The sequence below is a fragment of the Microchirus variegatus genome (genome assembly GCF_963457635.1).
Source record: "Microchirus variegatus genome assembly, chromosome: 23".
Taxonomy (NCBI): domain Eukaryota; kingdom Metazoa; phylum Chordata; class Actinopteri; order Pleuronectiformes; family Soleidae; genus Microchirus; species Microchirus variegatus.
The window spans coordinates 9499766-9643944 of NC_139824.1; the positions used below are offsets into that span (position 1 = coordinate 9499766).

The following is a 144179-nucleotide window of genomic DNA, read 5'->3' on the forward strand; positions in this document are numbered from 1 at the left end:
TGATCCGACCAGCAAACAGCGAGAACTTTTAGTGTTTTAAACTCCACAACCCTCCACAGCTGCGAGGAACGCTTTCCGTGACGCGTAAATACTTTGGAAGCGCTTTCATTAATTGCGCAGCCTGCTGAGGCACGTACGCAGGTGCACCCGGCCACCCAGGTAGATGCTGCTGCTGCTGCTGCTGCTCAGCGAGTAAAGACAACGCGGAGAAAAACAAACCGGGAGGATGAATTTGCAAGAGGGCAAAAGAGATAAACATCACGCTTAAAAACAAAACTGAGCTGGATGACTGTGTTTTAGGAGAAGTCCACTCATTGGAAACGGTTTGGTGAGAGCTGTTGTATTGGTTGCATGTGCTTTTGTGTCAAAAAATGGTCTGTTGCATAATCTGTTGCATAATCTCAATAAATAAAAAAGAGGATAGGAATACAACTTAACCCAACTCCTGGATGCTCCCTGTATGAAATACAACAAACTGAACTCACCAACAACAACAGTACAGACTATATACTGTAATATCTGCATTAAAAAAAATATTTTGCAGACTGCAAATCATGTTTATGTTTTGAAATCACCACCTACTGCCGTCTACCAATGATTGCAGTCAGTAGAGTCTCAGCTGCTGAGCAACCACGGGTTGCCAGTTACGTCAGAAAATGAAAACTAAAAGACCTCTGTATTTTTAATTTGAATGTAGTAACTGTTTTTGTCCACATTCTTACATATGGCGCCTTTAACTCATCACTGACTCCGGAGGTTCCATCAGTCAACCTCCAGTCCAAAAACATGCAGATTTGGGGATAAGGCAAATTGGACGCTCTCTTAATTGACCAAAGGTGTGAGAGTGAATGGTTGTTTGTCTATATGTGTCCCTGTGATATATTAGCAACCCGTCCAGGGTGTACCCCACATGTCACCCTACACTCTTAGAAATAAGGGTTCCAAAAGGATCCTTCTACAAGGGCTGAGGTTCAACCTGGAACCCTTTCCCAAGGTTTTCTTGGTAACACAACGGTTCCAGTAAGAACCATTTTGATCCAGAACCCTTTAAACCCCCTTTTCTGAATAAACGATTTTAAAAGGGTTCTTGGTGGAACCCTCCAAATGGATTCTCCTATGAGGAAAAGACGAAGAGCTTCATATGGTTCTACTTAGCACTTTTATTTCTAAGAGTGTATTTCAAGCAGGGATTGGCACCAGCGCCCCCCTCAACCCTCATGTGGAGGATAAAGTGGTAGAAGATGGATGGATTACTGCTACTACTATTGGTTTAAACAATATTAAGATATATAGGGATAGATAATAGCTGCTGCTATGATGATAATATTTGTACAATTACTACAACAATTGGTCTCTTCTAACTCCATCTCTTTTCCCCTCTCCATTGTTTTCCACCTCCTATCGTCTCCCTAAAAGGTCCAGTCTGTAACATTAAGGAGGGTTTATTGGCAGAATTTGAATAGACTCCAGATAAGTATGTTAATATACGTGTGTATAGAATCAGTTAAAAATAAAGTCTGAGTGTTTTGTCGCCTTGGAATATGGCTTTTATATGTAAATGGCCTGTATTCATATAGCACTTTTCTAGTCTCTACTCAAAGCTGCTTTTACAATACAGTCTTGCCATTCACACCCATTCACTCACACTTTCGTACAGCGCATCTCCTATAACTCATCTTTCACACCCATTCACAAGCTGCCGGCACAGGCGTCAGGAGCAATGTGGGGTTAAGCGTCCTGTCCGAGGATACATCGGCATTTGACTCGCTCTACCGCTTCGCTAGGGTTCCAAAAGGGTTCTTCTACAAGGGCTGAGGTTCTACAGGGAAACATTTGCTTCTGAAAAACCCTTTCCTGAACTCTAATGGTTCCAGTAAGAACCATTTTGATCCAGAGAATCCTTTAAAACCTCATTCCTGAATAAAGGGTTTTAAAAGGGTTCTTGGTGGAACACTCCAAAAGGGTTTCAGGTGGAATCTTTATAAAAAGGTTCCTCCTATGAGGACAAGCCGAAGAACCTTATATTGTCTCTTATTAGCACTTTTATTTCTAAGAGTGCATGTGCTTTAAGAAAAAGACCTGTTCTTGTGCCGCCATGTTTCTACAGGTTTTGAAGCTGACTTTATATAGAAAAACCACATCCCTTCTGTTCTGTGAAGGCCACCGTAGTTTAATTATGTGATTGAGACAACGTTACAGAATGTGACATTCTACAGTCTCACCTGCTCATTGTGCGAACTGTCTTTAATACGTTCATAAAGGGCCTTGAGATAATGTACATTTTGATTGGTTCTATACAAATATTATAATTAAATTGAATTAAATGGTAGAAACTCGGGCAGAATCATAAAAGCCAGACGACACCAGAACAGTCAATAAAGTTATGTCCTAGAAAGGAAACAATAATAAAAAAAAAAGAAAAGAACAGGTGACCAAACATCATCATTTTCTGTTACAGAGCAGGAGATGAAGAATGAGATGAAGGTTTGATAAAGTGCTGGACCGAGAACGACCCGGGATTTCACAGCCAGCCTCGTCTCGTGATACATGGCGCGCCGTGTGTCTTGTTACGCCCTGTCACCAGTTTGATAAATCTACGCGGCGGCACGCGGAGGTTTTTTTCCGCGACGTCTCAGGGAGCAGGTGATCGGAGAGACGCAGGCCGTGTATAATTACGCTATTAATCACATTACTTCCGCGACTGAACTGTAACAACGCGACTCGGCGACGACGCGACTTATCGCTTTCGAAAATGAGTTATGGGTCCTGCGGATCGGTCGAATCGCAACGTCGTCGCCGAACAATATTCAGACGCTGTTGACTGATAAAAATTGATTTAGCACAGAGAGACAGACGACCTGAGGCAATCTCTCCATCCCTGATTTGTCTGACTGTTGTTGCACAGATGCTAGAATCGGCACCTTTCACCTTTAGAGACATGTACTGTATGGATATCATTAAGACAGAACAGCCAGTAAAGTAAGAGCATCCTCTCTCTTTGAACTGCTTTGTGATTGGTTGATTTCCTCACGCTGTAAACAGAGCTCAGAAGAAACGCAGAGGTCTAGACCTGTACAGTTTTTTTTATCGATTTATCCCACTCTCTCTCTCAGCCTACTTATTTTTCAGTTTCGTCTGCTCGCGTTTGGAGGATGTTCATCTCTGAAACAAAGCTGTTTTGAATATCGAGTTGAATATTTGATGTGGATAAAAGAAAGGAAGAAGCACAGAGAATATTTAGGGAATTAAGTCATTGGAATCAAGTAGCACTGAAACAATTAATCAATTACTAAATTAATTGTCAACTATTTTGATAATCGATTAATCGGTTTGAAGCTTTGGGCTCATTTCTGATTTCTGATTGTTTTAGCTTCTTAAATATTAATATGTTCTCAGTTTCTTTGCTCCGCATAACAAAGAAATCATTAAAACCGAATCATTTTGGTTTGTGGACAAAACAAGACATTTGAGAACGTTTTATGGACCAAATGAAAATAATCAACTGATTAATCAATTATGAAAATAATCGTTAGCTGCATTGAGTCAAATATTGTGTATTTCCTTTTACACTACCGTTCAGAAGTTTGGGGTCACTTAGAAATGTCCTTTTTTGAAGGTAAGGCAAACATTTTTCAAAGAATATAACATTAAATTAATCAGAAATACACTCTTTTCATTGATAATGTGGTAAACGACTATTCTAGCAAACGTGTGGTTTTTAATGTACATAGGTGTATAGAGGCCCATTTCCAGTGTTCTAATGGTACATTGTGTTTGCTAATCGCGTTAGAAGGCTATTGGAAACCCTATAGAAAACCCTTGTGCACAGCTGAAAACAGTTTTGCTGGTTCTTTGATGAAAGCAAAGTTATTATTTTGAATAAAAATATACATTATTTCTAATCTTGTCAATGTCTTGACTATATTTTCTATTCATTTTGCAACTCTTTTGATGAATAAAAGTGTGACTTTTAATGGAAAACACAAACAAATTGTATAGGTGACCCCAAACTTTTGAACGGTAGTGTATATATACACTATATTCTTATTAATTGGACTTTCTTCTTCTTATCTTTCGTTCTTATCTCATCATCAAATGAAGTGCTTCTTCTAATAAACCAATGAAAACACACCATTATTTGCGAGTGGTGCTCCCTGATGAACTATCCCTTCAATGAGCCCAAGTGAGATACTGCATTTAAATAAACAGACAAAATAAATAAATGCATGAATCGGAATACTCACAGGGGAATCCTTAACTGGGGTTATACAAAGGTGACGTCTGATGTGGAAAGTAGGAACATCAGGGAACAGATTACAACATTATTGGGGTGTTCACTACAGCAGCAGCAGCAGCTGGGATCTGTTGCAGCCTGGAGGAAAAGTATGCATAATAATTGTTGTTATTCTGGGATCTTATGATCAACATTGTTTATTCAGAGAAAAAAAAAGTGAAGCACAGTGGTGGTAAAGCTTGCTAAATGGAATGAAAGAGCAAGCGTGATGTTTGCGATAATAGCAAAGGGCAGCGCAGGAGCGCCTTTCCTCAGTCTTGTGCTTTATAGCAAATAAGCTGATTGCCACTGACTGCGAAAAAGAAAAATTCAAATCAGCATGGGAGGAAACCCCCACATGCACGGGCAGCGAGCTGCCGCGAACAAAAGGCCATAAATAGTGCCGGTGAAATTAAATGGAAAAACCGTTGGACAAAAGATCGAGACGAGCAGAATTTTAATCACAGCTAATTACGAAAATCAATAAAACAGCAAAAGCTCTTATTTCTGGGTTGGAAGTTCTCTGCAGTATTTGAGTTCAGGGGACATTTTTTCCACTGAGTTCAAGAGAAATGTGTTCGGCCCTGATCATCCTATCATGCATTATTATTCTATTTTTATCAATGTTTTGTTAAAGGATTGGTTTCAAGTTCATCTTTTGAGTAAGTCGCTCAATAAAAGGCTGTGTTGTCACTGACGTAATAAAAAGCATAAAGCTGCTGTGTCCATTTCATGCCGTCTAAACATAGTCACTCCTCACATCTGAATATTCTCCTCTCTAATTTAAGCTTTAAGGAGTGCAACAAGCGCTCGCTCTCCTCCTTTCAGCCCCTTTGCACTAAAAACGATATTCACTTGTGCAGAGCCACCAGCAAGAGCAGGGAGTCATACATGTCTCTCTTCTTTTTGAAACAAGTCCAGACCTTGGAAGACGCTTTGTTTATGGCTATTCACCACAGGACAGACAGACCATGCTTACTGAATTCAGATGAGCTCGTCTCCTGGAGAAGGCTGCACCTCTTTCCATCGTGGAGATAGAAATGTGGACGGGGGGGGGGGGGGGGGGGTGCTGGCAATAATCCGGCGTCCTCCTCAGACTCTTCAAAGCTGTGGCAACGCGTTGACAAACAGATGGCCAGTTTCACCTGCAAGAACCAAAGCTCAGAAGCTGAAATGTGTCTACAAGTGAGTGCACAGGATTGGGAAAAAAACGGAGCATATTGTGCGATTTTTTTTTTAGCTACTGGGTTCTGAACGCTGCACATCTAATCAAAGACAATGACCTTTTTGCCGGCATCATAAAATATTCATCGGTGCTGAACGTATTACTGGATGCATACTACATTCACATCCATTCTTTATGAGGAATAATATGTTTCACTAGAATCTTGACAAATGCTATATTTTACCTGCTGTGATAGAATTTGCATCTCTCTTGTTTCCTCCACTTTCAGTCAAAGAACATGCAGATTATAATTCCCCTCTTATATGGGTGCAGCACTGGGTTTCTCTCGCTCTCTTTCCTCTGTAAGTACCTGGCAATAGAGAGAGCTGACTGTTGACTTCCATCACAGAGACACTATTCAAAAAAAAAAAAAAAAAAAACAGCAGGCGAAAGGGTGCTTCGCTTCATTTGCAATGTGTGCGAGTGTGTATTTCCTGCTGCTACTGTTACCGCTGACAGTTTGATTACACCTTTTATCAAGGAGCACATTTAAAGGATAATTCCGCAATTCTTCAACGTTATGAATGTCTCGTAAATGTGGCCACTGTGGCTCTAGTCTGTTGGTTATGCCTGTAGAAATACTCCAGGTTATTCTTAACCCTTTAACACCTAAGCCTCAACATTTTCCCTCTTTTAACCATAAAAAGAGCCAGCAAATGATACTGTAACTAAGTGGTTTTGCCCAATTTTTTTTCCAATATCTGGCACTTATATACAATTTACTACATGTTAAAATAGTGTCAAATTTGGAATTTGAACAGTGTAAAACATATATAAATAACATTTATTTGAGTCTTTTTTTGTTTCAGTGTCCAAAAACAAAAAAGACGTTTTTACTCCGGCTTCCCGCAAAAACGCAAGTGAAATTACCGTAATAACTACACGTTGTTTTCCGACAAACCGTCGCGTAATTACGGTAATACAAAGTGCACCTGCGATACGCTCCGTGTTAACCCTTTAAGGTACGCATCAAGGAAAAATTATTTCTTTGCATTTTTTATTATTTTATTTGCTTACTAATTACAATAACGACAATCAATATATATATATTTTTTACGGACATAACGGTTGAGATGTCCGTCCATTATAAACCTGGTTTTGCATAATTCATAAAGTCCAACATTGAGAACAAGTCACATTCATTTAGTGTTAGTGAGTTCAGCTTGATGCATTTTTCAATGAGATATAGTGACTTAAAATGTGGTCGACCAAATGATTGAGTAGTACCTTAAAGGGTTAAACTAAGATATTTGTGAAACCACAGCATGTTTGCTTTTACCTTGAGGTAAATGGTAAAGATTGACTTTCAAACACAGAAAAAAAAAACAAGTGTACACCTTTAATTTAGAGGACACTTCTCACAAAAATGTTAAAAATTTAAAAATGAGAAAAGGACGGACACAAAATAAGTGTATTCTCAGCGCCATCGTGGTCACAACCAGTAACCACAGACACTGGGTGCTTTATCAAACCTCAACCATGGTGAAGCTGCTCTGCTTACAGTTATAATTATAACAGGATCCTGGCATCAGTCCGTGCTTGGGCCTTAATTATTCACCGGTGCTTCCTTGGGGTTTAAATTGACTTCCAGTCTGCTGTTTTGTGGCGGCTTCCCCACAAGCATGTTGTTCTTTGGCGAACAACTTTCAGGCTCCATAGTCATCACCTGCACCAAGTAGCCGTGAGTCTCTGCTGCCCACGACCGGTCCAAGTCCACAAGGCCCATACACTGTTTACCTGTAGAGGCCAAAAAAAGAAGATTATTTCAAAGAAATTCTAATAACAAAATAACAAAAACTTCATTGACATTTTTAACAGCTCAAGGAGACACTTTTTAAGTTGTTAATTATCTTAAAATTGCTACATGAATCTTCTGTCAATGACAAAAATCAATGAAATTCTCCAATTTTTTCATGTCAAAAAGCCTGAGGAACAAAACAAATGCACTCAGACCTGTTTCATTGAGATTAATTCAAACCATTAAAAGAATTATTTCAAAGAGGAAAATGTTAACAGTTAAATGTTTAAGTGGTTAACGCGGGTGTTAACCACTTAAACTCCCCATATCTAGATATCCTGTCATGTGTCCATGCACATCTGCCATAAGTCATTGTCACTCCCACGATTGCTTTTAGTGGGTCTGTTTGTTTGTGCTTCCATACTTGCACTTGCCAATATGACCAACAGAGGCCGCCAGAGGTGAATGAGGTGAAGTCTGCCATCTCTGATTGCCTTGTTCAAGATGAGCTTCGTCAATGCAGCGTGAACGCATTAGTGATCGAGTTGTCACTCATTAAGGATGCACTGGTTCATCTGCCATGTTATTATTTACCTCATACACATGCTGTGGCATATGTTGACAGCTTGCACTGTTATTTTAATAACACTACACAGCAATATATGCAAGTTTTTTGCTAGCTACCATTCAGGACTGAGTTTTCTATATTATTGCATTAATATGATGACTGACTGTTACCGTCAATACTGTTTGCGCGATGTCAGGAATCACATTTATGGGGCGTAGCATGACACAGTATTTTATTTTAGGAACATTTGCCCTCTCTAATATTTAAAAGTCATTTCATCCTGGGGCCAGGATTAAGCTGAACACCTATGGGAGCCTTTGTCTCCACTGGAGTTACAGAGATTTGGGGAATTTACAGCAGGGAGCCACTCTGCATTTGCTGCTTAAGTTGATAAAGCGCGGCCGAGTATCAGCAGATTAACGTATCAGACAAGCTCTAATGCAGGGGACTTTATCGCACTTGTGGTGTATTGCTTCACACTGGTTACCGCACTTTTCTCTCAGGATTTTCAAATGCATTATGCAGTGAAGCAGTTAGGTAGCAGGTGCCAGACGCAGAAAACTCAAGCTTGGGTTTGCCATTGCTGACAGATGGTCACAGTCACTCTGGCAGGCTCCAGAGAGAAATTAGATTAAACATGGCTCAAAAAATGTTAGTGGGAGAGGTTGAGCCCCGTTAAATGATAAAGAGCAGTCACCAAATGCGACAGGTGGTGTCAGGTCCATATGAAACGGCGTCACTGTGACAAGGCAGTGGGGAGCTTGCTCAGACTCAGAGAAAGGCTTTGATAAGCAGCAGAGCCATCAGGGTGAGGAAAATCCTCAACATAATGAAACTCTGTACAGTGATACTTCAGAACAGAGCTGGAGTCTGACAAAAAAAACACTTCCGACTAAATCTGACAAAACTGATCCGGCAGCTGTTCGTTGCAGCTGTTCTGTCAAACCGTAAAAATCCCTGCGTTAACATTTCTCACAATTCTGTAAAGTCGAGAGCTTCTGGGGTTACGTCACAGTCAACAGTTCTACTTATGCATTTTTTTTATTTAAAGGTCCCATATTATACCCTATTTCTCCAAGTTAAACTAGTTCCCTGGTGTGGTCAAAATACCATAAGGATGAAGCACCACAGCAGTTCAATCGCCCTGCCGAAACAGCCCTGTTCAGAACACTCTGTTTAGTAGTATCTCTTAAAAAAATAAAAAATAAAAAAAATAAAAAAAAATAAAACGAAACTTAAGAGACAGGAAATGACATCAGCCACAGAGGCTACTGGGAGCTAACAGCAGTTAGCATTTGGAAAAGTGATCATTTGCAGGCTCTAGCAGGCACATTGCCGTCATATAACGTATCCACTGCACAGATAAATCCTCTGAGGCTGGAAGTTTGTGTAGGACTCTGTGCTGCACTGTGGAGCCAAGAATAGAACTTTTCATGGACTTTGTGGACTTCCGGTTTTTGGCTGCTGTTGCCCTCGCCAGAAACTCACATTTTTTAGGGACAAATCAGAGCTCCGTGAGACAATTCCATAAATTTAGCGCATTGTGACGTCCCAGTGAGCACGGAAGTCAACATCACGTGTTTTATCTCCTGTACTTAGACTGAGGAGGACCACAAAAACATGAGTGAGTCATCTTTTTTCACACTTTGCCAACTGATAGGACCTCCAGAGTCCCAAATATAAGGATTTATATGATTAAAAAGTCAATTTTGCTTAATATGGGACCTTTAAACCGATGTCACAATGATGATTAAGCATCAACTCCACATGACTCTCTCTGTGTTTTGTTTTCATTTTGTTTTGCAACGTCCCCACGCAAATGCACACAGAATGATGCATTTTATGACACGACTGATGGGGAAAGAAGCACCGAGACAACACCAAGAACACGTCCGTGAAAAGTTTCAGAGGTGGATCCTTCAGCTAAAAATTTACTTGGACTTTCATTTCAATCAATTCCCAATCTTGGCTTCACGTGTGTGCTCCAAATCAAACGGCAAATCAAACGCTCCCTAAATTGAATGTTGTGGTGTTGATGCAACCGCAGGGTAAAGATCTAAGGAAACTCTTTAACAACATCACACTGGTTTCTGTGGTAACCAAGAACTACATGGGTATGATAATTCAAACTTTTAACGCAAAAATGTGCTTATTTGTACCAAAAACCCCAACAACAAGCAATAGATATCATTTATTTTGCCCCTGAACTAAAAAGGAGGAGGTTAATAGTGGTACCGATGAGTCGACGATCAGGAGGGAGCTGGACAGCGGTTTGGTCAGCGAAACGGCAGAGGATCATGTGTTCCTGCAATCAAGGAAGGTAAGAGTTTATTACAGGTGAACATGAATACTAACCTTAAAACATCTACTAAAGATTTAAAGAATAACACTAAGGCTAGTTTTACTAAATGCAGTGAAACTAACGAGGTGATGCATTCGCATACAAAAAGCATGCATGCATCTATTCATCAATTTGTTTACGACATGATTTCTTATCCATCGTGAGCCTTTCCCAGCATGCACTGGCTGAGAGGCTGAAAAAGGTTGGCAGCCGATCGATCACGTAACGAGAGACTCAAACCAAAGCTGTGTTTTGTTACTTGTTCTAAATCAGCAAATTAGCGAATGGTATTTTCAACAGTAGTTCTCGCTCGGTTTACAGCTTCAAATAAAGCAGAGCTGCAGACTCTTGATTATGCTGCTTGTTTCATGAAAAATTCACTGGGCAGATTAACAGGGAGTGAGTTCTTGTTATTGTGGACTGTGCAAATGTTTTTTTAAGATGGATTTTCATCAGATGGTGAGCTTTATTTCATTGCCATCCTATTATTGTGAGATTATTTCAATAAATACTTCCCTATAACCTCTCCTGAAAGGTCAGACCCTGGTTATTTACCTCGGTTATTTATTTCTATTCCTCTTCTTTTATTTTTTTTTTGCCGTTCATACCTCGCCACGGTTCATGACACCTCGGGAGAGCGGTTAGTCATCTCTAACCGGCTTCTGCTTTAATTGATTCTATCCCTCACTCCCGGTGAATGCAAGGCCAAGGATGCAAGTGCTTAAAGTTAGAGCCGAGCACCAATGTCTCACACCATTAGTCCCTATACAGCAGCAATACACCATTTGTCAAAGTGCTGTCATTCTGTTTAACTACTATAGTTCAGGAAGGACAACTATGGCGCTGCGATAAAACAACAGAATGCAGCTATTGCATCTACAGAGACACGGGGGAAACAGTGAGACTGTGTAGGTGGAGTCCAAAAATATGGCAAATATCAAACGCCATTGAGCTCAGGTAATGACTTGTTTGCTTGTCTAAAGGGAATCTAGATTTTTATATTACATAAGTACTGCAATTATGTTTTTTTTTTTTTTTTCCTTTCCTCACTTGGGTTTTGGACAAACAAACATTGCAACTCGACAATTATATGTAACCCACGTGTGTCTCTCAAGCCCCATGTGGAAGAATGTGTTTGCTCTGGTTCACAAAAGAAAACGGGGTTAGAGGGTCCAATGTTGTGACATGTCAACTCCTGAGGGTGCTATGCTTCGAACCTGCAGCAACTTTTTTTTTTTTTTTCTTTAAAAACAAATTCTCCCCAGGGCTCACTGACAGCTCCCATACATCATCATGGGATGGGCCCTCACAGAACACAGTGCTGTCTGTGCTAAGCGATAAGGGGTTGAAGGGTAGGAGCCGGGCCTTTTGTAACAGCCCCCCGGAATCGTTGCATCACCGCAGCAATGAGACCAGAGATGTAATTAGTTTTGCATAAATAGAAATACAAATAAATATCAAGCAAAGGAAAACTATATAATGGAAACAAGCCAAGCATTTGGCCAACATTTCTCCATTGTCAACCATATTTATGTGTTGACAAATGTCAGTTGGTTGCACTGTTCTGTTACGATATCAACTAAGATGTAATTAACAAGAGCGAGAGAGGGAAAAACTGCAATTGTACCAAAGTATATAAGACTCTAATGAATAGAAAGTTTTAAAGAAAGTTGTGTCCCACAAAGGCATCTTCTGGTGTTGACACAGTGAACGGAATCTTAAACAAGATCCTTAACAAACCCAGTTGCTGTAATTTGATATTCTGTACTTGATATTTTTGCCCCAGTGCAAATGAATAATTCATGCAATAGAGGGATTTTAATCACATTTAAAGGCCTACCTTAGAAGTCAGAGTTTCTTTGAACCTTTTGCTGTGAAAAGAGAAAAACACAGAATATATTTAGAGGTTTAAAATAAAATGCGAGTGATTAAAAATACAAGAGTAAATGTAGTCACTTTGCATTGCGTCTTAAACAACCGTGTTGCTTTTACATGTGAACAAAGTGTATTTATTTGTTGTGGATAAACAAAGTCCGATCACGATTAAAGGTAATTAAAACCCAACATGAAGAGGGTCAGGGGGCAGTCCGGTCCCACAGAGAGGAAGTCTGAAGTTTAACTCAAACTGTTTAATGAAACTGGCAGTTTACAGCTCATTAAAAGCTGTGAACTGGAAAGTCTACACCTGCAGAATATCCACACGAGTACCTGGAACATGACCCGAGGGGAAAACACTAAAAGCAGAAAGATGAAGATTGACACGGTCAGGTGCGTAGGTCCCCCCCCTCCCCCCCCCTCCCCCCCTTCACACACATACTGCCCCGCAGACACACGGCTTGTTGTTGTCCATTAAACTCATTTTTTTTTTGACATCCTTTAATATTTCATGGAGGAGTCAGGAGAGGTGAAGTGTTAATAAAAGCAAAAGCGAAATATTTTCTTTTTTACTACAAATCAATGGTCTTTACCAAGGCTTTATAGTCAGTTGTGCCATGGAAACGGGAGTTGAGCACCAACTACTACCTATGTTAAGTAACCATAGCAGCAGTATCTGCACTTCATTCTGAACAAGATTTGGTGAAATGAACAAATATTTTAATAAATTAAATACCGTTTGGTTGCTGTTCTGCTGCGTATATATCACTACTTTAAAGATCCCATATTATACCCTATTTCTCCAAGTTAACCTAGTTACCTGGTGTCCTAATGAACATGTCTGTGACATGCTTTGGTCAAAATACCTTAAGGATGAAGCACCACAGCAGTTCAATCACCCTGCTAAAACAGCCCTGTTCAGAATAGGACTTTTCACGGACTTCGCAGAAGTCAACATCGTGTGTTTTATCTCCTGTACTTCGACTGAGGAGGACCACGAAAACATAACTGAGTCATATTTTTTCACACTTTGGCAACTGGTTGGGCCTCCAGAGTCCCAAATATAAGGAATTTAAATGATTAAAAAGTTGATTAGCATAAAATGGGACCTTTAAATCATAATATTCATTTCGACTGCCTTTAACTGACGTAAGCCACTATGAATAATAATAGCGCGCTAATGCTGCGTGTGACTTGATTCGATCTCACTCGGCAGGCAGTCGTCTCAACATTTTCTGAATACCATCTGTTCTCGGATCACGTGACGCAAAAAAAACATTATTGGGGATCATACCATTAGAATACAGGTAGATTCACACTCATCATATAATATTATCAGGATGACATTTGGGTGGTGTTGACAACTCCAAACCCCAAATTCCTAGACAGACTTATTTTCAGAGACAAGAACAAGAGAGAGTGTCGAAACAGATGGTGTGGCCCCAACAGATCACAACATCGTGGTGTCAGTCTGGGATTGGAGGTAAAAAAAAAACAGAGAAGACGCCCGAGCAAATACCTTTGCTGTTCATGAGTATAGTGAGAATAACTGGTGGATTATTAAAGGGAAATAATGGTGGCATTGAATATTGATTTGATTAAGGGTTTTGTCTCTGGTTGCTGAAAATTGGCAGAATCCTTCAGCTCCACACACCGTAATCATCACTGGAAAAGACCTGTCAGTCTGATGCCACAACTGAACAATTATAACATGCATTTTTATCCCCACTTTACTCACTACTGATCAGTCTCAGTCTCTCAGTTGCTACAACAACCAACCTGCACAACAGCTTTGCCTTACGTGCTGCCATGCTGTGTGGTTCTTAGGCCTTTACCATGGCGGGGAAAACAACAGGGTGTTACTATAGCAACAGGGTCAACATCATTAACTTTCCACTCGTCCCTCTCTGCTGCGGTTTATTTGTTTGTCTGCTCAGGCAGCATGACACGTTAGCATCCGATACCCTTCAAATTGAAAATTAAGACAGAAAATGCGGATGAAATTCTGCAAAAGTTGGTGATCGGAGTTGATTTTCTTGTCAGTGTCCATTTCCGCTAGGTCCACGTGGTTTGAATGTCGTCATCTGTCCATTTCCTTGGTGTTCCGCACAGACCTGACACAGACGAATGTGAGCACTCCAACAGTTTAAGTGTTCATGGTCTATACATGCTGCATATGCTCCCTGTAGCACAACACTTTTCAGATGATAAATATGGACACATCCATCCATCTTCTACCACTTTATCCTCCACATGAGGGTCGCGGGGGTTGCTGTGCCAATCTCAGCTGACAAAGGGCGATAGGCGGGGTACATCCTGGGCAGATTGGCAGTCCATCACACGGACACATATAGAGACGAACAACCATTCACTCTCACATTCACACCTATGGTCAATTTGGAGTTTCCAATTGACCTAATCCACATATTGCATGTTTTTGGACTGTGGGAGGAAGCCAGAAAAAGCCCATGCACACATGGGGAGAACATGCAAACTCCATAGAGAAAGACCCTTGTTCCGACCTGGTCGCAAATCCGGTTCTTCTTCCTGCAAAGGCAAGAGCGCTAACCACTACACCAACCGTGGACCAACTATGGACACGTTTGAGATTATTTACACGTGTACAACCCTTGTTTAGCACGAATGATACCGTGTAAGCACATCCATAGATCTTTGTGGACCAATAATGCAGAAAGTATGACATGACATGGCCCCTAACTAGATTCCCCCGTCACTCTGCAATATCCATGATCCATCATCCACACAGAAATCTCAACTCTATGTTGTTGATAAAAGAGGGATGGGATTAAAATGGAGGTGATGCGACACCGCTGCCTGCCTCACTCTCAGTGGTGATAAGAGAGAGGAGATGAACGAAAAGCAGCGATGAGAGGTAGAGATTGTCTAAGTAGTGTATTGAGTGAGAGTGTGTGAAAATGATAGAAGGTGACAGCAATAAAGGAAAATAGAAAAGCACTCGGAGAGCTGAGACCTCCGCAAAGGCAGCTCAGTGCCTACAAAATACACCCTGCCGGCACGCAGCGTATACGGATCGCGCGTTCCTGGTCCCATTGTGGACATTTCCTGAAAATATCATCCAAATTTGTCTGTGACTTTTTGAGTTATGTTGCTAACAGAAAGACAGACAAACCCTGGTGAAAACATATACCTGCTGGCAGTGGTCAATAAAGGAAAAAATCTGCTTGCAAGAAAGTTAGTAGAGAGAAGAACAAATACAAGCAAGGATCTAACAATAAACCCAAAGGTCAGGAACATGTTCTTTAGGGCAGAACTCTAGAGTCTAGTGACACTGGACTGATGTGTGACACGCAGGTACAAACCTCTTGGGGAAAGTAAACTTGACAGCATTCTGGACGAAGCCATAGCAACAGGGGCTGACGACAAATGCAGCTCCTGCCTGGATGCAGTGTTCCATCACCATGTCCGTTGCAACACCACACGCATGGAGGGCAACCTGAGGTGAGAAAGACACGGACAAAAAAAAGATACTTACATTCACTAATAAAACCCATTCATCCTTGAAAACAATCGTTCCAACAGAAAGACCAAAACTCAGAGCACCACAGAACACACACACACACACTCAATCTTATTGATTACTTCATAATGAGTGCTGCTATGAAATACATCGATGCTCTCAAAGGTGCAGACTCTGGTAGTTGTACTAGTGCTTCGGGCAGTGAGGGAAGAATTTCCATTTAGTGCGTAAACTGCGGTGATGAACCCCTATGCATTAGCATGAATAGCAGATCCACTGTTATGGCCTTTCTTGAGTCCAGCCATCTCTCTCCAAGTACATCTGCATAAATATACACCATTCAATGGTATTATTTCTTCTCAGGTACACGCTGTCATTATCAACTGTCTTTTGTAGGCATGGGGCAATGAAGCACACTTAAAATATTTAGTCTTTAGAGATAGGATAAACGTTTTAGTGAATCTTAGGATGACTAATGAGGCCCTGGAATGAATGGGAAGACGCAGGCTCCCCTTGTGGTACTTCAAAATAAATCATTAGGACTGCATGTAACTCACAATATTTTCAATCATCATTTATGAAGATCCAAATATAAAAAGATCATTTAGCTCACTGCAAGTGCCTGTATCAAAGAGATGAGTTATACAAGTGTAAATTGTCCTTTTTTTTCCTAATGTGAAGTGACATTAGCTATACCAGGTCTCACAGGAGTGAACACTATTCCTCAAGTATCTATTCTACTCTCCCCATCCAAAAACTTGTCATTGTGGCGCCTGTGAGTCTAAATGATTTGCATGTTGCCTTGACAGCAGTGCCACAGAGCAGAGGTTCAGAGTGGGTCCGGACAAGACAAAGCCAAGAATGGCTCCAGCTCCAAAGATTAGTGAAGATACAGACACTGTAAACAAGGTCAAAACCCGCTCACATAAAGTCACTGAATCGTCCGGATGGGGCAACATTCCCCCCCCCCGTGTAAATGAGCTCTTCCTAAAATACATATCATACAATGATTTCACATGTTTATAGTGAAAATCTGCCACCTTTATTTCACATTCTGTACCACATGGTCCACATGGTGTGTTTAGACTGTAAAATGATAGCCAGCAAAGAATAATTTATTCCCTTTTGGAGAGATGAGCATTTATTCTAATGTGAAGCAACCCAAGCTGAGCCTGCACCTGAAATAATAACCAGAATGTGAAAATTGAGGAACCAGCATCAATTACTTGTATGGCCTTGCATCTACCAATTACTCGTAGAATCAGGGGGAATGCCTTATTTTTTTTTCAACAGCATGTTTCAGGCTGCTGATTAAGAGGAGGAGTCACTGTCAAAGATTACATGATGTCCCCCCCCCCCCCCACACACATCTGAAGCAAAAAATAATTAGCAAAGTTACATCATGACTTTTAGCCAGCAGCTTAATGTTGTACATTAGTCATGCCATGGCGAATCCTAATTACATTTTTACAACATTTAGCCTTGATAGAACACAAACACAAAGCCACTCAACCAAAACAACAAAAATAAAACACATTGTTATACACTGTAATAGCCAATTATGTTTTTCCTATTCTTGATGTAGATGAAATCCCCATTAAGAATATTTACTCTGTGTGCCAGTGTAGCTGTGCAAGCAGGCAATTGTTTTCCTCTGTGCGTGTGTGTATATATGTATATGTATATAAATATAATATATATATATGTATATATATATATATACACATACATATATACACACACATATATATATGTTTATATATATATATATATAGTATACATATATACACACACGCACACACACACATATATATAAAAAAAAATATATATATATATATAAAATATATATTTGATAGATATATATACATATGTATAAAATAGATGCCGTTTTAATCTTTTGTGTGTGTTTTTTTCATCTTTTCCATGTGCCCTGGTATTTTAGCAGTACAGCACCACAGCGTGCATCGTTTCAAAATGGGCTTGACTTGAATTTATCTACACACACAAATAAACACATTGATTTGATAAAACAATGAATTTTTATACATTTCTCTTCTGGAGAGCAGAAAAGCTTCTTTTTCCAGAGTGTGTGTCCTTCTTTAATCACATCACACAAATAATGAGGCTTCATTATTCATTCCCATTCAAGTAATTACAACCCTCTGTTGTCCTATATGTGCACCTGAGACGGAACACGTTTCTGCAATACAGCGCAGTGATACTCTACTTAATCAAGCTCGCACTCCTCTCTCTCCAACAGTGTCATGTAAGCACAACACTGTTGCACAAGACAAGGATGTAACCTACCTATGTGTCCATTTTTGCTGTGACGAAGTTTTCAAAGGAATAGCTTTTTGTGTATAAAAACATTTCAAAGGTGACATGCTGCGCTTTAATTATGATAAACTGACTCAGTATTGAATAGTTATTAATAAAAAGGACCTTAAAAAACAAAACAACTCCTTGAATCAGTACTGGAATTATGCTTTTTATATATACACATATATATATATATATATACATACACATATATATATATATATATATATATATACATACACATATATATATATATATATACACATATATATAAGTATATATATACTTTGCAACATATGGGGCTGCATATATTCAGAGTTACAAAACTGAAGTAGAGGAGAAAAGGAACCCGTTTCAAAAATGAAACGGATCATTCACATCAAATGAGATCTGTATGCACATAAAACGCCATACATTGTATCTGTGTGTTTGTTTCATGCCAAATGGAACAGGTCTCAGTGGAGTGAGGATGCTGGAAGAATGGCTATTTCGAATTACGGCAGGTACATAAATATTCCGTTTTTTTTTTTTTTTCCTGCGAGAGCTCAAATAAGGTTACTGGAACAGCAGGCTATTCTTTAACTGGGCTACGGCACATGTAAGGACGTAAGACGGCTTTCCCAGACATGTTTGGGGAAGACGCATATATAGGACACTTAAATATTAAAATGATAAAGAGCGATAGTGGCAAAAATTCAATGTGTGTGAACAGAGAGTGAGAGGATTTAAATTCTGACCCGTTGTTTTGCTTGACAGAGCCAGAGTTAAACAGTCAATAAACAACCACAACCAGGGTCCTCTTTTCTCTAAATTGATAGTCATTATCTGATATGAAAAGTCAAAGTGCTGCAGGTGAAGGTTTTAAATAAGACCATAGAGGGTTTTTGATTGCAGCTGGAGAGCGTATTAAGGCTGCCCCAAACTAGAGGATTTTCAAATCTGATTTGATTTTTAAAAACCGTGGGAGACTCGAGACACAGGGACACACACTTGGTGTTTAATCAAACAATTTCAGGGATGAGATTGCAGGGATTTGGAACCTCACAGAAACGTGGGCTATTAAACGTGACTTCAGAATATCAGTCGATAGAAATAAAATAAAAAAATAATTTAATTTGTTTTAAATTTAAATAAAATAATTTGTTACAATATAATTGTGGTTACAATATTGTTCTCACAATCCCGTTCAAACAAACGGATGGAAACACAACTGTATGCTCACCCCGATTTGAAAAGGTCCAGTGAAGTAATCCAGATTGGCCTGAATGAAGCCGATGTTTTTGAGACCGAGATCTGCACTGCGACACTGGGCCCTGATCAGAGACTCTTCTTTGTTCTCTATGAGTATGACCTTGAATCGAGGCAGAACAAAAAATATATAAATAATAGATATAGATCACATAGCGGCATGTGTCTTTTTTTTACTGCTGCAGGTGTATAATAATGAAATCAAAATGTACATTGTGCAAATAACTGTACATACCGTTATAGCGTAGCCGATACATACGTTTCACCATTATGGGTTGATCTACTGGTTAAACTATTGATCTTATTGTTGTAGATTGAACATATTACCTGGCAGTCTGGAAGAGTGTGAGCCAGAACGATCCCCACATGGCCCTGAGAGGAAAAATCAAAAAAAGAAAATTGCAAAACAGGAAAACAGCACACATCAAAGTGGGTATCAATAGAGCGATGATTATTGCTGCCCTTTCACACCACAAGCATTTGCCATTTAGTCGAGCACCACTATTGCTGTGAGTGTGCATTTTCCCAAGTGCAATTGTGAGTCTGCCTGTGGGAACTGGTCACAAACAAAACACATGGAAACAGGGGGGTGTGAGTGTGAGTGTGAACTGGTTTCTGTTAGATGTTGAAACAAACAGCAGCCTATTGTACCAAAAGTCAGATGCACTGAGATTCAAAGCTGGACTGATGAATGGATGCATGTACCGTTCCACTGCAGAAATCCACAATGGTGTGTCCTGGTCTGGCTAGCTCTGTAACCATGGCAACCAAGTTATTCAGCTGTTGCCTCTTCCTGACGGCACGGATATTTGACATTTTACCTGGAAAAGAGGGAACATGTTTTCACAGGCAATTACTCTTCGAAAAAAAACAACAAACAACAACTAACAAAGAAAAAAAAACACACCACTAAGGCCGTCACACATTAACAGATGCTTATTTGTGGTTTCATTATACCCCCACTCAGCAACAAATAATAATAAAAGAACACTACACTGTTTTAAATGAGTCCTTCTTCCTTCCCGTTCCTATTAGTGTGCCTCCCAACCCCTAACCCCCGAAACGGTGTTCCAAATTATGATTTACAACCAAACATTTTAGGTAATGGTTTGGCACAAAGACGAAAAGACCTCCACACTCTCAGCGGCTTGTTTCCCGGCCAAATGACAATGAGGGAACGCGAGCAATCTTTCAGTATCAACAAACGCGAGCTCTGAGCCTAAATTGTGTGCCCTAGTTGTTTGTGGCACAACCTTCTGCTGCTGTGCGAGCAGTGTGTAGCCCATTAGCTCAAAGCATATTTCAGCCTCCTGCATCTTCCTCTTCCATCTTCTGGCGCGCGGCAAAAGTCGCGAGCTGTTGCCATGCTGTGCCGAAATATCTCAGCTCCATGTAGATGTAGAGTGACGGGCGCTTCATTTACTCTGACTCGCACCCTCGTGTTCAAACAAGTGGAATATTAGGGGGAGAAAGAATGAAAGAGAATATTACTCGTATAATTGCTGGCTCACGCTGCTTTGTCTTTAACAACAGGGGAGGAGAGATGACAGAGAAAACTCTCTGTTCAAACTACACAAATAGGACATTTTATTCATGCTCTTACGCTGGCTGTAATTGAACGGGTATCAATTGCAAGGAGAAGCTATTTCACAGTATGCATCCATGGCTCTGGAGAAACCACTGCATAGCCGCCTCTGATTGCATCTGGAAACGTTTACATTGCTAATTGTTAATTGCAAGGTAGCGGGTGATTAATTTCAGTACAGAAATAGAAAGTCTTAAGAAAGACAAAAAAGGCCAGACATTAAAGAAACAATGAGCTGAAAGACACCAACAATAAAGCAGATGGTGAGTGCAGACTCTATGCGTCAAATCTAAGCAGGTAGTATGTACATTTCAAATGTCAACGGATTTTCTCAAAATATTTGTAAAGATGAGGCACACATGAGATAAACGTGTTTTTTTTTTTTAAAGGCAAACAGCAACCATGACAATTTATCTCTGCCCACCAAAACATATCTAATCAGTTCATCGTGGCCTCTAAGTGCATTTTAGTACCAAACTTGAAGCTCTTACAAGAACACATTCACAGGAAAGGGAGTGATATGCAGAGACAACAACCCTGAGAATGTAATAAATGAATAACCTAGACTTTTCTTGGAAAATCTGGAGGCAAGTAAAAGCACTTTTCCAGTGTAGAAGGCCAGCAAAGGTTACACATTATGCGTCATATGTATCCGACGCTCAAAGTCAATGTGTGTCGAGGGCAAAGATACAATGGACTGAGGTCAGTATACACACAAGTTACCGTCAAACACACAGTGCAAAACGTGTGTGTGTGTTCCTTACATAAAAAACTACAGATTGATTTTACAGCCTGTACATGTGTGTGTGTGTTCGATGAAAGGTCACTACGCTGCTTAAGGTCAAACCCATAACTTATATGAAACTGAGTGGGTGGTGATAGCAGAGATAACCACATGCAACTTTCTCCCTTTGATTTCAATCTCTTTTTTTCTTTTTTTTTAATGTGGTTTCAGGGAAAAGAATAAGTCTGACAACGTCTTTAAAGGTCATGTCCCAGATGTCACTATAATTGCACCAAATTCACTCAATTTCAAATTAACATCATAGAGTACGTGTCAAACAGTGCAGAGGTCAAAAAGTCGCACAGGATGTGAAAAGACGAGAGACAATTAAATATCCCTTCATAGGCTTACGGTGTGTTTGCACAAGCGTTACTCGACTCGCCACACCTCGGCACGTTACGGTTATTTTGCCTTTCCACTAGCATAGTACCTGGTACCTGGTACTACTCTTAGTACCTGCTCTGGCAAGATCCCAAGCAAGCCGAGGTGATACTATGAGTGACGTCGCCAGACTGCCGGCCACTGATCGGTCAGAGTGCCATCACAGGAAGTGACGTCCGGCACGAGAATCAAGCCGAACAATGGCGAACTGTAGATCATTTAAAAATAATAATAATAATAATAATCCTAAAAATGTGGTTAATCTCCAACAGTTACCAGGGTAAAATCAGTCTAAAATCTCAATATTTAACAGAGGACGTACTGAACAAATATTGTGAATTAACTGACTCTAATGATTCAGTTACACTGAACAACTGAACAACTGCTTTACAAGTCGCTTGTCACTCGTTAGTGTGTGTCGCGTGTAAAACAAAGTCACGATAGTTTCATGCAGCCGTGCAGTGACGACTCCGCCCAAGTTGAGTAGGTACTATTTTGTAGTGGAAAAACAACCTAAACCGCGCTGTGCCGAAAGAAATTACTCATATACAAATATATTCTTCTGCATTAAATTTCAAATGGTTTTCCTATAAAGCACAATGAATGTCCCTACAATATCATTTGCCATTTATTTTATAGCAGGCACCTTAGGGGACATAAGTTATATTTATTTTCTATATTGTGCTTTGGGTTTTGGACATGAAACAAAGCTAGAGGTGTAAAAAAAAAAAAGATCAATATTTTAAATGAAATATAGCTACAGTTTTAAATGTTATCATTATCACAGTTACTGCCTGAAATGAATTTCAATTTTATTCTGCAACTTCACTGAAGTTGTTTCCCAGTCCTCTCTTTCTCTGTTATCAAACTCACAGCTGACAGTGAGGATTAACTGTGCAGCTGTGAAATATGTAACACTTCATTAATGTGTTGATCTCGACTGGCGATAAACAAGGATTAGTGTATATATATATATATATATATATATATATATATATATATATATGGTATATATGTATATACACACATATATATATATATACACACATATATATACACGCACATATATATGTATATATATACACATATATACATACGTACATATACATACATACATATACATATATTCACATATACATACATACATATATACAAACCGTTTGTACATATATATGTATATGTACGTATGTATATATATATGTGTATATGTATACACACAAGGTTGAATTTATGAAAATTGCACATGATTAGAATCCAATTATAATGTCAAATACTGATGCCTGCGACTAAATGTGCTGTACCTTTGTGGATTCACTGTGATCTGTAAGTTGTATAAATGGTTAATTTAGGCATAATATTGTTGAAACTGTGAGGAGGAAACAAGAATACCTGGAGAAAACCCACACGCTCCGCACAAGTCGAAGTAAGATTCAAACTGGTGATCTTCTTGTTGTGAGGCAACAGTGTTAGCCATTAATCTACCGTGCAGCCAATTGTGATTTTGTTCAGCCCCACTTGTGTACCCTGGAAATGAGCCTTCATGGTAATGCTCCTACTTTGCATCTCTGGTATGAGTTTTCGCGCAGATGACTCATGGTGAGAGCAAATCCCAACATTCTCCATTTTCGCCCGTCTTTCAATGGGAATGCTGCACTGAACTAACACCCACTTGTGTTTCGTTTCAGTTTACTTAGCTTTTTTTCCCCTCGTCCATCTTCCCAACAACATCTGCCGTCTTACAGACAAATATCCCCAACAATCACATGTATGACAGAACCTTAAGACATGTGTCATCTGGCCCCGCTTAAATGATCCACCACTGAGAGGAGCTGTTGACAGGAGGACATTAACTAAGCTCTCCTCGTCTGTCATTATTCACATCGTATGACATTTACAAGACAAGAGGATGAGCTCAGCTGTTTGAGCAATTAATCAGGTATTGTCATGGTCCTTTTTGGCATTTATCGTTAATGCATGTAAATACATTAGCATAAATAAGAGTAAAATTAACAAACAACACCAAATCAAACGATAAGATATGACACTGTGTTAAATGAAATGAAAGGAAAATATACCAAATGGCTAACTGGGTTAAGTTTTTAGAAATAAGAATACAACTCCAACATGGTCATACTATTACAATATTTCAATTCAAAGCAAATTTCACAGATTGTCCATTTTTTCCGTCTTGTACCAATTTTCTTTTCATGTCTTTGACAACAAACACTGAAGGAAGGGAAACTGCAGTGGGGAAAAAAGAAAAAAATTAATTATTGGACAGATGGATATCAGATACGCTAAATAACTACAAATTCTCACACATGGAATTAAATATTTACACAACGTAATAACGATATCCTTTGTGTATTTACATTTGCCTCAGTGTTGTGAACACGTCCACGTCCGAATACTGACCAGCAGCCACTCTTCAAGACTGCCCTTGCAGGAGAAAATGTAATTTTGTCCTCCTTCCATGACCTCTCGGCACATTCTCCTAACATATTCCGTGGGTTGCAAGCTAATTGGACTGTGATGTTTTCCTCTGCAAGACTTTCATGTTTAACCTCCTTCCAGGATCTGATTTGAGCAGAAAGCTGAATATACACTGCTGTTGGCGCTGTTTCTTGAGCAGGTGAACACAGACGCTATTACTTTTGGAAGAAAAAAAAAAATGCTGGTACAAAAAATAAAGCTTGAGGTGACAGAACCAGTGAGAGTTTTGGAAAAATGTTTTGTTTGTTTGTCTTTTTTTCCTCAGGAAAATACTCGCTGAGTAACAAACATGCTGTGGTTGTGTTACAGGGGGGGGAAACGAGGATCCATAACCCATGTGTCCTCTACTGTTAAAAAGGTGGCAACCACGGCTGTTGCTGGCAGGGAGCCATGTTCACTTCCTTTTCCCCCTGATGCTGCAGAAGTGCCTTACAGTCTTATCAACAGGGCCCATCCGTCAGATTAGAATGTAAACACACTGTTGTTGCACAGGAGGCCTCTGTTTAGGCTCTGCAGGATTCATCATCTGAGGATATGCTGGTTTGAAAAGCTAACATGTGTGCAGAGCTGGCTGCAGATGCAGACTTAGATTAATTTCCTTTAAAAATGAGACTTATTTTCTGTGAGTTTAAATATGTATATATTCCAATCAGTAATCATTAACATACAGACAAGACAGGGAATGACAGTAATAAGATTCCTTATTGATGAAATGCATCTCTGCGCGTTTACTATAGAAATCTCCCAGTCATCTCTGTCTCGTCTGTCCAGAAAAAAATCTCTACATGTTTCTAAAACAACGCAACTTTTATATAATAAAAAATAACTAATTCTGTGGTTAATTTGCTATCAAAAGCATAATGCTTTTTCATTTTCATGTCAAACTGCATTTCATTTTTTCATTTCCTTTGTTTACTGCACTGTTTATTATTTCCAAACGGCGTTCGCCAAAAGCACTGCTGTCATTGCCGTTTGATAAAAATCATTTAATGTTGGCTGTTTTGCATTTGCATCAGAAAATTGATCCAGGCGGCCCGGGATAATAACTTGATTTATTGCATAATATTGTCTTTAAGTAACTATTTGAAATAAGCAATTCATTTGGCTGGACATATCACTAATAAATTAGACAGAGCACTTCATCATTTGACATGGCGCGTTTCAAAAACTCCCCCAGGGAGAAGACAACTTTAATGATTATTTTTTTTAGCTCATCTGTTTCACACCTCACCAGCAATTTTGGAAAAAAACTGAATAAATAAAGGAAAACTCTGAAAAGACAAAGTTCTTCAAGAACTAAACCAGCATGTGCATATGGGACATATATACCGTATAATCAGGCCACATCTGCACAGTCGTCATATAATCATTCATGTGAGCACGCACATAAGCTGTATGTTAGGTGAGACACAAACAGGAAGGTGTGGTTGATCATTATCTCAACCTAACCTCCAGCACCTTCTCTGATTCATATCACGTCTGAATACCTGGATCCTGCTCAGGTCGTCTTGAATGCACCTCTGCATCATTTCGGAAAGGATCAGGTTAGTGTGTTTCCGCCCCTCTGTGGAGCAATAACATTCAGAAGAATGCAGTGTTTGTCATAAAAATGGGAGAGGATATTGTGGGAGCTCTCAAAAAGGTTGATCAGTAAAACACTCTGAAAGTGCTAAACCATCAAACCTAAGCCGTTAAAAGCTGCATCCTTCAGTCAACTGCTGCCTGATGTAAAATCCAAAGGTATGTGAACAGACCAAACAATGACATACAACCAGGACTCCAGCTAAACTAACAAGAGAGAGAGAAAATGGGATACACATACTACCTGCAGTAGGCTGTGTTAAATATTTTAGCTTTGGCTTAGAAAGGGCAGGGAAAGTCTCGCATACAAGCAGCCGACGTTTCTTTAGCAGGCCTGCAACTATCGAGTATTATCATTATCAAGTAATCGGTCAATTACCTTACTGATGAATCCATCAGTTGTTTGGTTCCTAAAGTGTCAGTGAAAAAGCTGAAAAAAGTTGATCTGTGTTTCAAACTTCAATGTAAAAAACCCCCCAAAGATTTCCAGTTTACAATAGTGGAGAAATATCCTCCACATGAGGGTCTGCATAGGGGCGATTGGCGGGGTACACCCTGAACAGATCACCAGTCCATCATAGAGACACTTGGAGACAAACAACCATTCCCTCACTCTCACACTTATGGTCAATTCAGAGTGTCCAGTTTATCTTATTTCCATATTGCATGTTTTTGGACTGTTGGAGGAAACTGGAGAACCCGGAGAAAACCCATGCACATGGAGTGCTAACCACTGCACCAACTTTGTGGCCTCAAACAACCAATTGGCGATTCATTCAGCAGTTAATAATAATAATCAGTTAGAACTGGAAAACATTTGACCATATAATGGTTAAATTCAGTAAGGTCCAAGTGGTCACAGCTGCACCACTGTAACTAATGGGAATAAAGTGGATGTTGTTTTCATGGGGAACATACAAATTCAAACTAATTACACAAAATCCCTGTAGCCTGTCAGAACTCATGCAATACATCTCCCTTTTAAGGAGAACACTGTCTCAAGGCATTCTTTGAATATCTGCAGAACAGCATAGAATAAGCCAAAGAATCCTGCTGTGGATCACAAAGCATTATAAAATAAGTTTTTGTTAAGGTTGTCTATTCAGTGCAATCCGTTGAACCTTAATCATATTGTGTAGGTGCTTCTCAGAGAGATATAAAAGTATGGTCAAGGGAGATCATACAGCAGACGATGTTACATAATACATGCCAATATAACTTGCGATGTCCAGAAAGTTTGATTCAATGATGCGGAGACACTATAGTTCAAATACCCTTGGGTACATTCACCCAACAATATAACCAAGCTATTGTGTGAGCAGGTATTCAGAACATTTTGAAAACACAGAAAAAAGATGATATTTAGTTGTTGCTCTGAGTTGACTTGAACTGTTGCTCGGTTGAAAGAAAAAAAAAAAAGTTTCCTTTCACAACACCAACAGTTAAACTTTTTTTTTTTCCATTTGCAAAAGACTGTGATGAAGGTAATGGAGTCAAACACAAAAGGAAAAAAAAAAGTCTTGCTGTGCATCTTTCAGCAGCTCTGGAGTGACTGTCAAAACATGACCAGACGTAGCTGTAGGTGGTAGGTCTGCATTATTATGGAGCTTCAGTGGTTACTCTTTACAGGTCACAACACATACCTCATTTGTCTGCAGAATTTCATAGAAGCAAACAAACACATTCGTTCAGGTCCTCTAACTAACTCATTACATTCCCCGGAAAAAAATATCGATGAAAATGTAATACATATATGCAACATACACTCTTAGAAATAAAAGTGCTAAATAGAACCATATAAGGTTCTTCGGCTTCGAACCAGTGTTACCAAGAACACCAAGAACCCTTTTAAAACCATTTATTCAGGAAAGGCGTTTTAAAGGGTTCTCTGGATCAAAATGGTTCTTACCCATTAGTGTTACCAAGAACCCTTGAAAAACAAGTGGTTCCAGGTAGAACCTTTTATATGGGTCCCACCTGGAACCCTTAGTGTCACCACAAACCTGTTTAAAACCCATTATTCAGGAAAGGGGTTTTAAATGGTTATCTGGATAAAAATGGTTCTTACTGGAACCATTAGTGTTACCAAGAACCCTTGAAATACAAATGGTTTCAAGTAGAACCTCAGCCCTTGTAGACTTTTGGAACCCTTATTTCTAAGAGTGTAGGGGGTAATATGCTGTCTATTGTAACTAATGACGTCCTTCAGTGTCTCGTCAAACCCAAAGCTTAGTTTTTGTCAAAGTCGAGCAGGAAAATCTATTCACATTCAAAGAGGCTGAGATCAAAGAACCGTCTAAAAAATCTAAAAAAAACAATTAATTATCAGTAGTTACGGTTAATTTAGTGACCAATTAACTGACTAAAAGCTGGAGCCCTAATTGTAAAATGCCAAAGTATTAAATACTGAGTGATAGATCTTTTCACAGAGGTAGACTAATAGATTGATTTGTTAATTTCAGCATCAGTCAATAGTGATTTTTAATTGACCAATTATAACGCATTGCAATTTTCTGTCTGCAGAAACAGGACCATTATCCAAATGATTGGAGTTTCAAATAGTTTACACACTATTTTTTATTGCTCTGCAACTTTATGTATCACTTGTTATTATCAAACCATTATTTTTATCAGGAGGAAAAAAAAAACAGTCAACTTGTTTTCCTTGTCTAGTCACAATTACTAGTACATTTACATTTAAGCATTAAGCTGACGCTTTTATCCAAAGAAATCATGACATGAGAATTGTCTTTGTGGAATACACATGTGCTCTGAGTTCTATTCCATCTATCTAAAGGCTGAATCAAAGGCAATATGATGGCAAGTTAAACAACACCCCTCTTATTTTATTTCAGCACAGTTTGGGCAACTGTCCTCGCATGCCTGGCAAACACAACAATCTTGCCTCTTTTGGCTTCCAGCTTCACTTTGCATACTTAGTGTTGACTTGCAGTCTGTCTCCTGAGTGCTGTTCACTGCACAGTTTGAAGTGGATGCAGCAAAAGAACATCATCACTCCTCTGCTTTTTTTTTTTTTTAAAACGGGGCAAGTTTGGAACTGAGCCATCCTGTCAGGGAATTTGTATTTTCCACTTGCAGTAAAATATTGTAGTTGTTCAGAGATGACTCCGATGACTGAACTGCACGAATTCTGTCCAACATATTCACAGCTTACCTTACATAAGAAACAAATGACCTGAGGCTGCCCACAATCGAACACATCAGTACAGCATGCCCACAAGTAAAAGTCACAAGATGTTACTCATCCTATGGACTTAATGTGGATTTAAAAAAAAATTATCATAATTATTCTAGCTATCCATCTATCAAGCAAGTTGTGTCCGTCTGTCTGTCTGTCTGTCTGTGACAGGCATATCTCGCTGACCGTTAGTCAGATTGCCCTAAGACTTTGGATATGGGTTGAGCATGGCCCGATGGTGTGCATCCTTGATTTTCATATTTTTTGGAGGAATTTTAATTTTCACTGATTTATCATGCTGCACCAGGCAGGCAGCGGCTCATCAGCAGCAGCTGTGCTGTCTGGAGCAGGGAGGTGGGAGTGAAGAGGCTGTCCTCACGGTGGGTGAGACTTTTTCCACACGGTTCACCGCAGAACATGGTGTTATACTGAAACGACGAAGTGTCCATTCACCAATACGCGAGCACATATTTATTTTGCAGTAGCATGCTACTACTTTGCGGCTAACTTGGGAAAACGTGTTTCCAAAGGTAAGCTAGCGAGGCTATGATTAGCATTAGCATAAGGTTAACATAATACAAACACTGTGCAACCTCATTAGCCACAATGCAAATAATTTCATTTTCCATTAGCATTGGCATAGCTAGATGTTGTGACTGTCACAACAAAAAAATCTTCTTCAGCTTCCATTAAAGGAATACATACTTCCTACAGGCACTGCACTAGTAAAAACAAATTGTGACAAATTTCCAACAGATTTCACTGTGATAAATAACTCAGGCACAGAATAGGTATAATCACATATTAATTTCACTAAAATTACAAGCAAAAGTATAATTCCTTTTTCCGCACTTTGGTGGGCTTTGTCTATGAAAGATTAGTCTGAAGTTAATTTTATTAAAAAAAAATTTAATAAAATAAAGGCAACAATATATTGAAATGCATCTGCTCTCACTGTTGTGTCCCCTGAAAAGCTTCCCCTACAATTTCTCTTTCAGAATAAGTAGTCGTTTTCATTCATTGCACACTCCTCCCCTTCATCCCTTGCTCTCTATACTCTGCCAGAGCTGTCAGAGTCAGGGAGTAAGTGGCACAACCCTGGCATCTGTGAAGGGCCATGTCAATGTCTATTGGCCTGCCACCTTTGAAAAAAAAAAAAAAAATCTTCCAATATGGCTTTCAGCCCTCGACTTTCAGTGCCAAGTCAAGGATGAATAAAGGATTGTTGGACCTGAGCCAGCTGCTGTTCCTGCTCCTCCTTGTTTTCTTATGAAATGCTGGGTTGCCAAAACAATGGGACCGAAACAAAAGGATTCGCCCTTTAACGGCGTAGAAGCTTCTATTGTCACTGCTGGGGCAGAATTTAGGCGTTTGACTAAGGTGTTTTTACGTTTGTAATAGCAAAATAGATACATATCAAGTTTTCTTTCTATTACTTTCGCAAAATGCGTTTGCACTGCACAAATGTTCTTATTAAGGAAAGTGGGACAAGAATCAAGGGAATGCAATTGGACACAAAAACTATGCATGTGTCCTGTAGATAATTAGGGCAGGATATAGATGAATCATTATGTCGCACTGAGCCACCTGCATACAAAAACACTCCACACAAGCTTTAGTTTTTCTCTTATTCTTGTCGGTGGCCCAAATCTTGCCACTTTACACCGTTTAATCCAAAATAACTCAATTGCATTTAGCAAAACGTAGCTTTTTTTAATATACGATGCTCTACACGTAAGCAGTAAAACTTAAAGAGAAAACACACAAACTCACACCCACACACAAATAACGACTCGCCAAGTGGAGGCCAAAGGCACGTGGGTGTTAAAACATGAGGGGAAGATCCACTAACAAGAAGATGTGGAACACAGACGTACAGGAAGGGACACGTGCACGCCAAAGTCCACACGCAACCTTCTTTTGAGGCTTATTACATGCGAGGTCTCTTGTACAATCTATGCACATCTCCAGCACAACAATGAAACCAAAGATGACACATCATCTACTAGAGTGGTCACCAAATACAGAACACAATAATCATTCTGGAGCTTTTCTTTGAGTCTGTGCTGATTAATATTTGAGACGCGAGGACTATCATTGTGTGCAGGGACGGAAAAGGCAAACTGAGGTACTTACGTTTGACAATGGGGGAAAAAACATTTTATTTTGTTTACAAGGGGTTGTGAAAATAAATGTTAAAATATGCCTCCGCTGTGAGGTAATTTCAACTCATTCTTCATATTAGAGAAGAATTTACATTTGTGGATTAAGAATTTGCGAGATGCTCAATCACATTTATTTCACCTGGTCAAACCTGTGTTTGTTCTTCATGTCAAACATAATCTGCTGTGAATAACAATTATGTAAATCGTATTCCAGGTTAGTAACATTCGGTTATGGAATGAAGAGATATGTGGGAAATTATATTGCTTGTCCATGTTTGCCTCTCCTGAGATACGTCACACAAATAACAACTTGATAGATGCATTACACTGATAACAAAGCTGCTGCAGAAACACTGTAATACCATGTCTCTTGACTGAAGAGAAAACTATGATACATATCCAATCTGACAGTCTGAGCTGCCTTGGACGAGGTCTGCGCTCTCCGAGTGCTTTTCTAGTTTATTTCACTTAGTGACTGAGTGACTATTCTGCAGTCTTTTTCGGGAAATCACACTGTGTTTAATTGTTTTTGTTGACCATCTGCTGTTTTTAAAAGTGTGATTGAACAATCCTCCCACATGTACCTCTGTGCACATCACACACTGGCATTCCACGCTAAAATGGCTTAAGGGCAATCCTTAATTAATCAGGATTAACACAAATGTCAACTCAACAATTTCAAACATCATCATTTGGATAGGTGTTTAACTGTGCTCCAAAGGAAAGGCATAAATTAAATTATTTGGTTTTGCATTCTGGTCAGGGCTAAAAACTCAAATAAGCAATTAATTATGAGCCTAGTGAAATAGCGCAAGAAATACAATGTAATCCAAACCCACTGAACACCGGCGAAGTGTACTCACAGAGCAATGCCTTACCAGAGATTAGTGAACAAAACAAAACTAAGGAGGCAAATAAATATTCATGATATGACATTTGCGAGGAGCTCATCACGGAGGCTGCCAGTGGCTCTGCATTTCAATGGGTGCAACTCAAACATCACTATAAATAGTGAAAGTCTGTGGTAAACCTCCGGGGAGTCTTGAGGTGTTTGAACTTGAATTGGAGAAATAAAGTGCCAATTATCCCTCTAATTGAGAATAACAAAGCTGACTTGCCTGTTGTACTTGCTCTCATGTTTACTGCACATCTTTAAACCTTCAATTTAAAGGTTCTAATGAGTTCAATTACTCGGGAAAGAGAACGGTGATTTGGGAGTCACTGTTTGCTATGTGGAGCTGTAAGCCCATGGGAATAAGATGTAAACCTAATGCTAGCACGTAGTTGAAACGCATATCCATGCCAACACTCAATTACGACAATTTCTTCAATGTAATATTTATTTTTAACATGTGCTCCCAAAAAATCTTTCATCTCCACTTTTAATAACATGCAATTTCCCTTTAATTACACATGCACTGACAGTGCTAAGTACAAAACTGACAAACACACACCTTTCCTCGAAGGCAAACATAAAATCTGAGTGCAAGCTTTTATACATGCAGCTTACAGCTGTGTAGCTGGAGAGATGGCAATGTCAGTCTCAATCACCTTGATCTTGAGAAAAAAATATTGTGATATTAAAGTTTGTATTACTATATTAAATTGCAGAAACAGCTTCTTGAGTGAGTCTTCAGCTGTGGTAGACAATAGCTTTTTTGTTTCCATGGTATTAGGATATGTCTTTTAATATGGTCTAACTCTTACAGAATGTACCCAGGATACTTTGAGCTGCATTGTGAAGGAACAGCAGCAACTGTTTAGAAAGGCTGATTGGCTCTGTGTTCTATTGGAGAAGCGTGCACTTTCAACACTGGACGAGTTTTACTGAACGTTCATGTTTACTCTTAGCAGTAGAATACACTATAGTGAACTCTTTGTGGGTGCATTTTCAGCACAGTCCAACTGGGTTCAGCCAGCAGGGTTCTCACAAGTCCTTGAAATCCTTGAAGGTTTGTTAATTACCTCCACCAAGGAGGTTATGTTTTTGCCAGAGTTTGTTTGTTTGTTTGTTTGTCTGTTCCCGAAGAAAGAGTTTTTTCAAGGGTTCTTGGTAACACTAATGGTTCCAGTAAGAACCATTTTGATCCAGAGAACCCTTTCAAACCCCTTTCCTGATAAAGGGTTTTAAAAGGTTTCTTGGTGGAACCTTTATAAAAAGGTTCTACCTGGAGCCAAAAATGGTTCTCCTATGAGGACAAGCCGAAGAACCTTATATGGTTCTACTTATAAGATATGCAGCCCTTTTATTTCTAAGAGTGTGGGCACTGTGCCTACAACTTTTTCACAGCATTTCCCCCTTGAATGATTATTTTATATGTTGCCAAAATGTCAATACTAAGAGTAGATTTTCAAAGTCCAAAAAGGGGGGGGTCAGAGCTGCCTTGGTGGAGGTCTGCGCTCTCCAAGTGCTTTTCCATCCATCCATCCATCCATTATCTACCACTTTAAATGTTTTGTTCAAGACCCTTGAAAGTGCTGCCCTAAATAGACATTTATCACTGAAAGTGCTTGAATTTGTGCAAGAAAAGAAGTTGATATGTCAGTAAATGTACTTGCATCTACTTTTCATTGATCAGCATTGTGTGAACAGCTTATCTAAAAATGACATATTACAGCTTTGAGTGTTGAGTGACGCACATTGTAAATACAGATATTTCGAGCAGTATCATCCCATTTTGAAAGAATCTCAACCCTTTCTTAAACAGCAATAACAGAAATTTGCTATAAATACTTAAATACTATAAATACTACTAACACATACACACACACACACACGTTAGGTATAACAATGTTTGAACTGTCAGATGATAAAACATGAAGGAAACAATTCTCACTCGGTAACAAAATAAAATCACCACCTTGGTTCCCTTTTAAATGATAATGCAGCTTAAAGAAACCACACTGTGCCTTCAGGGCACCTATTCAGTATAACTACTCTACTCCAAGAAAATGCTATGGGAAATTCATAAATCTGGACTTGAATCAAATCCAGCTAATTATCTTCATCCAAGTTCAATAACAGTTAGATGAAATGCCTGAGGGGAAATCAGACCCATTACAGAGAGCCAACCTGATCCAACAGGGAATGAAACGGATATAACAAGGCTGTGTCAGAGAAGACATGAAGCATCCTGGAGAAGCTTTTATACACAAGACGGAAAACATACACATCCACCTACATAGTAACAATATTCCACTGATATTCTGTCTTTGATGCATGTTACAGACACAATCCAGTAATCCACCAACATTTCTGGGGTAAACGGAAACTAAGCATGACAGATGTTAAACTAATCATGAGACCCAATGGGCGACATATAAAATACAAGCAAAGCGCTGAACGGGATGGACCATAACTGATGATGATGATGATGATGACAATGCAGGAGAATGTTTTTAAAAGAGCAGAGGTTTCAGCTCAGCTGCAAACATAGTAGTGCCACTCTGTTAAACGTTGCCTCAGGATGCCACTAAACCACTTAACACTGCAAGGCCATCACATTGCTGAATAGCCTTTACTGCAACAATCGACCCCATAAAAGCAGCCATTAGCTGCAATGCTACGGGCTGAGCAACATCATGACACAGTAAGTTGACTACACGCACACACAGACACAATATAGTGCAGTGAGCCTGATGTTCCATGAAGAGAATAGAAGAGCTGAAAATTGTGTGAATTTACTTTAACATTACACTTATTTGTAGAAGTGTTTTTCCAGATTTTTTGAGGTTTTTCCCCTCTTTAACAAATCTCCAGGTGCACTTACCCCTATAGCATGGGATGTGTGCATGTGGACGTCATGTTTGAAAAATGATTGTCAAAAGCGATTACCTTTCTACAAATAACCAGACGGTAATAGCTCAGCTTTTTGTAATGGCGTCATAGTTTAAACCACAAAAAAAAAAAAAAAATGAATGAAAAGGGAAAAATAAACTGCTGAAGCAGGGAGAAGAAGACTAATGGAGCCAGTTTTCACGCCACTCGTTCAACTTCTGTCATACTCTTGTAACCGAAGACATGAAAACTCATCCCATTTCCTTGTACCAAAACAAGCCTGGAGGACCTAACAGCAGCATGTCTCAAGCATGACAACTATGCGGTTTCCTCACAGGCCCTCCCCTCGTTCTTTCATGCCTCATTGTCTCGTTCACCTCTCTACCCCTACCTTGTTTTCTCCTGATAACCCCCGTCTCCCCTCATGCGGTCTCAGCCCTATCTCAATCTTCCACTGTCACACACTCCATCATTCTAGCCCGCGTTTATTCCCAGCCACCCTCCTCCTTCTATTAAGTGAAGCACTGGAGACAAGACACTGGCTGCTCTATACAATGGTTCCTGTATTCACATTGCTGTTTACCCGCCTGCAGACAGACCTCACCACATTTGGCCATGCAGCATTCCCCACTGGGGGAGAAAGAAGAAAAAAAAAAAATCACACTCACAGAGGTCCCTTTGTTTCTCTGTACATTGTGCCTACCTGACCATCTGTGTGTAGGATTTGTTGCCACTGAATGCAAATTAGTTGAGCTATACACAAAACAATGAAAGAGCATGAATGTGTCTTCATCTTAAATATAATTAGGGGCGCGCCATTTTATCAGCTGTATATTTGTATCCGCCTTGTAGAGTGTTATCAGTCAATCTGCAAAAGAGATGACATTTTCCTATCAAGACGACAATGTTATTATGGGCTATGTATCATGAAAACAATCTTTTAATTGAGAAAGTAGTTGGAAAAAGAGCCCAATCAAGCTTCTTAACTTAGTATAATGAGAGTGTGAAGGGCTTAAAAGACTTTCTTTGTGTCCCGTGCCACAAAAGAAAAAAAGAAAAAGCAACTAAATAAAATATTGGTATTGGTGCCGTGCAGCTATATCAGTTTCAGCGCCGAATTTCACATTTGATGCATCATTAATACAGTGCATTTCAGATGAGAACAACTACATAATTACAACGCTGACTTTCAGCTTCAAGAAGGCCTTAAGGCGTTCACGCATTCATAATGCATGTGCATATTACAATTCTAATTTACACTTTGGGGGCGTATGAATAAAAAGAGCTATAATTTGTACATGGTTCATTGCATGTGAATGTAAACACTCAAATTAAAGTTGAATGTCAGCACTTCTGTTCCAGCATCACTGTTCCATTTTAAAATCCAATGCTGTGGAGTACAGAGCCAAATCTATTGAAACACTTCAAAAAAGACACCTATAAATACGGCTTTCAAAGACTCGTGTTGTGTTTGTTTAACAGGTATGGGAATGTATGCGTAAAAGGGGGAAACACTGCAATCTTCCATGTACTGCTGTACGTGTGGGTGTGAGCGTAGCCATTTGTGTACACTGTAAGATCAGATAGATGGGAAAGCCCACACGCAGCAGTTCAGGACAAATTGGCTGCCTTTCATCTCTGCTACTCTTTAATTACACAGTACTGAAATGCGGCGGCTACCTACCTACCAGCCAAGCACTGCAGCAGGAGATATCAACGGCGCCGTTTATCATGCGGCGCCGACAAAAGTGGGACGGCGAAAAAATTCAGTCTCTCTTCTCAACTCTCACTTTCAGAATAGATGCACTGCTGCCCACATCAAGTGCACTTATGTTAAGATGTCAGGCGGGGATACTGCGACTGAAATGTGTGATTAGTTTGTTCCATGGACAAATGCCTGTCCAAACAACACATAAAATTGGGCAGTTAACAAGTCGGAGGAAAAAGGGAAATTTTTTTGTCATTTTGTTTGGACTTAATTTGTACTTCAAATAATAATAATTTAAAAAATCAGCTAAAAGCCTTGATCTTTCACTCCGCCTGCAAAAATTCCCACATGCACCGGCTACTTTAGTGAACAGGTTCTTCATGTAGCTTTTGAGTGTAGCAGGGCTTTTGTTGGTTCGGACTTTAAGTGGCATGTATTTCATATTACCCGTGTTTGATATAGTTGGTTATATTTTAATATGCTGTCTTTTCGCCGCACACAGACGATTTAGTGGGGACCAAAGCAGGTGAGCATCGCTGTAACTTGATTTAAACAACAAGAAAATAGCAATATTTTCCAACATTTTGGTCTTAGTTTAACAACATACTACACAAACACAGCACTGTTTATCTAGGAAAATATAAGTATCAAGAGATGAGGACTCAGTATCAGCAGATACGCTATAGAAAAAGATCAAATCAGACTCAGGGGGGCATCAAAACCTGATCAGGACATCCACTAAAGTTATGTTTGAAGGTGTTTTCATCCATAACCTGATTTATAAAAAGGCACTCAAAAAGGTTTTACTGCAATGCAGCAACACAATAATATCAAGTTTACAGACATGTAACACAGTACAGTAGTTTGACGTTTGAACTGAAGACTGGGGAGTATGGATGCAGCACCAATAATAAACACACTTCTACTAAATGTTGCGTCAATTCAATTGACGTGCGGTAAAAATTTAAAATGAATTTAAATTAGCAACTTGTGAATTGATGAAAACAGAAATTATTCAATTAGGATATCAAGTCTGACAAAATTAATACTCATGCAGTTTATGGAAAAAAATCCACAAACATGTCACCATACTCTGCTTTTGTATTGTCCTGTATATTTTTCTATGTTCATGTAAAGCATCCATGGCTTTTGTCTGAGAATCAAAATAAGACTGAACTGACATTTAAAAAACCAGAAAAAAAAACCCTGCTGTCATAAAGAAGAGAGCGTGTCTGCACAAAGGTTTAAGGACGCAGGATTCTTTCTGAACTCACTGCACCATGCAACTCCAGCGATGAGGATTCATTTAGCAATTTTCCACACAAGCGAAACGGAATGGTTGCAAGAAAAGGGTTCATGTGATTACGATAAAAGTAAATATCTAAAAATGTAGATTATGGATTGTAAATGTAAGTGCTTTTTTCATATCCACTTTCAGTGTGATAATCCCAGTGATTTATTGAAGCAGCTTAAAAATTTCTTATTAATAATAGAGGGGTAGAAAAAAATCCTGGCAAAAGATCAAGATCCTTTCACTGCCAATTAAATACTGCTCTGACGTCAATCAGTGTCCACTAATGCATATACTCACGATTGATAATGGAAGTTAATCGTGTCTTCCTTCTGTGTGTGCATGATTTTGCATGTTTGTCTTGTTGTCATAGACCTTCTTCCACAGTCTCAACAGGGGGAGGATAAAGTATCGAGATAAGCACTTTAAATTTCTTTACAGTGAGGCGGCACATGGGGAAAAAAAGATCCAGCTGAGTCTGAATGGAAAGACTCCTCAAGGTGCCTCTGAAATTTACCAGGCCACAGCGGGATGGGAAGGTTTTATGTAAACATCTATACTCGTTACTCTCTCTTCCTGTATTTACTGTATCAGTGGCATGTGTTTTCACTTTGACCAAGAAAGAAGGAGGTTTTAATGCGAGAGAGAGCAAAAGGTGTATTTGGATAAAACAAGCGGCGAGAAAATAAGCACAGAGATGAGTGCAAGGGCAGAGCAGCGAAAGGAAAATGTAGGAAGCAAAGTGGGGGAGCCACGAGGCAGAGGTTTGACTTTACTTTCAGTGGGGTTGATCGCTCCTGGTAAGCTGTCCCACGGGAGGGTCCACGCAGGGCAAGGATGCGGAGTGAAGACTGCCTCAATGCCGTTTTCCTAAGGGAGGAACACACAAGACAGAGACATACGGGTTACCATAGAAACCACACAAAGGCCTTGAGGTCCTGCGTTCCAAACGGTTGTAAATGAAGCAAATCAAAAGAGAGTTGCTCTTGAACAAGTGCCTTTTTTTTTTTTTACCTTACTTCATATTTATCTAAGGCTATTGCAGAGAAAAACTACAGCTAGTGAACTTATAACTGTCCCAAGAGAGGACAAATGTTTTTCCAGTGCAGTACATACTGTTACTGTAAATACAATACTCACTAGATATATATAGCAGAAACAAAAATTGAGAGGCAGAGAGAAAAGGCTCTTTAAAGATAAACAGAGCAGGAACAATGAGTGGGTGATTCAAAAGGGCTATAAAGGAAGGAAAAAAGGGAATATTATTAGAAACTGACTAATAAAACCCCTCTTATGTAAATATTTCCACTGGCTTTCCGACTATTCAAATATTCTTAATAATAATACCTATAAACATGAAGGTGTGTGTGGTGCAGGAATAATAATAATAATAACAATAATATGGCTTATTGTACAGTGGTCTGAAAAATAACCTTATATTTGGTATTATTTAAGGTTTCAAATGCATTTCGTGATGATTAAAAAACTAAAAAAAAACGAATAATCTACATCAATGACCACTGTATCACAATATGTGCAGCAGCATATTGATGCACTGGACGCACTGAACGATATGGAACACAACAGCCGTGCAATAAACACTATTTTACTGAAAACATTTTTATCATCACCATCTGCAGCTACAACATACTGAGATTATACTGTGTTTTTTTCACAGGCTGAAGGCACGGGAGGTTTACAGTTTCTCACAAAGAAGATTAATTAAAGCTGGGCTTTTGAGAAATCATGAATTCATTTAATCTAAAGAAGTTATTTAGTTATAAGCTGCACAGGTACAAAGGTCCACGATGATTGTTATTCATTGACGTCCCAAGGATTGCGGAAGTCAACATCACATGTTTTATCTCCTGTACTTAGAATGAGGAGGACCACAAAAACATGAGCGAGTCATCTTTTTTCAGACCTTGCCGACTGATAGGACCTCCAGAGAAAATATAAGTATATAAATGAATAAAAAGTTGATTTTGCATAAAATGTCCCCTTTAACTGGTAAAAGCAACATTTAAGGGCCAAAAATATTCAACAAGGCAAAAGTAGCTGAGTATATAAAATGGCATGTACAGTAGATGATTGGTTCAGTGAACCAGTTTCCACAAGGACAGAAACAAACAAGTTATCCCAGATTATGGAACTAAGGCTTTACTGTTCTTCCAAAAGAAAATTAAGGATCTATTTTTATTGCTACCTTAGATTATTGTTGGTATCAAACAATATCGACCGCGAAGAGTGAGAGAGCCTTCAGGTAAGTCGGGAGTAAGAGCAGCAGACATGTTTCAACCTTGCAATATGGTGTTTACCTTTGGTTAACAAGTTGTGTGTTGTGTGCGTCTACACTTCATTGCACTGGCAGTTTGATGGCACGCATCAGTGTGTGTTAACTGAAGTGAGGAAAGAGGCAGATTTTATGATCCATTTATAATGTGGACAGTGTAGTAGGGAGATGATCCCAGTGCCTCCGGTTAGCAGCGGTGACGGATCGCGTGTCACCGCGTCAGGCGCACTTGCCTTGGCAGACACACGATTTCCATAAGAGGACACATTAGCGCGCACACACGCAGAGGCAATTTGGCCAAGGCAACGCAACAGCTGCATTGCAGACATTATGGGAGCGACACGTAGCCATCCTTGTAATCCCAGCCATTGTGTGGGTGTGTGTCTATGTGTGCATTCCTCTCAGTTTTAATGTCTGATTTCAACGTGCCATGAAAACTGTCATTTGAGCACATCTGTGGCTGTCTCACTAAAATTCATCCGGTGACTTGGCGCAGCCAGAGACACATCCCATCCTGACCACCCAGCTCACTCAGCCTCAGTCAATCTCTGTTTTACTGCTTTCTCCCATTGCTCTCTTCCCGTCACTTAATATCACGCTGTTATAGACACTTAGCCAGCAGGAAATCACAAAATATATTTGCTGGGGGAGCAGAGCAACAAGGCCAAGGGTACAGTTCGAGGGCTCAGTAGTGAGAGCTGAGTGAGACCATCTCCTTCCAAACAGCTGGGACTGTTAACCTCCTGCTGGAAAAGCTAACAAGTTATGTTGCACTAGGTTATTTGCTGCGCTACGGAGCTAAGAAAGCTATAAAAGTGTGTGACTGCGTGTCTCGCCAACAGTGGCTTGGGGAACTACATTTTAGGAATGTGGATGCACATTTTGTGCTGTCTTATGTCTTCACACTAAGATTGTCAGCCATTACAAGCCTGGCTATAAAACATTGTTTTGTTTGGGACTGGTCATTGCTTTTCTTTTTTTTATTTCACCTGAGACGAGGATAAGCTGAATGTGCACGGTCTGCATTTACTGCAAGCGGCAACAGGATCCACTGAGAATACTGAAGCGAGTGTTTTGAATTCTACCAAGGGTAGTAAAGCACGACACTTAGAATCAGATTCTGTTACTTTTAAAAGAAGGCCATGACTTAGGTCGCTCGGTCTTAACTGATAAATATATGTCAGTCAAACAACCTCGGGGAGGAGAAAATTGTGTATGCAGATAAGCACCTTAAGACCGTTAAATAGTCCACTTAAAATGTTAATCCTGTAACTATAAACACTTAAAGTGTTAAAGCCCTGACAGAAAGTGCACAAGTTCAACAATTAAGAAGGTTTGCCGTAAGCCAAAAATATTTACTTAGAGCTACTCGCCTGGAGGCACAACCAGCAGAAAATGGAATTTATAGGGAAATTATAGGGATAATGTTAACAACCTCTGTAGGAGGCTGCACACCATCCATCTGTGCTGTGAAGGCACAATGGGAGACAGCAGGTTGAATTTACACTCTATGTATTTGTGTGTGAAAAACACAAGAGGTAAAACATGATGAGAAACGAGTAAGGGAAATGTAATCATTTACTTTTAGTTTCGTCATTGTGGGCCTGGGGCCACCGACAAAAGGCTGCTGAGTGGTCGTGTCCTGGTTGTCTTCTTGCTCCACTAGGTTGGTAGCGTTGTTCTCTGCTGGCAGGCCTGGGAGACTGACCGTGGGAACTTGGGGGATGGAAAGAGCCATTCCACAAGCCTTGGCTGCCCGAAGAACGCCTGGTACCTCCTGAACACGGCTGTACCAACACAGCAGGTGGGGGAGCTGTTGCAGAAGGCTCGCAGCATGGGCTTGGAGGGAACACTATCAAAGACAACAAGAATTAAAGTGACATAAAAAAAAACAATGTTAATTAATTATTTGACTAATCTGGCGTGTGATATCCAACTGAGAGGGATGTCGAATCAAAAACTCACTCATCACATTGGTGTAGAGAGATACACGTGATGCAAGTGGGAAATAACCTCAAAACAGACTCTCTGGCAGGAGCAGAGAGTAAGGACACTAACAGAGATGTGATAAGAGAAGCACTGTCACTTTGTGTGACTGTGTGTGGAAGACGGAAGGAAAAAGAGAAGGACACAGTGGCACAGCAAGTGGGTGGACTGGAAAGGATCTGTCGTGGCTGCATGTGTTGTGGACAGTGATGGCCGTTAAGAGGAGACATGCTAGGCTGAGTGTGAAACTGGAAACCAGTGGAGCACAGCTGACTACTAAAAGCCTCATTGTGGGAACTTCGGTTTATTCCCACAGTTGAGGAATATCTGGGTGACGGCTGAAGGGTGAAATCGAGGTGAAGACCCACTTCAGTGCCAGTCAGAGCAGCATTCCTAATCAATACTCTACTTAATAATAGCTAGACAGGTCTGGTGCTCTCTCACCTCTGCTGCCGTCATGTTAATTGCTGCCACGAGCTTTACTTATAAAATATGCAATCATTACGTGTAATGAATATTCACAAAAGCTCATGAGCTTTTGAAATTCCACTGAAAGTCTTTTTTTTTTTTTTTTTTTTTTTTTAAGATAAGCATCACAATTTCACCCACCCATTTTTGATTTTTGATTTGAATGAAGAGAGAAAAACATTTACCTAAATTAAGTCAGTCAAATGCATTTTTGACCTGCTGCATTTGAATAGAAACTCAAATACACTGTTATTACTCTTTGCCAGGCAGCTCCAGACCACCTTTGAGAATAAAACCTGTGCCAAGTCTGACGCAGTGAGTCTTTTCTACCTGAATGGACCCGAGATCGGTGTCAAAAGCTAATGCCATGCACTGTATAATCTGACAGGTCATCAGCATAAAGGCAGTAAAAAGCCAGCAAACACCTAAAATGGTTACACTTGCTTGCTCATATTACCATTAGTGAGAATTTAGTTTACAGTGTAAAAAGTCTGTGTAATAATTTAAAAGATGTAGCAAAGAAATAAGAAAATTACATTTGACTTGTTTCATATATCCATATTATGTGCAACCCTAACCCAGTAATGAAAGCAGGGAGCGCCTCCTTAGAAGTAAGGATTCAACATTGAAAGACATAACTTATAAACTCCAAGGCTCATACCAGGTACTGATGGATGCACGGCAGCAGCACCACATCAGTCAGAGTGAAGTACAGCCCTTCAGCAAACACGTGCTCCAGTGGAGGCAGATCTGTCGTCTTCACTTTCCTGATCTCAGAGTTCTCTCTAGTGGTCACAGCTGGAACTGAATCCACAGAGAGCTTGGCTAAAGCGGCCCGAAGCTCGAGTCCATCACAGAGCTGAGGCGACTGTCCAGCGTTGGACACTTTGTCCACATCCCCTCTGCCTTCGGGGGACTCCTTCTTGTTATTCCGTCTCTGCTCTTGGAGCTTCTGTCGGCGTATTTTGTCATCATTGTGGACTTTGACAGGCTCCGCTAGCCTTTGCTCCAAGGAGAGGATGGAAAGAGGAAGATGCCAGTGTTGATTTGTCGGATTTTGAAGGTGTTCTTCAACAGCAGAGGGGATGCCGGTTTCACACAGTCTGGTCCACTTGCTCACCTTAATAAGAGTGAAGAATTAAGATGGAAAAAATTATTTAAAACATTGCCCTTGAAATTGAAAAACACTGATGAGCTGCTTATTGTGTTGATGGCTCTCTATGGCTTCTGACACTGTGATTGTGGCTTCACTGAGATGCAACAAAGACATGTCATCAAACCAAATGATGTCATCATGAAGTCACAACAATTAAGAGAAGTGGTTTAACAATTAAGGGCTTGACATTTCTTCATTCAAGGAATAGAAGAGTTGAAGACAAAAAGGCATTTTAAACAGGTCTACCTGTCATACAGTTTAACATAACCTAGTCTAATCCAACCTACAGCTGAGCAATAATTGAATAACTACATAAAACAATTAATAATTTCATTGTAACTGAGGCTAAGCATGTCTGTAATGTCTGAGCATTTTACAGATGAACTTTACCACATAGCTCAGGTTCCGTTTTGCCTCAAATGTGTGAAATGTGTCTTTGTTTGACATGTGTTTGTTGTTTTCTGATTATTGAGGAGTCTGAGACCACAGTTTGTTGGTTGTTTAAACAGGATTAGAGCACAGAATTTGACCATAAGATATTTTGTTGCGATGGTTTTCACTGTCAACTGAGTTGAAGCTCTTAGTTGTGGTAATGTTGTTGGCATCATTGCCCGGCCCCAGCCTTTCCCCATTTATTTTATTTTAAATATTCATGATGCCAACCACACAGTTGGCGTAGTGGTTAGCACTCTTGCCTTTGCAGCAAGAAGACCCGAGTTTGAGACCTGGTTGGAACATGGGCCTTTCTGCATGTAGTTTGTATATTCTCTCTCGGTGTGTGCGCGGGTGTTCTCCGGGTTCCTCCCGCAGTCCAAAAACATGCAGATTTGGGGATTCTTCTCACTCTAAATTGACCATAGGTGTGATAGTGTGAGTGAACGGTTGTTTGTCCCTTTGTGTGGCCCTGCGATGGACTGGCGAACTGTCCAGTGTACACCGCCTATCGCCCTATGTCAGCTGAGATGGGCACAGCACCCCCAGCGACCTTCCGGTGGAGGATAAAGTGGTAGATTATTTTATTTTATTTATTTTTTGAATGCATAATTATGTACCGTTTAATCATCATTCATCTGTATCTGTTTTGACTTCAGTGATTTTCTTCAGTGATGGTGGGAGTATGTGTTGTGTGTGGAGTGTGTAGGCAGCAGTGTTTCCCTGCTAAACATTTACCTCAGCACAGGCCTTCAAACAGGTCTTCTTGAAGCCCAGCAATGCCAGCACATCATTTCTGGAAGAGTCAAACTCTAAGGTTTTGTTGATGATGTGTCTCAGGACCACTGCCAGTCCGGCTCTGCAGAGCCGTCCTGTCTCGTCCAGTACAGCAGGCAGACGGCAGCCCTTCACCAACTGAGGCAGATCTTCCAGTTGAGTGTCAGACACGTCCACAGACTCTGGCAGCTGACATTTCAGTGACTGGGAGCAGCCAGGTTTGGTGAAGACCAGAAGCACTTTGAAAGACTTGCACTCGCAGTAAGACAGAAGAAACAGGGCGATTGAAGTGTGCAGCGGCAGACGAGGCTCCTCATTTTGGCAACTAACCGCTAAATAAAGCGTTGACTGCTGCTGCTGCTTGTCCTCCGTGTACGTCATTCTCAAATACCGGTACACCTGCAGAGTACAGATAATGATAATAATTATATAGGGGGGGTTATTAAATAGTATTCAGCAACAGCATTCCCGACCATAGAAAACCAGCTTCGGTTTAGTAAATTAGATAATGGAAACTCAGATATGTTAGATAAAATATAACTTTCAGTTCCGGTGCTTAAATAACACTAAAAGATACTCACTGCAGGTTTAGGAATGATATCATGTACACCGGCAGTTTCATTAAACCCACGTTGTTATCGTGTACGCTTCCTGGAGGCAGCACTTCTTCTTGACGTGCGCTAAGGCTAAGCTAGCTCCACAGCGCCATCGTCTGTTTGATATCGAATAAGGACTCTAATTACAAATAAATACTAATGGAAATATCACGTATAATAAAGTCTATATAAAGAAAAAAAATACACACTTCAAAAAATATATATTTAACACGTTTAATAGTATTTTTAAATAAAGTACGTTATTTAAAAAGGTGTGGGCGGGAATGGATTTTATGCATGGTTCCGTGTGTGTGTATTCCGGGAATATATCGCGGTTGCACAGGTCCTTAAACGAAGGTCCGTTGTGGCTGCCTGTTTTTCTTTTGTCAGGAAGTGCTGCTACAAAAACCAAGTTATCGGATCACAGGACGTTTCTTTCCGCCAAGAGAGTGAACGGTACTGTAAAATCGAGCTGACGTTAATCATCTGTCATGTTTTATAAACGTGTTATAACTTTAGTCACTGTGCATTACAGTCATTTATGAGTCCTCGTTAATTTCCTCAATTGTAACGCCTGTATTTATTTATCTCCACAATAGTATCAGTCATCCTAAGTGTTGAGCACTAAGATGAGCCATTGAAAAGACAGCTTGTATTGACAATTTTAAACTTTTCCACACTTTACTCTGCACTTCTTGTCCTTTATTGCATGACACCATCATTCATTTGCTCAATCGCCACTTTATGCCTGTAATGTTACCCGACGCTGCAGATGCTGTATTAAACCTTACAGATAGACAACGTGTTGCCTCTTTACCTTATTCCAACCGATTGCAGTTCAGTTAGATTGAAAAAGAGTCTTTATTACTGGTATTTATGATGTGGTAACTGAAACTTTAAAAGATCACATTGTTTCCCAATTCACAGTTCAAGCTATGGCCGGACCTGTCACTTTGGATTTGGATCCCATCTTCCTTAAGGGATTGAGTTACCTGCACTCCAAGAGTAAAGACTCAGTTGAGAAACTCAAAGCTTTACTGGATGAGTCCCTCTCAAGAGGAAGTGACTCATCTTACCGTTCATCACTTAAAGTAATGAATTCAACACATATTTAATTTGCTCTGTAAATTGGTGTTACCTTTTTCTCTAACGCTGACCATTTTGTACTATGATATTTTTCAGGATATAGAGGTGTCCAAAGGGTCTGTGTCAAAACTGAGCTTAAGTAAACAGGACTCAAAGTCCTCAAACTCTTCTTCCTCCAGCAGCAGCAGCAGCAACAAATCAGAGAAAATCAAAAAAGAGGCAGAGAAGAGACCGGCTGAGAAGGTACTCGATCTTTTTAAAATGTTTTTGCAGAAAAAAAATACTTTCTAAAATTAATGAAAACCTAGGAAGTGATTTTGACCTCTCCTTTTTAACTGGCCAACAGGTTAGAATTGACTTGGTTGACGTGGACCCACCAAAAAAGCCTCGTTTGGAGAAGCAGGAGAATCGCGCTTCTCCAATTACCGTTCAGACGAGTAAAGACCTCCTGGCAAACGTTAACGACAACGATGAGACCAACGCTGATGACTTTGCCATGGAAATGGGCTTGGCTTGTGTGGTTTGCAGGTACATGGAAATCATTAGTAGATACATTACATTGAATTTTGTATTAGCTCCTGTACATTTTCCTGCACAGTTGTTAATATATTTGTGTGCGTGTGCTTGTTTGTTTTAATTACCGTAGACAAATGACAGTCACTATGGGAAACCAGTTGGTAGAGTGCCAAGAGTGTCACAACCTATACCACCAGGACTGTCACAAGCCCCAGGTGACAGACAAAGAAGTGAATGACCCAAGACTTGTGTGGTATTGCGCTCGCTGCACCAGGCAAATGAAACGTATGGTGAGGAAAATACAAATGCTCTCTCACACACCTGAGACACTCATACAGTCACCTATTTGCCCATGATTCATGCCTCTTAACAGCCCCTCATAAACATGCATGCATGGTGACTTCACCTCATCCAAACTTTTTTTTTGGTTTGTCCTCTAGGCCCAGAAACCTCCACAGAAGCCGTCCCCCGGATCTGCGTCATCAGCGCCTGTTGTAAAAGACACACTCGTCAAAAAGACGGAGATGAAATCCAAACCAGACACAGCCAGCACCTTCCAAGCCTTCAAAAGAACCGAACTGAAGGTATGAGTTCCCAGTACTTTAAATGTATTCACCTTGTAGTTATTTTGATGGCAAACGTGTTTCTTTTAGACAGTGATTTGATTGACTTGATGTAAACACCAGCAACAATGGGAATGACACTTTAGTTTGTTTGTTTTGAGTTGTATGGCTTGCAGGTAAATTGCAGGTTCATAAACATGAAGCTATTCAGGTCAAATGTAAACAGTGACCTGCCCCAAAGGATTAAATTACTGTTGTGGTCTTTTGTCATTTAATTACCAAGGCTGTAGAAACCATTTCTACACCCCTTTAGAGCAATACTGAAATCTCATTGTGCATTGTTATCAGTGGTGATTGAAAATGGGACTACTAGTGGCTACAGAGCATTACAATATGTGTTGAATGTAGATGTTGTTGCACTGATAATTATGCTGTTCTTCATTTAACACAGGCGTCCGCAACATCAGCCAATCCCACCGCGAACAGCTCCTCCTCCAGCAGTGGTCTCACAGGCTGGGCTGCATTTGGTGCCAAGACGAGCTCTGCTCTTCCTCCAAGCTCCAAACTGGGCTCCTCTGGACCAAGTGGAAGCAGTAAGACCTTGGCAGCTCCCTCTGGCCAGAAACCCGTTGGGCTCTCTGGACTAGCCGGAGCGAAGTCAGGACTTGGGAGCGCTAAGGTACCTGCGGGGGGCAACGGAAACAGCTCCAGCCAGGTGCCTCTGAAACCTCCTCCTCTGACCCTGGGTAAGCAGCCACTTAACCGCTCGTCGAGTGGCGAAAGTCAAGGGAAAGGCTCTGCTTCGTCAGGGGGAGGTTCCCCGAGCAGCTCCCAGGCAAGCGCAGGAGGAAACGGAGGCAGTAACGGAGGGGGCAACGGGAACAATGGGAACGGGTCGAAGGTTGCACCAGGGGACAAAGCACCGACTTCTCAAGAGTCCCAGCTCAATGCCATGAAGCGTCTTCAACTAGTAAAGAAGAAAGCGGCGCAAAAGAAACTGAAGAAATGAGTAGAGATGGAGGAGAAGAAGATCTGAAGGAGTAGAAAATAAAAGTGTGAATTTGGTGACAACATTGTATTCCAGTCTAATACTTGAATCTTACTTTGTGTAAATGCTGCTGGACTCTGTGTCGTTCTGCTCTAACAAATACAAACATTGCAAACGTGACTGTCACTTTTTAAATCAGCAAATGTTATTAAATAATCCTCCTCTTATAAACTGCTTGTATCAATGGCTTTGTGGCATGCGGTGCAACATAATGTGAATCATTATATCCTGCAGGACAAAGTTAGACATAAACACAGCAGGGATTTTTTGTTTTTGTAGTTTATACAGTCATGTGACATAACTGTTCAAATATAAATGACATGATAGATTTCTTCATTTTCACATCTACATAAAACATATCTATATATATATATATATACTTCATTTTTAAATCATTTCACATAGAACATCTGTTTCATTCATAAATCATTTCATATATAAAATTTACTTCATTATTGATATAAACTTGACAACACTGAAGTCCAAAAGTGCTCAGCGGAGTGTGCTGCGTCCTCCCACCGTCGTTATTGTTAATCGTCAGATTACTGGTCCATTTGATGAGTGCTTGTTTTTTTTGGTTTTTTTCATGAACTTCTTGAAACAAAGCGGATTCAGTTTCAACACTTTTGGTATGAGACATCTGATAATATCTACTGATACCTGCGGGATCTCTACATATCTGTCACAAAATCCTTTTGACATTCACCAGCAGAAATGTAACATGTTTTACATCCAAAGCTTTTTTTAAAAAATATGAATTGAAAAGTAATTGGTTTTGTCTGAAATGCCACTCGTTCCTTTGGGGTTTGGCACCCTATGTTTTTTTGTTTTTTTTAATCTTAATCTAAACCCCTTTTTTAGGCGTAGGACATTCTGCCAAGGTAGTTGGCAGGAACATATCCTTTCTGTCCATTAGCCTCAGCTAACCACCAGTCTTTGTTACCGCCCAGGTCGCAGAACTGGAGGATGCGGACATGTTGGTACTCCTGCATGGTCAGCTCCTGGTCACAGCGGGCTTGAAATGCGTAGACGGCGTAAAACTGTGAAAACACGCACAAAATAACAGCTTTTGTTTATTCCCAAGATATTAAAAGTGACATGCATTCTCCTGAAAATCCAGAAGGTGGCACTGTTGATTAGTGAATGAGCTGTGTATTATTATTCATGCTGCAAACTTGAGTTTCATGCAAAATCATCCTACAGATGACACTTCAAAATTAAATTTAACAGAACTTTTTTTTTTTCACCATATGAATGTTCTTGCACATTCATATGCTGCAAGAACATGCACGCTCACACACACCTGCTGTGCCTCTGTGTCCACTAGATCCTCCATATCTTCTGGACTCTCAAATTCCCCCTGTAGACCAGAAAGGGTCGAGCTGCTGTCTGTCGTGTTGAGGTTGAAACTGCGCAGGCTGCTGCTTCCGCTACCGGACACGAACAGGCTGATGTCATCGAAGTCGTCTTCCATCATGGCGGACGACTGGTGCTGCTGTTGCTGTTGCTGCTGCTGCTGCTCAGGCTGTTGCTGCTGCTGCTGCTGCTGCTGCTCGTTGGCCCTCTGGATTCTTCGCTGTGAGTCCCTCAGTGGATTGTACTGCTTCAGGAACGTGGAATAGACGTAGCCTTGTGCACCTGAAGGGGACACATTTACATGTTGTCAAGATGTTCATTTGCAAAGCCCTGGTTCACCGAAAGTGCAGTTTTAATTATCAGCCCCTGTGGCCTTCTGAGTAATTTGCCAAAACACTGTCAGAAAAAAACTCTTGCAAAGAGAGACAGCGGGAAATAGCTCTTAAAAATGTACAATTGTGAAGTTCTACTGAACGTCGAGGATTATTTTAAGCAGTAAGAATCCACTTTTGAAGCTTCATAGGCACGTCTTGGCATATTCAGCCATAGACTGGCCTTGCCTTCATCAGTCATGATGTTAAAGGCGCCATATGTAAGAATGTGGCCAAAAACGGTTACTACACTCAAACTCAAAAATACCGAGGTCTTTTAGGTTTCGTTTTCTCCGTCATTGTAGCTCAATCGTAACTGGCAACCCGTGATTGTTCGGCAGCTGAGACTCAACAGACAAAATATTTTTTTTAATGCAACTATTTTGGCTGTACATGTTGTTGTTGGTGAGTTCAGTTTGTTATATGAACATTATTCTCTGTGACATATTAGGAGGATTTTATGGCCAGTTGATTTAGATTTATTACATAATGCACCTTTTAAACAACAGCATGGGATTGTTGCACGGATAATAAAAAGACTAAAAAACAAAAATAGAGAGAATCATGTAGAGGTGATAGGTTTAAAGCAGAAAGTCTGGTTGTTTTTTTGCCTTTAACTTTAGGAGTTTCCCCTCCAGTTTCTGAGTAAATATATAAAAAAACACCACTGTAAACAACCTCCTTCACCTCTCCTGGCCATGTGCATTTGTTTTCAACGGAGCTGACAAATAGAAGCCGCGGAGCCATGTCAATACCTGTCGCCATCCTTTTTTGCATGTTCCCTCAAACCTTGTTTTTATTATCAGCATGTTCTGATGTGACAATAAAGGCATTCTATTCTATTCTATTCTATGTTCTTCACCAGCTCTGCCAGGATGAATGTCTAAAATAAGGATATAGCTGCCTTGATCTTATAGCCAGTATCTGGTTTGTATAGTGCCAGGAAGCAATCCATGATTCTCTACAGACCTGAGACTTTGCAAAAACCTCCTGATTCTGAGGTCTCTGGCCCTGATCTCGTAAAACAAGTGACTCCCGAGCTCTTAAATTAGGGTAAAAATCCTGCATAGTTCTGCTTTAATCAGCATTGTGTGAACTCATTTGGCAACAGGTTTGAATGTGGCAGACATTTTTACACAGGATGCAGAATCTTTCTGTCTTTAAAGGTGCATTATCTAATAAATCTAAAGCAAATGTCCATAAAATCCTCCTGATATGTCACAGAGACTCAGGAATAATGTTCATATAACAAACTGAACTCACCAACAACAACAGTACAGCCAAAGTATTTGCATTAAAAAAAATATTTTGCAGACTGCAAATCATGTTTATGTTTTGAAATCATGTTTTGGCATGTGGCGCCACCTACCGCCATCTACCAATCACATCAGAAACCGAAACCTAAAAGGCCTCGGTATTTTGAATTTGAATGTAGTAACCGTTTTTGGCCACATTCTTGCATATGGCACCTTTAAATTTTCTACTGAGACCATTTTGGTATAAAGGCAAACTCTTAAGAAAAACCTGAGGGGAATGTCTCTAAATATTCCACTCTGGTAAGAACAAGATCTTTTGTAGTTGAAGTGAACTGACTCATTATACAATATTATCTAAGGGCGAAGTAATTGCAGAACAAACTACTTTGTACTTTGTACATTTTCTCTTAAAGGTGCCATATGTAAGAATGTGACCAAAAACAGTTACTACATTCAAATTCAAAATACAGAGGTCTTTTAGGTTTCGTTTTCTGACGTAACTGGCAATCCGTGGTTGCTCGGCAGCTGAGACTCCACTGACTGCAATGATTGGCAGACGGCGGTAGGTGGCACCACATGATTTCAAAACACAAACATGATTTGCAGTCTGCAAAAAAATGTTTGTTATGAACATTATTCCTGAGTCTCTGTGACATATTAGGAGGATTTTATGGCCAGTTTGGTTTTAGATTTATTACATAATGCACCTTTAATTATTCAAAAAACTGCTTCCTTAAAATTAAAAAAAACGAGGGTGCGATCCACGTAGGCTGTCAACATACGCTTCAGTATTTGCTTATACTGTCTTACTATGAGGGACCTGAGGAGTGTGTAAATATGAGGCGAGCATATTCATACCGTGGATATCAACAGAAGGGTGAACAACAACTTCTCCAGAATGTGTGTAAGCCCAGAGGAAAAGACGAGCGTGTGAAGAACGTACTTTGCACCAAGAACATGTACACAGACTTTTTTTTTTTTTTTTTTTTTTTTCTCCCCGCGCACTCATCAAAAAGAAGTTGTTGTTGTGGAGTGCACGGCACGGCACGCGAGCGGCATCTCTCCATCCCTGTTTCCCGAATACCCAAAGGAAAAGGCTTTGTACTCTAAGTAACACTGCTTACGACGCACGGCGGTTTTATGCCAAACAAGACGCGGCATCTCAGGTGAAACGTAGAGGTGGAGATGGAGACAAGTTACAGAGTTGGCCCTGTTGTGAGGCAACCCTCCCCAGAGGCGGCCAACCATAATATCACAACAGCTCCTGGGACTGATTCTTGTGTGCTGACTAGTCGGAGCCAGAAAGTAAACTTTTGTGTGTCCAAACAGCCTCTGTCATCTCTGCAGGGGGCTTAAAGGAGACATACACTCCCCATACCTCAAGGGTCGTTGTCCTAATTTATAATTTACTCATTTACGGACACACACACACACACACACACACACACACACACACACACACACACACACACACACACACACACACACACACTTGCCTCCAGTGTGAACCAGCCACCGGCTGCTGCTGCCTAATGGGTCTGTGTCCTCCAGCAGAGCCACCAGCTCCCCTTCCAGCAGGCTGAGGTCCTGCTCCTGGCAGCCGTTACACTTTCTCTTCAACAGGTACAGACGGTTGGGAGGGTACTCCGCCAGCAGCCACGCGCGCTGTTCCTCGGTTTGATGCTGCACCTCCATCACCTGGAGGAGAGTCGAGATGACGAGTGGGCACATGTTTTCCGGTTATCAATGTACGAGAGAGTGTAGGAAGAGTACAGGAAAAGGGGGAATGATCTCAATTTCAGACGTACAGCTGCAGACAGATGCTGCGAATGGGTTCAAATAGGTTTTATATGATGTGGGATCTTTGTCTCACCCTGGGGTCAATGTGGGGTTTATTTACACAACTGATCAGGGACCTGCAATACCGTTCAAAAGTTTGGGCTCACTTAGAAATGTCCTTATTTTTGAAAGAAAAGCACTTTGTTTTCAGTGAATATAACATTAAATGAATCAGAAATACACTCTATACATTGTTAATGTGGTAAACAACTATTCTAGCTGCAAACGTCTGGTTTTTAATGGAATATGTACATAGGTGTATAGAGGCTCATTTCCAGTGTTCTAATTGTGCATTGTGTTTGTTAATCGCGTTAGAAGGCTATTGGATGATTAGAAAACCCTTGAAAACCCTCGTGCAATTATGTTAGCACAGCTGAAAACAGTTTTGCTGGTTCTTTGATGTAAGCAAAATCATTATTTCTCATCTTGTCAATGTCTTGACTATATTTTCTATTCATTTTGCAACTCTTTTGATGAATAAAAGTGTGACTTTTAACCCTAGAACACCGTTGCCCAATTTTCCAGTAATTTTGGAGCATTTTTATATGGTCCCCTCATGATGATGATTTTCTTTCATTTTGTTAGACATGACACAGTTTAAAATAAAAGAATACTACTCAAAAGTGTCATGTATTGTCATGTTTTGATATATTTTGATGACAAGTACTTTTTATTTACTCCGTTAGTGATGGTGTTTTGAATTTGAGCGATAGTGTTCTAGGGTTAATGGAAAACACAATAAAAATGGTATAGGTGACCCCAAACTTTTGAACGGTGGTGTAAATATATATATATAAAAAAAAAAGTCTGTACCGTTGTTTTCTTGTCTCGTTGTCTCTCAAAGCTGACTTTGCGCTCCATTAGCCTCTGTGCATTATCTTTAACAAAAGTCAGGTTGTTCAGCCCGTCCATGATGCTGTTCTGCACCTCAACAATGTTCGATAACGGAGCCTGGAAAAGCAACATAACAGTTGTGAATTTCAGTATCGCACGAGTTGAAATTAAATGTATGATAACGTGTAAGTCCTCACTGGAAGCTGATGTATAGATGGAGCACGGAGGAGAATTGAGTCCATCAGCTCCCTGAGTAAGGTCACTAGATAGAGCACACAGTTGGTCAGGATAGTATAGGCAGCCATGTTGAACCTGTTCAACTCCTCCACGAGCATGGCATTGAGAGCTTCGTAGTCCCTCCTGGCAGGACCTGATGGGTCCTCTGACGCCAGTGAGGGAGATGAAGTGGTGGCGGACGAGGAGGAGGAGGATGAGAAAGAGGAGGAGCGCTCGAGGCGGCTGCAGTAATCCAGCAATTTGTCATAGCGTTTCTGGATGAGCTTCTGCGGGGCTGTGAACATGCCCTGCAGAGAGGAGAGCGGGGCGAGGACCAAGCGCTCCGCGCAGTTTTTCTGGAGGGAAGAAACCAATCGAGAAGGTAAAAGATGAGATGAGAAGGGGTTTAAAGTACAGTTCAGATCTATAAAAGCAAGAATCCTGCAAACATGGCTTCTACAAAATTATCTTATGCTTCCTCAAATCACAAAAACATGAATTTCATGTCTGTGTCTCTACAGTTATTTGTAAAGGTCATTACAGGCTAACTATTACACAAAGAGTCTCATTCAGAGGTGTAGTTATGTCAGAATTGGCACCTGTGCAATCCTCGGAGACAAAGAAGCCAGTATAAGGAAATGAAGAGGTGAATTGAGCATACTGAAGAGGATTAACAAAACTGGACAGTAGACAGAGAACAGTGGGCAAAGTGAAAGATGACTTGGAGTTGAAGGTTGAATGAAAGGTCAGGAAGGAACAAAGCATGGAGTGGCACTAATGCAGAAGAGGGAAGGGCGAACGTAATGCAATGTATGCCATTTATATGTTGTGAAGTAGAACAAAAGCCGCACTTACAAAGTGCTTATAGGGGTCATTTCCATTACTGTGCAGTGATCCATTTGTGCCGTTTCTACATGGATCCTTCACAATGTTCTCCATGTCCTGGACATTCTGGACAGCTACAGACACCATCTCCTGCAGAAAATACACATTTGACACAATATTCTCATTAAACCAGTATATACAAATATACAAATGTTACATTATTGGAAATAATATTTCGCGACAGTAATATATATGCCCACCTGAGTGTGCTGCAGGTAACAGTGAACATTCTTGACCAGCTGCCTCACAGCCTTTTCCAGACCTCTGAACAGCTTCTCCTCTTTATCAAATATTTCATCTCTCACCTACAGAAGAAACATGTGCAGTTTAAATCGCAGCTAAATGCACATCATTACATCATTGCCTTTATCTAAATTCCTACACTAATTGAATTGCCATCTTCGTAAATTTACTGTATTTTACCTGTGGTTCAACTCCAGTGAGGATCTTGAGATACCCAGCAAACCTGTCCCCTTTCTTACGGATGGAGTGAATGTTGAACTTGTGTAGTTTGCCTCTCAGTGTGCCCTCGTCTTCCGACCTCTTGTACTTCATAACTGAGAATTAGATCATACATTCACATAATTAAGCCAGACAACACATCATGTACCAGGGTATCCGCGGGGTCTTAAAAAGTCTTAAATCCAATCATTTGAATTTAAAGGTGAAGTAAGTAGTTTATAGTGACATCTAGAGGAGAGGCTGAAATTTACAACAAAGACCTGCTGCTCTGCTCACCCCCTCCCTTCCCTGAGCGCTACGGTATCGGCAGCTGGTCAAATGTCGTCCTCGTCGTCTTTCTCCGTGTCAGCAGATTAGGTTCGTGAGGTGAGGGAGAGGGCGAGCTACCGCGGCCGTAGCAGACGAAGCGGAGAGAGTGGAGGCGGGACTTCCGCTACAAGTAAAGAGACGCTTGATTTGTTCTCTCGCGTTTGTCCTTACAGGCTCCGGCAGAAACATGGCGTCTCGCTGCTAACAGTGGCTATGCAACCGTGGCCCGTGACCATGTTATTTTAAATGACTTTTTGAAACACTACGAAAATGAAACAAAGAATATTATACAGCGACCAGACAATGCAGGAGCACATAATATGTATAAAAAAGTGGATTTTGGGTTATATAAACCCATAAATACTACATATTGTCCCTTTAAGGCCTTAAAATGTCTTAAAATCACCTAAAAGATCTTAAATACAATTTTGAAAGGTCTTAAAAATCTATGAACCTTACTTTTATTTAAAACGTCCATAAACTTCAGTCTCACTTTGAAATGTTTCCATTTTTGAGTAACATAACTACAACACGGAACTAAAGTAGACCGCCTGTGCTGCCCGGGGAGAATTTATCAAGCACCACTAGATGGCGTGCTGTGCGCGCGCCGCTGTGTGTTACAGCTTAGCATAGCAGCGGAGAAAACTTAACGAAAGCCCACAGCTAAGCCGAATTGCTTGCATAAGATGGGTAAGTGCAAGTTCAACGATTTGTTGCTCTAAATTCCCTTCATGTCTTTTGTACTTTTTTGCCAAATGCGTCTTAAATTGTATTCATTATGGTCTTTAAAAAGTCTTAAAAAGTCTTTAAATTTGACTTGTTGAAACCTGCAGAGACCCCGTGTGCGTAATATCACAGGTAACAGAATTCTCACCGATATCCTTGCGCCTCTTGAACTCGTTGATGTTGATGTTGATGATCTTGGCCGCGGTGAACGCCTCCTGCAGTGGACTGTAGTCAGGGTGGTCTTCAGGCGTGGCCTGCCACAGCTCCCCGAGCAGCAGCGGGTACTTCATGATCCTCTGCACAGGTTTGATGAGCAGTGAACCCATGTCCAGCAAGTTAGGTTTCCCTCTTTTTGAAACACACACACACACACAAAAACTTTGCTAAATCAACAAAAATCTACACGTAAATTCATGTGAATATAATTGTTAAATTGCCAACTTACTCTTGGTCATATATTTTTCTGTAGAAAACAAAAACAAGAAGACAGTTACCCGTCAAAGAAGACATTTATGATATACAGGTAAGGGGAAGTGTTAGATGATGCGATTTAGAGGAAGCGACTTCACTTACTTCAGCGCTAATACACATGTGGTGAAATGTTGCTTTATTTCCTCCTCTTTCTCGTACGATTTGAGGGACATATTGGCGTCGTCGTGATGGTAACAGTAAATCTTATATACATCTTCTAAAGCTGCCTTCGCCTGGATGAATACTTCTCCTACGGGATAAAATGTGGGGACATGAGATCGTTTGTCTAAAAGCATCCAGAGCAGTAAATGTAATCAGCCAAGAGTCAGATTTGCATTTACCTATGACAACTGCTTCCGGGTCGGAGTCAGCCATGGCCTCCTGCAGTCTGTGAAGGAGAGCTGCAGATACCTCGCACACTGTCTCCGTGTTGGTGAACAGGCGATCTATGTCGACAACCTAACACAGGATAAAATGTATCAATAAAAAACTGATCATTCTGATCCTCAACTGGTCCACAGCGACCTCACCAAGTTTGAAGGTGATCACTCAAAAACTGTAGGACTAGATAGATTTTGTAGCATCGGTGCTAAATTCGCCAAAAATGCTCTCCGTTTTCGCGTTCAATCCAAAATGGCGGCCTTCCTGTAAGATTCACAGGAAACTTGTCATCGACTTTTATTCATGGCACGACCTAATGAAAGTGTGTACCAAGTTTCGTTCGTGAGATGACCTACTAGCACTTTTTTGTGTCAGTCTTTAGCCCCGCCCACTTAAATTTTTTTTACTCACATTCCCCGAACCACTTTCATTCGGCGATTTACACCAGGTCTGATGTGGTCGCAAAAATCTGTGAGTTTTGGGATATGTTCAGGCCTTCAAAAACTTTCCTCGTGTTTTTTTCCACGATTTTCCTAAAAATAAAATAATAATAACTCTTTCAGTTTCAATAATGTTCTTGCACAGTCATGCTCAAACCCTAATTACTATTCCCACACTTTGGTAGGTTTAACTTTTGGTAGGTTTTGTTGTTCCTATATTTTTTTGCGCCTCTGTTTGGTCTTTGTGAACAGAAGCGATTAGTTGCTAACATTGCCCTTCATCTGACAACAGGCTCTCTGTCAAGCAATACTATCAGACCTGACTGTGGAAGTGCTTGTGTGAATACACCAACCACAATATCATCAAGTGCAGATATGGGTGGCGAAAAAAAAGCATGCTGTCCATCTGCTGAATGTCTGGCTTTGTTGAGCAGTAGAATCCGGATTGATACTCACTGCAAAATGTCAACGTGGTGCAGGTGAAATCAAGAGCACAAATTCTCGAGGTTATCACGACTGGCTAACTCTCGCTTATACCCCTTATTAAAACTGTTCATTCAAGAATGTGACACGTTTTCCCTCAAAAATCTCCATTGAAGACCTAATTAGCTCCTACTCCTTTACATAATGAAGAATATACTGTGCAGACACATGCAAAACAGAGGGTTGGGGCTAAGTGTTGGGGTGTCTTTCAGTGTCTATAGGTCGGTTTGGGTAAATTCTTGTACAAGGTTAATGTTGAAAAATTTGAGTTTTCGTACCTGCATGTTCCGCAGAGGCTGGACCACCTCTCTGATGCACAGCTCCAGGCCGGTGAGGAAGTCCTTTTCGGTCTGCACCAGCTCCTGAATGACCTTCGCTCTGCGCTTCATCTTCCTCAGACGGACCTCCTCTGGGTCGACGGCGGGAGACGGAGGTGCAGACAGGTCGAGTGGTGTCATTTTCTCTGACAGGGGAAAAAAAAAAGAAATAAACGAAGATGTAAATAAGCTCAGGTGTATTTTTTTTTTTTAAGGTCTATTTGTCTAAGGTGGTCTAAGTTGCAGTGGTAAATTCTCAAAACCCTGTGGGCTCTGTATGCTTGGAAAAACTTGTCTTCTTCTCGCACATCCACTTGACACCAGGGCAACCATCAGTGTCTCACAGTGATTGAATTATCTCTACTCAAATGCCAAAAGGTCTCGCTTGGCATGCCAGTCAGGTGCATTTCTCTCTCTCTCTGTGTCTCGTTTTTTATTGCACTGCTGCCTAATCAGTCTGCGACATGCTCTGTGCTTTGCATGGCAGGCAGGAGCGTCTGCTCTGGAAAGAGAGATGCATTCCAATGCATCACTTCCTCTTCTGGTGGGAAGAGGGAGAGAGAGAGGTGAACAGACAGAGGGATGGAGGTTGTGTATGAAGGGAGACAGACAGAAGGCCACTGTGTCAGGTTACGGAAGAAATCGTGGCGATGATGTAATGCTTCGGCACGCTCGAGCATTCCATCCGCTCCGATTGGAGGTGTGTGTGTGTGTGTGTGATGGGAGTGGCTCGCTGTGACACACCTGCGTGTGCAAGGACACACACACACACACACACTGACGTTGTATCACATTCAGTGTGAACCCACACACAAAGAAACTCGTGATAGTGACAACTCCATTTTACACGTATCTTATTTTCACCAGAGGTGGAAAGAGTACTGAAATATTATCAAGTAAAAGCACCACAATTTTGATAACATGTTACTTAAGTACAAGTAAAAGTACTGGTCTCTAAATGTACTCTAGTTACTCTAGTTACTTTTTAAAACACGGTTGGGGTTCTTTCCTGTGTCGTGCAGAAAGGACCCAAATTTCACATGAATTAATTTTATGCTGACAAAATAAAAGGTCAGTGTCAGTCAAAATGGGTCAAAGGTCACAGACGTCACTCTCTCAGGAACCTTAATCAATGCCACTTCACCTGTCCTCATCCTTCACTGCCAAAGTTTCCGGTACATGAAGGACACACAAAAAACCTTCTCAATTACTAGTACATTAGTAAATGTAATTCATTACTTTCCACAAGCTTTTTTCTCATTAATCATTCATCATCATCACATCAAAACAGTTGTGAAATAAAGCTTTTTTCATTTATGGCATCCAGCAAAAGTCCCCAATTCTTGCACATGATGATCAGGACTACACTCTTAGAAATAAAAGTGCAAAGTAGAACCATATAAGGTTCTTCGGGCTTGTCCTCATAGGAGAACCCTTTTTATAAAGGTTCCACCTGGAACCATTAGTGTTACCAAGAACCCTTTTAAAACCCTTTATTCAGGAAAGGGGCTTTAAAGGGTTATCTGGATCAAAATGGTTCTTACTGGAACCATTAGTGTTACCAAGAACCCTTCTTTGGGAAAAGGTTTTTCAGAAGCAAATTGTAGAAGCCCTTGTAGAAGAACCCTTTTGGAACCCTTATTTCTAAGAGTGTAGTAACCTGTGGCTGGAGTTTTATTTTTGGTTAAGTGGAGTCAAAAAAATAAAAGAGCTCATGTTTTGGGCTCGTGAGTGGTACTTTCTTGTTGGACTTTTCTCATGTGACTGACTTCAGCAGAGATGGAATCACATTATGTGCCCAATAACATCTAACATCTTTCTCATGTTTCATGAGATACATACAGCACACATAATTAACATAATATATCATGTTGAGTATGAAATTGAAGAATCTTCCTTTTGTCTCAACATGTGAACACAGTAACAGTAAGTCTATGAGCTAAACCATGCTGATTCTTTTTTTTTTTTTTACCAAATCTAAACTGGATCTGTGTCTGGTTTCACCTCAGGTAATTACTGTACATGATAAAAAACATAAACAGAACCAAAAACGATATTCTTATTAATTAAAAAAAGGTGAAGGTGGATTTTTTTTTTTCACATTTCAACACGATGATCAAGTGTCACATGTCAGTGTGGGCTTTCACCATGAAAAGAGACCCAGGAATCTGTGAAAACCTCCACCCGTGAGAGGTCCCCTTAATACGAGAGATCAGATGAAGCATCCTGATATTCCATTTGAATCTGGTTTCAGCTCTTTTTCTTAAATTACCACATATCAATGGAACACATTCTTGCCATATTGTGCAATGTTTTTTTTCGTCATTCACATGATTTTCGCTTTAATTTGTCCCATTCAAAACAGCCCTTGAAAACATTCCTCCACACACTGTTGTATCAACAGGTTGGACTATGCTGACTTATCCTTTTGCCAGTATTATGTTTGGTGAGGCATGGTTGCCGGCACAGGAGTTCCCATGTAAGGGGATACAGGGCTTTTCAGTGTTCAGCCCAGTGAAAGGGATCCAACAGCCAAGGCCCAGAAGAGAAAACAAGGCACGGAGTATCACATAACACCATCAAGAAGAAAGATTATGTTAGACTTAGCCATACAATAAGCTGGGAACAGTTTTGGAAGTCCCAAAAAAATGTGGATATTAAAGGTGCTTTATGTAATAAATCTAAAGCAACTGGCCATAAAATCCTCCTAATATGTCACAGAGACTCAGGAATAATGTTCATATAACAAACTGAATTCACACAACAACAACAGTACAGTCAAAATCTTTTGCAGACTGCAAATCATGTTTATATTTTGAAATCATGTTTTGGCATGTGGGGCCACCTACCGCCATCTACCAATCATTGCAGTCAGTAGAGTCTCAGCTGCCGAGCAACCACGGGTTGCCAGTTATGTCTGAGCTACAATGGCTGAGAAAACGAAAACCTAAAAGACCTCGGTATTTTGAAACTGAGTGTAGTAACCCGTTTTTGGCCACATTCTTAAATATGGCGCCTTTAATATTGTGGTGGTGGCTGTGCGCAAAATGTATATTTTCAGAGCTGAACTAAGACCTGCCGTTTGTTTACACCACGTCAGGTTGTTTGTGTGTGTGTGTGTGTGTGTTAAAAGCACATTTAAAGTAATTATATGGAAAAAGACCCTTAAAGTAAATTTTATTTTCAATAAAAAATGACCAGAAACCCAGGTCCCCTGTTTGTCTGTGAAAAATGACAGTCCCCTCTTTGCCTGATAAATGTGTGTGTGTGTGTGTGTGTGTCAGTCCCCAGTATGCCGAAATCCAAAAGACCTCGGTATTTTGAATTTGAATGTAGTAACCGTCGTTTTTGGGCACATTCTTACATATGGCACCTTTAAGAATAATTACAAAAAGGTGGGACTAGTCCGATCTAATGCATTCTTTATCACCTTATCATAACCTCACGCATCATCTTAACCCTAAAATAAACAATGCCAGAGGTCAGAGGAGAATAGCCAGTAACTCATTACTGTAACCACTCACTGCAACCATCACATAAAGCACAATATGTAGAACCCATGTTGGCTACAGCAGCAGCAGCAGAACACACCACTCTTTTGTCCCATGTACCTAATAAAGTGGCCAATATAAAACATAATATACAACCTGTATCTAACCTCAACTCTATACTGCTTTCAAAAAGCTCCTCAAGTTTTGACCAGATTTGTCATAAAAACATCAAAAGTGACCTGCTCCGTGAATGATTAAAACACGTTTGTGTATTTGCATTTGCATTGTGCCAGTAAATCATTGTCAGGACTTATTATATTCGGTTGTACTGCTGTAAATAATTAGACACGGTGACATCACGTAACCATGGCGCTCTGCGCGTCTCGACCAACCAGTCTGACAGGCAGATAACTGGCTGTCAGGCAGCGGGGTCACATGTTTCCTCATTCAGTGAAGTCATCGTTCTGTCAATATTTGCAATGGTAATAACACGGCAAATATATACATATATATATAAAAAAATATGACTCATCATGAGGCCTGTTATATCTGCTTCTTATCTTGTTTTGTTTTAAAAAAAATTGATGAGTCATCCACAGATTATCTCATCTGTCAAAAAAAACCACATTAAATAACATAAAAGATATGAAATGAAAATGATCAATTGATGATTTATATATATATACTAAAAGTGGCTTATTTTAATTTAAAAAATATATAAAAAATACACTCATATTTTAGCTCAAGACTCAAGATTTTTCCAAATCAGTACAGATTTTTCGAAGTGACCAAAAAAATCCGACCATAATTCAAGCAGTGCATCACATGATTCCTCTTTCAACGAAGCCATCCTTGGGCCAATATTTGCGAGGGTAAAACCACTGTAAATAAGGTACGTAATAGGTGTGAGGATCAAGTCAAAGAGGGTGGGTGAAAAAAAAGCGAAAAAACAAAACAAAACAAAACACGGGGGCTGTTTTTCCTGAAAACAAGCTCTGTGTGTCGTGATGCAGGCGCTGTAGGTAAAGACAACAGAAAGTGCAAAGTAGTAGAGAGTGTCTCTATTTCAGGTAAACAGGGCGACTGCTGATAAGGCTAAAAGTGTTTGCGATCAATACACACGTGACCCTTTTTTTTTGACAAGTAATTTAGGCATTTTCTTTTTTATTCCTCTTTAGAATAAAGAAGGCTTAGGAACAAGAGATTCAGGAAAAACTTCATATTTTTGTCTAATCATCCTCCAGCTGACACAGTATAGTGTCAGTCATTCAGCCTGCAGCGCAACATTCCCCGTCACTGACTGCACTCAGGACAGGCCTGTTTTCTTTTCTTGAAACGTGGACATGCAAAGAAAAAGACCGCGTCAGCTGTTGTGATGCATACACTTCCAATCCCAAATAACGTAAAAACAGAAGCGTGGTTAAACGTTACCGAGAATGAAAATAACAAACTGTGACTGAAGTATGTCAACACTAGGGTTTGACGATTATTTAAGTATATAAGCAAACACATAAGGTCTTTCCATGCACGTCACTGGTGTCAGGTCTTGTTTACTAGCTGGTCAGGAACACTTTTTTTTTTTTTTTTAAAGCCACTCCTCTGTGCCTGAGTTTGGAGCACAGTTTGCATATGTGCCCTCATCCCTCTGGGAATTTTTCTCCTGCTCGACACATGGTAACGCAACAGGTGCAGGGTATCGAGAGCTGTGCAGCAGTGCATACCTTATGTGCATGCGTTCACTGCCTGACCCCAAATTATACGCACGTATAGTTCAATTCATCTCATATGTCACTTATCCAGTGTTTAAAGAGCTTGTTTGTCAATGTAAAGAGTTGTCAGAGCAAGTGTCGGCTTGCGTCTGTGTAGTTTGTTGCCATAGTGTTGACCCTCGGGGAGGTCATTAGGGCATATATATACACATATATATATATACCTTTAAGTTTGGCGCTGTACTCCGTCTTGTCAGACTGACTCCTCCTCACTAGTGTCCCCAGGTTGATGTCACCTTTGGCCACGTCCTGAGCCACAATAGTGTCCGTCCTTCTCCTCTCCAGGTAACGCAGGAACACAGGCCTGTTCCTCCTCTTTATGGTCTTGTCCTTCTCCTTCTCCTTCTCCCTCTCCTTCTCACTCCCGCCGGCCTCACTGGGATTCATAGTGAGGCCGTCAGCTACCGTCGTGGCTTCAGATCAGTCAGGAGAAGAGGACAGGGGAAAGGGGGAAAGAGAGAGAAAAAGGCAACAGGTGTACTCCTCACTGTGCACTGTGACTGCCTGCTCAGCCCAGGTAATGTAACTCCTCCCTGTGTCTACCTGTCATTGGAGCTATGTGGCCCCACCTCTCCACTGCTGTGCTATGCTTCTTCCCTTCAGACCTTTATTTTTCCACCCAGGGAGAGAAAGTACCATCACCTCGATCACTTTCCCCTCGAAGGTTTGCAGACAGAGCGACATGCCACAGGCTCAGGTTTTTTGTTTTCACGTGTGCTTTCAGACACATTCGACATGAGCCTTTACAAAGACGCGGCGTATACAACATGGTTCGACGAGGAAGTGTTTATGTAAATGGCCTGTGCATTGGTAAACAGTGGATGGTTACAGTACATTCACATAATAATGAAAATGTACATTTTCTAATTTGTTTATATCATTGAACCCTTGCACTTTAGCAGAGGCGTTTCTAGAGTCTGTAGGGGCCCTAGGCAAAAATTCCCAGGGGGCCCTTCCCATTATGTTGACTTTAAAATATATATTTTTTTTTTTAATGAATAAAATATAATGGAAAACCTTGTAATTAAAAAGTGAAAATATAAATGTAAAGAACAATAAAATACTGTAAATAGCTTTAAAAAAAAACTATATAAACGTAGTAAAAAAAATATGCATTACACTGTAAATAATCCTCTTCATTTTCCAACTTGCATAACGATAACTTCACAGAGGTTAAAGTGAGGTGGGGCCCCTTTAGGGAGGTTTCCTACCTAGATGTCATTGCAAATCGCCCATTGTTTTTTAAGGGGGACGGGGAGGCGGCTGGTCACTGCACATTTCAGTAAAAACAGACCTCAGGCTCCGAGTGTCGGGGGGCCCCCCTATCGGCTCGGGGCCCCAAGCAGTTGCCTGCCTTGCCTGTTCACAAACTGTGCCTCTGCACTTTAGTAAAATTAAAGAATGAGTCAAGTTAGATATTGACATATGTTAGTGATTTGTCGCATACATTTTAATTTGGGGGCTGTTTCCTTTATTTGAAACTATGAATATACTGTATTATTGTTGTATTATGGACTAGTTTGTCGGGTAAATCACCAACGCACTCGTGCCGTCACAACGATTTCTGGTCATAGCAACCAGATACTCTGCAGAACAATGAAAGGATGCATTTCCTCCCCACACAGGTATAATGATGGCTCACTACACACCTGTTTCACTTCTACATGCGCACACGCTTCACTTCTACATACCAGCTCGTCATCAACACAAGACTGAATAGTACTATGATTGTTATCCTCCTCTGTGTATATGTAAATAAGAAAAGAAAAAGTATTATTTATATTATTGGTGATTGTTTTATTGGAATTCCACTTGGCAGAGCAAGTTCCAAAGAATCACACGTTCTGTACAAACACGCAACTGTGTAAACATCTCCTGTATGCTGTCATCGTGGCGGCAAGAATTGTTTTCAGGCCTGAGGGAGAGTGCAAATGACATCATCGGTGTCACTCAGGGTGTGGCCATCTTGACCTGCTCAGAAATTGAACTGAATAAACCTGCAGGCTAAACAAAAAAAACAACAACTTCCTGAAACAAAAACGAAAACTCATGTTAAAAAATTAATTCAAGATACTTCTTAGATAAGGTTTTGTGTGCAGTAATAGTTTCAATACAAAGGCATATTCACTTCTTCACCTTTAATGAACTTGCTTTTCGTGGCAGCCCCATAGTGTGTCATTTGTTTGAACAGAGAGCAACCTATGGAACAATAAAAGCGACACATCAAGGCGACTAGAGGAGAGTTTGTTTGTTCATGGCATGGACGGCATGGATGGCATGCAGACTTTGATCTCTGCATTTGTGAAGATTGTTCACCATGAAGCCCATTAACTTCAGGTTGTAACAACAAAATGGTGTGTGTGTGTGGTGGTGGTGGTGGTGAAGGTTAAAAAAAAAATGTGTGAGTGTGAGTCCGGGTATAACAGCTAGGGGGCAGTAAAACAAAGCTACTGCTCATGGTCCATAGGCATGCACTGGAAGTAGTGTCAAGCTACAATGAAAACAGTTAATGTGTGCCATGTTTTTGTCGTCAAAATAAAAGAACAGTACAGTTTATTTTCAAACATAGACCACATAAATCTTATTGATCACTTTTTTTATTCCTTTAAGTCTATAGTGCTATTGATCACTTGATCACATGATTAAAGCTGGAACAATTTCTTGATTAACTGATTAATAATCGATTGCTAAATTAACAAGCAGCTAGTCAATTAATGAGTTTTCTGAATTTACAGATTCTTTTCTCCCAATATAACAAAGAAAACATCATCACTAAATCATTTTGGTTTGACGACAAAGCGAGACGTTCAAAAACATCGGCATTTTCCAGGTTTAAGAAACACTGATCAACATTTACTGACATTTTATGGGCCAAACTATTACTTGATTAATTAAAAAAAAGTTGATTAATGGTATTTATGATAAAAGTAAATAATGTACCATAATTGAATGGACAAATCATTTACATCGTGCCAAAAGGCACCATGCACCATGAGCTGTCTTATTGAAAAATGTCATATTTCTCACACTAAATGAAACTTTTAATAAGATTAATAATCGTAATAGTAATTTATAATAATATATTATAATTATCGGTAATGGCCATTTTTAGTTCGGCATTGTTTTATTTTGAAATCAATAAACCGGAAGTGCCAGTTTCACGATGGCGGACTTCACGATCCTGGATGTGGCGGAGGTGGCGAACGGGAAGCAGGAACAGGGGAACAAATGTCTATAATGAGACCGTTCCTGATGCGCTCCTCGCTCGGCTGCCTGGTGACAGTCTTCGGCTCATGTTCTGCTTCTAGAAGTAAAGTCGTGACACACACAGCTGCTGCATCTCATAATTTCCACTTAAGAAAAATGATGCACTTTCACACGGAAGAGAGAGGACGTCAGAATTCTCCCGACTACCGGATATACTTTCGTAAGTTGTGTTACCACCGTACCTGCTCTCTCTGCATTTCATAATAAAACCGTCAAGTGATGTGGTTCTGTATTAGAGAGGTCACCTCCGGGTCACCTTTGAACTTCAGAGATATCAGTCTGACGTTAACGTGTCACGTGGGCATACTGGGGATACACACACGCACACACACACGTTTATCAGGCAAAGAGGGGACTGTCATTCTTCACTGCCACACAGGGGACCTCGGTTTCTCGTCATTTTTAATTAAAAATAAAAGCAAAGAAAATAAACAACCTGACGTGGTGTAAACAAACGGCACCATATTTAAGAATGTGGCCAAAAATGGCTACTACACCCAGATTCAAAATACTGAGGTTTTTTAGGTTTAGTTTTCTACGCCAGTGTAGCTCAGACATAACTGGCAACCCGTGGTTGCTCGGAAGCTGAGACTTTACTGACTGCAATGACTGGTAGACAGCGGTAGGTGGCGCCACATGATTTCAAAACATAAACATGATTTGCAGTCTGCAAAATATATTTTTAATGCAAATATTTTGGCTGCACTGTTGTTGTTGTGTGAGTTCAGTATGTTATATAAACATTATTCCTGAGTCTCTGTGACATATTAGGAGGATTTTATGGCCAGTTGCTTTAGATTTATTACATAATGTACCTTTAACTTTTTAGTGAAAGTTGATGTGATGGTATCAGTTGTCAAAGTTGGACAAAGAGAGCCACTGCACAATGTGCATTAAGAAACAAACACATTGCACCTTACTTCTTAAAATGAATCACTCTTGTTTTTCTCAGAAACCTTCGAAGGGAAATACATTTCCCCTTTCCATGACATCCCACTAATAGCAGAGACGGAGCAGGTGAGTCTGTGAATAGTTAATGATATTAGCTGGTAAACAAAACCACATGAACACAACAGTCAAACTAAAACCTTGTTTTTCTTGTTTCAACAGGAAAATGATGTGCCTGCCAAAAAACCCAAGAACGATGAGAATGAGGTTTTTTTTATTTAATTCCGCATTCATACATTTTATGTCATTTGATCTTTCACCCCAGTATAAACAGAGATTACACGAATGCTCTCTTCTTAAATTTCAGTTGCTGTATAACATGGTTGTGGAGGTTCCCCGATGGTCAAATGCTAAACTGGAGGTAAGTAAAGGGATAATAACAAGATAGAAACCACTTCAACCACTGACTTTTACTTCACTTAATTTAAACTTCAGGTGTATTTCTAGTTCTGAAGTGGTTTTATTTATGATTAAAATGTATAACTTTTATTGTGCTTTCTTCTATTTTTCAGATTGCAACAAAGGAGCCGCTGAATCCAATCAAACAGGACGTGAAGAAAGGCAAACTGAGATATGTTGCCAACGTGTTTCCACATAAAGGTTACATTTGGAATTACGGGGCTCTGCCACAGGTGAGGAAAACCGGACTCAACACTCTGTATGTCAATTTTGCAACACAACGAAAGTAGGATTTCGATGACTTGTGTGTCTTTTTAACTGACCCTCACTTCAGCGTCAGGCTTAATTTGCCTGACTCTGGCAGTTCGTTTTGCTGACAATTTAAAGCTACAGTTCTGTGTTCCTACCTTGTTCGCCATCCTTACAGTAGTATCAAACATGAAAGGTCCATGTTTGCTGTGAGTTGTGACAGTGGTTTGTGGTAAAGTGGCACAGTTCCAAGTTACTTTAAGAAAAAAAAAAGTTGCATATTGTTGCACTAAAAGCTTCAAAACAACAAAATACCAACACTTTCCAGCACTTTCATTATTCATGATCCATTGTCTTTAAACTTGAGTATATTAGACCATGATCATTCAGTCATCCATCCCTTCAGTTAGAATAGTTAATTGCTTGTCATGAAAAATAAATGTCTTGCATGTTTTTGAACTGAACAAAAGACATGGGAGGACCCAAAACACACGGATGCAGAAACTAAGTGTTGCGGCGATAACGATCCCATTGATGTTTGTGAAATTGGCTCCCAGGTAAGGCCATGTGACTTTAATACATTTTTCACAATTTGCATAAGTGCTGTTTTTATTCTGAATTAATCAGTGATGTGTGGTTGATTATTTGCATTTGTCCTTTTTTTGGCCTGTGCAGGTGTGTTATCCAGGTCAGGTGATACAAGTTAAAGTGCTTGGCATCTTAGCAATGATTGATGAGGGAGAAATGGACTGGAAGGTCATCGCTATCAATGTTAATGACCCGGACGCCAAAAAGTTGAATAGTGAGTGTGGCCATAAATATTAGTTATTATCGTTTTGCTCACTGTGAAAATCAAAAATAGGAAAACATGGCATCAGGGAATTATCAAAAAATTTGCATTTATGTAATTTGCTATACATCCTGTACATAACAATATGTACATATATTTGAACACGTGTAAATTCCCTACAGATATTTCAGTGACACCAAACAACGTCCAAACCCTGCCAAACACTATTCTTACGCTTACTCTGCAGACATAGGGGACGTCCGCAAGAGCCGACCTGGTCATTTAGAGGCCACAGTTGACTGGTTTAGGAAATATAAGGTGCCTGATGGAAAGCCTGAGAACCAGTTTGGATTCAACGGAAAATTCAAAGACAAGGTACTGAGACTATTACAATACTACATAATGCTATGCAGTGGTTTGTCATCCACTGTGGTTTTAATCACTTAATTTCACTTGGCTGACATTGTGTTCTCTGGTGTCATTTTGTCTTTTATTTAGGACTTTGCAGCTGAGATTATCAAGTCCACACATGAACACTGGAGGGCACTATTGCAGAAGCAGACAAATTGTGAAGGGATTGAATGGTAAGGGGGTGGAGGTAGCACATCTGCAGTGTAAATGTATATCAGGATGTATATATGCAATTGTAAATACACAGTACTGACTTTCTTCTTTTGTTTCCAGCAAAAACATTTCTTGCCACGAGAGCCCTTTGAAATGTAGTGCTGATGCGGCAAGAGACGTCGTCCAGTCGGTGAGAGCTTCCAAGTCCAGTTGATGATAACAAACACAACAATGGCATATACAATAAATAAAGGTTAGATTTGGTAACTTTCACATGTTTGTTTGTGACTCCTCAGGCCCCAGCATTTGGTAGTCCACTTCCTGTGTCTCCAGAACGTAAGTCACTATTATCTTGTTTGACACAAACTGATATGGTTCATTGTTTATATTTTAATGGCATTCTTTTTCTTGTACAGTGGACAAGTGGCATTTTGTCTGAACACTCCAAAGACACAATGGAAACCAACAAAAACGTCTTTCTATTTCATTTTTGCTAGCCTATACAATCATGACAATATAGGCAAGGGAAGGTCTTTATATTTGTAATGCTGAGTAATGAACCAGAATCCATCCATCCATCTATTCTAATTTAGAGGTTAACAGCAAAAGTATTGCTCTCCTTATTTTCCATATTATTTTAAATTGTAAAATTATGATTTATATGCATTGCAGTACTTTTATGGCCGGTGTACAGGTCCAGACTCAAGGAGGCCATGCTAATCTAAGTTTGTAATGTTGTAATTGCAACAATTTCTTCTTTTTTTAGATAAAAATAATAAAGAAAAAATGAAGATGGAACACATCAAGGTCTCATCCAGGGTTTTTGTTTTTTGAATAATTGCACTTCTTCAACATGTGGATAGTAATGCACAGAATTTAGATATTGGTAATAACTTGGGAGTAACAAATTCCATTGCTTTAAATAAATATAAATTTTATTAAAAAAAAACAAAACACCCACATCTCAGCAATATCAGGAATGATATAATAAACAGCTTTCAAATAAACTGCATTCAGTACATTACAATACTTACAGTATTAATACCCATCCTTAATTAAATTTTTGTAGCATACCAAATGTCAGAACAACTAGGAAAGCCTTAAAAAAATAAAAATGACAGGCAAAAAGTTGCACATTTTTATACCTTTAGTGTCTAACTGCAAAAAAAAAAACAAAAAAAAAAACAAGTGTGTATCAACTCCTAGCTTAACCTTTGAGCTGAGCACATAATAGTGCACTAATTAAACCCAGAAAGTAATTCAAGTAATGTTGACTCACTGAGAAACACTCTGAAGCTTCTTCAAGTATGGCTATGCTTGTAACCCACTTTATCTTTATCGACACCTTGGCTTTCTCAACAAAAACCTGCTACTGTAGCTGGGTTCTGTACAAGGGAATTCAACATTTTAATGTATATTTATTTCTTTCTATGTATTTTTTTTTTATTTTTTTTTTATTTATTTTTTTACAAAAGTTGGACAATTAGAAGAAAAAAAAAAACTAGAATTTCTAACGTCTGACCTAAAAGCGTACTATAACTGTAAACATTGTTGTGACAGTGATATTTACAAAGACTTCCTGGATAATCTAACCATGATCATTGTCTGAACCTGAAAAAGTTGAGGGGGGGAAAGAAAGGGTATTTTAAGATGTAAGGATTGCTGACAGAGGAGCTGTGGGCCAATTTGACAGAACGAGAAGAACTTGCATCCACACTGAAGAAGTAGTTGTGGTCCTGCAATACAAATTCTCGGTATGTACACAGACATAATTTATTTATTTATGTATTTATTTATTTATTTATTTATTTATTTATTTATTTATTCATTCATTAATTCATTCATCTACTCATTCATTCATTCATTCATTCATTCATTTCAAACACATTTACAATCTGTTTAAATAAAAAAAAAAGTTTTGCAATGCTTTAATTACATTTTTTTTTTCCTGAAAAATAAATGAAGTGCTTTCAGAAAATGAATACGTTTAAGAGCGGGGGCAAGTTGTTACTTTAACAGGACAGTAATTGCATTATTATATGTCACATAAACTAAATCAGATGGGGGGGAGAAAATCATAGACATGCTTAGTGGTTATAAATAAATTCAACACAGGGATAAAGATGTGCAGCTTCGGTAATCACTGCCATTGTTATTCCTGCAAAAGCAAATACATTGCTTTTAACTTAGTCAATATCATACTTTCCCTTTAATCAGCTCAGTGCATATATGTTCAAATTACCTTTAAAAGATTACCACCATCCTGCTGACTAAAATAGAAGTAAAAAAAAAAAAATGCAGGAAAATGTTTGTTTTTTTTCTGTGTAGAGAAGACAAGAATCTTATCAAGATTCAGGATGCAATGGCAAGTCCCTGAATGAGAATATGACAAGATGAATACAGGTGATGAAGATGTACACACAATTTGTTTAAAATGTCCCTGATCACAATAACACCAATGATTCAAGTCCAAGTAATACTTTCTAGCAGATTCATAAGAAAGTTGGACATGAACTTCTATGCATTTCAAGTGGCCTGAAGTTGAACTGTTTGAAGGTATTGTACAGAAGGACAAAAAAACAAACAATAAGTTGTTATTCTATTGCCAAACTAGTTTTGAGGTATTTGACATGTATGTGGTACTATACATTATTTAAAAGCCTTCTCACTACCCAAAGAGTCTCACATTGTTTGTGTCTAGTAGGTTGAATAGCACCGTTTGAAATAAAAACAGTTGAATTCCAAAGAAACACAATGTTCGCATTCTTTAAAACACAAATCTATAACAGTAATTCCAAAAAATGGAAATTAATTTACTGTACAAATCTCCCCTGTTTATTTTACAGTTAGATTATGATAACTAAAGATCCCACAGCAAGCCAGCTGCCTTCTGAAACCGACACTGAGCCTACCCTGTTTCTTGTTCCTCAGTGTATTGAAAGCATATTTACTATACACAAAAAACATAAAACTACGTTGAATATTCACAATCCAGGGCTGTTCAATAAACCCTCACTAATTTACATAAAACAGTCACGGATAACATGGTAAACCTGGAAAATAAACTAAAACACCAGATTTTTCTAAAAATGTTAAAAATGCACCATGTAGTATGGCTCAATTTACAGTAAAAATGACATAGGAAAGTGAAAGAAGCACCGACACAATGATAGTCCTTAAAATTCTTTTTTGCATTGGTTAGCTAACCCTAACCTTTTGTTATATGTTTTATCAGTTTAAGTTGAGTGACACTGGGAAATCAATTTCTGCCAATGCAACCAAATTATATGAAATAAATTAATTAAAAAAAAAGTGCTCTGAGAAACACTTGCCACAAAGCATGGTGATGATATTTTCAGTATCCAGTTGACAGAATTAATTGAGTGTAAACTGTAGAGTGTGTTTTGGTTATAGTGTCAAAGCATTTCAGTTAGAAGAAATGATAGTAGACACACTTGAGCACCATTGATGTGGTCATTTGCAAAGTCAATGTTTTATGCCAACATTTCCATAAATTCGCCCACAAGTAAAGAAATACGTTTTCTTTCTTTCTGTTAAATTAGGTCCTTGTGTATCAAAAGAAAAGCACCAGAGAAATTGACGCTGTGTACTTCCAAAACCTGCCAAAAAAAACAAACAAAAACAAACAAACCCTTCGTAGGGTCAACTAGTAAAGCTCAATTTATATAGACATGAAAGACCTGTTGTGAAAGATGATTTCATCTGTTGTTTACCTTACTGAAAGGTAAGAGTGTCTTGATGAGGCCAGAGGCGCTCGAGGTCTTTTTTTGTCATAAATAAAGCACCTTAAAATTTACTTCATGTGTTTTCTACACAAACTTACTGTAAGGCCCTGTGACCTTGGTGAAGGCATATGGAGTTGTATTGACATAGGTGTTAGTTGTGCATGACAAGGACCCCTCCATTAGTGCCCGGATGAATCGCTTGTAAGGAGGCGGCACATTGGATTCTGACTCTGTATGCTCCCGCTTCACCCCCTTCTTGTTGCCTTTGCTAGGTGTTCCCTCACCACCATTCCTCTCTGCATCCTCCTCCTTCTCTCGAGCCTTTTCTGCCATCTTGGCTTCCCATAGAGCCAAACCATGCTTTGCCTCATTCAAATTTTTGTGCTGGTAAAAGACTAAGGAGATGCGTGTTGGGTGGTGGCGGTCTGGATTTTTAAGGGGGGTTGTGGCGTGGAGCTCCCGTTTAGCACACTCGATCAGGACTGAACCATGGCTAGGTGCCACTGCCACACCACCAATATCCGGGTCCAAGAAGTTGTGCTCATTGTCTGACCACATCTCAGGCTTTTGTGGTGTTGTGGGTGTCTGTGGAGTTCCAGGCTCTTGCTTAATAACAGGGCCCATGGAACTTCCATTTGGCAGTCCTAATACTGACTGTGTCTCAGGTTTTAAACAACCACCACCTAACTCAGAAGAAGGCATCTGTGGGCCAGGCAAGCCCATCTCTGTTTTAATTTGCATATTGTAAGGATCTTGACCTCGGGGTAAGATTTGAGGACTCCGAGAGAGGTATGGGTTTGGGTATCCTCCAAACTGATTACCTCTGCTTACAGAAGTTGTATAGTCAAGACCTCCATGGACCGAGGGTGCTCTAGACAGGGAATCCATAAACTGGGGTTCTGAGCCTCCATTGGGACCATACGGTGTGTAAGGTCTCATAGGGTGAGCTGGCCTCATGCCGCAAGTGTTGTAGCCATTGACCTGCATACCTGGCTCTCCATATCTTGGGGGATAATTGACTTCATAACGTTGATGTGCACTGTACTGCTGGTCTGCGTAAAGCACAGGTCGTTGTTGACGATACATGTCCAGGTGCTTTGGGTTTGAAGCATAGTATGGATGGTAATTTTCAAGGGGCATTCCTCCATTACATTGGTACCCAGAATATGGATGATTTGATCCATTGATGTAAGAGTTTGGTACATGGAGTGAGGAGGGATAAGGGCTTGTTGGTGTTGGTGGCTGAGGAGGATACAAGCTGCCTGGCCTGGAAGTGCTTGGAAAAGACAGAGGGTGGTTGGGGAATCTGGGATAGTTGGCTGCATTTGTTGAGCCAGGGTAAGGGGGTAAAACGATCTGGTGCTGTTGTTGTAGTTGCTGCAGTTGCTGTAGTTGCTGTAGTTGCTGAGGATGCGTCCCAAGGCGGTGTTGTGGCTGACCTGATTGTAGGGTTGCTCCCACAGTACCAGGAATAGGTCCTAGAAAACAAAAACCCCAAAACTTAAAGGCATAACAGGTAACTAAATAAATCATTTAGTCAGTTTTGTGTCAATCTATTGTATTAGTAACATGAGGCATTTTTAAGATGAAAGATGCAAATTATAAAACGTGTCACATTAAATGTTAACCTACCTGCCAGAGTAGTGCTTTGTGTGAAATTCTCATAAGTGCCAGTTTTTGACTTGGCCAGGAGGGCCTTCTCTGCCTTATCATTTGAGCTCTCCAGCATGGCATTCTTGTTGGCAGCTGCCTTTTTAGCTTCCAGCTTCTTTTGCCGGCAAGACTTGGCAGGCTCTGCTAGCATGCGTACCTGGCGGCGAAAGGCACTCAGGACTTGAATGGCGCCTGATTTGATTTTCTTTTGCTGACCCTCCTCACTGCCAAATTCATCGGTGTTGGAAGCTTTATAAAGAGGCAAAACGTGGAGCTGCTCATCGTCTGGTATCTTTCCAATCTCTCGGTTATCCTGCCTTGTCAATGTACACACCTGTAAAATGGGGTAAGTTTAATAGTTTTTATTGGGATTGTCACAGATATAAAATTATATAACTTCTTGTGCAATGTGAGTCTCATTATCTATTCCATTTTCAAATGAATACACAATACTCATAAAGATATACAATTCTTAGGTTCTACTTACGACAGTACTGCCTCCCTGCATGTTATGGAGGTCTCTGTGAGCATGGGCACAGAAGTCCATGCAAGCAGTGACCCCAGAGAAAGGACGGCCCTCCTTCTTCCCGAGACGACAATCCGGACCCCTTTGTTCATGTTCTACCTGTGTCCATGAAAGACGAGGTGCATTTGTCAGTAAAGAGTTTATAAGTTTTCTTCGTAGGTGTTAATCATTACAAAACTATTGTTGTAATGAAGTCCTGAAGCAAGTTGCATAACTTGTGTATATCAGTGTATTAGAAGCCTGCTGGGTTGGATATTTAATTTTTTAGAATCAATTATAGCACTACAAACACCATTCAAACATAGATCAGTGTGACCGATTGATAAACACCCACCTGGTTTCCATAAGCGTCAGGTGCCATAGTTTTGTACAAGGGACCCAATTCAGTTGCCAAATTTTGTAAGTTTTGCTCCAGTCTCTCTTCCTGAAAGATTAAAAAAAAAAATTTCACTAGAGAGTTACTGTGATTAATATGTTATTTCACGGAACTGTGGTCCACACTTCCATAACTAATACTTTAAATCTACATAAAATACCTCTTTTACATCATCTCCTAGTAGCTTAAATTTTCTTGGAATTTTGCTTCGGGCAAACTTGCAGCCATTATAGTACATGCTCCAAGAGCAGCCAAAGGAGAAAGATGCTCCACAGGCTTCAGGATCTAGCCCCTGGCATGCACAGGTCCTCCTGAGGGGAAGACAGAATTTTAAAATGAGTCATTTTTGCCCAGAATATTCAGTGGTAGCAAAAACTGATGACCATGAGATACATTATACAGATACTGTAAGGTTAAAAAAACAAACAAATCAAAGCAATATCTATATTGCAAAAGATAAAAACCATAGGAACAAGTACACCTGCAAACAAACACAAAATGGATTTGATTTAAAGTGTGCTGCTTAATGACACTATAAACAACTTCTGTGTTTAGTAAAAACAGAAATATTGATGTTTATACGATAAAAGTGCTGTCACTTACTCCTCATTGAGAGCACATCGTCTCTGGGTGTGGGCTCCGTGTTTTGTTAGAGTTTCACTTAGTTCGAGGTAGAGGCGGTCAGCCATGTTGTCCTGGATGCCCTCCCAGACTAGGATTACTACGATGATGCAGGATGTCTCACATGTATGTCCAGCACGTTCCCTCACCAACACCAGTATCTTTTCTTCCACACTGGATCGACGAATCACCTGAAATAAGCCAGATATTTGAATATGCATGCAGGTATTTTTTTTACTACTCAAATTAGTTATGTAAAAGTGGTCGTTACCCATTTAGCAATGGGGCACCCCTGTGTACTTTTTCCTTCCTTGCCGGTGTATGTTACTTTCTCAATTCTGATGGCGTTACCGGTGAGACCAGACCTTCAAAGCAGAATATTAAAGAATATTAAAACAAGTAACAGTGATTAAATAACATAGTTCATGTTGACACAAGTTGTATCAAAAGATCAGATTGGTGGATAACCTTTCCTCCATCTTTTCCCGAATACCAGCAACACTAGGTGCTGACCCCAGGTGAGTGTAGTATGGGCCTTCGTCCTTCTCACTGATTTGCTCTGGGTGTCATAGACAAAATGACATTAACATTTAGAAACCAACTGGTCAATCTTGTGGTAGAACAAACATTATGAAACTCACCAACACAGTGACAGGATGCAATGTCGTATTGTGTTTTGATGGGGGTATCCAACAGATTCCGAATAGGAGTATTCAACAACTTCATAGGAGAGTCCATAAAGCGTTGTAAGAGGTGTTCCTTTTTAGGAGTGGAATCAGGGGGGTGGTTTAGAGTAACAGTATTGGCGGTAGCTGCAGGTGATTCCGCTCGACTCAAATCAGTGTTTGTGGAGAGAACTGTAACAGACCCAGAAGATTCTACCTTGACTTTGTTAGCTGTGTTAATGACAAGGGATTTCTTCTCAAACACAGGTGAAAGCTGGTACTGCCTCAGGCTTTGTTCCATAGAGGCCAAGATGCTTCCTTGTCTCTTGCTTTGCGCACACAGGGATTCTTGATTTTCCTGCTTGACTTGAATTCCTCCAATCCCTGTCTCTCCCATCTGTGACTGCTGCTCCTGCTGCTGTGAGTCAGGGAACTGAAGTCTCTGTGTGTTTTCCATTTTCACAGCTTTGAAGCCAATTTGGGGTTCGTTAGTGCTCTGTGGAGGATGAGAAGGGCCTTGACGCTCCTGCCTCTGTAACAGGTGCATACGCAGGGCTGCATGCCTCTGGAGTTCTCCATTTGGACTTAAATGTCCCAGAGGTATTTGAGGTCCCCGTTGGAACTGAGTGCATGATGTCTTTAACTGCTGTTCAGCTTTAAGATACATCTGTGCTGATACCTGTTGGTTTAATGCACCTTGTGATAAGTGAGGTTGTGACTGTGTAGAGGTCTGGGGGAAGTCTTTGTTGAGCTGGTGGCAGTGATTGTTTGGCTGTTGCGGGTGAAATTGCTTGAGGTTACTGCTACCTGAGTCTGGTGGATACGGCCTTGGATCATGTTGCATTTCAGTTAAGTTATTGTTGAATGTTGTATTATCAGTGTGCTGATTATGGTGGTTTTTGCACTGGGCAGAAATGTTTTTAAATGCCTGGATGGGTTGAAGCTGCTGGTGACCTGGTGGAGGCTGACTATTAGGTCTATAATTGCTAGATTTGTGTTCTTGCCCTTCGAATTGTGGTGGATGGGACAGGGGGCGCTGAAGATGACAGTGCTGTTGTTGCTGTTGCTGTGTTGGTAAAAGCCGAGGTGACAGTATATCTTGCAGGTCAGGGTCTTCACATAGGTGCTCTGACTGCATTTGGGTGTGATAGTGGCTTTCTGCTTGCCGATTTGGGTGGAAGTTATGCTGGTCAGTTATTTTCTGGGGTAGAGGTTGCTGCATCGGAGATGCTTTAGAATTTGAATGCTGCCACTCAGTGGCAGTGGTGTGCTGGGCTGGGGCACAGTGTGTTTGGTTTGGGAGACGGTCTTGCTGTTGTTGCTGGAAGTTGTTAGTCCTCTGGCTGCTGTCTTCAAAAACTCCCTGTGTATGGAGTCTTTGCACTGGGTTCATTTCCAACATCTGGCTGTGAACCTTTTGGTTAGCTGCCTGCTGCTGTGACTGATGCTTTGCAGAGAAGCCCATCCACATATCCTGCTCTTGAGCCTGAGATGATGGGGTACTTGCTGATTGCTGCAGGCTGTGTGAAGAGTTAAGCTCTATCCAGCCTCTCTGCTGGGGAGTTGAACACAAGTTAGCACTCTGTTTAGAGGTGTTCTCCATTCTGTTTTCTAATCCAGCATGGAATGGCTGCTGGAGACTAGGCCCCATGGGTCCCATACTGTCACCTCCATGTGGCTTCCCAGCATTTTGTTTTAAATTCTGGGGTAGTATTCCATGCGGATGGTCCCCTTCTGTGCTAATATGCTGACTTTGACCTGTCCCAAGTCCCTCACTTTTCCCCATCTTCTGTATCCCAGAGTTGGGAAAAGGTCCATAACCTGCCTCTGCCGTCTCTCGAGAAGCACCACTTTCCACAAAAGAGTTCTGGGTAAACTCCTGATTAGCTTTTACATATATATCTTGACGATTTGCATTATCTCGATAACATTGTGGGCCATTTTGATGTTGTGAGCTATTGGAAGTATTTGTAGGTGATATCATTCCAGACAGCTGACCTAGAGACAGCTCCTGACCAGAGTAACTTGGTGGCCTCTGCTGATGCTGTAGATGCTGGTGTTCTGCTCCAAAACTGTTGGAGTAACCATTCCCTACATAGCTGACAGAGTTGTAATTTTTGCTTCCTTCAGCATTGTCAGATGCAGCAGACTGCCCTTGCTGTGTGTTGGGCATCTGAGTTGAATGATGCAATCCTGAGGTTAAAGACAGCTGTTGAGCACCTTCACTGGACATCTTATTTACCAGAGAACCATTAACAGCATCTAGTTGTGACCCCGATGTCTGTGGTGCAATTGACACTTGCTCAGGGTAATACTGAGATAGTGTTTTCTCTAAAAGATCACCCGGAGTGTGTTCTATGGTTGAAGGGGGTGATACAGCACCGTTTGGAATCGTTTGTTTATTCCTTGGTAGACAAAAAATATCACCATGTGGAAAATTACAGTTCCTCTTGTCTAGTGTAACCTCTCTGTGTGGGGCATTGCATTCAAATTCTGTTGCCTTTGTCAACTCAGGAAAGTTGTCCACCAAACCAGAGCTCACGTCATCGATTCCTTTAATCTCAGAATCCATTTTAAGTTTTTTGGGCTGGTGGACCAGGAAGGACTGTTCATTGAGTGCATGCTTCAACTCCCCATTCATTAATTCTCCATTCATTATGTAGGCTCCTTGATCAAATAGCCCTTGTCTGGAAGCAGGGCTGTGCCTCTTCATGGAATTGGCACCTGTGCTGGGCTTGAAATGGTTCCAGTTTGTATCCCCAGTGCTCTGCAGAGAATCTCCCTCTGAAGACTGGCCTCCATTCTGTAATTTGTGAGCGATGTTTCGGGATGTGCCAAATTGCGTTAATATCAGACTTTCTTCTGTCTCATGTCTGGTCTGTTCTGTTTCCATCTGGCCTAGTCAGAGTCCATCCACAAGGCTGCCCTCTGTCTGTCCTGCAAGGCAGAATATGGGAGGTTAATATTTGGTTACATCATTTGTTGAGCAGGTTTAAGTGTTCAGATATCAGGTGTCAACAAAAGTAAGTGCAGTTTTAATAGTTTCAAATGTTTCCCACATTGTCAACTTTTACTGTTCACATAGCATGACAGACCCCAGACACAGTTAGTTACGCTAAATATCTCTGAGCCAAAAGTAAGACAAAGTTTATCTTAAGTGAAGCAAATTCATTTGAGGAAGGTATTGAACATGTATCATTTGGATAAAGCTGTACATTTTGATGCTTATTTATGATCATCACTAGTGAATATATTTTAAGATGGTTACTGCATTACAATATGTATGCAAAACCTATGACGTGTAACATCAACATATCATGTATTATCGTCCAAGGATTGAAACCATTAATACAGTTGGAGAGTTTGTTAGAGACAAATATTTCATACGCCGACTTCGGTGAAGAAATGTGTCAACACTTGGCACTGAATGTGAATCAGCAGGTGAGACCAGTTAAAAAGTGGGTGAAGGAGAAAATGCAAATACAAACCAGAGATTATCACTGTATTGTATGACAGTGGACTGTGAGCCACCATTAGGAATTTATCAAACAAAGCTGAACAAAGCCTGTCCCGATTGTACGCCCTGTTTTGTGATCACATTTCAGGTGTCCATTATCTAAACTGCTTGGCAATGTGTGCATTTCCTTTCAAGACCCGTATCTCAAACTGGAAACTGTCACTTCCTGTTATTTATTATAGGTGAATAGTAACTCTAACAATACCACATAAGCTCAGGTTCTCACTGCCCACACGCACACATTTGAACTGTGTAGCTTGAAAATGATGGATATTAGCTATGACTATCCTGTATTTAAAATCTTAGTCCCTAAAATGTCCACCAGTTGGTCATCAGTTTGCATCATGTTCATATCCAAATTCATGACACTATATACACACAGTAGTGGCATTCGTTTTTTAATAGACACACAAGGAATGTGTTCAACGGAAATAGGGAAAAGGCACTTTTGCAATTTTGAAATGAACATTAACCTTTTGAGGGCAGGTGTGTTTAGAACACACATACATATTTATTAAGTAAAACATTTAAAGAAGAAATTCTGTGTGGAAAATAAGACTCTGGCCTTATGGTTTCATTTGGTTTTACTTATGCTCTCACCGTCTGCCGAAAGCAAATAGATGCCAGGGATTCCAGTAGAATATTGATTTTTGTCTTCTGCCCTCCATTGTTAATGCAAGTCACATTCAAAGCATCTGCAAAACAAGTGCAGGGTGCAGGCTCAAAGAGCTGCAGTCTAATCCATCATAATGATGAGCAACTCTTGCTGATGCTCAAGGAACGGGCATCTGATGATCACCAAGAGGAACCCAGATTAATTGCTAAGTGTCATGTGTTTATCATATATAAATTGTGAAATAAGAAGCGGTTTTAGCCTTCTTTTTTCACAATTTATCATATAATGATAATTTAGCTGGCCATTGTTAACTTTGCTGAAAAAATGTACGCTTTTATGTCAGACTCATATTACTCATGTGTCAACTTTCAAACCTTTGATCAGGGTGACTAATTTTTGTTGATGAAAGAAAACCTTAAATCATGTGACTGTGTTACTTGGTGGAATACAGTGGACATATGATGAGGCACTGGTTTCAAAAAAAGATGTTTTCACGCAACTATTAGTCAAAATGCAGGTACAGTTTTAGTTTTTAATGCTTTGACACAACATATATGTTCATCTGGGACATTTACATTCCAGTTAAGTAAACACACTGTGTGTATTTCCAATTTATTATGAGGGGAAATGGTTATGACTGCACATTTTCCTGATTTATGTTAATAGAAATGTAACTTAAACACTGTGTGTACATTGACGGTAAATAAAGTTTTTGGAGTGTGAGAGAAGCCTTGGATTACAAAAACTGGCTGCTTTGGTCAGTATAGTATTCAACCTTGGAGAACATAATTGGACCCATATTTGTATTCCAACAAAAGCCCTCCTGTTAATGTAAACTCACTGTAAGGCAGTGACTGATGATTGGGGATAAAAAGAAAGAAAGAAATGTAAATATTTTAGGTGCAATGGAATGTTTAATTTGGCATAATCATGCTCCATCACTGAGCCTGATCACCACATCTGGAGCCAGTTACAGCTGATTATGAAAATGCTGTTGCTTCAAAGGCCACGTTTCATTCAAAGCCCGATAATCTAATTTGAAACATGTTTCAGTTTCAATTAAAAAATGAAAGAGTAATCTGCCCCCAGGGGGCAATTAAAATGTATATATGTACTATATCAATTTCAGTCAATAAATGCACGAACTTGATTAATCGTCTATTAATCTCGTCAATTGCAAATTGCTTGCTCAAATGCTTTACAATTTGTAAAGCATATCTATAAGATAAGTTAGCTGTACTTTTAGTTTGTATACTGTAGGTAAAAATAAAATCATATAATTAAAGGTGCATTATGTAATAAATCTAAAGCAACTGTCCATAAAATCCTCCTAATATGTCACAGAGACTCAGGAATAATGTTCATATAACAAACTGAACTCAGCAACAACAACAGTACAGACAAAATATTTGCATTAAAAAAATATTTTGCAGACTGCAAATCATGTTTATGTTTTGAAAATCATGTCTTGGCATGTGGCGCCACCTGCTGCCATCTACCAATCATTGCAGTCAGTAGAGTCTCAGCTGCCGAGCAACCATGGGTTGCCAGATACGTCAGAAAACGAAACGGAACGAAAGACCTCTGTATTTTGAATTTGAATGTAGTAACCGTTTTTGGCCACATTCTTACATATGGCACCTTTAAATGTTATTATTATTTTAGTGATGAGTTAATTCTACTTCCAACCCAAAACTTGTTTTGATTGTCTTCGCTCAACTGAATAATTCAAGACGGTGCACTTTCAGAAACAGTACTTTTAATTTGGTTTGTGATTAACGAGGCCAAGAAAAGTTGCCCTTTTGGCCCAGTCGACGATCTGGACAAAGTTGAACTCGACAGAGAATTGACAAGCCGAGTTCTCCCCACACGAGCTGGTCAACATAATGATCTGTGTCAATCACCCCTTCAGGACATTAGCAGCCCTCTAGACCTCTGAAGTTAGAGTGCTAAATCTCCCACTAACGAGCCAAGCTGTTACAAGGGTGTCTCTATGCTCCCGCTGTTGTCACAACAGAGAAACCAGCTGCCCGTAAGCAGGTGGAAGAGGGAAAAGCAGCACAATAAAAAACAGAAACCGAACCAAGTCCTAAAACAATAACATTAATGTAATAATATCACAATATAATTTTATTCAAAAGCATCAAACAGCAGCGGTTTACTGTGCACTATATCCTCCAAAGATTTGTGACTTTCTTGTTTTTCCCACTTTTTTTTATTTATTATATTACCTGGTGGTAACAATACCAGAGCAAAAGTGAACTGTGCTAGCAATCATCAGTTCAAATAGCTCAGTGAACTATGCCCATGTGCAGTGTACGTGCTCAAAATAACCAAACAAAGTGGACTATTCGGTATATGGATCTTTGCCTCATTAACTGATGTGAAATCTCACTAAAATAGCTTAAGCAGCAGCTGCTAAGACTTCTATTGTATGTTTATCATCTTGCTTTGTATTAAAAATCCATTACCTAAGACAAATAAGGAAAGGTCATGTTTTTGTTGCTGTCACTCTGTCTCTGAAATGTTCTGGATGGGTGAGAATTGACTCAAGCTTTTTGCATAAGAACAGATTAGGGAGTGGGTAATCTCTTTTTTCTCAACTGTAAAGTTTTATTTGTTCTTTTTTCAACAAGCCACAATCGGTAAAACAACTTAAGTCCAATTCGGTTTAAGAAAAAGGAGTACACCGATGCTCCCGCCCTTTTTGCACAAACATCTGATCCCTAAAAATAAAAGAAGATGAGTGGGTCAAAAAACCACTTCCTTGCCACATGTGACTAGTCCTGTGTTTTGTCTGGGCTGTTAGCGCTGTCTGTAAATCAGTAACTCAGTTAAGAGGTGAACATTGGAACAACTGAGCTGCTGTGAGTGTGGCTCCATTCCTGAGGGACATTCCAGGGTTTACAAAGGATCGACTGGAGCCAAGCAGCTTGACATAGTTGGATACACCCACACTGACAACAAAAAAAAAAAAAAATCTTTGCAAACCCAGAACAAAGCCAGGGATCCCAGCTGAGTGCGTGCACGCCTGTACACGTACAAACACACCACTGACACCAATTATGCAATGTTGTAGGTCCAACTTTCAAGGTGTTTGCTTTCAGACATTTTCAGTTGTGGCTGCATTCTTCTAATTATTTATTAGGTTCATGGGGAGATCTATTTTTGGTCTGGAAGTAGAGCAGCAAACTAAACCCAGAGGCCTCTTTCTAGTAGATTATGTCCAACAGGAAACATTTACAGTTCATGAAATAGCTGAGCTTGTGTGAAATTGGATAATGGATATTTATGTCCGTTTCCTTCAGAAGCTTTGTCTTCATGCCACTAGAGTAGCATAGTTTCATCCACTGGACTTGCTCTGTGTTTTTGTTATTCCCACTAAGAGCTGGTGAAATATGAGAGCTGCCATAGTAGAGGGGTCTACTTGGCGTGACTTGGCAGCCGCATGTGACATTCACCACTAACGACAGCTGGTTGGAGACTCAGGTCTCTGCACTTTCAGTTTAAGGCCTGGGCAGCATTGCTAAAGGGCCCTTCTGCTGAAGAAAGAGAAGGGAGAGGTGGAGCATTGTAAATCAGAAAATACACTCGTGAAGGCACGCCGCCGGTTTGCAGAACAGTCACAGGAATAAGTCAGAATCTCAAGTGAACGTTTCCTTTTCTGTGCTCGAACAGGCCTATTTGCATTTTCCTGTTTAAAAGATAAGAACATGGCACATGCGTTCAGTCCAGACTAAACTTATCAAGTACCACAACACCTTGTAAAAAATAAAACACATATTCCTCATGAACCGCAGAATCTTTTTCGACTAATTCAATATGTAAGGCGGTGTGGTGTTTACATTATTCTTTTAAACCTCATGTTTCTCCCTGTGTTTGAATTAGTTCTCTCCATCTTCTTCTGCAGTCCAAATGTGTGCAGATTGGGCCTCAGCTATTGCTAAATTGCCTGTGGCATGAATGATTGTTTGTCTTTGTCTGCTGGCTTGTACCCTGCCTCTTGCCCACTGGTGCCTGGGATTGTCTCTAGATCTCCCCCACCCCCCATGACTCTGAAAGGATAAGCTACATATATAATAGATGTTAGTGTCATTCTGCAGGTCCTCGACTGTATTCATTGTCCCAATTTACAGTTTTGTGTCATTTAAAACAATCGAAATATGGTACTAATGAAAATAAAAGCAGCAGATGCATAATAAGCTTCATTCGGAGGTTAGTCTGCAAATGAAACCTCATCTTTGTGAACCACAGCCAGTTCAGTTGGGTCATGTGACTCGCATGCTACGGTGTTTTGAATCCCTTGTATAAATATGAAGCCGGACTCGCTGCTCCACAGACTCCATGACCTCTGACAACATGTTAACAACTCTGCATTCCAGCAGGCTATTTAAATAACGGGGACATCGACAAAACACTGCACAATCCTTTCAAGATCAGTTTGAAAACTGGATTGTTGCTGGAGTTGTGTTGTGATTTTAATGATACGAAAAGTACTCCGAACAAGAGGTCTCTACATTTGCCTGATTTAAGGCAGTGTTCAGATATTCCTTTAGACATCTGTGTAGTCTTTGGATTATGACAGCGCATAACACATGGCTGGCATATGAACTTTGGGGGGGGGTTGGCTTCATTGAAGAGTGTATTGTGAAAAAAAACAAAACAAGGGTGGGTGATATTCAGAGTCTGGGAGGTTTTAATACACTAAGTCATAAAGCACAATGTGAAATAAAGTGTCAGTAGCGCTTGTGTTGTTAGTGTTGGTTAAGTCTTTGTCAGGCACAGTAAGACAGATGTTCTTAGTCTCACAGTCAGGCACATAACACTTGTGACTGAGAGTATGCCACATGGCACATGGCTCATACAGTATGTCTGAACATATGACACCCTCCACCCTGCTCAAGAAACAGAAGCACCCAGTGTCTGCAACCGTTCATATGATCCTCCAAATTTGCATTGCAAGGCCGGTCATTGTAAAACTTTCTCCAGGTTGTGTTGTGATCTTGTTACGATTCTGTCGGTTGGAGAACGTTAGCGACGTATCGTCATCCGACAACACTCCAACAACAAAACGACAAAGGAAATTGACCACACTGTTCTGCACTTTGTCAAAAGAGCAAAACATTATCGCTTGAAAGGAATACTGCGATTTTGGGGGAAAATGTTACATGAGAACAATATATACTCACATCTGACCATGCAACATATATACTTTATTTATTAGTAAGGTTTAGAAAATAAGCTGTGTTTTTTATAAACTGTATTGTTCTCGTCTTTGTGCTAACCTAAGTCAGCTGACTGCAAGCTCTGGAGTTATGCGTAGAGGTGGTATCATCTCATCCAACTCATCGAGTAGACACATGGATGTTCTGGGACATTGTTGTATTCCAGTTTTTATTAATACAACGGGGGCCGTCAATCAATTAAAAAGGTATATATCTACATAGAGTAGAGTGTAATGGCACATTCAAACCAACCATTAAGCACTTGGACTATTCACATCGCTGGATCATTTGGGTTTACCAAAGAGTTCCAGACACATGTTGGATATTACCAGGGATACAGACGCTTGAGAATTTAAGTTAGAGGGATAACAACAATGGTTGCTGCACGACGAAACCTGACTTCCCCCTGTTAAAACTAGGGTGTAGGTTTTCTCTCAGTTGAGAGGCAGTGCATTTTCCCTCCCTACAACAGGTGATCAGGCTTAGTATCCGATCTACAGTACGTTGTTCCTCCACAGATTCAGCTTTCTGAGACACCGAGTCCTGAAACTACCCAGTTTTTTGGGTGTATTTTCCTAATCTATTATTTCAGTATGAATTATTATATATATACACACACACACATGTAAAGTGTATTCAGCATCTCGAGTTCCTCCTTTAAATCAGAAGACAGCCACAGATTGAACCACAGAAACACAGAGGGACTCGTTCGTCTGTTTGTAATTTCTTCCCTCGAGAGTCTCCTCCCCCTCCAAAGGGAAAATGTATCTGTTCAATCTGCATTGTTCTTTATGTTAAATGCAACACAGCTGTGGTGTTTTCTTGAGGAGCTTCACAGTCCATCCAGTCTAAAAAGCTTGTACAGTTTTTTTTGTGTCTACTTTGAACTACTCGACGTTACTCGAGTGAATTAATGCGTTTTCTGTTAACAGTTTGTGGATAAAAAAACACACAGGTCTTTAGTTGTGATAAAGTTATGCTTGACAGATATACTGAGAATAAGCTCTGAGAGGCCTTCTCCAGGCTTGATCACCAATGACCAGGCAAGTTTGTGATCTTGAATAGTGCCATAGTTAATGACGCTGCCTCAACTTAAAATAATAGACGGATAAATGATCATATTTTAGTGTACATAGTCATAATTAAGATCAGTGTCAGCATATATCCAATATTGTTTGATAATGATATACATGGCTCAGTGGGCTTTGTCTTTACTAAGCTCAGTGAGCAGGGCATAGAATATATTTATTCATAATGAGCCACAACATTCTCTTCTGAGGGGGGGGGGGGGGGGGGGGGGCAGGAGTCAATGATTTGTGACAACCTTTAATGGACCCAAGGACACGAGTGGTTTAGTTCAGTTATAATGCCAAGGCTGAACTGAACGACCCTATGAGAATAACATGACCAACCTTTGTCTTGATGTTTGAATAGATAAAGAAGTTCAAATATCTGATGCAGATATAGATACAGATATATCTGTGTTGAGTAGTATTGTGGTATGAGAATATTGTAATTCCAACACAACAGCGAGAGATGTTGCCTCCTGGTTGAAAACATTGGTATAAATAACTCAACAGCTTTTTTTTTTTTTGTGGTAGTAGGACAAACCCTGCCTCTGTACTTTTCTACATACATACAATGTGTGAATAGCTGTTGTTCCGGAAAAACTGCTCTCACAACAGTCACGCACAAAACATCTTGCTGGTATGCTGGTTTTGTACTTGGTCTACTTCACTTCAATATGATCGGCTGCAACTAATGCACTTCTTTACACATTTCAACAATAACAACAAAATATGACTAATACTGAAACTACCGACATAACTGCTGTGATGTCCTTGAATTCCATTGCTTTTTCTCCAGTAGAATGCTGTAGATTTTAACTTCACAGAATAAAATAACTTCCAACTTGGCTTGAGCAAACATTGGACAGCAACTGTCTTTCTTAAACAGAGGAGACCGGTGTGGGTTCTTCTTCCCAGTGTACAGTATATATTGATGTTCACCCAAAACATGACAAGAATTAAGTCCAGGTGTCAAAACATGCTTTGTTGAAAATGGGTCCAGACACAGATACATTTATGATTAATGCAAAGTAGAGCAAGCAGTTGATGGTCACGAGCTTGTCGTATCAATTCACAAACAGCAAAAAATGTGTGGTGTTGGCTCTGTGTTGGAGTATTTGTTTACATGGATGGCCAACAGAAACATACATTACCATTGTCACCACACCTAGAGAGATTTGTTGATCATGAAATCAATACAGTGATTTAAAGAAAGAGTTTTGGTATCTGCAATTATTTAAGCAAAAAATAGAACATCTTCTATTTTGTCTCTAAATGACTAAATGTTTGACTAAATGTCCTAAACCTGAGAAAGAAACCCTGTCTAACTTGAAAGCTCTCTGTGCAAAGTTTGCACTAAGATTGTAATCCCTTCCCTGTGCCTTCAAGCTGCATCGCAGGGAGACTCTAATGAAGAAATGTGTTTCTGAGCATACAAACCCAGTAACCTGTCCCCTGCCCCTCACAATTCTGCACATTTCCTTCCAATCTGCTTGTCTCTTTTGCCCTCCAAACCTTTGTCTGCGCAACAGTCAATATATCTGACTAACTTGATTAACTGTGTGCAGAGCAAAGTTAATTTCTTTCAGAGTACAAGGTAGCCATGGCGACCATCTTATGAGCGCTTCAAAGCCCATCTGGTCTAAACATTACCCCAGCATGTTGGGCTGAAGAGGACATTCAGAAACCTACGTTTGCAAAAACCTACATTGGGAAACCGACTTGTGCAAGATCAACACATTTAAAATGTGCAAAATGACATGATTCATCGCTAACTGAGTGTGTTTCTGAATTAAAGTTGCAGTACTTGAAACACAAGCGACCGATGTGTTTTGTCAGGTAAAATAACATATTTTCAGAGCTGCGTTTGGCTAAATGTTCTTTTGACGTCTGCAAAGCGATCGTAGTAACAGTCTTCCCCTCATTGGTTTCCAAGCAGCCTGACCGAAGCTGCTGTTGCTAGGCTCCCTCTTTCCCTCCACTGAGTGGAGAGCACGTGACTCTCATTGAATAGGAATCACAAATCCTCGTGAGTGAGGGATATTTTCTGTGATTCATGTGCTTTCAGTGTAAGGATTTATCAGCAGTTGCTTACATTTTGAACAGCTCTTGAACATGTTCCGTGTATAGTTTTGCAGTTCTGTTTTAAGGCCAAATGGATGATTAAAATATGATAGAGCGTCTGGAATAATAATGCCACCATATAGAATGGTATTTTACTGAATAGAAACCCATATTTGAATCTGTAATACTGCTATTTTAGTAGAGTGGCTGCCTGGTATTGGTGTGTCAAAGCATTCATGAATGCTGCATTATCAAAATCAGACTTTATACTTTCTCGATACAAATATGGACGCAAGTCCAACCTGATTGCCATTAAGGGGTCCGACTCCAGCTGTTCCACTCATACGTTCCACCTAGGAAACCTAATATTGAGCCTGAGCCAATTGAAGCCCTCCGAAATAGTTAGTGATGTCATTAAAAGCCTTTGGTAGGGGTTACGCTTCTAAATGACATTCAGGACCAGCTGTCTGTCTTTGTGCTCCGTGTGCAGACAACAGGGGGCCATGGGGCCTAACCTTTTCAATGACAGCTCCTAGCGGCAAAACCGTCCCATATCTGACAGCCATTTCGGGAAGAGGCCAAGCAGTCATCAGAAGTGGTCGTTTGGGTCACCGCAGACCCTTTTCAGATTGCTCTGTCATGTCAAAGCTTTGCATATCATGTGACAGGGCATTAGCTATAGAGATTGTTTTTAGACAAGATCAAAATGATTTTTTTTTAACGCAAGTTAAATTGTCCTGAAAGCAAACTTTGTAAAATGAACCTTTCAGGATTAAACCTCTTGAAAGGCTTCCTCATTGTGACAAATTTAAGTGGAACTGAATGGCCTTTGACATAAGAGTCTTACTAAGGGTTAGATTCAAGCATGAAGCAAGCAAACCTTTTTTTTTTCTCGGTAGTCCAAGAGCCTGTGTGCGAGTTTGCAATTTCATCACACATTGTTTGGCTTTGTTATGCAAAACCACCCTCTTGGGCTGGTTCAATACTGAATCTCAAACATTTGTATCTGCAAATGTTCGACTTGTTCAAATAATCTTTCTAAGAGTTCTTGCTTTGTTTCAGAAGATACTTGCAACATGAGCAAAGGTTCTCAAATCTCTCGCTATTTAGTAAATATGCTAATGCCAAGGCCTGGACTCTTGTGTGTGCTTGTAATACTCCAAATCTGAAACTGATAAAGGGAACTAATTAAATCATACACTGGTTATTCTCATGATCTGCCACTGTCGAGGCCTTGATCTGTGCAAGAGCTATTCATTGACATCACCATAGTAAAGGCTCCCTGTAAAAATTGCGGCAGACTCGAGCACAAACGCTGAGTCTGTGGCTTTTATTATATATATATTTTTTTTTATTATTATTCACTTCACTGGTAGCGGAACCGGTAAAAGGGGCATTCAAGAAGATTGTCCAAGCGTAGGAGGCGGCGGTCTGGCGAGAAGCGGGAAGAGATGCTATTCGCTACGAGGCGATTACATAACATCTCACTATGCCAGGATAGTGTTTGTAAACAGAGCGGCCATGTGCATGCGCTCACGTGGAGGAAGCTTTTGAGTCGCTGCCCTAGCTGTCTCACCCCTGAGGTAAACCCTGACATCGATACATGCTCACAGGGCCGGGAACACTCCCTCCAGCCCTGCGCCACTCAAACAGAGCCTTATCACGCTCACTCCATAATTACGCCACAGCCAGTTAACAACGGTCAGCCTCGTGGAAAACGCCACAAGTCATATTTGGGATCCATAGTACAGTTTATGTTGCAGTGAGTTGTATCGCAGTTTTACTGTAGCGCATTTCCAGCGGTGTACTATAAACCATCATGATCAGTAACTAAGATATGGTTTTCATGGGATGGAAGGTCACGATCTATGCGGAGTTTGGCACTTACTGATAAAAGTCATCTTTTTTTGTGGTATGGTTTCTGAGTTAGAAAAGCTCTCTAACTCTTTAGATCCCTCAATGGTTTGCAACAAGTCAATGGATACAGAAGGGCATTTCAAATGAAAATACTTTTTTTTTTTCTTACAGTAATTACAGCATAGATAACCATCTAAAACATGCAAATACCATGGTGCATTAAATGAAAAACCTGCATAACACAAATCTATCTGTCGCTGGTGCATTTCCTGCAAATGCATAAATAAAAAGGATTCTCAAATGGCTTCATCATTAGCACACAGATTGCACTGCAGACGCACAATTGTGGTTTGCAGCTTTCCCCCCCTTGCTCTCTATAGAAAAATAACCTCCAATTACATACGAGCAAGAGGGAAATCAATATTCTAGAAATCAATAAAACACTCTGTATCTCGCCATTTTGTCTCAGAAAAGCATTTGAGCTATGGCCAACAAGAAAGCAGGTAGTGCAATCTAAAATGTCTAACCTGCCACTGGGTCTCTTTCCCTGTGTCATTGGTGTAACAGCCCTTAGCTGGAAATATGATGCTTGGGCTGGACAGAGCAGGGTCAGAGGTGAGGGCTTGGGTAAGGGCTTTGGTATTGTAAGGAGACAGCATTGTTGTTGAACGCTATGGAAACTGGACATTCTTCCCAAAGGTGACATTGTCTTTTTCCCTGGGAGTGAGATAAAGGGGACTTACGGCCATGACGAAGGAGCAGTCCAACCACACAGCTTTATCTCTAGGTGTGAATAGATGAGAGAAGCTATGTGCATGAGATTGATCCATCGGGGCCCATCCCCCACTCAGCCCCCCCATAGATCCACTAATGCTCTGCTGCCTGTACAGCAGCAGCCATGCAGAGCCTCATCAACCACCTCCAGTAAGATTGTGTTGTTGGTTTCCAGTTAAAAAAAACAAAAAACATTTGTAAGGTTTAGCATTTGTTAACCCTGTTGAACACATGTTGTACGTTCAACCCATGACAACCATGTGCTTCCATGAGTGCACTGCGATAAGTGCAATCCATCCAAATCTGCAGTAGATATAGATTGTAATGTGATGTGCTGAAGGAGTAGAAATCGACAAGACGTGATAGAGCCTTGTTGTAAGCTGGCTGAGCTTATTGAGAAAAACTAATTGTACCCCTATGATTTGGTTTAAAAAAAGAAGAAGAAAACGGTATATAATAATGATGTCATTTAATCTGGGTGTTTGCATGGAACATGATCAACTGTGGCAATGGGATCATCACACATGCACACACACACATGGGAAAGCGGAATTAAGAAATCCAGGATGCCTGAGAAAGTGGGCCCTTAATCTGTGTCCCAGCTTAGTCCATTTCATGAAAGTCAAACCAGGATATGAAGGCACGGTTTGGTCAAACCAGATGTAACTTATTCTGGTAAAAGTGCGCATTCACGGCAGACCCTGAAGTCGATCACAGATTTACAGATGAAGAAACGGAGACCACGTGTGTCGCGAAACGGGGACAACAGCTTATCATGAAAACTTATGAAGAGATGAAACACTAATGATACAGCAACTTTGAATGCAAAAGTTGCCTGTTCTATACTAAGCTGTGGTTGGCGATAATGACTACTCTAAACTACTAAAAATGACCCCAAAAAAGTTTTCCTACTGCGACTGTAACGGATCGTGTCTTGTGAAAGTTAAATAAGACTGATATATACGCCCAGAAGATAGTAATTCAATGTAAATCACATTTATTTCTGATCAAAGTGACAGCTGATACAACTGATTGTGTGGTTTACCGCTCTGATTAAGTTGCAACAGATTTCAGACTAGGTTCAGACGGGATAACTGCCATATCCAGGGCTCCTTCCCTTATCCGTATTTTCGTGCGACGAGCTCCCGATCTCGTGCAGTCACAACATACTTTATGGACTCTGTGGAGGACACCATGAGCACCATGAGCACCCCGTGTTGACACAACAGAGTCAATGACCATGCTTGCCGTATCAAAACAGTACCATGCCATTGCGTCAGAGGGGGCACACCACCATTGTTTGTTCACTTCGCAAGGAGGGAAAAAAAAATTGGATTCGCAGTTACTGTTCGTGTCGGTGTTGTGTACCATTTGCAGCCACGTGGATGCAGCATCTAAACAAGCAGTTTTCTTATTTTAAAAGTGTACAGTCCAGATAATAATCTTTGCCGATCACCTGATAATCACCGGACGTTACATGGACTCCATTGCCCCGTCACATTCTTTAATGACCGGCCATTATTCTTTATCCTCCAGGCATTCCTCTACTCCACTTTTGACCTGAGGCCATGCTGTTACATTACAACTGCAGTCAGTAGAATACACAAAGCCAATACACAAACCCGAGGTAGATCTGTTGTTTTCCAATGGGGCCACTTAGAGCTTAATCTTTAAGTAGTAGTAACGACTAATAACAAATTAGTGAACTACATTTCTTGTGTTGTATATATTGTAATATTTATTCTCTTAAATGTGCATACATTTGGGATTATCTCACTTGCTGTTATTGTGAGCTAACTTCTTTAATATGAGTATCCATTACACACAGGCACACACGTCTTTGTATCATGAGCCTTTTTTTTTTCTTCTTCCAAAGTAGCACACCAGCCTACATAGCTGTAACCTTTAGCTGCTTATACAGCACTAAAAAACGGTACAATCCAGTCAAGTTATTGGGTTTGCTGCTGATCTCTGGCCACTAGCTCTTGTTTAGCCTCTACTATAAACACACAAAATCCAGCTCCAGTTTTCTTTTTCTCTCGGTTAATGGTGCACTAGGATTGAGTTTCAGTTGTTCAGCTTTCTGCCCTTCTGTGCATTCACCACACTCTGTCACCAACATTCTCTCCTACTTTGCTTCTTCTTCTTCTGGGGGGGGGGGGGGATTTGCCTTTATGTCTCTTCTTGTTGTTCAGTGGTGAAAGCAGCATTGAAAGCTGATTCTCAGAGATACACAAAGCCAGGAGCTATTCGACTGCAGCAGTCCACTATGCACTCACTGCTGGACATGGTCCTGGTTGGACTTTTTACTCTTTCTACATGCACGTTTCCAAGCACAAAACAAACAAATAAACATCTATGGCTATCGTAAAACAATGTGTGCGTTTAAACATATTTACTAAAGAATATCTCTCTGTTATAAACGTTGTGTAAATATGTAAAATATCCATCTAATCTTTTAAAACAAATGCACTCGTACAAAACTACACACACAGTGCAATACATGCTCAAACACACACCTTTAATAACATGTGCTTGGACGAGAAAATGCAAGGTTGTAACGTGAGGCAAAGAAAGAGGGCATTATTACACAGGCATGTACGTTCTGCTTAAACACAAACTCCTCAACAAGCCACCTATAAATAGACTATTTTCCACGATGCATTCAAAAGCAACAAGAATGTTGCGTGAGCACAAGACAAGTCTTGTCTTTCAGCTTCAGCTGGCAACAAAAAAAAAAAAAAAAAAAGCAAAGAAAACCGTCAGCCATGTTGGAGTAGCTTTATCTAATATCCCCTCCTTATTATGTTGCTCTAGCTTTCACGGTGGGGGGACATTTACTACAGCTCTACTGACACAAAAACCAACAGAAAAATACACACAAGGTTAGAGGGGATAAGGGTAAGGAGACTATGAAGTCTCCGAGCAAATTCTCACCTCCTTTTACGTCCCTCCACTTTGTAGAAATTCCAACAAACCGTCTGGATCTCCTCTTTAACAAATCCTAAAGGGCAGCCATCTTGCCTCCTTCTGTTCTTCTATGAAACAGACTATCCACCGCATCAATATTCATGGAAACCACTCTGACGTTGGCTCTCATCATCAGGAGAAGCCGGGGTGTCGCTGTTTGCCCGTGCTTTGAGAATCACACTCCCGTGCGTGACCCTAATGTAAGGAAGCAGAGGCACACGCGCGCCGTAAGACAAGATGCTGTTGCAGTGTCAGGGGGAAGAGCCGTGCTTTGCTGGCAAACTCTAATAATCACAAAATCACTTTCCTGCTGAGTTCTTCCCACACAAAGAGACAGGTTTTCTCTCCCCCCCCCCCTTCACCTCCCCTCCTCGCTCCCTCCTCTTTTTTTTTTCTTCCCTCAGCCGCACACAATAGTGAACACTATGATGGCTGCCCTGAAGCACTGGAGTGGATTTAGTGAACAGGACAGGACTCCACCCCCCCAGTGCACTTTATTTTGAATATTGCACTGGTCTCAACTGTGTGACTGAGAGAAGAAGGCACCTCCACCCCCCTTCCTTTTCTCAGACAGGAAGCCAAGTGACTCAGGGTTTTTTCCCTCCCTTTTCACCGAGTCTATTTTGGCTTCCTTATTTCATTTTCTTTCTTCCTCTGTCGTAAGGTTACAGAAGTTCCCCTCCCTTTGATGTCATTTTCTTTTTTTTCTGAGAACATTACAGCAACTATCAGATGTGGCCAGTTTGGAGCCCCGACCGCTTTGAGCAGTGTGCTCATTTATACGCGGCTGTGTCTTATTTTGGCACGCCTCGGCTGGCTGACTTTGCCGACCGACTTGCTGGCCGGCTCATTTTTAGAGCGGGGTGTAAGACAACTCTCGAGCCTGTCCACAGAAACAGACACAGCATACTCTGCTTAATGTGTCTGCCAAGACCTTCCTCCTGTTGACACTGGCCACGTGGGCTTGAGAGAGATAGAGAGAGCAGTGTGTGTGGGAGGAAAGGGCTGTGTGGGGGGGGGGGTTGGTTAAAAAGACAAAGATAGTGTTGAAAGTTTTAACATGTCAGAAAAGTGTTTTACTAGGGCAAGGGTTTCTAAGTCATATTGAGTTTGTTCTGTTCTGCATTTGCTATTTGGGACAACATGAAAAAAAAATTAAGTGTCAGCAGTGTGTTTTTAAAAGTTATTTCTTTACGTTTGGCTGCAGCCATGTCAGTGGTACTTCCCTCTTTGCCTCACTATTTAATTCCTCCTTTAACTTTTTTTTTTTTAAAACAGGTGGGTCTTTTCTGACAATAATCTCCCTTTGACGCCGCGGTTACGGCTTAAAAGGGAAGACCCCACCTCTTTCCCAGCAGCCATTGCCAAGCTGCAGTGACATTTGTTGACTCAATAGTTTCAGGCTCAGAGCAGAAAAGGAGATTTGTTTTTGCACAGAATGGGGGAGGGGAGGAAGCAGAGAGGAGGAGAAGAAGAAGGAGGAGGAGGAGGAGTCGCTCAGGCTGCAACACATTACCTACAAAGACAAAATAGACCCTTTCACATCAGGACTGACATCTTCCTTTTTGCATACTCGGTTGTTTTAGCCGGACATTAATCAAAGTTCCTAAAACTCCACTTATATTGTGATGTTATTTCTGCTTGTGTTGCTCTTTATGTACAGTCACAAATATCTTTAGTGCAGATACACTCCTTAAGAATGGAGTCTTTCTTGAATAAGGATCCCACTGTTGTGTCAGGACAAACAGTGGGATATATATATATATATATATACATATACATATATATATATATATATAATGTTTAAGTTTAACACAACAGCACAGAGGACAATTTACATGTTTCTGGAGTTTCTAGGAGACCGGCGGCAGTGGCAGTGTTTGCATGTCTCTTTTGTTGTTAATCCTTGTTTGCATAGGTAATATGAACTTAGCACAGCTAACAGTTCGAGCACTCGTGACTCCAACATTTGAATTCCCAGAGGATTTGCTCGCATGTACAGTAGTTGTGAAATATCACAAAAGCTATTTATTCCCCCCCCCCCCCCACACACACACTCACACACACACTGTCATCAACTGCCATTAAAAGTGGCCCTGAGAAAGGCACAAAAGTGCACAGTGAACAGTGCTGCAGGGCTCTCAAGTGTCGAGCTTCCCTTTATCTCCCTCCTCCTCCCAACTGCTGCTGCAAGGGTTAGTGTAAAGGTCAGTCCCTTGGTCTGTTAAACAACATTTAACTAGAGAATAGTTCATTGTGTTTTTTTTCTCTTCCAAATTAGATGCGTTTTTGTATTTGTATTGATGCTCAAAAATAAAGGTGACATTTGCTGTGCACTGGCAGCATGTCCTTTTCTGTATATGTGAATATAGTACATGCAACTTTGGATATTCACCATGTGTATTGTAGGAAAAAAAAAAAAAAAAGTGCAGGCAGGAGAGCTCCTCGCTGGGCCGCTTCCCCTGAAAGCTACTGTAACTCGTAAATTTGGAGATAATCTCGTCGTTCCTCTCACCTTGTGACATTTCAAAGGAGTAGGCGGCATGTGCCATCACCTCATCTGTAAACACAGAGCTGTGACCTCATGCTGACCCGGCGGGAAGGGTGTGTGTGTGTGTGTGGGGGGGGGGGTCATCAAAATTCAGGCACACTTGTCACTTGTCTGATTTCACACCCAAAGATGACGATGAGGGATTTTCACTGTTTTTCAGTAGGGACCAGCTCTCCTGTTGATTTATGCCAAAACACAACAAAACCTGGGTCCTGCCGGCTACCGAGGTCAAATCTGGGCCTATGGTCTTAAGAACTGTCAGTGTAGGTCATGCTGTAGTTTACGATCCTACTCACTGAAGAGGCTTTATCGAACTGTGGTTGAAAACACCACAAAGTGTACTTTTAATGTTCCTTTTGCAGTTAAAAAAGACAACAATTATAAAGCCATTCACTGTACAAACTTTATAGGACATTGAGCAGCTTAAAGCTTTATTTTCTTGATTACTTAAGATCTTATATTTGGTCATTTTTTAATAAATAGCCAACTGTAACAGTATTATCAAGGACATATACCATTAAAGTTTGTTGTGGTTTTTCTATTTGCTGTGAGTCATTTGGTCCCCGAACAAGGTGACAGCTGATTAGTGAGGAAAGCGTTGATTTACAGCCTTGCTCACAATGGTCTGAAAGTGAGTGAAAATGGTGACATCTCAGGCGCGAATTCTTGCGCCATAAAGCTGAGAGAAGCAGGACCAGGGATATCAAAACACATCTCACCTTGGGCAATTTAAAACACACACACACAAACACACAAACACACACACACACACACACACGCTCTTTATTAAGGGTAATAACTAGGTATCCTCTGTTAGGCCCAATACACAAGTGACTGACCACAGGTTTCCAACCTAACAAGATGTCACCCACTGCTGCCCCTCCTCCTGTAGTTATCTTAAAAGACAAGAGAGTGTCGTTAGTGAGGTTCTCACATAGCTTAATTGTTTAAGCCACAGCAGGGGGCTCTGAGGCAGTGTGGTGGGGGGTTTTCACAAAGCAAAAGGAGAGTCCATAGAAAAAAAAAACACAAATTCTATTTGACCAGGTTCTTGTATAGCACAATTTTTCCCTCTCGTTTTTTTGCATTTGCAGGACCTTACACGAGTCTGCTCCCACTTTACAAGCCCTTTGTTTCTTGCCACGCGTGTGCAATCTAACAATTGATATAGGTTCTCCTTGCATGGAGCACAGCAGGGTTGGACAAGGCCAATCATGGTCTGCCGCTGTTCCCGTGGCGACCAACTGCTTGTGAGAGGTTTAAGAGCTGGTTCCCGCATTCAGGCCGCAGGTGCTTCCATCCTCCGCTCACGCACCGCCCCAAGCCTGAAACCTCTGTAGCCACATAGCCCTCCATTAAGAGTGGGGAGGCCCATTCGCCATCTGTGTGACGTAAGATCTGACCCGTGCAATTCCAGAGGGGGAATTATTGTCTGTGCCTCACTGGTTTGTGTGCTGTGAGCCAGTTTCTGTCTGAATCATATAACAGGATTCTTAAACCATGATAATAATTTAAAAAAAGTTGTATGTTGAACAGCTTAAAATTGTCATACATTGGATATGATAATCACCAGCAAGGGCAGAGTATAAACTAATTAAAAACTATTCAAGCCCACTTGTTTATAAGGGGTAAGCTCTGCTGTTTGGCATGGAGCACATGATGACCCCTGCTGGTGAAGCATGGTGACCTGCAATGCATCTCATCCCCCTTTTTAAAGAATGCTTACTCCAGTTCTTGGATTTTGTTTTGGAGAGGTTTCCAAAGCAATGTTAAAGCTACAGTGCATCACTTGTTGTTGATGTTTTTTATTCTACCTGTATTTGGTCTTTGTGTAGAGAACAATGTAGCATTATTTGCATGATCCAGTACAGGACCTACCATGAGAAAGAAGCATTTATACCAAGAAATGTTGCTCTTTTTTTTTTAGCAGTAGAATTAACTTCCAGGGGTGGGAAATCACAGTACCTCGCCCAATACATAGTCCACGATACCAATAATATCACGATACAATGATTCTGTGATAATCAATATATTGCAAGACAATCATAGAGCGATGCATCACGATATCTGTCTGACTGAAGCAAACAAACCGTCCATGAAAAGTTAAAAGTGCAGGATTTCTCTATTTATTCAAAACATAGAGAACAAAATGCACAAAATGCATGAAGTCTATGTTTTGAATGTAGATGGAGCATTTCTTAGCATAGTTTTCTCCACCATTATCCTGTTTACTTTAGAGCACCTTTATTTGTTACTTAAAGGTGCATTATGTAATAAATCTAAAGCAACTGGCCATAAAATCCTCCTAATATGTCACAGAGACTCAGGAAAAATGTTTATTTAACAAACTGAACTCACCAACAACAACAGTACAAACAAAATAGTTGCATTTAGAAAAAATATTTTGCAGACTGCAAATCATGTTTATGTTTTGAAATCATGTTTTGGCATGTGGCTCCACCTACTGCCGTCTACTAATCATTGCAGTCAGTAGAGTCTCAGCTGCCGAGCAACCACGGGTTGCCAGTTACGTCAGAAAACGAAACCTAAAAGACCTCGGTATTTTGAATTTGAATGTAGTAACCGTTTTTGGCCACATTCTTACATATGGCACCTTTAAAATATCAATATTTGCCCTGGTGTATTGATTATCGTATTGCACGACATATCACCAAATCGATACTTTGACCCACCCCTACTCACTTCTTTGTAGTTTTGTGTGTTAGATTCTTTGTGTTTTTAGTCACACGCTAACCTTTATGCTCCGGTCTCACAGCCCAATCTTGCTGTTGCAAATTACTTCCTGTGTGCAGCACAGAAATGTCACCGGGTGACACAAGAGCAATACAGAGAGGATAGGATATTGTGGCTTAATCAGCGTTGTCTGAACTGATTTAACAATTGTTTGAATCTAACGGACATTTAGAAAACATACACATTTAAAGTAAGAGGAAACTACAGGTTAACATTTGTTTTTCTGATTTGTATCTGTTTAAAAAAGGTATGAAAATGAGATACAGAACACTCCATGTGTGCAGGCAGCTGGCACTTGACATTTGTGACTGTTAACAGCTTTGACTGGTCCCTACAGTGAGAACAACATCCTGATTCACTGTCTTCCCACAGGTGGCCTCTGGCTTTTCCCTCACCAACTGTCCCTTCATCATCACAGTGCCTCCTTTGACTTCTGCCTGACTCTCTGTTTGGCAGCGAGCTGACTATATAATGACATATTATTCTTCTTCTATTTAATAGGGCTGCATGAAAAGTGAATTCACTCCACCAGTGGTGGAAACATATTCACACCCTTCACTTATATATAAGTAGCATTTTCCCCAGTGAAATACTCCATTAGTAAACATGTTACAAACATTAATTTGGCTATATATATATATATATATATATATGCATGCTATGATAGTATTCTTTATTCTTGCAAAGTGTCTTTATATTATCTGCACATTTTATCTACCTTTTTCGTATCTTATTAATAGTAAATCATCGTTAAATCAAAGTTCATATAGACAACGTAGTTAGCATGTAACAAAATATAAACATGCCCCAAAGATCTTAATGAGGTGCTGATCCATTGAAACCAACAGGATTTTAAAAAATTGTTTTTACCATTGTAGCAGCTTTAAAAACACATCGTCTGTTTCAAAATATAGTTGTACTTTGTTGATGTTGATATGTAAAGCTCTGTATATAGAGGTGTTTTTTTTAATGAGTGTTGCCCTTTAACAGCTCATCTGTTGCCTGACAGTTGATGACTGCTCTGCCCTCACCTTTCTAAAGAAGCCTTTATAGTCTGATCACTATCAGTTGTGGTAGTTGGTGGAGCACGCTTTCACTTTCTGCTCCGTCTGTAAATAAATCGGCCGGTTTCCATGCGCTGTCAAGTCGAGCCCTTTAGTCTTTCAACTGGACCATTGTTCTTGAAGTGCATCTCCGCTCCTTTTTCGTCTCGTTAGTACTGGGCAGTTTTCAGTTCAGCATGCGTCTAGTTAGCATTTCGAGCATCATTTAGTCTTCCATTAACATTGAACCATCAAATGATTTAAAACTGGCAGCATAAAATTGTTCTCCTTATCGTGTACTGTCCTTAATGTCGCCATTATTTTTTACCAGCTTCTTCTTCCGAGTATTAGCAGTGGTGGGAATTAATTGCGCCACATGTACAGAGTGCTCAGGCCCAGCTGCAGTCCAACTCTGGCCTTTCTGAGGCTGGCTTTACATGACAGCGACGGCGTTTTTGGAGCTTAAAAACGCAAAAAAAAATGAGTGGAAATATTAAAGGTGCCATATGCAAGAATGTGGCCAAAAACGGTTACTACATTCAAATTCAAAATACCGAGGTCTTTCAGGTTTCGTTTTTCTGACCTAACTGGCAACCCGTGGTTGCTCGGCAGCTGAGACTCTATTGTCTGCAATGATTAGTAGACGGCGGTAGGTGGCGCCACATGCCAAAACATGATTTCAAAACATAAACATGATTTGCAGTCAACAAATATTTTGGCTGTACTGTTGTTGTTGTTGGTGAGTTCAGTTTGTTATATGAACATTATTCCTGAGTCTCTGTGACATATTAGGAGGATTTTATGACCAGTTGCTTTAGATTTATTACATAGTGCACCTTTAAAAACGTTCCACCATCGCAGGGTTGAAAATGCAAAAGTGTGCTCCGAGCTGCTCACGGTGGTTATCCTCCTGTACGCGTTGATGTCAGATCCATGTGCAGTACAGCCAAACAAACATGTCGGATTATATCCATCAGTCGGACATTCAAGTTTCAACGCTCCTGCGCTCCTGTTGTTGTATGGCAGTGCTTCACAGTGCCACCTAGCCACCTGGAATGCATACTGCATCACATTTTACACACAGTTTTCCACGCAAAGATGCTCGTCTAAATGTTAAATTGGGAACGCGACGCCACACTAACCCGTGTCGTTGTCGTGTAAAGCTAACCTGAAGGTTTACATGCAGCAGGAGCTCGACAACCACTCATTATATGGGTATGTGCGAGTACAACTTTGATAAATTGGACTGAGAACAACTTCTCTCAGACTAACATGTTTATATCTACTTTAAAAGTGTGGTTTTAGTTGGATTAACACAATATGGTGAATAGTTTGTATTGATATAGCACTTTTTTTATCCTTGATACATAGCACTACAACTGTCAGGACAACTCGCCCTACCGCACAATATTAAGTTTGTTTCCATGTATATCTACTGATTGTGATCTATTAGAGATGGTCAATAATTAATAATACTAAGATATCATTTTCTCCAAAAGGTTAAATTGATATAAATGTACTATTTGTACACGTTGAGACACAATAGCTAGTTTCAGTTTAGATTTGCCGTTAATTCAACTTTCACTCACAAGCAAGAGCGTGATATTGAATTATCCGACATGTTATCATAACAGCGTGATAGCAATTGCCAGCAAAATTCATCTGGAGCCGCATTGTGAAACAATGCACTTGGTCAAGATTGTTGCTCTACTTGTTTGTCAGGCTGGGCTGATGCACAACCAGACTCCTGTCTCAGCGACAGACACACAGCTGCAGAGCAACAGCAGCAGCAGCAACAGCAGCAGCAGCACAAGCTGCCCCTCCCTCGCTTATCTATGCTCTGGCAGCTGAGATGGTCTATCTAGATAGCTGAGACATGAAATCATCCTTTCACCTGCTCCGGGGCTTCGTTCGGCATAACAAGAAACTCGTGCAACAACCCCACCCCCTCCAGCCATGTTGTCTATCATCAGACAGTGCCCCCTCCCTCTGAACTGCTGAACCATAAAACACTTCAAACCTGACAGGAAATAAAAACAGATAAGCACGGCGAATCTAGGATCTTACTCCTAAAAACAGAACTGTATCTGACAGCGGTGGAGATTTTTAGCTCAGATTTCGGGCGCCGCCGCCGCCGCTGAACGCAGCCAGGCGTGGCGCGAGAGACCGTGGCATTAAAGGTAATTAAGGTGACGTTTTGCGGCAGTAAAGATGTGCTTGTGACTCACACAGTATGCAGCGTAGCAGCTGTGCCGTGACACACGAGCCCTCCTCCTTTTCGCAGCCAATCACTGATTGTGACAAGTCCTTGGCTGTGACCTTGCTCTCCCTCTACCCGTACAGTTGCGAGCAGGGGATGGTTGACGATCAATTCCACCTGCCTTGAACAGCAGCATATGGTTAGACATGATTTACGCACAAACACGAGCGCCGCATGACATGCCCCCCCCTCCCTCCCTCCCCCTCTACTCACAAACATACAAACAAGTGCACACATAAATTATCATGTTTTGTGCCTCTGCGGATTTTCCTATAACGTTAGATGACATGTCTGTGGTTAATTATGAATTTTGAGGAGGAAAAACGGTTGTCTATTTTGGGCCTGTTGTTAGGGGATATTAAAGGGTACGTTGACCACGTTAGGATGTATTTCATATTTCAATTAGCATGATTCCAACAGCAGATAAAACCTGTTTCAGAGTATTTATTGTTCTCAGATAGACTTGATACTTTGTGAGCCAGTGCTTTAAAGGCGCCATATGTAAGAATGTGGCCATAAACGGTTACTACATTCAAATTCAAAATACCAAGGTCTTTTAGGTTTCGTTTTCTGACGTAACTGGCAACCAGTGGTTGCTCGGCAGCTGAGACTCTACTGACTGCAATGATTGGTAGACGGCGGTAGGTGGCGCCACATGCCAAAACATGATTTCAAAACATAAACATGATTTGCAGTCTGCAAAAGATTTTTTTTAATGCAAATATTTTGTCTGTACTGTTGTTGTTGTTGGTGAGTTCAGTTTGTTATATGAACATTATTCCTGAGTCTCTGTGACATATTAGGAGGATTTTATGGCCAGTTGCTTTAGATTTATTACATAATGCACCTTTAAGCACATTTTAGAAGCTTTACCCATTTAATAGGATCAATATGAAGAGGGGATAATCAAATACTTGGATTAAGAAATAGATATGTTTGATTATATCTGTATTTGATGTTGAGGAGAATTAATTTGAAGCCCCAATTTCTGAACAGATAAAAGTGAAATATTGGCGTCAATATAAGGAGCATAAACACATTTGACACTTCACCCTTCCATATGGTACATGGACCAGTCATATGTGTTACCTAAATGTAGGCTAAAGTCATCTTCAACATTCCCATACCATCATATAGCATATGTATGTTGGGGTGTCACAAAGTTAAGGCCACATTATACTTTTCCGACTGCGTAACCACGGAGACCCCTCGAGCCTTCATACTTCTCTGACGTTGTGACGGATACGCACAGCAAATTTCCTACCCGATCAGTAGGGGTCGCTACGCAAGGTTGTTGTGCTTTTGGCTATGGTGAGCAATGGCGTCCGAGAGAGAAAGACTATTGTTGTTGTTGCAGCTGAATAACATTGAAACAGTGGCCGTTTCTCACTTTACTGTGTCCCGGAACGCAGTTTTTAAGATAATTTGAGGCGAGAAATTAGCCATTTAGAGTCTAAACACGTGCTGCGTGCATTAAGATGCAGCGACGTTGTCGGCGGTGATCAGCTCCGCCTCTGTGGGTTAGGGTTAGGGTCCACAGAGGTGAGCCGGCACAGAGCAGTGTTACCTCGGCCTGTCCTGAGGACCAATCGCAGCCCTAGACGTCTCCGTTGTCTCTGGACAGAGTGATGGACACTTAAAAAATATTTCTTGCAGCCATAGACGACACAGAGGCTCTGCGTAACCTAGAGCACTTTACGCAGGAGTATAAATTGGGCTTTAATCACTAAATTGCAATAGCGATAGATTTGAAAGAGGAGAAAAAAAGCAACAAAACTGTATAGAGCCACAACAGGCTTCCTTAATGAAATAAACGAAAGGCAAAGGCTGCCCGGGAGACCTTTGATAACCCAAAAAGGCTAAAGTCACAACAAACTCTCCAGTACCAGAAGTTATACACTGGGAAACAGGCAATTGACATCAAACACACATAGTTCTGAGTTAGTGTTTCTATATACAACAAGCCACAGGGAGAACCTCTCACTACCTCTGAAGGTGAGACAGTGAGTGAGCACAGAGCTCTGCAGACTCAGGGTATATGAACACTCCCCACACCTGAGCTTAATCAACGCCAATCGGTGCCACACACACACCTGAGTTGCAGTGAGTTGATTCTCCCTCCACTCTCACAGAGCCAGAGGATTGAGTCCCCTCACAGTATTTACACTAACATTGGATTGTGTTTGGAAAAATTAAAAGTTAAAAATTACTTTATTTTTCCTGGCCAACTGTGACACAATCTGTGGGTGTTTCAGGTTAAGCTGTAATAGGAAGAAGAAAGGACAACATACTGGTGAAAATGGCAAAAAAAACCAGTGTTGAATTCCCCTGAATTCCAGCTTGCAGAACCACAATATTTCTGTGTTATTGTCACTGTTGTGTTTACATAGGCTATTGCTCATGATGTAGGTCAGTGGAACTTGAGATTCACTGAGAGCACCAAGGTTTCCAAACCAAACCAGAATCCAAACAAGGAAATTGAGGTGTGAAAGCTGTAAGAAAGTGTAAAGTTTTACTTTATCTATGCTCTGCATCTAATCTACAGCGTAAAGGTGTGTCTGATCATTTTGTCAGTACTCAGAACAAACCGTATTCATGGCCTCCTGTTCTCTCATCTTGTGAGTCATAGGTGGGCGACTTCTTATACTCAGCCTCAGAGTCTTGAGTGTCGCTCCCAAGGCCCCTCATCCAAAATGCTCCTCGGCCTCCATCTGCTAACGCTATAATGAAACACATTAGACGTCTGATCCACCATCTCGTTATCCTGTTTCTGTATTCAACCCTCCTAAAGGATTAGGGTTAGGGTTAGTTGTCAGCGTGGTTGGAGAAGATCTGCAGATACGGGGGTTGTTCAGATCTTTGAGATGTTTGTAGAGTTGTGGTGCCTCGTCATGGCAAAGTCATTCAAGTCAAACTTTCGGCATTAGGTCAACTTCCAGACATTAAATTGAGAAAAGGCTGCCAGGTTTTTCCCTCTTTAGCTGACATAACGTACATGGTTTTCTCCAAAATATTGAATGTAGGAGCCCTTTCAGAGTTCCAGGCTAACAGTGTCGAGAGGGAAATAGCCTTAGCCTCACTTTTACTTTTCACGCCGTCCAGACCAACAACAACAACAACAACAACAACAACAACAACAACAACAACAACAACAAAAACGATCTAATGCTGTATTGCTGAGGTTCCCGTTTGTGTCTCAACTGAAGAAATGGGAAGCTGGGAGCTGGGATGTCTGCTGTAACTGCCAAAAAGGTGGCCATGTTGACCCTCAATGTATACATTTCTCCATCGGAGGGTCACGGGGGTTGCTGTGCCTATCTCAGCTGACATTGGGCGATAGGAGGGGTACACCCATGACAGTTCGCCAGTCCATCGCAGGGCCACATAGAGACAAACAACCATACTCTCTCACACCTACGGTCATTTTAGAGTGGCCAATTCATCTAATCCCTATATTGCATGTTTTTGGACTGTGGGAGAAAGCCGGAGAAAACCCATGGACATATGGGGAGAACATGCAAAAAGGCCCTTGTTCCAAACGGGGCTCGAACCCAGGAAACTGGATTTTCTTGCTGCAAAGGCAAGAGTGCTAACCACTACACCAACCATGCACCCGTGATAGAATCTTGACGGTGTTGTGTGATTTGTGTTTCCGTTTTGAGTTAATGGTTTTGTGTTTTCTGCATTTTCGCGTTGTGAGTTAATGTTTTCGTGTTTTCTGCTTTTGTGTTTGTGTTGTGTGATTTGTGTTTCCGTTTTGAGTTAATGTTTTTGTGTTTTTGATTTGCGTTTGTGTTTTGTGATTTGTGTTGTGTTTTGTGATTTGCGTTTGTGTTTTGCACCTCAGGGCCACCTTATCATCCAGTGCAGGTTTAAATGCATGGTTAAAACATGTAGGAGTGTCCAGATTGAGGATTTGAGGTTTGAACGCAAATCAGGTCAAGGTCTTAGCAGTGACAGATAAGATATTAAACTCAGTTAGATTCTATATGTCTCCAACCCTTACTTTTTTAACGGTGGTTGTAATAAACAGTATGTATAAGTATGTCACGATTCCGATTTGTTAGCCGTTCCCTCATAAAATAGTTTGTATGCAATTGCAATTGTCATTTATGTAGTCAAATTAGGCAACATTTCAACAAAACAGTCCACAATAAACTTCTGTCTAAAAACATTATCCATTCTTATTTCTTGTCTCATCCGATTTTGTGTGTCCATTTATAAAAAGCTAATAATATCGACGTTATATAACAAATTAGTCACTGCAATCATTTTTTTGTAGGTGCAATTTGATAGTTGAGTATCTCTGCACGCACAGACACCATAAATATTTACACTTACAATCATCTGACCAGACATATTTATCAGAAATGTAAACTTTAATTAGTCAGATCATTATTATATAATTACTAAAAAGACATAACAATGAAGAACAGTGCTTGTGGAAAAGCATAAACAGTATACAGTACAATATTCCAGTCTCAGTGTGTCCTCTCTTGCCCTTTGGAATATTTTAACTGGACAAAAACAACAACAAATGGGGATGATTTCTGTTCACTTTTACACAGAGCACCACCCTAATGATATTTTTTTATTCTTGGAGACATGGCCTAAATGATTTCATGTGCTAATGCAACGGGCATGGCCGTCCCAAAGGCAATGGCATTGGTCTCATTAGGGTTTCCAGTCATGAAAGTCGTGAAAACGGAAAAGCACCGAATGGGGTCATTAAATTTATCATCAAAGAGGTGTGTCTCTGCTCTCTTGCTACAAGTTTAGATAACGGGAAAAAAAACACGCTCCTCCGCTAATGGGGACCGTGATGGCAGTGGGTTAGCGTTTGCATGTTTTTCTGGTTTTATATTTAATTACCTTTTATATCTTAGATATTAAGACAATTCTTTATTCAGTATTTAAGGGGGAAGTTGTGCTCATTGAACTTCATTTACATCACCTATGTTGTGATAAATATAAATATACTTCATGAAACCTATGGTGAATGATGACTTTGACCTAAATTCAACACTGTAACAGACAAAAACTGTTACGGGCGCTAATGTATGCAACTGATAATCACAAAAATTACATATTAATATGTGACATTTACTGTTGAATTTAAATGCAGCAGGATAATGGCAGTATAAGATGTGAGTCACCTTTTTTTTTATCTATGGGCTGTGATATACATTACTACATACGTTAAATATCCACTAGAGGGCAATGTGTCCAATGCATTCAGTCTGACGGCGAGCTGTAGGTTTCATCAGGGCAAGGAACCCACACAAAGAGAAATGACAAAGAGTCAGATATTACGTCGTGCGGAGATCAGCCCGAATCTGATCATCACAAAATCTGATCATTACCCCGTCCTCCAGTTTTTCTGCCCCTCATTACTTATCAATTATCAGACCCTGTGCATCTTGCAGTGTCACAGATTACAGATTAAAAATGACAGAACTCGCAGTGAGTGATTTATTAATGATTAAACTGTAAGATAAATAAATATATAAATAACAAAGACCCTAAGGGACATTTGCTTTTACGTCACATGTTTATTATGAGCAGTTGTCATTGTAAAAAAGAAAGAAAGACGCGTGTAGTGTAAGGTCTATAGCAAAAAAAAAATGGCAAGATTCATAATTATATGCATAAAGAAATGTTATTTAGAAATAATCACATTAATCTGTCAATAACATTTTCTTATTTTTTTTCATTTTCAATTGGAAACTGTGGCTTCTCTTCCTTTCCAGCCTCTATTTCTCTCTCTCTCTCCTCCTCCTCCTCCTCGCTCTGTCCCCATCATTCCCCTCCTGCTATCTGTTCCTCCCTCCTGTGGGATCATGGGAATTGTGCAAGTAGCGTGGCATTCCGCGCTCTGCCCGCGGCGCTCCAGGAGGAGGCGTGCAGTAATGACCTGCTCCTCGGCTCGCTCGCCATCATCGCCCTCACAATTAATTCCCGCCTCGCGCTCCTCTGTGCTGGAGTTGGGTTGGGGTGGTGGTGGTGGGGGGGGTTTGGGGAGGAGCGTGGGCCCCCTCATTAGAGCTCCTTGTAATGTGTCTGGCAGCAGCTCCCATCCTGCCACTTCTGCCCCTCCACCGCTGCTGTACCATGTTTGTTTTATGGATGCCTCCCCTCTATTCTTTCCCCCGCCTCACAGAACGACTGATGCTGGGGCGTAAGAGAGCACCTGGTCTGTGTTTAAAATCCATCACTTCGCCGCGAAACATCTCTCACCGTGCGCGACATGGTAGGGAATATTTCAGAAGGTAATTTCAAGCCCAACAGCTTTGGCTTTTCACTACAAACCACAATTCACGGAGAAATGTCCAGTGCACCGATGCATTGTGGTGCCTTCAGAAACAGGCGGTGACATTTTGACTGGCTGCTGTTATGAACTTTTCAACCGAATAGAGTGGAGTCTGACCTGGATTTCAACTCCTGGCTTGACCGTGGATATCTTACATCTCACTATGGTCTGCTTTACACTGTTGTTCATCCAACCTTGAATATATTCCAGGTCTATAACAGCTACATGTGAAAATAAGAGTCTTTCATTGGTGCATGGCTGTTCTTGCGTATTGCTACGCAACTCTTGGGGTAGTTTGGGGGTCGTTCAGAATTGAAAAACACTGTGTTATTATTTTATACTGTTGTGGTAGGCTTATGTCTCTCCTCCTGTTTCCTCTACCTCTTTCCCCTCCTGTTATTTGGCTGTCTGCATTCATAGGTGTGTTTTTCCCCTGCAGGCTGGCCCAAGAAACCCCTTTACCAGGTTTCACTCCAACTCACCTGCTGCAGATTACTGGTAATGGTTAGGTCAGTGTTTCTCAATCCTGGTCCTCGGGAAACACTGCCCTGCATGTTTAAAGCGGACCTAGACCGGAAGTTCCAATTAACTCTGTTTTTTAGTGTGTATCTGCATCATTGCCTTGTTTAAGAAGCCCTGAAGGTCCGAAACAAACAGTTCTGCCACTGCTGAGAACGCTGTGTTGTATTTTAATCTCAGGCTCAGCGGGATCTCTGAAAAAACCCGGTTACGTAAACAACGGTTCTCCGGAACAGCATCGTCCTGCTCCGGGCACATCCGGTTGCGTACATTGAACCGCAGAAGAAGAATAACGTCCGTTGTGGAGGTGTTTCACGAGCGACAGTGTCTTCTGACTTTGGTCCACACCAGTCAGAAAAATAGACCGCGAAGACCATCGGTACCAGAAGCAGTATCTCATACCCATAATGCATTAAACTATACCGTTTCATCCCATTTGGTTTGATTGCTTTCACACCAGAGGAACCATACCAAAGTAGGAAAGAAAGCGGTCCGAGACCCATCTGACCGGTTGATTTGGTGCGAAAACCAAAGTACCGAGATGACATTCACAACGACTCAAACGAACCTAACCAAGGGACCAAACACGTTTGGTGCGCACCAAATTCTGTAGGTGTGAAAGCACCCTTAGATGTTTTCCCTGCTCCGAAACACCTGATTCTAATGTTCATCAGTTCGTCAACAAGCTCTGCAGAAACATTCATTTGAATCAGGTGTGTTGATGCAGGGCAGTGGGTCTAAACATCCCACAACGGTTTGCAAACAAGTCAGCTCACTCATAGGTGCCAAAAGTGACCACAATAAGACATAACTGAGGCTTTTTTAAAAATTAGTAGTGCACCTATATGGCATAACGTTAGCATGACCCCACACATCTTTTCCAATCAATCAAAGTGCTGTGTTTAAAAAAAACTAAAAAGCTGATCTCAAATGAGACCCATTTACAGTTGTTTACATTTTTGTACAACACCCAATTCAGATTTTTTGTGAAGAGAGAAAAAGGGGTCGGATTGATAATGAGTTTAAAAAAGTTTTGAAAACATCTGTGCTCCAGTAACGCCTCACATTGCATGAGACAGAACACGAGGCTGGGAGGATTTAAAAAATGACTTTATGTCACCACAGCGCTCACAGATGCTCCCCCTTGAAAACAACGCAATCAAGGACACGGACTTCTTCAAAGTGTGTCATGAGTGGAAATGTGTGTCACTGTGTCGAGACTGCAACGGTTGCGACAGAGATTTCGCCGTCTGTCGTTGTGGACTGTGTCAAAGCCGGGGGGCTCAGCGGCGGAGTTGACAAACAGATTAATGTGAGGCCTGTCGATGATTCTGTGATAGAAATAGCAAATGTTGTACATTTCACCAAATATTCCTGAAACTATCAGTGAGATGAGTTTATAGAGTTAAGGTGTATGTGTTTGTGTCAATAGTTGTTACAGCCTTACTGCGCTTCTAACCTCTAGTCATCATTGGATTTAAAGGTGTAGTACGTAGCTTTTAAATGTAAACAAATGTCCATAAACAATTGTCAAATGAGTTCACACGATGCTGATTAAGCCTTTGCGCACTAAGCACATGTTTAGATCTTGTGTCAACCGGTGATATGCCTGTGCTGCACACAGGAAGTTACTTTTTTTTTTTAAGGTCAAGACAGATTGCAGCCATGTTGTTTTGCTTCTGAGGTGACATCTACTGCTAGAAAAACCTGGTCGTTCAGCACATATTATTGTGTCTGCCCATGAAGACCAAACTGAGGCACAAACAAAACATCAAAAACACCGAAATTGCCAAAAAAAAGTATGCATTGCAGCTTTAAGCTATCAAACCAAACACTTTATTTGGACACTTGATATCAGAAATGAAGCAAATATACAACATCAGTTATGTTTCATAGATTTATTAACAGAAGATTCAGAAGAAGATAAGTTAGATGGATGGAGGTATATAATGTACAGGTATATAATCAGGCTTCTTCAGTTCAGAGCTAAATGAGCTACTTGGATGAGAGGTGAAACATCATCATGGAACTCATGAACTGTCCTTAACCCTTACTAAGTGCTGCAGAGGCTGCAAGTGCCCAAACAGACCAACAAAACATAATGTGTCAGTGAAGAAGAAGAACTGATCAGATCACATCAGAGCTTCGTTATACTGCATATAAACCTAAATATCAGGTTCCTTCATCAATAATCCCTAATCCAGGACTGTTGGGAGGTGAAAATGCATGAGTCCACCTTTATCCATCCATCCATCCATAACATTTATCCTTTGTGGGTTGCAGTAATGTTGTGGGTTGCGGGATGGGGTCAACCATGAACTGGTTACCCATCCATCACAGGGTCAGGACCAGATGCTGCTTTTCCAAATTTAATGTCTGACTTGAATTCAAAGCAAAACTAACCCATTGCAGTGAGGATGTCTGTCTGAAGACAACAGTGTTCCTGGTTCTAATTGGATGGATGGATTAAAAGAAAAAAAAAGAATTCAAACATACATGGCATTTGTGCCGGGATAACATATCAGGATAAAAAGGGAAAAGTTGAGAGTTCAAGCAAGTTTGGTTAAAACGGATGTGGTTAAAAAAAAAAAAAAATCATCATAAATTAATGTGAGCTCAGCAAAAAAAAAAAAAAAAAAGGAAAAGGTTGAGCCAGACTGAGCTGTTGGACACAGTATTTGTGAAGAAGTCAGTCCATCTCACCTTCCTAATTTGCATATCAAATTATATTCACAGTCTAGGAGATAACGAGAATGCTTATTAAGTGCTTGTGATCTCTATCATTAACCAGATAACAGGCAGATACTGAGCTCGTTTTAATAACGATTTTAAAAGAGGGTTTTAAAGCCATTCGTCAAGATTTGCTACCAAACCAGCGTTCACGGCATGGTTGTTCGGTGCTTGTGATGTAAAATACGATATATGATAATGAAGAGATTCAGTGGAGATGGATGAAAAACGTCGGAAGTGCAAGTACAATGCTGTTGAACTGCTTAAAACTGAGACACATTGAGAATGTGACTTCCAAGATGTTTGTGTTTGCTGAAGCTGTTTGCTCAGCCACACGCTGTCAGATGAGCATACACTGAGACTGTGTTTGCACATATTAGCACAAAAACAAAAGTTTACCCCGAGACTGGTTCTTGAAGAGAGACACTGAATCGTTTGAGGAAATTTTGTTTTCCTTTTTCCCCCGAACATTAACTAGTTAAAACTAGTAAGTTTGAAGTGGAAAGTTTACTCAAATGTTGACATGTTATACCCCATTTCTCCAAGTTAACCTAGTTCCCTGGTGTCCTAATGAACATGTCTGTGACATGCTTTGGTCAAAATACCATATGAATGACGCACCACAGCAGTTCAATCGCCCTGCCAAAACAGCCCCTGTTTGTTTAGTAGTATCTCTTTAGGTCCACCTTAAAGGTCCACCTTAAAAAAAAAGTAAAACGAAACATAAGGGACAGGAAATGACATCAGCCACAGAGGCTACTGGGAGCTAACAGCAATTCGCATTTGGACAATTGCCGTCATATATATAACATTTATCCACTGGACAGATAAATCCTCTGAGGATGGAAGTTTGTGTAGAACTCTGTGCTGCACTGTGGAGCCAAGCATAGAACTTTTCCTGGACTTCGCCATACATTGTCCAATCGCCTCCAAACTTAATATGTGACACAACAGACCCAGCATTGATCCAATCAGTCTGTTATTTACATTTAAAATGAGACAAAAACAACAACAACAACAAAGAAATATGAATCAATCAGAATAGTTAATCGAGTCATTGTTGCAGCACTAATTATTTTAGAATCTGAAATTAATTGGGCATTCACTGTTGAGAACAAACTGTAAAACCACATTCAAATCCACATGACAGAAAACATGACGCTGAGAATTTTGGGACCTGACATCGAGGGTCACAGGTCGGAGGAGGAGGTCGAGAAACGCTCATCGAGGGGAAGGCGATCTCTGTGACACTAATGTGTTGCCGTGAGACTTGGATAACAGCAGTCACAATAAGACATCGTTCAACCATGCCTGACGTTGATTTTTAACAAAGTGTGATATTTCATTGACAAGCGATGCTGTGGTGCCTCGACCGTAACACAGTCCTGTTTGTCGTCGCCAGTCATTTTACTACTGACATCAAAATCATTGTTGTCTTGTGACGTATTAGAACAAATATTGATCGCGGGCTGTACATCGGGCTTTTAATACCAGCTAAAGACCGTTATCAGCGGCCCAATCAAGCTCAACTTTACTGGGGAGAGATTTACATGTAATTAGTGCTGTTATTGGTTTATCTGTGTGTGTGCTAACGCCACCAAAATGTAAAACAAATGGTGAGAAAACGCCATACATAATAGAGGAAAATACATAAATGTGAATGTTCCCAATTGAAAGGTTGATTACTTTTGCCTTAATGTGCTTATTAGTTGAGTAAATAAGACGATGTACTCAAAGAAAAGTGACTTGTTGCATGTCCATGCCTAGTGAATACATGTATTGGTAATTAGAAATGGGGCGATTTAAAATTTTTCCAATCACGATTATCCTGAACAGCGATTTACGATATTTTTGCTGACTGAAAAAAAAATCTGTTTTAATATGCAGCTGTAAAATAGTTTTATAAGATCATAGATGATGAATGAATGAATGAATAATAAGTCCCATTACTATTTGTAATGGGGTATTTTTATATTGTGGTAATCTCACCGTGCAGAAAACTGCTGTCTATTGATAATGGAAACTGATCAACGAGCTGAAAAGAAATAACATTCAAATAAATGTAGAATTGATCTGATCTACATTTTAGTGTCGAAACTAATAGAACCTTTCACTCTCACTGGAGACAACAAAACCTGCACATGTCATCTATGCAGTCCCCTCACATAGAATGATGGATGTAGGCCAAAGAAAGAATTTGAATAATCTTATTTTTCAGGTGCAAACAAAAATGTAATAAATAAATAAAATAAAATAAACAGAGCCAGAAATAGTAACAACGGAATTCTCCCGTGTCATTTTCTCCGCTTTAAAAGCAGGTACGTCTCCAGATTTCAGTCATGCAGCCTGTATGCAGATTTTATTATATATTTTTTATAGATACATATACATATATACATATATATACATATATACATATATACACATATATAAATATATATACACATATATACATATATACACATATACACATATACACATATACACATATACACACATACACATATATACATATATACATATATACATAAAACACATATACACATATATGCACATATACACATATATACATATATATATACACACATACATACACATATACATATATATACATACACATATACATATATATACACACATACATACACATATACATATATACATACACATATACATATATACATACACATATACATATATACATATACATATATACATATATATATACACATACATACACATATACATATATATATATATATATGTACATATATATGTGCATGTGACTTGTGTGTGTAATTGTGTGTGTATGTGCCGTCATCTGTACCACAGTGCGTGCCAGGAGTCGGATTTCTTTCAGCAAAGCTACTAACTGGATAATTAAGAGTGCGCCGTACACTCCAATTAGCAGGCGCAAGCAAGGGGAGGAGTGATTGCTCGACTGTATCCGAGGGGAAAGCAGTGCATAACTGTGTAATTCACTTTAAATCACAGCAAAAGGCTAATGTGTGCAAAGTGAGGGTACCATACATTGCCGCCTGTAGGAGGAAATGAGGCCGGTTTCTAAATAAACACTGTCAAGGTTGCCGCTGCACTGTGGATCATCAATGCCAAAGCCATAATCTCATATAGTGTTTATTTTTCCACGGCGTCTCTCGACGCTCTCTTTCTGACGTCGTCGTCGTTCTCTTCTCGCAGATGGCCTCAGAAGGAATGCTGTTTACGACGAGAGTCCATCAGAGATACGTCGAGGTCAAGCTCCTCCCCTTTTCCTGGTTAGTTGTTGTACGTTGGTAAATTCCACCGAGAAACAACTGTGACCCTACTTTGCGAGGATGTGGAGAACCATAGTAGAGTATGTCTGAAATAACAGGTAAAGATACGAGGAGCTAAAGCTTAACATCTCCTTCCTTCAATTTCGTTTGAATTCACGTCACAGAAAAACCAGGCTGAATGAGTCCATGTGTCTTGAATCATCTCTGTCTTCCACACACACACACACACACACACACACACACTGACAGATGTGAGCACGGAGCCCAGCTCAATTGAGACAGATGAATCAATGGATTCACACCATCACCCCTCAAACACCCATGTCATGACTTCTCTCCTCGGTGATTCTATTTCCATCAGCTAAATGCGTGGTACATTTAAAGCTGGGTCGTGGTTATTAATTACTCCTCCAAGTTCAGGAGATATAAAGCCCCTGGAAACAGAGGGGGGGGGGAGAAGACACACAGAGAGAGTAACGGCGGAGCACGCAGGCAGGAATAAAAGCCCACCGCAAGGGTTCATGCCTCATGCAGCTAAAGACCCACATATTGCTGTGGCTCTGCGAAAAGGAGGTTAGGACCACCTAGGCAGATTTCCCCCGGGGGCTATTATCGCCTGTGGAAGATAAAATTATTTTCAGACAGAGGAGCTTCCACTCAGACAGATGTGCAACGTCTGATACGGAGGGTTCAGAAGAAAACTAAGTAAAAATCCTTCTTTAAAATAAGAATAATAATTAAAAAAAAAAAAACATAAATAGAAATCAAAGAACAAAATATCTGCTTCATTTTTTATTTTCGGTCAAATGAGAGCCAAGAATAGCTTTGTGTTGGTTTGTTTTGGACGCATCCGTTTAAAGAACAAAGACTTTAAATGCTATTTTGATGTGTTTTGTTAAATTCACACATTATGTTTAAAGGCGCCATATGTAAGAATGTGGCCAAAAACGGTTACTGCATTCAAATTCAAAATACAGAGGTCTTTTAGGTTTCATTTTCTGACCTAACTGGCAACCCGTGGTTGCTCATCGGCTGAGACTCTACTGACTGCAACGATTGGTAGACGGCGGTAGGTGGCGCCACATGTCAAAACATGATTTTAAAAACATAAACATGATTTGCAGTCTGCAAAATATTTTTTTGAATGCAAATATTTTGTCTGTACTGTTGTTGTTGGTGAGTTCAGTTTGTTATATGAACATTATTCCTGAGTCTCTGTGACATATTAGGAGGATTTTATGGCCAGTTGATTTAGATGTATTGCATAATGCACCTTTAAGCATTTCTGTGCTGAATAATATCATAAAGACCCAGTTAAACGGATCCTGATTCCGAGTTAAGCCAAACTCTGTGGCCAAAGTATTATTTTATTGAGAAAAGTGCAGACAATACTACAGATATTGTGAGACTTCTCGTAGGTAACAGTTTGAGTGTTGAGTTCACTGTCGGGGAGCCTAACTTTTCTACTCCAACCCCAAAACCAATTATCTAAACCTAAGCACTCACTTTTGTTGACACACCTCCCTATTATTTGTGATGACAACATCCACATCCACGCTGACGCTCTGGGTCTCAGTGACACGTGTCTGTCTGTCTGTCTGTCTGTCTGTCTGTCTGTCTGTCTGTCTGTCTGTCGCACCCCTCAAGTCTTTCCAAGGCCAAGTAGCATGGTTGTGTCACCGTGTCCATGGTGACTGACAGGCAATGAAGGAACGGTGATTTGACAGGTGCCGAGAGGAGAAGTTTTTTCGGGGGTGGGTGGGTTTGTAGAGTCTGTGGATATATACATTGTGTAGGTGACGCAATGTATATATATCTATATCTATAAAGATATCGATATAGTAACGTCCCCAACTGTGGCACGTGTTTGTTCAGGAATAAGAAAGTCAATGTTTGCTTCTGAAGAAAGGCCTGAAAACACTTTTGCTCACCACATAATTGTATAATCTATCGTCAGCTCGCGGGTGAACTCGTCAAAGTGAAGCCTAGAGGCCTGAGGACCACAGCTCACCTGGAAGAGCAGTGTGACTTAGAGACTTAGCGGCTGTCAGCTGTCACCTTGTTTACTTGAGCCTGAGCCTTAAGTCTTAAGAAGAAGACACTTTTTTATTCCTCTGTGTTATTACTTAAAATGACATAATGCATAATGTGGCCACGGGAGTAATTCATATATGTTGATTTTGATTTCTTTCGTCGTACTTTAGCCCCAAATATGTTTTAACGCAGGGTCTCATTTTCAAGAGAGACCTGCACACAACAGTACAACACAGAGTTACAGACACAACAATAAAGGAAAAAGTGCCAAGTGAATAGACAAATTAAAATCATAGGAGCAGGAGCAAAGAAGACGTCTCCAGTGACTCCATATAGAAGAATTTTAAACTCCACCAAGGGAATCAACCCAAACAGCTTGAGATTCTGCTGAAGTGTGTTCCAGGTTGAGTAGGAAAATAGTTTTTTGTCAAGCTTTTGCTGGTTTTCTAGTTTTTTTGGGCTTTGGGAATTTCCGGGCATGTTTTTTGGTCATTTGGTTTCATAAGTGTGCCTAATACCTTTATGGTCCATTAATAAAAAACACATTGTTGTGTGAACAACAATCATTTATTGAGGTTTTAAACATGTATAACTTGCAGACATGGTCTCTGATCACAGCCAATGAGACTCTGAACAGTGTTCACACCTGATAATTAATGGTTTATTAACCTTTACTAACGTTATTTGTAACTCATTATGAGCAGAGGCGCAGCTTGTGAACAGGCAAGGCAGGCAACTAACTGCTTGGGGCCCCCGACACTCGGAGCCCGAGGGCTGTTTTTACTGAAATGTGCAGTGACCAGCCACCTCCCCGTCCCCCTTAAAAAACAATGGGCAATTTGCAATTACATCTCAGTAGGAAACCTCCCTAAAGGGGCCCCACCTCACTTTAACCTGTGTGAAGTTATCGTTCTGTAAGTTGGAAAATGAGGATTATTTACAGTATTTTATTGTTCTATATATTTATATTGTTTTATAATGTGGGTTCTTTACAGTGTAATGCATTTTTTTTTACTACGTTTATAGTTTTTTTTACAGTATTTTATTGTTCTTTGCATTTATATTTTCACATACTTTTTAATTACAAGGCTTTTCCATGTTATTTCATTCATTTTGAAAAAAAAAATATTTTGAACTCATACATTTTTAGTTTGTGTCAGATTATTAATAACGTAATAGTGATGAACACTGGTTGGAAGGGCCCCCTGGGAATGTTTGCCTAGGCCCCTACAGACTCTAGAACCGCCTCTGATTATGAGGATTTTTTTTTACACAAAGGCCATGATAACAGACTTGTTGTCTAATGAGGTGATGTGAGTTAAAATATGCAAAGTACAAACCAAAAATACATGGCATGATTAATTTTTTTTGTCTTTAAAACCCCCCCCCCACACGAAAAAATGTGTTTGGGTTGTTTACCCTGTTGCTGAAAAACAACAAATGCTGATATGGTGATGGATGGATGGATGGATGGAGGGGAGGGGAAAAAAAAGCATTTCAAAGCTTGTAATCATCAACAATCCAGTGTTACACATGTGCCACGCGTGCCTGTGTTGTCAGCCTGCGCATGGGAGCTGTAGTCATGGGTGGCCACAGCAGCAGCCTCAGCAGCAGCAGCAGCAGGCTGGATTTATAATGGTGATGAATCCCGAGGGTCTTAGTAATTATGGCTGTCGCCGGACGGAGGGGGAGTAACAACCCGGCGGAGGCATTTTATCTTAATCACAGCTCAGCTCCATTCAAATTAATTTGACAAGTTTCCCCCCAATCCCCATTAAAAGACGCATCTGGCAAATGGCAGCCCACATCAGCCCCCTCCTCGTGTCTAAATACCTCACCGTGAAATAAATAAATAAATAAAGCATATTTCCTAATATAAATAATAAAAAAAATAAAATAAAATGTGGCACTGTGTGAGTGCAGGACGCAGATTATTTATTTCCCCGTAGATATTTTCCTCCCCGAGCCATCCATCCATCCATCCCTCCATCCCTCCCTCCTCCCGAGTGTTTCTATAGTAATTTCCAGCCAATGATCAGTAGGTGTCCACATCCCTGCTTCCTCACCTCAGCACCAATCAGCCACACACAGCGACAGGAGACGCGGACTGAGCAGAGAACCAGGCAGACGCACACACACACACACACACACACATACGCGCACACACCATCATCACCACCATCATCATCATCATCATCATCAACAACAACACAGCCTTACGGATCAAGAGGAGAGAAGACGCGGTCTACTAATCCTCTCTGCGAACACCTTTTTTGGGGCTTATTTGTGCACTTTTTCCTGACCTTTTTTCCCTCTAATGTGCCAAGAAAGTGGATCCAAAAAAATGGTTCTTTTGTTTTGAGCGCTCTGAGCACACGCGCTCTCTCTCGCACACACACACACACATACACGCACGCACGCACACACTAACAGTCGTCGTGCTTCTCCTCCGGCAGCCTGCGTGTCTGTGCGTCTTCCTCGCATCTTTTCCATTATTTCCACATCCACGTCTCGCTTCGCAGTGATGTGCCGTCACACGGTCGCAGGCTGGTAGCATCTTGGGAGCTTCTTCTCAACGGGAACCTGGTAGGTGACACACACACACACTCTCTCTCTCTCTCTCCGTCTTCTCTCCCCCTCTTTCCCACTCTGTGTGCGCGCCAGTCTGTGCCTGTGTGTGTGTGTGTGTGTCCATCCATATTGTGCGTTTTACGCCACTTTTCCTGTTCCAGAATTGTGTCCAATCCAAGTGATCCAGGAAATGTCCGATTAATTTTTTCATTATTTTATTATAATTTTATTTAAAAAAAATAAATGTGCACCACATGGCATCGCACGCTTTGTCAATGCACGACCTTTGATCGGAGAGTTCGTGCAGTTAATGGCACCGCGGTGGCACAATGGTTCGTCATCGGACGTGGCTTTTTCCTCCCACCCCCCCACACTTTTCTTTCTTCACTCTCCTTTACGCACTCCCCCACCTTCTCTCCCTTCTGTCTCTCCCTCCTGCATGTGTCTCTTCAGCTCCAAGTATTGAACATTTTCTGTCTCCCTAAACTTTGTTTACAGGCTGAAAATCAATGTCCGTGACTTGATTGCCTTTGGCTGCGTATTTCGCTCCAGGGGTGAATTGATTAAGTAATAATGACCCTGAGGTGGACTGATCATTAAGCCAAGGAGGGTGTTTTTTTGTTTTTTTGTTTACTCGTGCTTGTGGGGTTGTTTTTGGATGCCACATCGACACTGAACCTCCAGCTGTGGAATGGATAGTGCATTCAGGACAGTTTTGATCATCAAAAACAACACGATTTAAATGTTTACGTGCTGGTCAACAGTGAGATTCTATGTCGAGATTGTGTTGTGCGAACAATACTTTCAGGCGTATTTACCTGTGTTGATAAGAGGATGCATTAAAATGACTTAAACAATGCCACCTCGAAAGACCTCACCAGATCCACGTTTTTTGCATATTTCCAATTCATTTTTTTCCCCCCATGACAGCTGCTGGGTAGCACCATGGAAGTGATTTGAAATGCTTTAGTGTTCCAGCAATGGATCAGGTTTTGCAATTAAGAGCGAAAGCCCAGAAAAGGTAATGGAAGTAGGGGGGAGATGTGTCTAATGGGCTTTTATCTGTGGAAACCAAATCCAGACAGACTGGTGAAAAGCGAGAGAGCGAGAGATGGGGGGAGTGGGGGTGGTGGGGGTGGTGGTGGTGCGCCATTCATACACACACACACACACACACAGGTTCTGAGGGAGCTGACACTGTTGGTTTGGTCCGTGATGCAAAATCACCACTGGTTGGTTATCTGTGCTGCCAATGAGTAACCCCGTAACAGAGCTCGTCATGAATGAAATCGAAGAGGCCGGACAGAGTCATGTTTATGACTTCACTACTATTTGGATGGGTTATAAAAAAAGAAAAAGAAAAAGAAAAAAGAAAAAAAAAGAAATCAAACACATTTATGTTCCTGCCGGCACCCAAAGAAGATTACTTTTAAGAGCTTATGTTTGCCCGGCCTCAGGTAAAAGTCTTTGTATCTGTAGCTGCTGCTGTCTGAATCTGAATTCTGATGAGGCGCCGCTCAAACTTTAAAAACAGTGATGTTTTGGATTCTATATAACGTCTACTTTTTTTTTTAACATTTTGATGAAATGTGCCCAAGTGTATTCAACCATGTTTATTCATCCTGTGAAGTGGCTGATTGGACTTTCTTCCAAATATTTAATAACAACTTGGAAAAGGATGTTGAAAGTGTAGCGTTTTCTGAAGAGATGCAAATTCACCGTGGCCATTATAACAAACGGCGTGTTGTTCTGTCCCAGTTATCGTGTTGCTGTCAGCACGTGAGCATCAGCTCTGACTGTTTGCGATAGTATAAGCGTTATGAAACGTCAGAGCGTCAAACAAACGTGCCAGGCGCTTCTTCAAAATGTTCACCTGTTATCGTCTCGGGGAAAGATGAAGCAGTGGAATTAAATCTGATGTGAATGAAAACATTATGCCTTTTATGTGTAACTGTCCTTTTTTCTTTTTTTGCCTTTTTTTGCAGCACTGGAGGAGACATCGACCAAGATGATAACGCACTGTTCGTAAACCTGCTGTAGTTCAACAACGGCCTCCGTCACGTCTCTGCCACCGTCTCTCCTCGAACACTGACCACTCTTTGTCAGCCATGTCTAACATAAACAATGCGCTTTGCATTGAAAATGTACAGAACGTAGATGTGTCTCTCTTACAAAAGGATACTCTCCAGGACGGTGGATTAAGCCAGCTTTTGGATTATAACGCGGAAATGGAAAGGTACAGGTCTTTTGCAAACTTTTATAAAACCAACGGGGCATTTCCACAGACTGCCAAGATTGCCCGCATCACGACGCCCATTTTCCCCAGTGCTAGAATTGGCATGTCCCCTTGGAACTGCGATAACGCCATGCTCTGGGGAAGGAAATCAGCGGCAATAAACCCTAATAGGACCAGCATGCATAGAAATGACTCCCAGAGGCCGGGGAAGCCTGGCGTGCCGCCAGAGACGCTGCAAATGGCAAATAATAATTTCCTCTCTACCTTATCCCCCGAACACTGCAGACCTTTAGCAGGAGAATGCATGAACAAGCTGAAATGCGGCGCTGCTGAAGCAGAGATAATGAATCTCCCAGAACGCGTTGGAACTTTTTCTGCTATTCCGGCTTTAGGGGGCATCTCATTACCTCCCGGGGTCATCGTCATGACAGCCCTTCACTCCCCCGCAGCCTCAGCAGCCGTTACAGACAGTGCGTTTCAAATTGCCAATCTGGCAGACTGCCCACAGAATAATTCCTCGGCATCCAGTGGAAACCCAGCGAAGAAGAAAAGGAAAAGGTGTGGGGTCTGTGCACCCTGCAGGCGTCTAATCAACTGTGGTGTCTGCAGCAGTTGTCGGAACCGCAAAACGGGCCACCAGATCTGCAAATTTAGGAAATGCGAGGAGCTGAAAAAGAAGCCAGGCTCATCGCTGGAGGTGAGAACCGGGGCTCTACTTCCCCTTCTTTTGTTATTATCCCCTTGCACTCCAAAGCATTAACCTTTTCATCCAGTCACGTTCTAAGCCCTTGAAAATTGTTTCCATGCCCACCCATGCCTGAACATCCCCCTGGCTTCTCAAATCTGCCTACCCGCCTAGCCTAATTGGCAGTAATTAGGGGTGTTTGTGCGGAGCGCAAGCTGAGCTTGGCTCAGACACCCCTAATTGCTGCCAGTCAGGCTGGGGCTGGAACGCATCCGAACAACCTCGAGCTTGGCTCAGCTCCAAGCAGGGCTGGGAAATGGTTTTCAGCAGAGAGCCATCCCTCTCTGCACCCGGTCATTTTAACCAATTATGGAAACCGTCTCTGGATTGGGAGAATCAATATCCCACAAAACCTCAGCCTCCGACCACCAAGACACAGCGAGAGTGATGGCAGCGTCTGCTGATGGCGTTTCTCAAAACACCCTCCCGAGTTTCGTGCGGCGAAGGGGGAGGGGGAGCGCGCAGATCGTTCCTCTCCCACTGATCCTAAATGAAATGATTGTGCATATGCAGTGGGGCTGAGATGAAATCATTCTCTCTTACATTTTCCGTCATTATGGGTCAATTATAGATCAATCTAGGGGATGATGTTTACCAGGAAGGATGCGGAGGCAAAAAAAACAAAAAAAAAAAACTTTAGCATCAATTAGAGAAGAGAAAAACTTATTAAGCGCTGATTTAATTGACAAGTAGCTCGACGCTTCATTACAGCACAGTCTGAGGACAGTGTTGTTTTTAAAGTTAGTTTTAATTGATTTATCCACTGGATGATATTTTAGTTGTCGAGGGAAAGGGCAGAATGCAAACGCTTTGTTGCACATATGGTTCTCTTCACCCGCGAGAGTTTGAACTTGAATTTGAACTGAACATGAGCCTAAAACGTATGAGTCACCAACAGCTGCAACCTGAGGGGCCAGATGATTTGATCATTAATTAAGTGATTACACAGGGAAGGAAAAAAAAAAAAACAAGGTTAATTGTAATATATCGCCTAATCTTTCCAGTGGAAAACCCGCTGTATTTGTTTCTTTAATTATAAAATCGCAGCTTTTAATTCATCTCGGAATCCATGATTGATTATTTGCAAATGTTCTTTGTTGCACGTAATCCTTTGCGTATAAACACAGCATAGCGTAATCCTGTCTGCGCCTCGTCCCTTTCCAGTGACCAGTGAATTATGGGAACGTTCAAAGTCGACCCGAACTTGCACTTGAATGCAAATGTTCTCGAAACCAGTCGGTAATGACAAAATCAATGTGACATAATACGCCATTATTTATTCATATAAATCTCATTAGGAGTCGGAAAAGCATCAATAGCTTTCGCCAGCTACAACAGATACTGGGGGTTTTGTAATCGCTTCAAACCCAGAGAGTTGTTCAATACAGGTTTAAACCTGTTGAGCGTTATTTTTTTAATTTTACTCACCGCCACCAAGTTTACAAAACATAAGTGAAACCGTTTGTTTATCTGCTCTCACCATATTAAAATGTTGTTGCTAAAAGAAATCGATATAAATTTAGCATCTGTATTGACGAGGCTTTAAAGGCGCCATGTGTAAGAATGTGGCCAAAAACGGTTACTACATTCAAATTCAAAATACCGAGGTCTTTTAGGTTTCGTTTTCTGATCTAACTGGCAACCCGTGGTCGACTCGACTGACTGCAATGATTGGTAGACGGCGGTAGGTGGCGCCACATGCCAAAACATGACTTCAAAACATAAACATGATTTGCAGTCTGCAAAATATTTATTTTAAATGCAAATATTTTGTCTGTACTGTTGTTGTTGGTGAGTTCAGTTTGTTATATGAACATTATTCCTGAGTCTCTGTGACATATTAGGAGGATTTTATGGCCAGTTGCTTTAGATTTATCACATAATGCACCTTTGAGAAAGTAACAGCGATAAGTTGTACTGTTTAAGTGCAAAATAAAGATTATTTCCATTTAGTGGCGCCATTAAAAAAGATAACGTCATGAGTTTTTTGGATCTTGTTCTGTAGCTGTAGTTGAGTTTTGATAGATTTTGATGAGAATGGATGAAGATAAGGAATGAATTAAGATTAAGATTAAGTCGCGGGTTGTGTAGATTCCAGACGTGTTCGTCGGAAGCTTATTTAACGTCGACTCCGTATACCACGCGCTGACAGGTGTTCCAAACAGGTGTCCAGGAAGGTGGCCTGACGTTCTTAATGCATGGGTACACTCACTCTTGGAAAACATCCATTTGCACAGACGGGTAGAATTAACACGTGTGTGTAGGGGGGAAAAGAAAAAAAACCCCAAAACAAATCCACACTTGCTTTTTAAAAACTCCTCGAGTGAGTTCCGTAATTCCGACTTCTAACAGTAATTGTTATTTTTGACTCTGGATCTGTAATTACATGTGCACCTTCTGCTGGGTTAAGGATAATGGGCAAACCCGGAGGTGTTAAGTCGTGCGTTAACGTTTATATGTACGTATATTAAGAGTGAGGGCATTTTTTTTTTCTCTCCACCTTGTTGCTGCTAATAGTCGCTCACGGTGGAGTGAGAAATGTCAGGCAAAGCATTCACCGTCCGCATGTGCAGACGCAACACGAACGCACGCTCGGCTGCTCGTGCCTTTCTCGCACACGAACACACTGAACATCCATATTTCTCACAAACAAACACACACACACACAACGTGAGCTAAGCGTACCTTTTTTTTTTTTTTTTTTTCTTTCGCCTTGTAAGAGACGATAAGCCAGTGGCAGCCAGTTAGATTTGGCTGTCAGTGTTTTCCACATGGGAATCACCCTGAACTAATTATATCTTAAGCAGCGGTGGAAAATGCAAATCAGAATTTTACTCACACCCCTGAAATTGGAGAGCCAATTTAATCTAATACCCCCTTTAATTTAGCGCGCTAATGCAAGGCCCTAGAGAATTGCCCTGTGTCACTGCTGCTGTTCTGCAGCAGATTCTGCTCTCTCTCTCTCTGTCTCTCTCTCTCTCTCTATCGCTGCCTCTGTGCTGCTCTCAGGCTCCAGGATGGATTAGTCTGGCAGAGGAATCTCATCTAACCTAACATTTCCTGAGCAGTTTACGTTTGCGTTGCTTGAGCTCCAATGGCTCAAAGGTCTTTCATTAACTTTAAAATGAAATAATACTCATGTGGGAACGCCGCGTCTTACCTCACGTGTTTATCTCCATTATACCTTTATGGCTTTTTCGGAAAAGACCGTTTGTTGGAGTTCTGTTGCATTTTGTGGGATAAAAAGTTCCACTTGGCCACATGCGTCTTTAAACAAAACGCTACTCTGAAATTTGATCCTTCAAATTGTCCTACAGCCCTTTTAGATTTTCTTTTAGGGAACTCAACAAGTGGCATAACTGTATTATAATACAAATATAGGATCTGCGTATTTAATATATTATTATTTAGTGTTTAAAATACATTTTTGACTTATTCTGTGCTCGTAAATGAGATTTGTGTTTTACGGAACTTATGCGAGAGCTCCAGTGTTAAAGGCGCCATATGTAAGAATGTGGCCAAAAACGGTTACTACATTCAAAGTCAAAATACCGAGGTCTTTTAGGTTTCCTTTTCTGACGTAACTGGCAACCCGTGTTTGCTCGGCAGCTGAGACTCTACTGACTGCAACGATAGGTAGACGGCGGTAGGTGGCGCCACATGCCACAACGTGATTTGCAGTCTGCAAAATATTTTTTTGAATGCAAATATTTTGTCTGTACTGTTGTTGTTGGTGAGTTCAGTTTGTTATATGAACATTATTCCTGAGTCTCTGTGACATATTAGGAGGATTTTATGGCCAGTTGCTTTAGATTTATTACATAATGCACCTTTAAAGACAAGTCAAATCTAGCAAGTTGCACGTTCCAGCTGAATCTCCCTCACCTCCCCCTTCCATTCCAAGTGTGTTAAAAAACCTTCAGTTAACATCAACATTGTTTTTTCATTTGCAGTTGGTTGAAAAATTACTTTTAATGCTTGTGTTCTGGCATAAACTATGTGAATTAATTGGATGATGTAGCTTTCATTGGTTCAATTCATATAATCCTCATGGATCATCACAGGTCAGACAACAATTTGTTTTATTATTATTCTTGCATTTAACATTATAGACAAAATGCTGACCTGAGGAGCATCTTCTTATAAAAAGAAGACTTTTCAATCATTTAACACTTTAAAAGTAACATCGGTGTAGCCGTTATTTTTAATCCTTATATGCCGAGTGCCAGTTCTCTGGGTTGTTGACAATACTGAGACGATAGCTAAAGAGCACTTTCATAATATTGCAGAGACAAAAACAAAATTTCATCCTTGAGCCGCATTCACAGAGACTTCTAATTGATTAGTGGTATATCACAGTGTTGAAAAAAAAGCAGCAAGAGAGCACAACACGATCCAATTGAACAGATTTCTACTTTCAATTTCAAATGTCAAAGGCCAGCATCCAGTCGTGTGCACAAAAACACCTGGAATAAAAGGCACGTTCTTTCTCTCTCTCTCTCTCCTTCTTCTTCTTCTCTTTGTGTTGCGTCGATATGAGTACGTGAAAAGGTGGCACGTCTGCCCGAGAAAACCTTTGCCATTGTGATAAAAGACAAGGCCCGAAATGGTATAGGACGCAGGACCTTGAGGAAAATAGCTTGGATTCAGCCTCTTAATGAGTGCGTGGGGGCCAAATAAGCAACAGCAGCCAGGTCTAATTTGTTTTAGGTGTGCTCAGAATAGATAAGGAAAATCTGTGGCCTTCACCCCATCCATCCCCCCCCACACCCCACCCCCAACCTTTGCCTCCCTGGAGATAACAGCGAGTGCTCCCAGCCAATCTCCGTGGGCAGAGGATAGGGGGTGAAGAAATAAAAAAAAAAGGAGAGGAGAGGAGGAAAAGCCTGAGGGACAGACGGCCTTTAGATCTGCAGATCTCAAACTTACTGGATTTATTCAAGCTTTAAAACTGCAGATTAATTTCGTCACAGAGGTCTGGGGGGGGGGAGTGTGGAAAAAAAAAAAAGAAAAAGAAAAATAAGGCTGTACGCCGCTGCGCATCTCAGCCTAAAGGGCAACCTTAAGCTCCTGTCAAGACAATAGGACTTTGCCATATGAACCGTGATGCAGACCGCTTAATTATACACAGCTTCCCTGCAAGCTACCGTCGGCTACTTAGGAGCACAGGCCCCTTAGTCACTGACATGCCCTTTTTCCCCTAGATTAGTTGTGCCGTGTGGATTTTCTGTCAACTTCCATTTGCGCAGGGGCGGCCGTCCTCCCTCCCCTAGGCCTCGACTGTGTTCAGAGAGCCACACCTGCATGGCACCGTTAAAGAATTCATCATTTTTTTTTGCCACCGCTACCAATTAAGGCCAAAGCGTAATCGGAGGCGTCCAGACGATGCCCTTACATTATGTGGTCTGTCGCCTCCTCTGCCCCCGTTTGATTTAACATCCCTGGTTCAGCGGTGAAAAAGAACTCATTGTCATTGCGAGGAAGGAGAGGGAGAGAGAGAAGCAGCCCAGTGGAAGGTGGACAGCGTAAAAGAGCAGGTGCGGGAGGACGTTAATGTGTGGCACTTTAAATTTTAAACAGATGAGAATAAATTATTGATGCTGACTCTGGCTGAGGAGTTAAAAGGTATCTCATCATTACTGAGAGCCTGTATGGAAAAGTGTGGGAGAAAAGTCTTCAGTTAAATGCATCAGGGAATTGCAAAGAGCACAGAGCATCTCAACAAGGTGTTTTTCTTTTCTTTCTTTTTTTTTGTTCTTCAGAGAAAACAAGACCACTCGACTTATTCGGGTTTCTGTGAACATTTATCTGATCCTCTGTTCACGCGTAAAATATGAACATGGTCACAAGAATAACAATTAAATATTGTCATACTTACATTAGCCACAATGTGTCCAACACTATATAGAAATATCTGTTTATATTGAAGGTAACAGACCTTTTCATTCATGTTGGTCACCTTTTAATGACGTCATCCACTTCACCAAGCTGCTGCTATGTTTTAGGTAGAGTTTCCCTTTGAACATTGCCATAAATAATCAACATTTCAATCCTCTAAATGCTTCTTCTCTGCATATTAACTGGTCCTAAAATATAAAAGTCTTATGGCAGAAATTGAAAGGGGTGCAGGACGTGTTGTGTTTGTGACACAATAGACAGTCGAGATGGAAATGATTGAAATGAGGTGAATCACGCTCTTCAGCAGCAACAAAGAGTTTAGTATGTCTGTGTCAGCTGATTGTTGTGTGGCATCAAATTATGCACATTTTTTTTTATTTTTAAAAAGCCCGAATTAAAAGCAGCTTCAGGAAAAAGACAGAGGATCGGTCACTTAATCAGGAAGTGAGCTGAAGCTCATGATCCCTCTTTTTTCCTCCTTTTGTCATTGTTTTGTTTGAGAGTGAGATCCCTAGTGGCAGAACTTACTTACTCAGCATTTAAAGTGACCTTGAGTGTCCTGTACTTGGCTTGTTCTAGGTGATCATCGATAAAAGCAGAAATGGCAAATAATGTTTGCGTCAAGCTACTTTTGAATCCAGAGGACAAGGATGAACTCAGAGTCCTTTTGAAGCCGTGCTGTGGCTCAGTCGCAGAAATTCTAGACCAATATTAGACCTGGTCTTTTCTTTCTTTGGAAGTAAATCCAGAGTGTCTCATTATCCTTGTGTATCCGTGTCTATTTCTGTCTTTAAATAGTACTTGTGAGTGGCAAACGCATCGTATATAGAACTTCCTGAAGTTAACAGTTGATTGATCGTTTTAAAACACAATTTGAAACGAAATGCAAATTGCAAAGGTTGCAATTTAATCATTATACCTTTGAATTCTCTATATCCTTTAAAAATGCTATCCATACATGTTAGAAGCATCTGATTCTTATCTTTGACTATAGTCATTTATATTTTTATGGTATCTTATAAATAAATACTTAACCGAGGCTTGACCTAAACATGCATAAATCAAATCGCACTCCCGATGTATGCAATTAGATATTTTACCCAAACTGTTGAACCCTGCGGGCAAGTGTTCAGATGGGCTTGTCTCTTGAACATAAACAACCCCATTTGACCCCATTAGCTGATCTGTTCGTTTTGGCTGCATTTTTCTCTTTCACTGACTTCAGGCTATCAGCTCTGCTTCAGTGGTACGAGCCAGAGCCACTCATGATCTGTGAGAGGATGGGCTACCCATTCTGAGAATGGGTAGGCAGGTCAGTTAGGGGCCGTCAGCGCAGAAACAGCATTTTTTTGGGGGGACCACAGTGAGAAAAACTCAAACACGCCAGCCTTGCGTTTCTTGCGTTTCCGTGTTAGGAAAGTGATGATGTCATAGCTCCATCTCCATAATCCTTAACCCTGCGCGATGGGACATAACAACAAGCATAACTCCAGCATCCTGTATCCACAGCCTCTCTGTATTTGCTGCAAATGTTTTTGCAGCAAATTTGGTGGAGTTTTGGGAAAATCCAATCCCCCCGCCATGTCCCTCAACATTTACCCGGAGCTTTGTTGTCTTGTCGTCTAAAGTGAAAACGACGTAAAAGCTCCACTTTGTCATTTGTCCAAAACAAAGACTCCTCTTCCTCCTCCGCCATCTTGGTGTTTATGTTTTGAGTTTGTACTCTACGCTCACAGGCTTCACTCGTATGCCCCACTTCTTCTCTGTTGATGCATCATTTTAACAGCGTCACAGCGCCACTTACAGGCCTGGCGTATGTACTACAGCGTTTTGAGTCTTTACGGAGTTATTATTTTTAAAATGGCAAAGAAACAGTTTGTTTTTGTTTTGTGCCGTTTCCGTGTGAATGAGGTCTTTGCGACAGGTGTGATTAATGTAATTTGTTGTGTTTATTACAGCGTTGCAAAGTGACACATTTTATTTTATTTTATTTTCAGACAAATGTATTTATTGATGGCCATTGAGACATGAAGAGGATTTCAACAAATACATAAAAAAAACATGTTTGGTGTTTTGCGTGTTAGCAAATTCACCAATAGACATAGAAGCATTTTTTTGTCGCTACGTTATAGCCAGTGAACGTCTCGGGAGAAAAAAACTGTACATTAATGTAACAATTGTCCATTTCTATTCAAGCACAATAGGGTTAACTTTTATGCTGAAAAACTTGACAGTCAAAAGATAACTTCTTTCTTTTTGGGATGCAATGTGTTTGGCATTCATATGTTACACAATGAAAATGAAGAAAAGCTGAATATCCTTCAGTGGTATAATTTAGTGCATAGTCAGATATCTCTGAAACATTATGTAGTTTAATGCTTAGTTATGTATTATTATAATGGCAGATGTAATGAGGTGTTGTCCAACACACTGAACTTGACTTAGTTGTTTTCTTAGCCACCCAAACACTCTGTATTTCTCAGTATAGCAGTAGTTAGATATAGTGTAGCCTGGCGACATTAACCCACTGTTCACAGGAAGTAGTTTGTTTTATGTCAAGACAGAAGGAGGCAACAACCTCTGCAGTGCTGCTGTATACACACAAATGCTCCCTCAGTCAGGTCTGATAGTTCCACCCCTGTTCTCATCCCTAAGGAGCTCTGAAAAGAGACTATTTACTTTTACTCCAATGTAAACCCAGTGACGGCACATTTAGAGCAGAGAGTATGAGGTCAGGTCCAGAACAAACAAAAAAAATAACCGAGTTAGGGTTAACTGTCAGGTTAGGCTTCGTGGATATTCTGTGTTGACTCACACTAAGACAGACTTTTATTTTTATTAATCTCATCAGCAGCGTGATGCTCACAGGCACGTTAAAGTGTGGACGGGCACTCTGTATCCAGCGTGTCTTTTTAAGACGCAGAAGGACACCCTGTGCGCCTGTAAGGCGACGCCGAGGGACCTGACAGAGCGGGCCGTATATTACGCTCCTGGAATGAGAATGGGCTGACTTGACAGGGGGCCTGTTTTCAGATGAATGACGCAGCACACAAATAAAGCCGCATCATTTCGGTTCCCTATATTATTGGGTTTATTAAAGATATATATGATAAGGGGCTCTATATGGTAATTTATAGGTTGCTTTAGTTTCTGTATCTTTTACTTTTGCTTGAGCAGGAAAATTCAAAGGCACAGATCTGAGCCCATTTTTGCATAACGTCACCGAGGACCTACACATGCATGGACTTACACGGCTCATCACTGCTGACAGTTTTCCAGAAGCACAGGCCTTTAAAAAAGAAGCCTCTTGTTTCGTTGTTAGCAGAGACTTTAAGATTCTTTGTCATGGGAAATAACAGTCAAACAGGAAAGCCTGGAATAAGTCTTTGTTCTCTGTGCAAATATGCAAACTTTAAAGAAACGGTTGTCACAAAGTCCATCAGGAAACAAACAAATCAATGAGGAAATCTGGATCTCATAAAAAATAATGTCATTTTGACACTTCCATGGCGTCTTAGGCCCATCATTTATTTATTTGACGCTATAGTCGTGTTGTTGTGAGGGTTGCATTCACAAATATAATGTCTTTATCTGGTTTTATTGTGTTACATCGTGAAATGTATGTAATATGTTCCCCCCCCCCCCCTTGTTCTGAACTTGGATTGTGCCTTTTTCTTTGGCAGCATATTCTTTAATCTCAGATTTTGGTCGATCAGTGTATTGTAGGCTTATGCACGCTTGGTTAGAGCAGAGGAAAAAAAAACACAAGAATGTTCCTTCATCGCTTTCTTTCACATGCTCGGTGAGCGACATGAAACAGGTTGGAAAGCCGTGCTGCTAAAAATAAACGTTGCATTTTGATAAATTAGATAAAAAATGTTAAACGCAAGGGAATTAAAAAGGATGTAATAAGTGACGGCTTCGTGACATTGATCCAGGAAATCTGACGCGAAAGTGAATTCGTGAGTGACGGGAGAAATCGGTCAACGCGGTTTAAGCGTCTCAGTTTCTGCAAGTCAAATCCTCGCGTGTTGCCACCTCCTCTATTGTGGCTCTGCTCTCAGATTATGAATATTTCATGGCAAGCATCTGACACCATGCCCAAGAAGATATTTCAAGGTTTTTTTTTTTGGTTTTTTTTTCCCCCCCGATAGAAACCCTGGGGTTAGAGTGTCACACAGGCATGAAGTCGGTCTGTGGCCCTCAGGCAAAAGGACAGGATTTATGATGCACGAGTTGATGACATCAGGTGGATATTTTCACTTGAGAGCAGAGATCCCCGCTTTGTCCTCGCAAGAACGATGAACCGTTTGAGCTGTTCGCAGATTGTCGTCGCTCCTCGTTGTTCTGTTGCAGTGAAATTATTTCAGTCTGCTCAAAGTGCACGCGCTGTTGTGACAAACTGTGACCAGTTTCCCCATCTGATGAGTGAGAAGCTGCAATGTAGAAGCACTGGGATTGTGTGGATTAGCTGCATTTTAAATGCTACCTTTAGCATTTTACCTAGCCCACAATTCTATCCCTCATTTTTCTCCTTTGTCAAGTTTAATTTTCCAGTTCAACTACAGCTTTCTTACATTATTCCTAATGTTACCTGCGATATGAGCCGTTTCCGGCTTGTAATTCCCTTAAAGAGAACATTGGTTCTCAAAGTGCGGCCCGGGGGCCAATGGCGGCCCGCAGAAACATTTGTGGCGGCCCGTAATGAATTACAGTTGATAGTTTTAATCCAGGACATTACTGGACACAGACAAATAAGTGTAAACAAAAATACAGGGTATTTACATGGTTTCTATATGGTGAATTTTTGTGTATTATTGGGTTATAAGCTGGTAATAAGCAGTTAGCTACAGCCCCCAATTACTAGCTATTTACCCAGTAAATATATGGTAACAGAAATGTGTTACTTGGTATTAACCTGTAATTAGAAGGTAAGAACAATGGCCAAAATACTGGGTAATTACCCAGTAAATTATAAAGTGTTATTATATTAATGCTTAAATTACATTATATTAACGCTTATATTACTTAACGCTAAACTGTAGAACTGCAATCTGGTCATTAAAATGATTACAAATGGGATTTCTTTCTGTTTTTTTTTTCATTTGGCGGCCCTCAGTCCAATGTTGGGTTCCTTAATTGGCCCTCAGGTATCAAAACTTTGAGAACCCTTGAAATAGAATAATAAGCTTCTCTAAAGATCTGTGTGTGTGGCAGAGAGGCCGGCGATCACATCTCCTAAATCCATGTGTTTTGTGGGTTTGTGTGTCAAGCTAGTTTATTGGTTGACTCATGTCATCAGATTCAGATAAGGTTTATTGCTAGTTAAAGCTTCCGCGGTACAAAGAATGTGTTCTGGCCGATGGTGCACATCTACGGTGTGAGACAAGAAAACACAGAAATGAGATTTAGTCTTTCACAACATCCATGAACCTTCTCTGTGGTCTTCTGCTGTTCCTCCTGCCCAGCGGCTCCATCTTCAACATCCTTTGTCCAATATAATCACTATCTCGACCTTGCCTCTCTTACTTCATCTCCAAACCGTTCAACCTGAGCTGTCCCTGGAATATGCTCGTAGACCGTCCATTTCGCGTTTGCTGCTATCCTTCTGTCAAACATCACCTCTGACACTGTTCTCCACCCACTCCACGCTGCCCGCGCTCTCTCTTCTTGTGCACTGTCCGTTGTCTTAGATGGTTGACCCCGGGTATTTAAACTCATCCACTTTCTCGCCCTCTTGCATCTGCAATGTTCCACTTGTCTCGCTGTCGTTCACACACGTTTCCACGTCTTGCTCCTACTAACCTTCATTCCTCTTCTTCAGGCTCTCTTACAGATGTCCCCTCTCCTTCAATCTTCTCAACACACTCTGTCCACTTGTTAGAACATTTCCATCTCTGTCTTCTAAGCTGCTGCACATCCTCTCGCCAATCGATACAAGTCCTTTTCTCCTTCCTTAGTGTCCAGCCTCTCATACACCTCACTATACGCCTCTGTCACCAATCTCCTTGCGCCACTTTTGCTTTGCCATCCTCTTCCTTTGGATACGTTCCTGTACTTCCTCATTCCACCACAAAAAAAATCCTTATTTTCTTCGCTCTGTCCAGAGGAAACACCTTCTTGGATGTATCGCCTCACCCCTAGCTGCATTTCCACAGTCATCGAGTGAACTTTTTCTGCTTCCACTACTTACGTCCTTGGCTCCACCTTCACTTGCTTCCTCTTCTTGGTTTTCTAAAGTCATCTTACAGACTACCATCTGATGCTGCTTAGGCACGTTCTTCCCCGGCATCACGTTGCAGTCTCCCATTTCCTTCAGATTTCATCTTCTGCATCGTATATAATCTACCTGTGAGCATCTTAAAGGTCACCCGATTGCTCCTCCCTCTTCCTGACATATGTAGTTACCACAGCCACGTCCACGCTTTTCACAAAACCGACCACTTTTCTCTCCGTGATCCCATACCTACCCGACACCTCTTCATCACCTCTGTTCCCTTTCTTTCTCATGTGAGATGTAAAACAGACAAATACACATTGTCTCTGTGCAGGATTGCCTTCAAATTCTCATTTTGATCATCTGGATATTTATATAGGGTTATGATATGGCCACTAAATGCTCAGTATCTGATTTCTCCTGCTTGGGGGTTTCCTAATCAACTGGATAAATAGGTTGATGCCATAGGTAAGCAGTGTGGTGTGATGGAATGGTTGTCTTGTTTGGTTCCAATGTGCATTTGTGCTTTAAAGGTGCATTATGTAATAAATCTAAAGCAACTGGCCATAAAATCCTCCTAATATGTCACAGAGACTCAGGAATAATGTTCATTTAACAAACTGAACTCACCAACAACAACAGTACAGACAAAATATTTGCATTAAAAAAAATATTTTGCAGACTGCAAATCATGTTTTGGCATGTGGCGCAACCTACCGCCTTCTAACAATCATTGCAGTCAGTAGAGTCTCAGCTGTCGAGCAACCACGGGTTGCCAGTTACGTCAGAAAACGAAACCTAAAAGATTGCGGTATTATGAATTTGAATGTAGTAACCGTTTTTGGCCACATTCTTACATATGGCACCTTTAATCAACAGGATAAATAGGTTGATGCCATAGGTAAGCAGTGTGGTTGTTTTGTTTGGTTCCAATGTGCATTTGTGCTTTAAAACCAAAAACGAAAATTACCTTGAATAGAAATACTTATTTCTATGGATTTGTATGGATGTTGTGTTTTGGCTAATTAAAGCACACCACTCAACAACTTCAAATACATCTTTTGTCAGATATTTCAGTGCAGAATTGTGACATATTTTATGTGAATGAACACAATCATTCGAAGGTTTAGTTTGAAACGGAGGACGAAATACCTGTGCACCACTCTGCTGCCTTTACGACGGAGAGGAGGTGGTTGACTATTTTCTAACGCAATTCTTCATCACCTTGTGACTTAGGTGCACATTTTAACAGAACATCTCTGAGCTTGGCGATTCTTCAGAAGCACTGGCAGGTGAAAACTGAACGCACACATATTTTAAAATTCTAAACGTGAAATTTGCTTGGATTGGATTCAGAGTAAAAGTCTCAGTTACCTGAGAGCAATTAAAAATGCACGAGTGTATCGTCTAATCCTAACCTAAATATTATGTTGATTTACAGTAAATATGCAGAGCTCTGTGTATAGACCTTCTCGGGGTTTTGCAGGCTCCCACACAGATGCTGAGAAATCTGCTCAAAACAAGAAGGCCTGCTCCTACTTTGCATTTCAATTTAACATTTCACAGAACTGGCAGCATGTTGCCTCGCTTTAGCCCTTGCTTCGTTACACCCACATGGCTCCTCGCCGCGCTCGCTGACATCCTCCGCTGTTCAAAAGGCTGCAAACTTGGCTGAGAAATTGGGGATTTCCATACCAGATCCCTCAGGTACCGACACACTCAAGCGCATATCCCGCTCATCTTTCCCACCCGTCCTACGGCGCCTGCCCTCCTTCTTCCCTCTGATTTTCCCATCGCGGAGCGAGACTGACCTCTTGGTGGCATCTGTTTTGTTTTGTTTTTCGCTGAAATCTCAGCAGCACCTGAAAAGTCGCGCTTGCTCTCTGCCGTATAGGTTTGGCTCCCAGAGGAGAATTAGCTCTGTAACAGCGCTGTGTAAAATTGCTTCACTTGGACAAGGGTACTTAGGTGAGGCTAATTGGAACGGAGGCTGGCACAGTTGTGCTTTGTAGCTGCTAGGTGAGTGCGGCTACAGAAGGCAGCCTCTGACCCGCGGGTGCCGCTTCGGGTTTCTTCCTACAAGGGTCAAACTCAGCCTCCGTCTGCGTGGGCAAGGATTTTCTCTGCACGATAAAAAGGAAAGAGTTCACGTCGTCTATCCGAGTCTCAGCGGAAAGAGAATTCGCCAGCATACCGGATTATTTTCAATCTCTAAAAAAGGAAATATGCAGCAACACATTCCAAGGTCGTTTATTCTGATGGAAAAACTCAGAGAAATATTACAGGACAAAAACTACATTCATATTATAATATGTATATTCATTTACAAGCAATTCAGTTTGACGTGTTTCCATGGATTTAAATGCAATTTAATTGCGTTGGCAAATACATTTAAAATGAAACATAATTGTTTGGATTATTTTTGAGTGCAGGTAAGAAAGAAAGAAAGAAAGAAAGAAAGAAAGAAAGAAAGAAAGAAAGAAAGAAAGAAAGAAAGAAAGAAAATAATCAGTTTCTATAAGTGACTGATGCTATAGAAGTACTTGTATGACATAAGTTGTCTGAAGGAGGCCAGGACAAATGTGAGTTCCCTTAAAAAAAAAACAGTTTTTAAATCCCGTTTTTACATATTTAGGCTCCTCCTCAAATTCAGAAAGGAGATTTGAACCATTTACCCTCTTGCTGTGAGCCACACTTCTGCTCATATGTGAATTTTAACATGGTCTTCTTATTGTGATTGAAAAGAATAATCATAATCTGACAGATATATAACCTGTAAAAACATAGCTTTTGGCACAATTTTACTTCTTTACCTTTATCTATAGCAGTATACGAACATTTAGTAATTCATATGATTTAATCACCATCATACATTATCATGGTTTGAGAAATTTGTCAACAACTACTATTCGTGTGGAAGTTTGATATTTAACCAAAGCCCTTTGGGGAAACAGGGGTTGTTTTTAAATGTGCTATATAAATAAATGTGACCTTTGAGGACAATTATTTATTAAATCAGCAAATACTTTAAAATGTCCTTATAGCAGCAAACAACAATATTATATTGTGTTATTAATCATTTATTTAAAGGTGCCATATGTAAGAATGTGGCCAAAAACGGTTACTACATTCAAATTCAAAATACCAAGATCTTTAAGGTTTTGTTTTCTGACCTAACTGGCAACCCGTGGTTGCTCGGCAGCTGAGACTCTACTGACTGCAATGATTGGTAGACGGCGGTAGGTGGCGCCACATGCCAAAACATGATTTCAAAACATAAACATGATTTGCAGTCTGCAAAAAAATTTTTAATGCAAATATTTTGTCTGTACTGTTGTTGTTGGTGAGTTCAGTTTGTTATATGAACATTATTCCTGAGTCTCTGTGACATATTAGGAGGATTTTATGGCCAGTTGATTTAGATTTATTACATAATGCACCTTTAATGCATGTATACTGGCTGCCAACAACCCATGATACTGATATTTCCTCGTAGCTAAAGACATCTGATTACATTTCTGGAGGACCTACATTTTTCATACCATGCTTCCACGTCTCCACGTCTCCATATGCTCCGCTCAGCCTTGAACCCTCATCGTATTCTCTCTAAAAAAAAAAGTGGTTGCAATCTTGCAGTTTGCAGGGTGAAGCCTGATTTATATGTCCGGCATGAGTCTCTGGGCGAGCCAGAGACGATGTCCTTTCTTGCTGGTGTTGTTGGGTGTGAAGGCGTTTGTGGAGATTTTGTAGAACGCAAACCATAGTTTCAGATCTTTTTCCAATACCATGTCATGTCAATTTTGTCTTTTCACTTGGAGGGAAATGGAAGATAAAGCATTTACTATTTCGAGTGGACACCAATGTGAGTGATGGATCGGACCATCTAATAGACTGTCATGGCACTGGTCAAGTCGCAAATCTGAAGGCTTCTATGTGTGAGTTTATTTTGTGGAAGACATTTTTAATATACTGACTAAGGCAAGATGAATTCAACATAGACATTGTCATTACCATATTTATTAATTACCCTTTAACTGGTGTTCCGTCTTTCCTCGTGGCATAGCTGGTTCGTGTCCCCAGATTAAAAAAAAAAAAAAAAAAAAAAAAGATAAATTGAGAGTGAGTGAGTCACAGAAGGCGGATCCCTGGTGCTGTGCTGCTCTCTAAAAGCCTTAGAAGCAGCCTCGAAAAAACGCTCCAGTTAGTGATGTCACCGTCTCGGCAGGTGTTTTGCCTTTGGCAGCTGATGGAAAAACATCTGCCGTGACATCACTAATTGGGGGCGTGTCCGGAGAAAAGCAGCAGATTGCCGTGCTGCAGTCCACCCCCCCCCCCCCGTCATGATGTGCGGATTTCCATTTACAAGCACTCGCCTGTCGCCGTTCCGGCGTCCTATCGATACATACCGACTTCCTCGTAAAGTCACAGATTGTAGTGCTGCCCCACTTAAACTGGGCCTGTTCCATTTCACTATCCACTCAATGGCTCCCTTACTGTTTGCTTTTTTTTTTTTTTTTTTTAAGTGTATTTTCTCTAGCAACCGAGGCTTGGCCTGTTTCGCTGGAAACCTTCTCCTATGGAGAGCTAGTAAAATATACGTCCTACAGGAATACTGCACTGTAATTACATTCCCCCTATTAGCATACGGAGGCTTGGAGTCACACTGCACTCAGCCTCCAGCAGCACTTTGCCATATGGTCCGTCTGCGCGTCTAGGGCAATATTTGGCAAGACTTTTGCAGAAGGTCAAATATCAAGTCAGAGGACTGTGCCAGAATTGCATCTATGCTAATTGCACGCTCTCTCTCTCTTCCTCTGCTTGCTCATCCATCTCACGCTCCTCTGCTCCTCCCTCCCTCGCCTCCCTCCGCCACTGAAGTAAGTAATCTGCTTTAGGATGTTTCCGAGATGGAGATGGATTTGGTTTTCCTTCGCTGCCCCAGAGCCTAATCTCCCCCCTGTGACCACCCCCGCCTCTGCCAGGCACAGCTCTTAAGCACACCATCATACACCCCCCCCCCCCCACCCCATCACCACCCCCTATAGTCCATACGTGCCGACTCAGCAAAAAACTCCCAAATTCCTCATTACTCACAAACATCCGCAATACACTTAGCTTGATTTGCTCCAATGGCTGTCTGGTGCGAGGCTGGACCGTGAATTATAAGAGCGGAGCTGCATTTCATCTGCTGTGGGATCTGCTATCGTGACGACGTCGGAGTTGGAATTATTCTGCGACGGTGATGATTTGGACAGAGGAGCAGCTGCTTGAAAATGCCCGACGTGTTTCACAGTTGCTGGAAAAAGGGCAGCGTTTAGGGGCTAAAATGATGCTGCAAAATATGAATTTGATGGTCATTGTACTTGTAACAGTAATTTAACAGTTTTCATTACTTTAATTCACAAATATTTCTCTACTATATACAGTAGTAATAATTTGGATAATTTGAACATTTGCTTATAGTGTTATTTCGTTTAATCAAAACCACTAAAACCCATAGAAAATCTTCATCCATAAACTTCTTTGAGTATTTTTGCTCCGCAACTGCACTGCAATATAGTCATAATTAAAGGTGCATTATTTAATAAATCTAAAGCAACAATATGTCACAGAGACTCAGGAATAATGTTCATATAACAAACTGAACTCACCAACAACAACAGTACAGACAAAATATTTGCATTGAAAAAAATATTTTGCAGACTGCAAATTATGTTTTGAAATCATGTTTTGACATGTGGCGCCACCTACCGCCATCTACCAATCATCGCAGTCAGTAGAGTCTCTGCTGCCGAGCAACCACGGGTTGCCAGTTACGTCAGAAAACAAAACCTAAAAGACCTCGGTATTTTGAATTTGAGTGTAGTAACCGTTTTTGGCCACATTCTTACATATGGCACCTTTAAGATTTTATTCACTGTACCATCATAATTATTGCATATGTAATTGATATATTTTATGATTAGCATCTGTGCAGGTAATATTCATAGTTCAATGGTGCAGAATCTGTTGTGGATGCAGGACTGGGCAGTGGCGCTTGTGTGTGTGTGTGCATGACTCGATGAGTGGTCTGTCCATGATGGCGGCCTTGGAGCGGTACCTTTTATAAACGGCATCGTGCGGCGGCGAGAATATTCGCTACAAGCTTCGAGATGAAATTCGCAAACCCCCCACTCGCCCCCGACACTGGTAACGGTGCAGGTGATGGATTGCTATACCTTCCAGGTTTGAGCTTGGCGACGCCCCAATATTCCTGCAGAATCAAGTGACAGGCAATATATAACACATCAGTTAGGGTTGACTGCAGCAACCCCCCCCCCACATACAACCCCCTTTTTTTTTTAGTCCAGGAGATCGGCCCTGAATGTTTGGCTGACTCTCAAATTCCTCCTTCTGATGAAACCCGCTTTCCCCCCCCCCCTTGCACTCTCTCATCTCTTCCCATTTCTGTCATCCTCATCACCAGTTTTTCTAAGAAAATATTCATTTCCCTGCATCGTGTCGGATCATGAGTGAGATCACAGATTTTGGCGTTGGAGACAAAAAAAGAAAAAAAAAGAAGAC

General features: G+C 40.7%; 6 protein-coding genes across 6 annotated transcripts in view; 3 read left to right on the forward strand and 3 right to left on the reverse strand.

Annotated features, from left to right (window-relative positions):
- Positions 1–7044: 7044 nt before the first annotated feature.
- Positions 7045–45816, reverse strand: gstcd (glutathione S-transferase, C-terminal domain containing; the record flags this gene model as incomplete). The annotated part of the gene is made up of 12 exons (XM_083909363.1): positions 45745–45816; positions 45125–45562; positions 43460–43918; positions 41927–42196; positions 38828–38921; positions 19792–19907; positions 19414–19458; positions 19061–19189; positions 15362–15495; positions 11986–12016; positions 10040–10109; positions 7045–7235 (listed from the first exon to the last, which is right to left on the reverse strand). Exons 2-12 carry the CDS (start codon positions 45542–45544, stop codon positions 7045–7047), a joined length of 1959 nt encoding a protein of 652 aa, XP_083765489.1. The 5' UTR covers positions 45545–45562; positions 45745–45816.
- Positions 45817–46150: 334 nt separating this feature from the next.
- On the forward strand, positions 46151–49059 carry ints12 (integrator complex subunit 12). Its single transcript, XM_083909280.1, has 7 exons — positions 46151–46215; positions 46687–46850; positions 46942–47088; positions 47192–47373; positions 47492–47651; positions 47802–47945; positions 48376–49059. Exons 2-7 carry the CDS (start codon positions 46695–46697, stop codon positions 48931–48933), a joined length of 1347 nt encoding a protein of 448 aa, XP_083765406.1. The 5' UTR covers positions 46151–46215; positions 46687–46694; the 3' UTR covers positions 48934–49059.
- A 770-nt stretch (positions 49060–49829) lies between these two features.
- Positions 49830–64968, reverse strand: arhgef38 (Rho guanine nucleotide exchange factor (GEF) 38; the record flags this gene model as incomplete). Its single annotated transcript, XM_083909127.1, has 14 exons — positions 64743–64968; positions 59280–59464; positions 58039–58156; positions 57800–57947; positions 57672–57689; positions 57375–57574; positions 56153–56286; positions 55930–56034; positions 55700–55819; positions 54826–55200; positions 54608–54745; positions 53446–53653; positions 50276–50610; positions 49830–50012 (listed from the first exon to the last, which is right to left on the reverse strand). The coding sequence occupies exons 1-14, from the start codon at positions 64963–64965 to the stop codon at positions 49830–49832; spliced, it is 2490 nt and encodes an 829-aa protein (XP_083765253.1). The 5' UTR covers positions 64966–64968.
- Positions 64969–67773: 2805 nt separating this feature from the next.
- Positions 67774–71504, forward strand: ppa2 (inorganic pyrophosphatase 2). Its single transcript, XM_083909714.1, has 12 exons — positions 67774–68005; positions 68798–68862; positions 68956–69000; positions 69101–69154; positions 69306–69425; positions 69912–69998; positions 70117–70243; positions 70479–70606; positions 70730–70815; positions 70916–70985; positions 71092–71131; positions 71212–71504. Exons 1-12 carry the CDS (start codon positions 67807–67809, stop codon positions 71232–71234), a joined length of 1044 nt encoding a protein of 347 aa, XP_083765840.1. The 5' UTR covers positions 67774–67806; the 3' UTR covers positions 71235–71504.
- Positions 71505–74509: 3005 nt separating this feature from the next.
- On the reverse strand, positions 74510–96549 carry tet2 (tet methylcytosine dioxygenase 2). Its single transcript, XM_083909744.1, has 10 exons — positions 96440–96549; positions 78359–81319; positions 78186–78276; positions 77989–78082; positions 77700–77908; positions 77257–77407; positions 77055–77144; positions 76682–76819; positions 76174–76528; positions 74510–76019 (listed from the first exon to the last, which is right to left on the reverse strand). The coding sequence occupies exons 2-10, from the start codon at positions 81273–81275 to the stop codon at positions 74626–74628; spliced, it is 5439 nt and encodes a 1812-aa protein (XP_083765870.1). The 5' UTR covers positions 81276–81319; positions 96440–96549; the 3' UTR covers positions 74510–74625.
- A 28078-nt stretch (positions 96550–124627) lies between these two features.
- cxxc4 (CXXC finger 4) overlaps positions 124628–144179 on the forward strand; it is a gene marked incomplete at both ends in the record, with an annotated part of 25393 nt that continues 5841 nt past the window's right edge. The window contains one exon of the mRNA XM_083909568.1: positions 124628–125452. Coding sequence (XP_083765694.1) covers positions 124628–125452 — 825 coding nt within the window. The remainder of the gene's footprint in view (positions 125453–144179) is intronic.

Excerpts from the sequence above, each read along its gene's own strand:
- ppa2 (XM_083909714.1), top strand. The coding sequence starts at position 67,807 with ATGTCTATAATGAGACCGTTCCTGATGCGCTCCTCGCTCGGCTGCCTG. Across the intron at positions 69,426-69,911 it reads ATTACGGGGCTCTGCCACAG|ACATGGGAGGACCCAAAACA; the intron begins GTGAGGAAAACC and ends ACTGAACAAAAG. Across the intron at positions 71,132-71,211 it reads ACTTCCTGTGTCTCCAGAAC|TGGACAAGTGGCATTTTGTC; the intron begins GTAAGTCACTAT and ends TTTCTTGTACAG.
- ints12 (XM_083909280.1), top strand. The coding sequence starts at position 46,695 with ATGGCCGGACCTGTCACTTTGGATTTGGATCCCATCTTCCTTAAGGGA. Across the intron at positions 46,851-46,941 it reads CTTACCGTTCATCACTTAAA|GATATAGAGGTGTCCAAAGG; the intron begins GTAATGAATTCA and ends GATATTTTTCAG. Across the intron at positions 47,652-47,801 it reads CCAGGCAAATGAAACGTATG|GCCCAGAAACCTCCACAGAA; the intron begins GTGAGGAAAATA and ends TTTGTCCTCTAG.
- tet2 (XM_083909744.1), bottom strand. The coding sequence starts at position 81,275 with ATGGAAACAGAACAGACCAGACATGAGACAGAAGAAAGTCTGATATTA. Across the intron at positions 78,277-78,358 it reads TGCATCCTGTCACTGTGTTG|AGCAAATCAGTGAGAAGGAC; the intron begins GTGAGTTTCATA and ends TATGACACCCAG. Across the intron at positions 77,909-77,988 it reads GGTGCCCCATTGCTAAATGG|GTGATTCGTCGATCCAGTGT; the intron begins GTAACGACCACT and ends GGCTTATTTCAG.